Source organism: Chiloscyllium plagiosum, unplaced genomic scaffold, assembly GCF_037043375.1.
Source record: "Chiloscyllium plagiosum isolate Xiang-an unplaced genomic scaffold, Cpla_swu_hap1 HiC_scaffold_11, whole genome shotgun sequence".
Classification (NCBI taxonomy): Eukaryota; Metazoa; Chordata; class Chondrichthyes; order Orectolobiformes; family Hemiscylliidae; genus Chiloscyllium; species Chiloscyllium plagiosum.
The window spans coordinates 92761915-92906093 of NW_028270149.1; the positions used below are offsets into that span (position 1 = coordinate 92761915).

Below are 144179 nucleotides of genomic sequence, written 5' to 3' on the forward strand. Positions count from 1 at the left end.
TTATTTTTGTAAACTTGTAAAAATGTTAAATTTCTAATAAAAATATCTATAAAAAAAAATCAATTCTCAAACCTTCCATGTTTCAGTGCCTCTTTCTGATGAGAGGGAGACCAGAATTGCGCACCATATTCCAAAAGTGGCCCAACCAATGTCCTGCACAGCTCCTTTACTCAATGCTCTGATCAACGAAGGGAAGAATCCCAAACAATTTCTTCACTATCCTATCTACCTGTGACTCTACTTTCAAGGAACCATGAACATGCATTCCAAGGTCTCTTTGTTCAGCAAGACTCTCCAAGACCTTACAATTCAGTGTGAGTCCTGCTCCGATTTGCTTTTCTAAAATGCAGCACCTCACATTTATCTAAATTAAACCCTATCTGCCACTCCGCAGCCCATTGGCCCATCTGATCATTATCCCATTGTATTCTGAGACAACCTTTATCACTGTCCACAATACCTCTAATTTTGGTGTCATCTGCAAACTTACGAACCGTACCGGGTCTATTCACATCCAAATAATTTAAATGGATGAAGAAACAAATCCAGAAAAAAAAAAATCCGTTTCTCTGGGTTTGAATGTGCTCTGAGTTTGAATGTGCTCTGAGTATATCCTGCCCTATGACTCTCTACCAGGGAGGGCTGCACATACACACCTCTGAACTTTGCCCCCTACAAAGCTGGCGGCCGCGCACGTATCCAGTGAATCTTTGTCCCGAATAAAGATGGCGGCGATCACACGATCAGGTTATTTTCCCGTTTACTGCAAAAACGAGACTGTAAGTTTCAAATTGTATTTTCCGATGTGAACCAAATGTTTGTAAAACATCTCAGCCCACACCAACACCATTTCCCTCCCACTTCCTGCTGTTTATTTCTTTCCTTACCAACAGCACTCCATCCACACGTCCCGCACATCTGCGCCCACCGTGAGGATGATCACGTGGTATAGTCTAGTCCCGTCCCTCATTTACTCTGATTGGTCGGAGGACCAAATGCCCCGCCAGGTCCTCCAGCTCTGCTCCTGCCTTTTCATTGGTCTTCCGCTGACATCAACCACCAGGGGCCCATTGTTACCTGGAGCATGCGCACTGCTTCATGGCTTTTATTGCTGTTTATCAGTTACAAGAGTGAGGCACAAAGTTAAAAATCACACAACCACCTGATGAAGAAGCTGCAAAGCGAGAGCTTCCAAATAAACCTGTTGAGCTTGCTCTGCCATTCATTAAAATCATGGCTGATCATTTTTTGGACGCAGAACCATTTACCAACGTTCTCACCAAATCCTTTAATTAATTAGTTATTCCTTTTAAAAAAGCTACCTTAGCTTTAAAAACATTTACTGAACTAGCATCAACTACTTCCCTGGGCAATGAATTCCATCGACGTCAAGAAGTTCCTTCTCAATTCAGTCCTAAATTTGCTGCCTCTCATCTTCAGGTGATGCCCTCTGGTCCTGGCTTCACTTGCCAGTGGAAAGATTCTCTCTACTTCTATTTTATCCATTCCATTCATTATTTTATATATTTCCCATTCTTCTAATTTCCAATAAATATTTCCCATTCTCTGTTAAGCCAACCCCCTCAACCTAGTTAACCTCCTCTGCACCCCCTCTAGTGCCGGTGCATCCTTGAGCAAGTAAGGAGACAGCCCTCCAATCCCTCTGCTCCAATCCTAACCTCACCATTTCACCAGCAGATAAAGGGGGCGCAGTGGTAGTCTGGCGCACTGACCTCGACACCACTGAAGCCAAACGCCAACTCAAGGACACCTCTTCCTACTGTCCCCTCGACCATGACCACACCCCCCATCCCCAAACCATCAACTCTCACATCATGCAGAACCTCATCTCAGGAGATCTCCCACCCACAGCTTGCAACCTCACAGTCCGGGAACCCCACACTGCCCGGTTCTACCTCCTTCCCAAGATCCACAAGCTTGACAACCCTGGCCGACCCATTGTCTTAGCATGCTCCTGCCCCACTGAACTCATCTCTACCTACCACGACACTGTCCTATCCCGCCAGTCCAGGAACTCCCCACATACGTTCGAGACACCACCCACACCCTTCACCTCCTCCAAGACTTCTGTTTCCCCGGCCCCCAACGCCTCATCTTCACCATGGATATCCAATCCCTCTACACCTCCATCCACCATGACCAGGGCTTCCAAGCCCTCCGTACTTTCCTCTCCCAACGTCCCCAAAAGTACCTTTCCACCGACACTCTCATTCGTTTGGCCGAACTGGTCCTCAACCTTAACAATTTCTCCTTCGAATCCTCCCACTTCCTCCAGACCAAAGGAGTAGCCATGAGAACACGTATGGGCCTCAGCTATGCCTGTCTCTTTGTTGGCTACGTAGAACAGTTGATCTTCCGTAATTACACCAGCACCACTCCCCACCTCTTCCTCCGCTACATTGGTGACTGCATTGGCTCCACCTCGTGCTCCCGCGAGTAGGTTGAGCAATTCATCAATTTCACCAACACATTCCACCCTGACCTTAAATTTACCTGGACCATCTCTGACACCACCCTCCCCTTCCTGGACCTCTCCATCTCCATTAATGACAACCGACTTGACACTGACATTTTTACAAACCCACCGACTCCCACAGCTACCTGGATTACACCTCTTCCCACCCTACCTCTTGCAAAAATGCCATCCCGTATTCCAATTCCTCCGCCTCCGCCGTATCTGCTCCCAGGAGGATCAGTTCCACCACAGAACACACCAGGTGGCCTCCTTCTTTAGAGACCGCAATTTCCCTTCCCACGTGGTTAAAGATGACCTCCTCCAACGCATCTCGTCCACATCCCGCACCTCCGCACTCAAACCCCACCCCTCCAACCGTAACAAGGACAGAACGCCCCTGGTGCTCACCTTCCACCCCACTAATCTTTGCATAAACCAAATCATCCGCCGACATTTCTGCCACCTCCAAACAGACCCCATCACCAGGGATATATTTCCCTCCCCACCCCTTTCTGCCTTCCGCAAAGACCGTTCCCTCCGTGACTACCTGGTCAGGTCCACGCCCATCACAACCCACCCTCCCAACCTGGCACCTTCCCCTGTCACCGCAGGTATTGCAAAACCTGCACCCACACCTCCTCTCTCACCTCTATCCAAGGCCCTAAAGGAGCCTTACATATCCAAAGTTTTACCTGCACATCCACTAATATTATTTATTGTATCTGTTGCTCCCGATGGGGTCTCCTCTACATTGGGGAGACTGGAAACCTCCTAGCAGAGCGCTTTAGGGAACATCTCCGAGACACCCACACCAATCAACCCCACCGCCCTGTGGCCCAACATTTCAACTCTCCCTCCCACCCTGCTGAGGACATGGAGGTCCTGGACCTCCTTCACCGCCGCTCCCTCACCACCAGACCCCTGGAGGAAGAACGCCTCATCTTCCGCCTCGCAACACTTCAACCCCAGGGCATCATTGGGGACTTCAACAGTTCCCTCATCTCACCTTCCCCCGCCTCATCCCAGTTCCAAACTTCGAGCTCAACATTGTCCCTGTGACTTGTCCTGACTTGTCCTGCCTGCCTATTTTCTTTTCCAACTGTCCACTCCACCCTCCGACCGCCCCCCACCTATCACCTTCATCCCCTCCCCCACTCACCTATTGTACTCTACGCTACTTTCTCCCCACTCCCACCCTCCTCTAGCTTATCTCTCCACGCTTCAGACTCTCTGCCTTTATTCCGGATGAAGGGTTTTTGCCCGAAACGTCGATTTTACTGCTCCTCGGATGCTGCCTGAACTGCTGTGCTCTTCCAGCACCACTAATCCAGAATCCGTACCCCACCACATCACTTTGCCCCACAATCGTGGTATCTGGCTGTGCACAAGGAGGAGTGGCACAGTCTGTACTGGGATGCCCTGGGGACCTGAAACACATGGTAAAGACTAAAATCACCAGAGCACTGAGAGCCCCACCACATTGTTTTTACTTTGTTCCTGCCTTCCCTTGTTTATTCTTAATAAAGTTGTTATTAAATACACCTGAACAAGCTGTGAAATAAACTCAGGCCTCTCGATCCAAGATTCGGGATACTTTCACCACATGACAAGGCATCGACTCCAACTTCCCTTCTCCCTTAGCCTGCTGAGTCGCGTCTGAATCAACTCCACAATTGAGAGGAAGGGGCGGAACAGGAGGACCGAGCAGCGGCCGGTCATCTAACCAGAGTGAGTGAGAAGCGGGGCCAAAGCATTCTCGGGGAGTGAACGCTTTAGGATTGGTAAGAAAGCAAACTATTTTGCAGGATTGATCATTCTCACTACATAGTGGAGCATTAAACCTCTCCCATGAATCAATGTGAGATTTTTAAGAAATAGTTGAGATGTAAATCTGATAACGTACATTAGGGAGATTTAAACAATTCTTAGATAAACACATGGGTGATTTTGCAATAGTGTAGGGGACGAGCTGAGAATAATGGGCGGCACGGTGGCACAGTGGTTAGCACTGCTGCCTCACAGCGCCTGAGACCCGGGTTCAATTCCTGCCTCAGGCGACTAACTGTGTGGAGTTTGCACATTCTCCCCGTGTCTGCGTGGGTTTCCTCCGGGTGCTCCGGTTTCCTCCCACAATCTAAAGATGTGCAGGTCAGGTGAATTGACCATGTTAAATTGCCCGTAGTGTTAGGTAAGGGGTAAATGTAGGGGTATGGGTGGGTTGCGCTTCGGCGGGTCGGAGTGGACTTGTTGGGCTGAAGGGCCTGTTTCCACACTGTAAGTAATCTAATCTAATCTAATTCACAGATCGGCGTGAATAATTCACAGGTCGGTTTACACAACTCGAGTAAGAAATTTATTTTCAAACTCCCAGAACGATTGGTAATTTACCTACCTGGCTAATATGGTTAAGTTGGACCGAATAATCCATTTGCATAGTAATCATCTCAATGACTGTAAGTCGACAGGGTAATTGTTAATGACTAATATTTGATCCATGATGCTGTGCTGATATGAATATTCTCTATAAACTCACCGATACTCTCAGACGCACGCGCAGTTTAGTTTCCATGTGGAGCATGCGCAGTATCACATTGGTCAGGACACACAGAGAGAGAGAGAGAGACATGGAGCTGCTTTCTCCGGCAGCGACTGCGATCGGCTTCAGAGAGCGGTGATCAGAGCCGGTGTGTGGGAGTCTCGCTGGGAGAAAGGAGCGGAGAGATTTCACAAATCCTGGATACAAGTTAAAAATAACTCGAAAAACACCCTCCAGTCCTGGGTAAGGAGGCGGCGGTCTCTGATCAGGGAAACGGCCCAGGGTCACGGCCGCCATTTGTTTGAGGGAAGACGGAGCGCTCCAGGCCGCCATCTTGAGAAGGTCAAGGTGCAGGAGGGCGGGGCTCTCGGGGTCTGTAGAACAATCAGAGGAAAGGGAAGACCCATTGTTACTGATTAATCCCACGGACACAGCGTCACTGGGCGGTCCCGCAGGAATATCCTCTCTCAGTCCTGCTGGGATGGTTCACCCAGTCAGAACCAGCAGCTCTCCTCCTCTCTCAGCTCCCCTTCTGTCCTTCCTGCAGCATCTGTCCCCTGGAACATTGAGCTGCCTGTCCTGTCCCTCCCTCAGCTGTTGTTCTGTCATACCTGCGAGATCCCAGTCCCATCTTAGATTACTTCACTAAAGACAGGAATGCACCCGATGGGTTTTTCTTAACATCAGCAATTGTTTAATATTCATTTACAGGTTTTTAATTACATCGTTTTTGAAGCAGTTACTTCACATTCAATCATTTGCAATGGTGGGATTTGAACCTGTGTCCAGAGAACACTTGCTGAGTTTCTGGATAAATTGCCACACAATACTGCCACTAGGCCATCACTTCGCCTGCTCACAGTTTGTATATCCCAGTGCAACATGAATCAAAACCCTTTCTTCCTGCACAATTGTTTGACCCAGCACTCTGGTGATGTGACTCAGTACCTCTCCATGTGGTATCCCTCACTGTGTGGGTCTAATTGCTGCCTCTGTCACCGTCTCTCACTTTTGAAGCTACTCCAGGTCATGAGCCAACAGAATTCTCCACTCCAGAGAGATGAGGCAGCACAGGTCAGGAATGGAGACTGGGATTTTCCAGATCGCTGTGGGCTCAGTGCCATTCTATATGTGTAACCCTCAAAGCATTAGTCTAATTTCCCATTCTGCCTATTTCTGTGTCTTCTACAGGTACTCATGGAGTTCCTGACTCAATAGACTTGCCAACTGCTGGTTGGGACGATGGTTGGTCAGCCAGAAAGACAAAGTCAGGGAGGTTGGGAGTCTTCAATAAATCCTGCTGCCAGGTAAGATCATTCCAGTGCACAGAGTAGAAAGTAATAAGGGGGATCCAAACATCAGCTAACAAGACATGACATAGAGAAAGTGCTGGAGGGGGAGCACAGTACAAACACAACCCAGGCTCAATCACCACGCCTGCTGCAAGTTTTGTTGTAATGAGACAGAATCAGGAGTTCCCAGTTATCAGTCCAGGCATGTGCTTTCTTAGGGAGCATCAGAACAACTGAGGGGAAAGCAGGCCTCCCACGAGAGGGTGGTAATGCTGCCTGGGATCTTTCTCTCTCCAACACTATCTATGGCTTGTATTGAGGACCAGTGTCTTCAATCATTCTAACTCCTATAACAGTTCCTATCTCTGTCATCTCCTCCCCTCTCACCAATTATTTCACATATTTGAAACCTCCAGTCCAGATGACCATCCGTATCGCTGTAACTTGCTTCAGTCTCTACAACATGCCTTGTCTCAATAGTCTCCTCCTCCAATAACTGGAGACTATTGAGACAAGGCATGTTGTAGAGACTGAAGTGTCCCTCACTGTGTGTGTGTGTGCGTGTCCCTTCCTCACTGTGTGTGTGTGTGAGTCTCCCTCGCTGTGTGTGTGCGCAAGTCTCTCATTCTTGCAGTGTGTGCGTGTCCCTCCCTCGCTGTGTGTGTGTGCGTGTCCCTCCCTCGCTGTGTGTGTGTGCGTGTCCCTCCCTCGCTGTGTGTGTGTGCGTGTCCCTCCCTCGCTGTGTGTGTGTGCGTGTCCCTCCCTCGCTGTGTGTGTGTGCGTGTCCCTCCCTCGCTGTGTGTGTGTGCGTGTCCCTCCCTCGTTGTGTGTGCGCGTCCCTCCCTCGTTGTGTGTGCATATCCCTTCCTGGCTGTGTGTTTGTGTCCATCTCTCGCTGTGTGTGTCTGTAATTTTGTGCTTACGCATGCGCGTGTCCCTCCCTCACTGTGTGTGCGGGTCACCCTCTTGCTGTGAGTATGTGTGTCCCTGTTGCAGTGTATGTGTATCCCTCTTGCAGTGTATGTGAGTGCCCTTCCCTTGCTGAGTGAGTATGTGTGTCCCTCCCTCGCTTTTTGTGTGTGTGTGTGTGTCCCTCCCTTGCTGTTTGTGTATATCCCCCTCACTGTGTGTGCTCAACTCCCCTTGCTGTGTGTGTGCGTGTCCCTCCCTCGCTGTGTGTGCATGTGTCTCTCCCACTCTGTGTGTGTGCATGTCGTTCCCTCGCTCTGTATGAGCGTGTCCCTACCTCGCTGCGTGTCTCAGCAAGCCTCTCGCTTACTGTGTGTGTGTGTGCGCGTGCCCCTTCCTCGTGTGTGTACGAGTCACACCGTCACAGTATGTGTTAGTGTGACCCCCTCATCACTGCGTGTCCCTCAAACGCTGTTTGTGTGTGTCACTCCATCGCATTGTGTGTATATGTCTCTCTCTTGCTGTGTGTGTGCGTGTCCCTCCCTCACTGTGTGTGTGTGTGCGTGTCCCTCCCTCACTGTGTGTGTGTGCGTGTCCCTCCCTCACTGTGTGTGTGTGCGTGTCCCTCCCTCACTGTGTGTGTGTGTGTGTGTGTGTCCTTCCCTCACTGTGTGTGTGTGCTTGTCCCTCTCTCACTGTGTGTGTGTGTGTGTGTGCGCGTGTCCCTCCCTCACTGTGTGTGTGTGTGTGCGCGTGTCCCTCCCTCACTGTGTGTGTGTGCGCGTGTCCCTCCCTCACTGTGTGTGTGTGCGCGTGTCCCTCCCTCACTGTGTGTGTGTGCGCGTGTCCCTCCCTCACTGTGTGTGTGCGCGTGTCCCTCCCTCACTGTGTGTGTGCGCGTGTCCCTCCCTCACTGTGTGTGCGCGTGTCCCTCCCTCACTGTGTGTGTGTGTGCGCGTGTCCCTCCCTCACTGTGTGTGTGTGCGCGTGTCCCTCCCTCACTGTGTGTGTGCGTGTCCCTCCCTCACTGTGTGTGTGCGTGTCCCTCCCTCACTGTGTGTGTGCGTGTCCCTCCCTCACTGTGTGTGTGCGTGTCCCTCCCTCACTGTGTGTGTGCGTGTCCCTCCCTCACTGTGTGTGTGTGCGTGTCCCTCCCTCACTGTGTGTGTGCGTGCGTGTCCCTCCCTCACTGTGTGTGTGCGTGTCCCTCCCTCACTGTGTGTGTGCGTGTCCCTCCCTCACTGTGTGTGTGTGTGCGTGTCCCTCCCTCATTGTGTGTGTGTGTGTGTCCCTCCCTCACTGTGTGTGTGTGTGTGTGTCCCTCCCTCACTGTGTGTGTGTGTGTGTGTGTGTCCCTCCCTCACTGTGTGTGTGTGTGTGTGTGTGTGTCCCTCCCTCACTGTGTGTGTGTGTCCCTCCCTCACTGTGTGTGTGTGTCCCTCCCTCACTGTGTGTGTGTGTCCCTCCCTCACTGTGTGTGTGCGTGTCCCTCCCTCACTGTGTGTGTGCGTGCGTGTCCCTCCCTCACTGTGTGTGTGCGTGCGTGTCCCTCCCTCACTGTGTGTGTGCGTGTCCCTCCCTCACTGTGTGTGTGTGTGTGCGTGTCCCTCCCTCATTGTGTGTGTGTGTGTGTCCCTCCCTCACTGTGTGTGTGTGTGTCCCTCCCTCACTGTGTGTGTGTGTGTGTGTGTCCCTCCCTCACTGTGTGTGTGTGTGTCCCTCCCTCACTGTGTGTGCGTGTCCCCCCTCACTGTGTGTGTGCGTGTCCCCCCTCACTGTGTGCGTGTCCCCCCTCACTGTGTGCGTGTCCCTCCCTCGCTGTGTGCGTGTCCCCCCTCGCTATGTGTGTGTGCGTGTCCCCCCTCACTGTGTGTGTGCGTGTCCCCCCTCACTGTGTGTGTGCGTGTCCCTCCCTCACTGTGTGTGTGTGTCCCTCCCTCACTGTGTGTGTGTGTCCCTCCCTCACTGTGTGTGTGCGTGTCCCTCCCTCACTGTGTGTGTGTGTGCGTGTCCCTCCCTCACTGTGTGTGTGCGTGTCCCTCCCTCACTGTGTGTGTGCGTGTCCCTCCCTCACTGTGTGTGTGCGTGTCCCTCCCTCACTGTGTGTGTGTGCGTGTCCCTCCCTCACTGTGTGTGTGTGCGTGTCCCTCCCTCACTGTGTGTGCGCGTGCGTGTCCCTCCCTCACTGTGTGTGTGCGTGCGTGTCCCTCCCTCACTGTGTGTGTGCGTGCGTGTCCCTCCCTCATTGTGTGTGTGTGTGTCCCTCCCTCACTGTGTGTGTGTGTGTGTGTGTGTGTCCCTCCCTCACTGTGTGTTTGTGTGTGTGTGTGTGTCCCTCCCTCACTGTGTGTGTGTGTGTGTGTGTGTGTCCCTCGCTCAGTGTGTGTGTGTGTGTCCCTCCCTCACTGTGTGTGTGTGTGTCCCTCCCTCACTGTGTGTGTGTGTGTCCCTCCCTCACTGTGTGTGTGTGTGTCCCTCCCTCACTGTGTGTGTGCGTGTCCCCCCTCACTGTGTGTGTGCGTGTCCCCCCTCACTGTGTGTGTGCGTGTCCCCCCTCACTGTGTGTGCGTGTCCCTCCCTCGCTGTGTACGTGTCCCCCCTCGCTATGTGTGTGTGCGTGTCCCCCCTCACTGTGTGTGTGCGTGTCCCTCCCTCGCTGTGTGTGTGTGTCCCTCCCTCGCTATGTGTGTGCAAGTCTCTCATTCTTGCAGTGTGTGCGTGTCCCCCCCTCGCTGTGTGTGTGCGTGTCCCCCCCTCGCTGTGTGTGTGCGTGTCCCCCCCTCGCTGTGTGTGTGCGTGTCCCCCCCTCGCTGTGTGTGTGCGTGTCTCCCCCTCGCTGTGTGTGTGCGTGTCCCCCCCTCGCTGTGTGTGTGCGTGTCCCCCCCTCGCTGTGTGTGTGCGTGTCCCCCCCCTCGCTGTGTGTGTGCGTGTCCCCCCCTCGCTGTGTGTGCGTGTCCCCCCCTCGCTGTGTGTGCGTGTCCCTCCCTCGCTGTGTGTGTGCGCGTCCCTCCCTCGCTGTGTGTGCATATCCCTTCCTGGCTGTGTGTTTGTGTCCACCTCTCGCTGTGTGTGTCTGTAATTTTGTGCTTACGCATGCACGTGTCCCTCCCTCACTGTGTGTGCCTGTCACCCTCTTGCTGTGAGTATGTGTGTCCCTGTTGCAGTGTATGTGTATTCCTCTTGCAGTGTATGTGAGTGTCCTTCCCTTGCTGTGTAAGTATGTGTGTCCCTCCCTCGCTTTTTGTGTATGTGTGTGTCCCTCCCTTGCTGTTTGTGTATATCCCCCTCACTGTGTGTGCTCAACTCCCCTTGCTGTGTGAGTGCATGACCTCCTTGCTGTGTATGAGCGTGTCCCTCCCTCGCTGTGTGTGTGCGTGTCCCTACCTCGCTGCGTGTCTCAGCAAGCCTCTCGCTCAGTGTATGTGTGTGTGTGCGCGCGTGTCCCTTCCTCGTGTGTGTACGAGTCACACCGTCACAGTATGTGTTAGTGTGACCCCCTCGTCATTGCGTGTCCCTCACTCGCTGTTTGTGTGTGTCACTCCATCGCATTGTGTGTATGTGTCTCTCTCTTGCTGTGTGTGTGCATGTCTCACCCTCGCTCTGTGTGTGCGCATGTCCCTCCCTCACTGTGTGTGTGTGTGTGTGTGTGTGTGTGTGCGTGTCCCTCCCTCGCTGTGTGCGTGTCCCCCCTCGCTATGTGTGTGTATCCTTCCCTCGCTGTGTCTGTGTATGTGCCTCTCCCTCGCTGTGTGTGTGTGTGTGGTCCCACACTCTCTGTCGGTGTGTGTGCGTGTCCCTCCCTCACTGTGTGTGTGCGTGTCCCCCCTTCTGGGTGTGTGTGTGTGTCCCTCCCTCACTGTGTGTGTGTGTGTCCCTCCCTCGCTGTGTGTGTGTGTGTCCCTCCCTCGCTGTGTGTGTGTGTGTCCCTCCCTCGCTGTGTGTGTGTGTGTCCCTCCCTCGCTGTGTGTGTGTGTCCCTCCCTCGCTGTGTGTGTGTGTCCCTCCCTCGCTGTGTGTGTGTGTCCCTCCCTCGCTGTGTGTGTGTGTCCCTCCCTCGCTGTGTGTGTGTGTCCCTCCCTCGCTGTGTGTGTGTGTCCCTCCCTCGCTGTGTGTGTGTGTCCCTCCCTCGCTGTGTGTGTGTGTCCCTCCCTCGCTGTGTGTGTGTGTCCCTCCCTCGCTGTGTGTGTGTGTCCCTCCCTCGCTGTGTGTGTGTGTCCCTCCCTCGCTGTGTGTGTGTGTCCCTCCCTCGCTGTGTGTGTGTGTCCCTCCCTCGCTGTGTGTGTGTGTCCCTCCCTCGCTGTGTGTGTGTGTCCCTCCCTCGCTGTGTGTGTGTGTCCCTCCCTCGCTGTGTGTGTGTGTCCCTCCCTCGCTGTGTGTGTGTGTCCCTCCCTCGCTGTGTGTGTGTGTCCCTCCCTCGCTGTGTGTGTGTGTCCCTCCCTCGCTGTGTGTGTGTGTCCCTCACTCGCTGTGTGTGTGTATGTGTCCCTCACTCGCTGTGTGTGTGTGTGTGTGTCCCTCACTCGCTGTGTGTGTGTGTCCCTCCCTCACTGTGTGTGTGTGTGTTTCCCTCCCTCGCTGTGTGTGTGTATGTGTCCCTCACTCGCTGTGTGTGTGTATGTGTCCCTCACTCGCTGTGTGTGTGTATGTGTCCCTCACTCGCTGTGTGTGTGTATGTGTCCCTCACTCGCTGTGTGTGTGTATGTGTCCCTCACTCGCTGTGTGTGTGTATGTGTCCCTCACTCGCTGTGTGTGTGTATGTGTCCCTCACTCGCTGTGTGTGTATGTGTCCCTCACTCGCTGTGTGTGTATGTGTCCCTCACTCGCTGTGTGTGTGTGTGTCCCTCCCTCGCTGTGTGTGTGTGTCCCTCCCTCGCTGTGTGTGTGTGTCCCTCCCTCGCTGTGTGTGTGTGTCCCTCCCTCGCTGTGTGTGTGTGTCCCTCCCTCGCTGTGTGTGTGTGTCCCTCCCTCGCTGTGTGTGTGTGTCCCTCACTCGCTGTGTGTGTGTCCCTCACTCGCTGTGTGTGTGTGTCCCTCACTCGCTGTGTGTGTCCCTCCCTCGCTGTGTGTGTGTGTCCCTCCCTCACTGTGTGTGTGTGTGTGTGTGTCCCTCCCTCGCTGTGTGTGTGTGTGTGTGTGTCCCTCACTCGCTGTGTGTGTGTCTGTGTTTCCCTCCCTCGCTGTGTGTGTGTATGTGTCCCTCACTCGCTGTGTGTGTGTATGTGGCCCTCCCTCGCTGTGTGTGTATGTGGCCCTCCCTCGCTGTGTGTGTGTGTGTCCCTCCCTCGCTGTGTGTGTGTGTCCCTCCCTCGCTGTGTGTGTGTATGTGTCCCTCCCTCGCTGTGTGTGTGTATGTGTCCCTCCCTCGCTGTGTGTGTGTATGTGTCCCTCCCTCGCTGTGTGTGCGCGCGTTTCCCCACTGCGGTGTGTGTGTGTCCCTCCCTCGCTGTGTGTGCGCGCGTTTCCCCACTGCGGTGTGTGTGTGTGCGTGTCCCTCCCTCACTGTGTGTGTGCGTGTCCCTCCCTCACTGTGTGTGTGCGTGTCCCTCCCTCACTGTGTGTGTGCGCGTCCCTCCCTCACTGTGTGTGTGCGCGTCCCTCCCTCACTGTGTGTGTGCGCGTCCCTCCCTCACTGTGTGTGTGCGTGTCCCTCCCTCACTGTGTGTGTGCGTGTCCCTCCCTCACTGTGTGTGTGTGTGCGTGTCCCTCCCTCACTGTGTGTGTGTGCGCGTGTCCCTCCCTCACTGTGTGTGTGCGTGTCCCTCCCTCACTGTGTGTGCGTGTCCCTCCCTCACTGTGTGTGTGCGTGTCCCTCCCTCACTGTGTGTGTGTGTGTCCCTCCCTCGCTGTGTGTGTGTGTCCCTCCCTCACTGTGTGTGTGTGTGTGTGTCCCTCCCTCACTGTGTGTGTGTGTGTGTGTCCCTCCCTCACTGTGTGTGTGTGCGTGTCCCTCCCTCGCTGTGTGCGTGTCCCCCCTCGCTATGTGTGTGTGCGTGTCCCTCCCTCGCTGTGTGCGTGTCCCCCCTCGCTATGTGCGTGTGCGTGTCCCTCCCTCACTGTGTGTGTACGTGTCCCCCCCTCACTGTGTGTGTACGTGTCCCCCCTCGCTGTGTGTGTGTCCCCCCTCGCTGTGTGTGTGTCCCCCCTCGCTGTGTGTGTGTCCCCCTCGCTGTGTGTGTGTGTCCCCCTCGCTGTGTGTGTGTGTCCCCCTCGCTGTGTGTGTGTGTCCCCCTCGCTGTGTGTGTGTGTCCCCCTCGCTGTGTGTGTGTGTCCCCCCTCGCTGTGTGTGCGTGTCCCTCCCTCGCTGTGTGTGTGTATGTGTCCCTCCCTCGCTGTGTGTGCGCGCGTTTCCCCACTGCGGTGTGTGTGTGTCCCTCCCTCGCTGTGTGTGCGCGCGTTTCCCCACTGCGGTGTGTGTGTGTGCGTGTCCCTCCCTCACTGTGTGTGTGCGTGTCCCTCCCTCACTGTGTGTGTGCGCGTCCCTCCCTCACTGTGTGTGTGCGCGTCCCTCCCTCACTGTGTGTGTGCGCGTCCCTCCCTCACTGTGTGTGTGCGTGTCCCTCCCTCACTGTGTGTGTGCGTGTCCCTCCCTCACTGTGTGTGTGTGTGCGTGTCCCTCCCTCACTGTGTGTGTGTGCGTGTCCCTCCCTCACTGTGTGTGTGCGTGTCCCTCCCTCACTGTGTGTGCGTGTCCCTCCCTCACTGTGTGTGTGCGTGTCCCTCCCTCACTGTGTGTGTGTGTGTCCCTCCCTCGCTGTGTGTGTGTGTCCCTCCCTCGCTGTGTGTGTGTGTCCCTCCCTCACTGTGTGTGTGTGTGTGTGTGTGTGTGTGTCCCTCCCTCACTGTGTGTGTGTGCGTGTCCCTCCCTCGCTGTGTGCGTGTCCCCCCTCGCTATGTGTGTGTGCGTGTCCCTCCCTCGCTGTGTGCGTGTCACCCCTCGCTATGTGCGTGTGCGTGTCCCTCCCTCACTGTGTGTGTACGTGTCCCCCCTCGCTGTGTGTGTGTCCCCCCTCGCTGTGTGTGTGTCCCCCCTCGCTGTGTGTGTGTCCCCCTCGCTGTGTGTGTGTGTCCCCCTCGCTGTGTGTGTGTGTCCCCCTCGCTGTGTGTGTGTGTCCCCCTCGCTGTGTGTGTGTGTCCCCCTCGCTGTGTGTGTGTGTCCCCCCTCGCTGTGTGTGTGTGTCCCCCCTCGCTGTGTGTGTGTGTCCCCCCTCGCTGTGTGTGTGTGTCCCCCCTCGCTGTGTGTGTGCGTGTCCCCCCTCGCTGTGTGTGTGCGTGTCCCCCCTCGCTGTGTGTGTGCGTGTCCCCCCTCGCTGTGTGTGTGCGTGTCCCCCCTCGCTGTGTGTGTGCGTGTCCCCCCTCGCTGTGTGTGTGCGTGTCCCCCCTCGCTGTGTGTGTGCGTGTCCCCCCTCGCTGTGTGTGTGCGTGTCCCCCCTCGCTGTGTGTGTGCGTGTCCCCCCTCGCTGTGTGTGTGCGTGTCCCCCCTCGCTGTGTGTGTGCGTGTCCCCCCTCGCTGTGTGTGTGCGTGTCCCCCCTCGCTGTGTGTGTGCGTGTCCCCCCTCGCTGTGTGTGTGCGTGTCCCCCCTCGCTGTGTGTGTGCGTGTCCCCCCTCGCTGTGTGTGTGCGTGTCCCCCCTCGCTGTGTGTGTGCGTGTCCCCCCTCGCTGTGTGTGTGCGTGTCCCCCCTCGCTGTGTGTGTGCGTGTCCCCCCTCGCTGTGTGTGTGCGTGTCCCCCCTCGCTGTGTGTGTGCGTGTCCCCCCTCGCTGTGTGTGTGCGTGTCCCCCCTCGCTGTGTGTGTGCGTGTCCCCCCTCGCTGTGTGTGTGCGTGTCCCCCCTCGCTGTGTGTGTGCGTGTCCCCCCTCGCTGTGTGTGTGCGTGTCCCCCCTCGCTGTGTGTGTGCGTGTCCCCCCTCGCTGTGTGTGTGCGTGTCCCCCCTCGCTGTGTGTGTGCGTGTCCCCCCTCGCTGTGTGTGTGCGTGTCCCCCCTCGCTGTGTGTGTGCGTGTCCCCCCTCGCTGTGTGTGTGCGTGTCCCCCCTCGCTGTGTGTGTGCGTGTCCCCCCTCGCTGTGTGTGTGCGTGTCCCCCCTCGCTGTGTGTGTGCGTGTCCCCCCTCGCTGTGTGTGTGCGTGTCCCCCCTCGCTGTGTGTGTGCGCGTGTCCCCCCTCGCTGTGTGTGTGCGCGTGTCCCCCCTCGCTGTGTGTGTGCGCGTGTCCCCCCTCGCTGTGTGTGTGCGCGTGTCCCCCCTCGCTGTGTGTGTGCGCGTGTCCCCCCTCGCTGTGTGTGTGCGTGTCCCCCCTCGCTGTGTGTGTGCGTGTCCCCCCCTCGCTGTGTGTGTGCGTGTCCCCCCCTCGCTGTGTGTGTGCGTGTCCCCCCCTCGCTGTGTGTGTGCGTGTCCCCCCCTCGCTGTGTGTGTGCGTGTCCCCCCCTCGCTGTGCGTGTCCCCCCCTCGCTGTGCGTGTCCCCCCCTCGCTGTGCGTGTGCGTGTCCCCCCCTCGCTGTGCGTGTGCGTGTCCCCCCTCGCTGTGCGTGTGCGTGTCCCCCCCTCGCTGTGCGTGTGCGTGTCCCCCCCTCGCTGTGCGTGTGCGTGTCCCCCCCCGCTGTGCGTGTGCGTGTCCCCCCCCCGCTGTGCGTGTCCCCCCCCCGCTGTGCGTGTGCGTGTCCCCCCCCGCTGTGCGTGTGCGTGTCCCCCCCCCGCTGTGCGTGTGCGTGTCCCCCCCTCGCTGTGCGTGTGCGTGTCCCCCCCTCGCTGTGCGTGTGCGTGTCCCCCCCTCGCTGTGCGTGTGCGTGTCCCCCCCCGCTGTGCGTGTGCGTGTCCCCCCCTCGCTGTGCCTGTGCGTGTCCCCCCCTCGCTGTGCGTGTCCCCCCCTCGCTGTGCGTGTCCCCCCCTCGCTGTGCGTGTCACCCCCTCGCTGTGCGTGTCACCCCCTCGCTGTGCGTGTCACCCCCTCGCTGTGCGTGTCCCCCCCTCGCTGTGCGTGTGCGTGTCCCCCCCTCGCTGTGCGTGTGCGTGTCCCCCCCTCGCTGTGCGTGTGCGTGTCCCCCCCTCGCTGTGCGTGTGCGTGTCCCCCCCTCGCTGTGCGTGTGCGTGTCCCCCCCTCGCTGTGCGTGTGCGTGTCCCCCCCTCGCTGTGCGTGTGCGTGTCCCCCCCTCGCTGTGCGTGTGCGTGTCCCCCCCTCGCTGTGCGTGTGCGTGTCCCCCCCTCGCTGTGTGTGTGTGCGTGTCCCCCCTCGCTGTGTGTGTATGTGTTTCCCCACCGCTGTGTGTGTGTGTGCGTGTCCCCCCTCGCTGTGTGTGTATGTCCTTCCCTCGTTGTGTCTGTGTGTGTCCCTCCCTCGCTCTGTGTGTGTATGTGCCTCTCCCTCGCTGTGTGTGTGTGTGGGTGCGCGTGTGTGGTCCCACACTCGCTGTTGGTGTGCGTGCGTGTGCCTCCCTTGCTGTGTATGTGTGTTTCCCTCTCTCGCTGTGTGTGTGTGCGTGTCCCTCGCTGTGTATGTGTCAGTTCCCCCTGTGTGTGCATGTGTGTGTGTGTCTCTCTCTTGCTGTGCGTGTGTGAGTGCATGTCCCCCGTTGCTGTGTGCGTGTCCCTCCCACGCTGTGTGCATTTCCTTCTCACCGTTGCTCTGTGTGTGTGTGTGTGCACGTGTCCCCCTCTTGCTGTGAGTATGTGTCCCTCTTGATGTGTATGTGAGTGTCACTCCCTCACTGTGTGTCTGTGTGTCCCTCCCTTGCTGTGTGTCTGCATGTATCGCCTTAACTGTGTGTGTGTGTGCGTGTCCCTCTTGCTGTGCATGTGTGAGCGTGGTCCTCCCTCGATGTGTGTGCATGTGTCGCCCCCTCGCTATGTGTATGTGTGTGTGTCTCTCCCTCGCTCTCTCAATGTGTGTGCGAGTCCCTCCCTTGCCATGTATTTGTGTGTCCCTCTCTCGCTGTGTGCTTGTGTTTGTGTGCTCGCGCATGCGCGTGTCCCCCCCTCGCTGTGTGTGCGTGTCCCCCTCTTGCTGTGAGTATGTGTGTCCCTCTTGCAGTGTATGTGAGTGTCCCTCCCTCGCTCTGTATGTGTGTGTGTGTGTGTGTGTGTCCCTGCCTTGCTGTGTGTCTGCGTGTATCCCCTTAACTGTGTGTATGTGTGCATGTCTCTCCCTCGCTTTGTGTGTGTGAGACCCTCTTGCTGTGTGTGCGCGTCACTCTCTCCCTGTGTGTGTGTGTCCGTCACTGTGTGTGTGTCCCTCCCTTGCTTTTTATGTATAACCCCCTCACTGCGTGTGCGCATCTCCCCTCGCTGTGTGAGTGCATGTCCCTCCTTGCTGTGTGTGTCCCTCCTTCGCCGTGTCTGTGCGTGTCCCCTTTCGCTGTGGGTGCGTGCCCCCTCTCAATTTCTGTGCACATGCACTCCCCCTCGCCTCGCGTGTGCTTGTCCCTCCTTCCCTGTGTGTATGTGTCCCTCCTTCCCTGTGTGTGTGTGTGTGTGCCCCTCCCTCGCTGTATGTGTTTGTGTATGATCCTCCCTCGCTGTGTGTGTGCATGTCTTTCCCTTGCTGTGTGTGCGCGTGTCCCTCCCTCGCTGTGCGTGTGCGTGTTCCTTCCTCTGTGTGTCTCAGCAAGTGCCTCGCTCGCTGTGTGTGTGTGTCTCGCTTGGTCAGTGTGTGTGTGTCCCTTCCTCGTTGTGTGTGTGTGTGTATGTGTCACACCCTCACAGTATGTGTTTGTGTGTGTCCCCCTTCGCTGCGTGTCCCTCACTTGCTAGTTGCGTGTGTTTCTTGCTCTGCGTATGTGTGTCCCTCTTGCAGTGTATGTGTGTGTCCCACCCTCGCTTTGTGTGTGTGTCACTCCCTCGCTCTGTGTGTGTGTGCGTGCCTTGTGTGTGTGTGTCCCTCCATTGCATTTTGTGTATATCCCCCTCACTGTGTCTGTGCTTCTCCCCTCATTGTGTGAATGCATGTCCTCCCTCGTTGTGCCTGTGCATGTCCCCTCTCGCTGTGTACGTGTCCCCTCTCAATTCCTGTACACATGCCATCCCCCTCGCCGCGTGTGTGCTTGTCCCTCCTTCCCTGTGTGTGTGTGTGTGTGTGTGTCCCTCCCTTCGCTGTGTGTGCTTGTGTATATCCCTCCCTCGCTGTGTGCATGTCCTTCCCTCGCTGTGTGTGCGTGTCCCTCCCTCGCTCTGAGTGTTTGTGTGTGTATGTGTGTGTGCGTGTGTGCGCATATCCCTCCCTCGTTTTGTGTGTGTGTGTGTGTGTGTGTGTACGCGCAAGTCTCTCCCTTGCTGTGTGTCTCTCTTGCTCGCTGGGTGCGTGCGTATCCCTGCCTCGCTGTGTATCCCTCCCTTGCTGTGTGTGTGTGTGTCCCTCCCTCGCTGTGTGTGTGTGTGTGTGTGTGTGTGTCCCTTCCTCGCTGTGTGTCTGCGTGTATCCCCCTCACTGTGTGTGTTTGCATGTCGCTCTCTCTCTGTGAGTATCCCACACTCGCTGTGTGTGCACGTGTCCCTCCCTTGCTCTGTATTTGTGTGTGTGTATATATGTGTGCGTGAACCTCCCTCGCTTTGCGTGTGTGTGTCCGTCTCTTGTGTGTGTGCGAGTGTGCATGCCCCTTCCTTCCTCTGTGTTTCTGTGTGTGTATGTATGTTTGCGTGACCCTCCCTCAATTTGTGTGTCCGTGTGTCCGTTCCTTGTGTGTGTGTGAGTGCGTGTCCCACCCTTGCCGTGTCTGTGTGCATCCCCTCTCAATTTGTGTGCACATGTCCTCCCCCTTGACATGTGTGTGTCCCTTCATTCGCTGTATGTGTGTGTGTATCCCTCTCTCGCTGTGTGTCTGCGGGTAACCCCCTCACTGTGTGTGTTTGTATGTCGTTCCCTCGCTGTGTGTTTGTGTCCCTCCCTTGCTGTGTGTGCACGCGTCCATCCCTTGCTCTGTGTTTGTGTGTGTGTGTGTATATGTGTGTGTGTCCCTCCCTCGCTTTGCGTGTGTGTCTCCGTCCCTTGTGTGCATATGTGCGTGTGTGCATGTCCCTCCCTTGCTGTATGTTTGTGTGGTGTATGTATGTGTGCGTGTCACTCCCTCGCTTTGGGTGTATGTGTCCGACCCTTTGTGTGAGTGTTTGACCACCTTGCTGTGTGCGCGTGTCCCATCCTTGCCGTGTCTGTATGTATCCTCTCTCGCTGTGTGTGTGCCCCCTCTCAATTTCTGTGCACATGCCCTCCCCTTGATGTGTGTGTTTGTCCCTCCTTCGCTGTGTGTGCACGTCTCTCCCTTGCTCTGTGTTTCTCTGTGTGTGTGCGCGCGTGTCCCTCCTTCGCTTTGTATGTATGTGTCCCCGTCCCTCACAGTGTGTGTCCCTCCCTCGCTGTGTGTCTGCGTGTATCCCCCTCACTGTGTGTGTTTGCGTGCCCCTCCTTCGCTTTGCGTGTGTGTGTCCCTCCCTCGCCGTGTGTCTGCGTGTATCCCCTCACTGTGTGTATGTGCGTGTCCCTCCAACTCTGTGTGTGTGTGTATTGTGCTTGTCCCTTCCTCGCTTTGCGTGTGTGTGCTCCCTCTCACTTTGTGTGCACATGCCCTCCCCCTCGCGGTGTGTAGGCGTGTCCCTCCCTCGCTGTGTGTGTCCATGCTCCCTCCCTCGCTGCGTGTCTCAGGGTGTCCCTCCCTCACTGTGTGTGCGTCCCTCGCTCTCTGTGTTTGTGCGCGTGAATGTCCTTCCTCGCTGTGTCTGTGTGTGTGTCCCTTCCTCGCTGTGCGCGTGTGTGTCCTCCCTCGCTGTGTGTGCGTGTCCCTCCCTTGCTCTATTTTGTGTGTGTGTGTGTGTCCCCCTCTTGGTGTGCGTGTGTGTGCTTGGCCCTCCCTCGTTGTGTGAGCATGTGTCTCCCTCCTCGCTGTGTGTGCGCGTGTCCCTCTCTTGCTCTGTGTGTGTCCGTCCCTCGCTGTGTGTGCATGTCCCTCCCTGGCTGTGTGTGTGTGCATGTCCCTCCCTGGCTGTGTGTGTGCGTGTCCCTCTCTCGCTGTGTGTGTCTGTGATTGTGTGCTTCCTCATGCACGTGTTGCTCCCTCACTGTTTGCGTGTGTGTCACTTCCTCGCGTTGTGTGTATGTGGCTCTCTCTCGCTCTGTGTGCGCGTCTCCCTCCCTCGCTGTGAGTGTGCGTGTCCCCCCTCGGTCGGGGTGTGTGTGTGTGTCTCCATCCCTCCCTCACTCTGTGTGTGTCTGTGTGCATGTCCCTTCCTCGCTGTGTATGTGCATGTCCTTCCCACGCTGAGTGTGTGCATGTCCCTCCCTCGCTGTGTGTGCATGTCCCTCCCTCGCTGTGTGTGTGTGTCCCTCCCTCACTGTGTGTGTGTCCCTCCCTCGCTATGTGTGTGCAAGTCTCTCATTCTTGCAGTGTGTGCGTGTCCCTCCCTCGCTATGTGTGTGCGTGTCCCTCCCTCGCTGTGTGTGTGCGTGTCCCTCCCTCGCTGTGTGTGTGCGTGTCCCTCCCTCGCTGTGTGTGCATATCCCTTCCTGGCTGTGTGTTTGTGTCCATCGCTCGCTGTGTGTGTCTGTAATTTTGTGCTTACGCATGCACGTGTCCCTCCCTCACTGTGTATGCCTGTCACCCTCTTGCTGTGAGTATGTGTGTCCCTGTTGCAGTGTATGTGTATTCCTCTTGCAGTGTATGTGAGTGTCCTTCCCTTGCTGTGTAAGTATGTGTGTCCCTCCCTCGCTTTTTGTGTATGTGTGTGTCCCTCCCTTGCTGTTTGTGTATATCCCCCTCACTGTGTGTGCTCAACTCCCCTTGCTGTGTGAGTGCATGACCTCCTTGCTGTGTATGAGCGTGTCCCTCCCTCGCTGTGTGTGTGCGTGTCCCTCCCTCGCTGTGTGTGTGCGTGTCCCTCCCTCGCTGTGTGTGTGCGTGTCCCTCCCTCGCTGTGTGTGTGCGTGTCCCTCCCTCGCTGTGTGTGTGCGTGTCCCTACCTCGCTGCGTGTCTCAGCAAGCCTCTCACTCAGTGTGTGTGTGCGCGCGCCCCTTCCTCGTGTGTGTACGAGTCACACCGTCACAGTATGTGTTAGTGTGACCCCCTCATCATTGCGTGTCCCTCACTCGCTGTTTGTGTGTCACTCCATTGCATTGTGTGTATGTGTCTCTCTCTTGCTGTGTGTGTGCATGTCTCACCCTCGCTCTGTGTGTGCGCATGTCCCTCCCTCACTGTGTGTGTGTGTGCGTGTCCCTCCCTCACTGTGTGTGTGTGCTTGTCCCTCCCTCACTGTGTGTGTGTGCGCGTGTCCCCCCTCGCTATGTGTGTGTATCCTTCCCTCGCTGTGTCTGTGTATGTGCCTCTTCCTCGCTGTGTGTGTGTGTGTCCCTCCCTCACTGTGTGTGTGTGTGTGTCCCTCCCTCGCTGTGTGTGTGTGTGTGTGTGTGTGTGTGTGTGTTCCTCACTCGCTGTGTGTGTGCGTGTCCCCCCTTCTGGGTGTGTGTGTGTGTGTCTCTCCCTCACTGTGTGTGTGTGTGTCCCTCCCTCACTCTGTGTGTGTGTGTGTGTGTGTGTGTGTGTCCCTCCCTCACTGTGTGTGTGTGTGTATGTGTCCCTCCCTCGCTGTGTGTGTATGTGTCCCTCCCTCGCTGTGTGTGTATGTGTCCCTCCCTCGCTGTGTGTGTATGTGTCCCTCCCTCGCTGTGTGTGTATGTGTCCCTCCCTCGCTGTGTGTGTATGTGTCCCTCCCTCGCTGTGTGTGTACGTGTCCCTCCCTCGCTGTGTATGTGTCCCTCCCTCGCTGTGTGTGTGTATGTGTCCCTCCCTCGCTGTGTGTGTATGTGTCCCTCCCTCGCTGTGTGTGTACATGTCCCTCCCTCGCTGTGTATGTGTCCCTCCCTCGCTGTGTGTGTGTATGTGTCCCTCCCTCGCTGTGTGTGTGTGTCCCTCCCTCGCTGTGTGTGTGCGCGTTTCCCCACTGCTGTGTGTGTGTGTGTGTGTGTGTCCCCTCGCTGTGTGTGTGTATCCTTCCCTCGCTGTGTCTGTGTGTGTCCCTCCCTCGCTCTGTGTGTGTATGTGCCTCTCCCTCGCTGTGTGTGTGTGTGTGTGTGTGTGTGTGTGGTCCCACACTCGCTGTTGGTGTGTGTGTGTGTGCCTCCCTTGCTGTGTATGTGTGTTTCCCTCTCTCGCTGTGTGTGTGTGTGCGTGTCCCTCGCTGTGTATGTGTCAGTTCCCCCTGTGTGTGTATGTGTGTGTCTCTCTCTCTTGCTGTGCGTGTGTGAGTGCATGTCCCCTGTTGCTGTGTGTGCGTGTCCCTCCCACGCTGTGTGCATGTCCCTCTCTCCCTTGCTCTGTGTGTGTGCGCGCGCGCGTGTGTCCCCCTCTTGCTGTGAGTATGTGAGTGTCACTCCCTCACTGTGTGTCCCTCCCTCGCTGTATGTCTGCGTGTATCGCCTTAACTGTGTGTATGTGTGCGTGTCCCTCTTGCTGTGCGTGTGTGAGCGTGGTCCTCCCTCGATGTGTGTGCATGTGTCGCACCCTCGCTATGTGTGTGTGTCTCTCCCTCGCTCTCTCTGTGTGTGCGTGTCCCTCCCTTGCCATGTATTTTTGTGTCCCTCTCTCGCTGTGTGCCTGTGTTTGTGTGCTCATGCATGCGCATGTCCCTCCCTCACTGTGTGTGCGTGTCCCCCTCTTGCTGTGAGTATGTGTGTCCCTCTTGCAGTGTATGTGAGTGTCCCTCCCTCGCTCTGAATGTGTGTGTGTGTGTGTGTCCCTGCCTTGCTGTGTGTCTGCGTGTATCCCCTTAACTGTGTGTATGTGTGCGTGTCTCTCCCTCGCTTTGTGTGTGTGAGACCCTCTTGCTGTGTGTGCGCGTCACTCTCTCCCTATGTGTGTGTGTGTCCGTCCCTTGTGTTTGTGTCCCTCCCTTGCTCTTTATGTATAACCCCCTCACTGCGTGTGCGCATCTCCCCTCGCTGTGTGAGTGCATGTCCCTCCTTGCTGTGTGTGTCCCTCCTTCGCCGTGTCTGTGCGTATCCCCTTTCGCTGTGGGTGCGTGCCCCCTCTCAATTTCTGTGCACATGCGCTCCCCCTCGCCACGTGTGTGCTTGTCCCTCCTTCCCTGTGTGTATGTGTCCCTCCTTCCCTGTGTGTGTGTGTGTGTGTGTCCCTCCCTCGCTTATGTGTTTGTGTATGATCCTCCCTCGCTGTGTGTGTGCATGTCTTTCCCTTGCTGTGTGTGCGTATCCATCACTCGCTGTGTGTGCGCGTGTCCCTCCCTCGCTGTACGTGTGCGTGTTCCTCCCTCTGTGTGTCTCAGCAAGTGCCTCGCTCGCTGTTAGTGTCCCTCGCTCGCTCTGTGTGTGTGTGTGTGTGTGTGTCTCACTTGGTCAGTGTGTGTGTCCCTTCCTCGTTGTGTGTGTGTATGTGTCACACCCTCACAGTATGTGTTTGTGTGTGTCCCCCTTCGCTGCGTGTCCCTCGCTTGCTGGTTGCGTGTGTGTCACTTCCTCGCATTGTGTGTATGTGTCTCTCTCTCGCTCTGTGTGTGCGTCTCCCTCCCTTGCTGTGAGTGTGCGTGTCCCCCCTCGGTGTGTTTGTGTGTCTCCATCCCTCCCTCTCTCTGTGTATGTCTGTGTGCATGTCCCTTCCTCGCTGTGTATGTGCATGTCCTTCCCTCACTGTGTGTGCATGTTCCTCTCTCACTGTGTGTGCACGTGTCACTCCCTTGCTGTGTGTGTGTGTGTCACTCCCTTGCTCTTTGTGTATATCCTCCTCACTGTATGTGCATATCTCCCCTTGGTGTCTGAGTGCATGTCCCTCCTTGCTGTGTGTGCGTGTGTCCCTCTCAATTTCTGTGCACATGCCCTCCCCCTCGCCGTGTGTCTGCTTGTCCCTCCTTCCCTGTGTGTGTGTGCGTGTCCCTCCCTTGCTGTGTGTGCGTATCCCTCCCTCGCTGTGTGTGTGTGTGTCCGTGCCCCTCCCTCGCTGTGTGTGTGTGTCCCTCCTTCGCTGTGTGTGCGCGCATCCCTCCCTCGCGTGTCTCAGCAAGTCCCTCGCCCGCTGTGTGTGTCTATGTGTGTGTGTATGTGTGTCTCCATCCCTCCCTCTCTCTGTGTATGTCTGTGTGCATGTCCCTTCCTCGCTGTGTATGTGCATGTCCTTCCCTCACTGTGTGTGCATGTCCCTCTCTCACTGTGTGTGCACGTGTCACTCCCTTGCTGTGTGTGTGTGTATCCCTCCCTTGCTCTTTGCGTATATCCCCCTCACTGTATGTGCGCATCTCCCGTTGGTGTGTGAGTGCATGTCCCTCCTTGCTGTGTGTGCGTGTGTCCCTCTCAATTTCTGTGCACATGCCCTCCCCCTCGCCGTGTGTCTGCTTGTCCCTCCTTCCCTGTGTGTGTGTGTGTCCCTCCCTTGCTGTGTGTGTGTGTCCCTCCCTCGCTGTGTGTGCACGCATCCCTCCCTCGCTGCGTGTCTCAGCAAGTCCCTTGCTCGCTCTGTGTGTGTGTGTGTGTGTGTGTGTGTGTCCCATCCTCCCTGTGTGTGTGTACGTGTCACATCCTCACTGTATGTGTTTGTGTGTCTGCCCTTAACTGCGTGTCCCTCACTCGCTGTTTGATTGTGTGTCACTCCATCGCATTGCGTGTATGTTTCTCTCTCTCACTGTGTGTGTGCATATCCCTCCCTCACTCTGTGTATGTGTGTGTGTGTGTGTTTACGTGCGTGTCCCTCCCTCTCTGTGTGTATGTGTGTGTAAGTGTGTCTCCCTCCCACGCTGAGAGTGTGCGGGTCCCCCTCGCTGTGTGTGTGTGTGTGTGTGTGTGTGCATATCCCCCTTCGCTGTATCTGTGTGTGTGTGCGTCCCTCCCTCACTGTGCGTGCGTGTGTGTCCTTCCCTCGCTCTGTGTGTGTGTGGTCCCGCCCTCGCTGTTTGTGTGTGTGTGTCCCTTCCTCGCTGTGTGTCTGCGTGTATCCCCCTCACTGTGTGTGTTTGCATGTCGCTCTCTCGCTGTGAGTATCCCACGCTCGCTGTGTGTGCACGTGTCCCTCCCTTGCTCTGTATTTGTGTGTGTGTATATATGTGTGCGTGAACCTCCCTCGCTTTGCGTGTGTGTCCGTCCCTTGTGTGTGTGCGAGTGTGCATGCCCCTTCCTTCCTCTGTGTTTCTGTGTGTGTATGTATGTTTGCGTGACCCTCCCTCAATTTGTGTGTCCGTTCCTTGTGTGTGTGTGAGTGCGTGTCCCACCCTTGCCGTGTCTGTGTGCGTCCCCTCTCAATTTGTGTGCACATGTCCTCCCCCTTGACATGTGTGTGTCCCTTCATTCGCTGTATGTGTGTGTATCCCTCTCTCGCTGTGTGTCTGCGGGTAACCCCCTCACTGTGTGTGTTTGTATGTCGTTCCCTCGCTGTGTGTTTGTGTCCCTCCCTTGCTGTGTGCGCACACGTCCATCCCTTGCTCTGTGTTTGTGTGTGTGTGTGTGTGTGTGTGTGTGTCTCCCTCGCTTTGCGTGTGTGTCTCCGTCCCTTGTGTGCGTGTGTGCATGTCCCTCCCTTGCTGTATGTTTGTGTGGTGTATGTATGTGTGCGTGTCACTCCCTCGCTTTGGGTGTATGTGTCCGACCCTTTGTGTGAGTGTTTGACCACCTTGCTGTGTGCGCGTGTCCCATCCTTGCCGTGTCTGTATGTATCCTCTCTCGCTGTGTGTGTGCCCCCTCTCAATTTCTGTGCACATGCCCTCCCCTTGATGTGTGTGTTTGTCCCTCCTTCGCTGTGTGTGCACGTCTCTCCCTTGCTCTGTGTTTCTCTGTGTGTGTGCGCGCGTGTCCCTCCTTCGCTTTGTATGTATGTGTCCCCGTCCCTCACAGTGTGTGTTCCTCCCTCGCTGTGTGTCTGCGTGTATCCCCCTCACTGTGTGTGTGTTTGCGTGCCCCTCCTTCGCTTTGCGTGTGTGTCCCTCCCTCGCCGTGTGTCTGCGTGTATCCCCTCACTGTGTGTATGTGCGTGTCCCTCCAACTCTGTGTGTGTGTGTGTGTGTGTGTATTGTGCTTGTCCCTTCCTCGCTTTGCGTGTGTGTGCTCCCTCTCACTTTGTGTGCACATGCCCTCCCCCTCGCGGTGTGTAGGCGTGTCCCTCCCTCGCTGTGTGTGTCCATGCTCCCTCCCTCGCTGCGTGTCTCAGGGTGTCCCTCCCTCACTGTGTGTGCGTCCCTCGCTCTCTGTGTTTGTGCGCGTGAATGTCCTTCCCTCGCTGTGTCTGTGTGTGTGTCCCTTCCTCGCTGTGCGCGTGTGTGTCCTCCCTCGCTGTGTGTGCGTGTCCCTCCCTTGCTCTATTTTGTGTGTGTGTGTGTGTGTCCCTCTTGGTGTGCGTGTGTGTGCTTGGCCCTCCCTCGTTGTGTGAGCATGTGTCTCCCTCCTCGCTGTGTGTGCGCGTGTCCCTCTCTTGCTGTGTGTGTGTCCGTCCCTCGCTGTGTGTGCATGTCCCTCCCTGGCTGTGTGTGTGCGCGTGTCCCTCCCTGGCTGTGTGTGTGCGCGTGTCCCTCTCTTGCTCTGTGTGTGTCCGTCCCTCGCTGTGTGTGCATGTCCCTCCCTGGCTGTGTGTGTGTGCGTGTCCCTCTCTCGCTGTGTGTGTCTGTGATTGTGTGCTTCCTCATGCACGTGTTGCTCCCTCAGTGTTTGTGTGTGTCCCTCCCTCGCTCTGTGTGTGCATGTGTGTCCCTCCCTTGCTCTGCGTATGTATGTCCCTCCCTCGCTATGTGTGTACATGTCGCTCCCTTGCTGTGTGTGTCCATGCTCCCTCCCTCGCTGCGTGTGTCCATGCTCCCTCCATCGCTGCGTGTCTCAGCGTGTCCCTCCCTCGCCATGTGTCTGCGTGTATCCCCCTCACTGTGTGTATGTACGTGTCCCTCCATCGCTGTGTGTGTGTGTGTATATTTGTACATGTCCCTCCCTCGCTTTCCATGTGTGTATACTTGTGCCTCCATCGCTTGCGTGTGTGTGCCCCTTCTCAATTTGTGTGCACATGCCCTCCCTTGCAGTGTGTGCATTTCGCTCCTTCGCTGTGTGTGTGCGTGTCCCTCCCACACTGTGTGTCCATGCTCCCTCCCACGCTGCGTGTGCATGTCCTTCCCTCGCTGTGTGTGTGTGTGTGTCCCTTCGCTGCGTGTCCGTCCCTCGCTGTGTGTGTGTACGTCCCCCCTTGCTGTGTGTGTGCGTGTCCCTCCCTTGCTGTTTGTGTCCCTCTTGCTGTGCATATGTGTGTGTGGCCCTCCCTCACTGTGTGTGCATGTGTCTCTTCCTCGCTGCGTGTGCGCGTGTCCCTCTCTTGCTCTGTATGTGTGTGTGTGTGTGCGTGCGTATGTTTGTGCGTGTCCATGTCCCTCCCTGGCTGTGTGTGCGCATGTCCCTCTCACGCTGTGTGTCTGTGTTTGTGTGCTTGAGCATGAGCGTGTCCATCCCTCGCTGTGTGTATGTGTCCCCTCTTGCCGTGAGTATGTGTGACCCTTTTACAGTGTATGTGAGTGTCCATCCCTCGCTGTGTGTGTGTGTATGTGTGTCACTCCCACACTGTGTGTGCGCGTGTCCCTCCCTTGCTTTGTGCATGTGTGCGTGTCCCTCCCTTCCTCTTTGTGCATATCCCCACCATTGTGTGTCCGCATCGCCCCTTGCTCTGTGAGTGCCTGCACCCCCTTGCTGTGTGTGCATGTGTCCCTCCCTCGCCATGTCTGTGTGTCCCCTCTCGCTGTGTGTGCGTGCACTCTCTCAATTTCTGTGCACATGCCATCCCCCTCGCCGTGTGTCTGCTTGTTCCTCCTTCCCTGTGTGTGTGCGTGTCCCTCCCTTACTGTTTATGTGCGTGTACCTCTCTTGCTCTGTGTGTTTATGTATATCCCTCTCTCGCTGTGTGTGTTCATGTCCTTCCCTCACTGTGTGTGTCCCCCTCTTGCGGTGAGTGTGTGTGTCCCTCTGGCAGTGTATGTGAGTGTCCCTCCCTTGCTGTGTGTGTGTGTGTGTGTGTGTGTGTGTGTGTCCCTCTTGCTGTGTGTGCGTGTCACTCCCGCCCTGTGTGTGTATTTGTGTCCCTCTCCCTTGCTCTTTGTGTATATCCCCCTCGCTGTGTGAATGCGTGTCCCTCCCTCGCTGTGTCAGTGCGTGTCCCCTCTCACTGTGTGTGCATGCCCCCTCTCAGTTTCTGTGCACATTTCCTCCCCCTCGCCGTATAGAACATAGAACATAGAACAATACAGCACAGAACAAGCCCTTCGGCCCACGATGTTGTGCCGAACATTTGTCCTAGCTTAAGCACCCATCCATGTACCTATCCAATTGCCGCTTAAAGGTCGCCGATGATTCTGACTCTGCCACTCCCACAGGCAGTGCATTCCATGCCCCCACCACTCTCTGGGTAAAGAACCCACCCCTGACATTTCCCCTATACCTTCCACTCTTCACCTTAAATTTATGTCCCCTTGTAACACTCAGTTGTACCCAGGGAAAACGTTTCTGACTGTCTACTCTATCTATTCCTCTGATCATCTTATAAACCTCTATCAAGTCACCCCTCATATTTCGCCGTTCCAACGAGAAAAGGTCTAGCACTCTCAACCTATCCTCGTACGACCTATTCTCCATTCTAGGCAACATCCTGGCAAATCTTCTCTGCACCCTCTCCAAAGCTTCCACATCTTTCCTAAAGTGAGGCGACCAGAACTGCACACAGTACTCCAAATTTGGCCTTACCAAGGTCCTGTACAGCTGCAACATCACTTCACGACTCTTGAAGTCAATCCCTCTGCTAAAGAACGCTAATACACCATAGGCCTTCTTATAAGCTCTATCCACCTGAGTGGCAACTTTCAAAGATCTATGAACATAGACCCCAAGATCTCTCTGTTCCTCCACCTTACTAAGAACCCTACCGTTAACCCTGTATTCCGCATTCTTATTTATCTTTCCAAAATGGACAACCTCACACTTGGCAGGGTTGAACTCCATCTGCCACTCCTCAGCCCAGCTCTGCATCATATCTAAGTCCCTTTGCAGTCGACAACAGCCCTCCTCACTATCCACAACTCCGTCAATCTTCGTATCATCTGCAAATTTACTGACCCACCCTGTGACTCCCTCATCCAAGTCATTAATAAAAATTACAAACAGCAGAGGACCCAGAACTGATCCCTGTGGAACTCCACTTGTAACTGGGCTCCAGGCTGAATAATTACCATCTACCACCACTCTCTGACTTCGACCAGTTAGCCAGTTTTCTATCCAACTGGCCAAATTTCCCTCTATCCCATGCCTTTCCGCATAAGCCTACCATGGGGAACCTTATCAAATGCCTTACTAAAATCCATGTATACTACATCCACTGCTCTACCCTCATCCACATGCTTGTTCACCTCCTCAAAGAATTCAATCAGACTTGTAAGGCAAGACCTACCTTTCACAAATCCGTGCTGGCTGTTCCTAATCAAGCAGTGTCTTTCCAGATACTCATCAATCCTATCCCTCAGTACCCTTTCCATTACTTTGCCTACCACCGAAGTAAGACTAACTGTCCTGTAATTCCCAGGGTTATCCGTATTCCCTTTTTTGAACAGGGACACAACATTCGCCACTCTCCAGTCCCCTGGTACCACCCCCGTTGACGGTGAAGACGAAAAGATCATTGCCAACGGTACTGCAATTTCCTCTCTTGCTTCCCACATAATCCTAGGATATATCCCGTCAGGCCCGGGGGACTTGTCTACCCTCAAGTTGTTCAAAATGTCCAACACATCTTCCTTCCTAACAAGTATCTCCTCTAGCTTACCAGTCCGTTTCATACTCTCCTCTTCAACAATACGGTCCCTCTCGTTCGTAAATACTGAAGAAAAGTACTCATTCAAGACCTCTCCTATCTCTTCCGACTCAATACACAGTCTCCCACTACTGTCCTTGATCGGACCTACCCTCATTCTCGTACGTGTGTGTGCTTGTCCCTCCTTCCGTGTGTGTGTGTGTGTGTTTGTGTGTGTGTGTGTCACCCTCGCTGTGTGCGTGTGTGTGTCCCTCTCTCACTGTGTGTGTGTGTCCCTCTCTCACTGTGTGTGTGTGTCCATCTCTCACTGTGTGTGCGTGTCCATCCCTCGCTGTGTCTGTGTGTGTGTGTGTCCTTTCCTCGCTGTGTATGTGTGTGTCCCTCCCTCGCTCTGTGTGTGTGTGTGTGTGTGTGTGTGTCCTATCCTCGCTGTGTATGTGTGTATCCCTCCCTCGCTGTGTGTGCGTGTCTTTCCCACGCTGTTTGTGCATGTCCTTCCCTCCCTAGCTCTGTGTGTGTGTGTCACCCTCGCTGTGTGCGCGCGTGTGTGTATCCCTCTCTCACTGTGTGCGTGTCCCTCCCTCGCCGTGTGTGCGTGTCCCTCCCTCGCCGTGTGTGCGTGTCCCTCCCTCGCCGTGTGTGCGTGTCCCTCCCTCGCCGTGTGTGCGTGTCCCTCCCTCGCCGTGTGTGTTTGTGTATGACCCTCCATCGCTGTGTGTGTGCATGTCCTTCCCTCCCTCGCTGTGTGTGTGTCCCACTCTCGCTGTGTATGTGTGTGTCCCCCCCTCGCTGTGTGTCTGCGTGTATCCCCTTAACTGTGTGTATGTGTGCGTGTCCATCCCTCGCTTTGTGGGTGTCCCTCTTGCTGTGTGTGCATGTCACTCCCTCTGTGTGTGTGTGTGTGTGTGTGTGTGTGTGTGTGTGTGTGTGTGTGTGTCTCCCTTGCTCTTTGTGTATATCCCCCTCACTATGTGAGTGCATGTCCCCCCTTGCTCTGTGTGCGTGTGTCCCTCTCTCACTGTGTCAGTGTGTGTCCCCTCTCACTGTGTGTGCCCATTTCCTCCCCCTCGCTGTGTGTGTGTGTGTGTCCCTCCGTCACTGTGTGTGTGTACGTTTCACTCCGTCGCTGTTTGTGTGTCCCACCCTCGCTGTGTGTGTGTGTGTGTGTGTGTGTGTGTGTATATGAGTGTCCCTTCATTGCAGTGTGCATGTGTCCCTCTCTCGCTGGGTGTGCGTGTTCTTCATTCACTGTGTGTGCGTGTCCCTCCGTCACTGTGTGTGTACGTTTCACTCCCTCGCTGTTTGTGTGTCCCTCACTCACTGTGTGTGTCCCACCCTCACTGTGTATCTGTGTGTGTGTGTCCCTCTCTCACTGTGTGTGCGTGTCCCTCTCTCACTGTGTGTGCGTGTCCCTCTCTCACTGTGTGTGCGTGTCCCTCTCTCACTGTGTGTGCGTGTCCCTCTCTCACTGTGTGTGCGTGTCCCTCTCTCACTGTGTGCGCGTGTCCCTCTCTCACTGTGTGCGCGTGTCCCTCTCTCACTGTGTGCGCGTGTCCCTCTCTCACTGTGTGCGCGTGTCCCTCTCTCACTGTGTGCGCGTGTCCCTCTCTCACTGTGTGCGCGTGTCCCTCTCTCACTGTGTGCGCGTGTCCCTCTCTCACTGTGTGCGCGTGTCCCTCTCTCACTGTGTGCGCGTGTCCCCCTCTCACTGTGTGCGCGTGTCCCTCTCTCACTGTGTGCGCGTGTCCCTCTCTCACTGTGTGTGCGTGTACATCCCTCGTAGTGTGTGTACGTGTGTGTGTGTGTGCGTGCACATGCACATGTCCTTCACTTGCTGTGTATGTGTGTGGCCCTCCCTCGCTGTGTGTGTGTGTGTGTCCCTTCTACGCTGTTTGTGCATATCCTTCCCTCCCTAGCTCTGTGTGTGTGTGTGTGTGTGTGTGTGTGTGTGTGTGTGTCCCTCCCTCGCTGTGTGTGCATGTCCGTCCCTGGATGTGTGTGCGCGTGTCACTCCCTTGCTGTCTGTGTGTGTCCGTCCTTGTGTGTGTGTCCCTCCATTACTCTTTATGTATATCCCCCTCGGTGTGTGAGTGCATGTCCTCCCTTGCTGTGTGTGCGTGTGTCCCCCTCGCTGTGCCTGTGCGTGTCCCCTCTCGCTGTGTGCGCGTGCACCCTCTCAATTTCTGTGCACATGCCCTCCCCCTCGCCGTGTGTCTGCTTGTCCCTCCTTCCCTGTGTGTGTGCGTATCCCTCCCTCGATCTGTGTGTGTGTCTCCCTCCCTCGCTGTGTGTGCACGTATCCCTCCTTCGCTGCATGTCTCAGTAGGTCCCTCCCTCGCTGTGTGTGTATCCCTGCCTCCCTGTGTGTGTGTTACTGTCACATCCTCACTGTATGTGTTTGTGTGTCCCCCCTTCACTGCATGTCCCTCACTCACTGTTTTGTGTGTGCCACCCCATCATATTGTGTGTGTGTCTCTCTCTCTCTCACTGTGTGTGTGCGTGTCCTTCCCTCGCTGTGTGTGTGTGCGTGTGTGTGTACGTGCATGTCCCTCCCTGTGTGTGTAAGTATGTGTCTCCCTCCCATGCTGAGAGTGTGCGTGTCCCCCTTGCTGCTGTATGTGTGTGTGCGCGTATCCCTCCCTTGCTGCGTGTGAACATGTCCCTCCCTCGCTGTGTATGTGTGAGATCCCCCCCTTGCTGTGTGTGTGTGTGTCCCTCTTGCTGTGCGTGTGTGCGCGAGGCCCTCCCTCTCTGCGTGTGTATGTGTCTCCCCCTTGCTGTGTGTGCGTGTGTCCCTCTCTTGCTCTGTGTGTGTGTTTGTGTGTGACCCTCCCTTGCTGTGTGTGCATGTCCCTCCCTGGCTGAGTGTATGCGTGTCCCTCTCTTGCTCTGTGTGTGTGTGTCTCTAGATGTGCACGCGTGTGTGTGGCCTTCCCTCTTGTGTGTGCATGTGTCTCCCCCTCGCTGTGTTTGCGAGTGTTCCTCTCTTGCTCTGTGTGTGCGTGTTTGTGTGTGTCTGTCCCTCCCTCACTGTGTGCGCATTCCCTCTCTCGCTGCCTGTGTTTGTGTTTGTGTGCTTGCACATGTCCCTCCCTCACTGTGTGTCCCCCACTTGCTGTGAGTATGTGTGTCCCTCTTGCAGTATATGTGAGTGTCCCTCCCTCGCTGTGTGTGTGTCTGCTTTTATCCCCTTAACTGTGTGTATGTGTGCATGTCCCACTCTCGCTTTGTGTGTATCCCTCTTGCTCTGTGAGCGCGTGTCACTCCCTCACTCTTTGTGTGTGTCCCGTGTGTGTGTCCCTCCATTGCTCTTTCTGTATAACCCCTCACTGTGTGTGCGCTTCTCCCCTCGCTGTGTGACTGCATATCCCCCCTCGCTATGTGTGCGTGTCCCTCCCTGGCCGTGTCTGTGCGTGTGCTCTCTCGCTGTGTGTGCATATCCCCTTTCAATTTCTGTAAAAATGCCCTCACCTCGCTATGCTTGTCCCTCCTTCGCTGTGTGTGTGTGTGTGTCCCTCCCTTGCTGTGTATGAAGGTGTCCCTCCCTCGCTGTGTGTCTTTGTGTATGTCCCCTCCCTCGCTGTGTTTGCATGCCACTCCCACGCTGTGTGTGCATGTCTTTCCCTCCCTTGCTCTATGTGTGTGTGTCCCTCCCTCGCTGTGTGTGTGTCTCTCGATCGCTGTGTGTGTGTGTGTGTCCCTCCCTTGCTGTGAATGTGTGCGTGTGTCCTTCCCTCGCTTTGTGTCTGTGGGTAACCTGCTCACTGTGTGTAGTGCGTGTATCCCTTCCTCACTGTGCGTATACGTGTTCCTCCCTCGCTATGTGTGTATGTCCCTCCTCGCTGCGTGTGTGTGTGTGTGTGTCCCTTCCTCGCTGTGTGTCTGCGGGTAACCCCCTCACTCTGTGCGTTTGCGTATCGCTCCCTCGCTTTGCATGTCCCTCGCTTTGCATGTCCCTCCCTTGCTGTGTGTGCACGTGTCCCTCCCTTGCTCTGTGTGTGCGTATCTGTGCGTGTCCCTCCCTCGCTTTGCATGTGTGTGTCTGTCCCTTGCGTGCGTGCGTGCATGTCCATCCCTTGCTCTGTGTTTGTGTGTGTGTATGTGTGCGTGTCCCTCCCTCGCTTTGCGTGTGTGTGTGTCCGTCCCATGTGTGTGTGTGTGACCAGCTTGCTGTGTGCGTGTCTTCCACCCTTGCCATGTCTCTGTGTCCCCTCTCGCTGTGTGTGCATGCCCCCTCTCAATTTCTGTGCACATGCCCTCCACCTCGACATGTGTGTGCATGTCCCTCCTTCGCGGTGTGTGCATGTCCCTCCCTTGCAGTGTATGTGCGTGTCTCTCCCTCACTGTGTGTCTGCGTGTATTCCCCTCACCATAAGTGTGTGTTTGTCCCTTCCTCACTGTGTGTGCGCGTCTCTCCCTCGCTCTGTGTTTGTGTGTGTGTGTGTGTGTGTGTGTGTATATGTGTGCGTGTCCCTCCTTCGCTTTACGTGTGTGTGTCCACATCCCATCGCTGTGTGTATGTGCACGTCCCTCCCTTGCTGTGTGTGTGTGTGTCCCCGTCCCTCGCCGTGTGTCTTTCTGTATTCCCCTCACTGTGCGTGTGTTTGCGTGTCCCTCTCTCGCTTTGCGTGTGTATGCCCCCTCTCAATTTGTGTGCACATGCCCTCCCCCTTGCGGTGTGTGTGCTTGTCCCTCCTTCGCTGTGTGTCCCTCCCTCGCTGTGTGTGTGCATGTCATTCCCTCACTGTGTGTGTGTGTGTGTGTGTGTGTCTCCCTTCGCTGCATGTCTGTGCATGTCCCCTCCCTCACTGCGTGTCTCAGCGTGTCCCTCCCTCGCTGTGTGTGCATGTCCTTCCCTCACTGTGTGTGTCTCCCTCGCTGTGTGCGTGTCCCTCCCTCATTGCGTGTGTGCGTGTCCCTCCCTCGTTGCGTGTGTGCGTGTCCCTCCCTCGTTGCGTGTGTGCGTGTCCCTCCCTCGCTGCGTGTGTGCGTGTCCCTCCCTCGCTGCGTGTGCGCGTGTCCCTCCCTCGCTGCGTGTGCGCGTGTCCCACCCTCGCTGCGTGTGCGCGTGTCCCACCCTCGCTGCGTGTGCGCGTGTCCCACCCTCGCTGCGTGTGCGCGTGTCCCACCCTCGCTGCGTGTGCGCGTGTCCCACCCTCGCTGCGTGTGCGCGTGTCCCACCCTCGCTGCGTGTGCGCGTGTCCCACCCTCGCTGCGTGTGCGCGTGTCCCACCCTCGCTGCGTGTGCGCGTGTCCCACCCTCGCTGCGTGTGCGCGTGTCCCACCCTCGCTGCGTGTGCGCGTGTCCCACCCTCGCTGCGTGTGCGCGTGTCCCACCCTCGCTGCGTGTGCGCGTGTCCCACCCTCGCTGCGTGTGCGCGTGTCCCACCCTCGCTGCGTGTGCGCGTGTCCCACCCTCGCTGCGTGTGCGCGTGTCCCACCCTCGCTGCGTGTGCGCGTGTCCCACCCTCGCTGCGTGTGCGCGTGTCCCACCCTCGCTGCGTGTGCGCGTGTCCCACCCTCGCTGCGTGTGCGCGTGTCCCACCCTCGCTGCGTGTGCGCGTGTCCCACCCTCGCTGCGTGTGCGCGTGTCCCACCCTCGCTGCGTGTGCGCGTGTCCCACCCTCGCTGCGTGTGCGCGTGTCCCACCCTCGCTTTGCGTGTGCGCGTGTCCCACCCTCGATGTGTGTCTGCGGGTATCTTCCTCACTGTGTGTTTTTGCGTGTCGCTCCCTTGCTGTGTGTGTGTGTGTGTGTGTGTGTGTCCAAAATTTGCACCATCAGAGGATTGGCCATCATAAATTGACTGTGGTATTCAGAAATGTGTGGTTTAAGTAAGTTCACCACGAAAAATGCAGGGTTTAATATATAGGTATTGGAGTGGGTTTGGGTCAGATGCTCTTCAGAGGTTTGGAATGGACTGGTTGGGCCGAATGGCCTGGTTGCACACTACGCCGATTCTATTCAGGTTATTGTCCAGCCCTGTCAACCATCCCCGTCTCTTACACCTGGCCTTATCCCCAATATTCTCCTTAACACTGTAATCTCCTCCAGACCCTAAAACACTCCTTGCCTATGTAACCTTCTCCAGTCCTTACAAAGATCGATATGTCTGTCACCTCGTCTTGCTTTTAGAACCCTCCCTATAACTATTACCATTTGGTAGAGCACTCCCAATCATTGTTCCCTCTTGAAACTCCCATAAACATTTGTATCTCTGAAAACTCATCTGGAATGTCTCAACTTCCCTTTAACAGTTATGTGCTGAGACCTGCTCTATATCAGTGAAGTAATTAAGGCTTGGCAACACTCACTGTTATAATCTCCCTCCAGCTTTACGGCACTGAAGATCTGTAGAAGCTCTTTTCAACCCGACAGCCATCTCTGTGTCTGTAATCTCCTCCACTCCCCATAATACATTCTCTCTGAGCTCCTCTGTAGTCCACTAAACACTCCCTAACACTGTCTGTATCATTGTAACCTTCTCCAAAAACACAACCTTCTCTACCTGTGTAAATCCCTACACCGGTGCCTATCTCTCTCGGCTCCGTCTAACAATACAACCCTCCACGTCTGTGTATTCATCTTCAGTTCCTACTCACCTCCCTATCTGTGTAACCTTCTCCATGCATTTTTGTTTCAGTCTCTTCAACTGTCCCTGTCAGTGTAACCTCTTCCAGACGCGAAAACTCTCCTCTTTTTGTCTTACTCAGACCACACAACCCTCACTATCTCTAATCTACTCCTGTCTGAGAAACCTACCTCTGCAATTTGCTCCAACTCTTCAACTCTCCATAAGCTCCTGCAGCTCTTACATCCCTCCCTATCTACCAAATCTCTTCCAGTCCCGAAACACCAACAGTCTGTGGCGACCCGACCACCATCCCTATCAGTGTAATCCTCTCAGGTTCTGCAGTAATCCTGATCTGTTGAACTCACTCCATGCCTGTGCCTCTCCCAATCCAGTCCCTACAAAACCTACTATCTATTTAACACCCTCCTGTCACTATCAACCCCTTGTCAATGTAAGCTCCTTCTGTGTCTCCACCATCTACCCATCTTCATAACCTTGTCCAGCTCTTACACAACTACCTGTTTAGACGTCACCTTCCTCTACAACTTCCTCCTGTTTGTGCTATGCTCCCTTATCTGTGAAACTGTTTCTGACCAAAATTGTTATCCCAGTCTCTGAACAGAAATCCAGATTCCACAGCCTCCATAACCCCCAGAACCTAAGCCTTCCTCTGTCTATAAACATCTTCAGTCACGACTACCCTGCATATCTCTGTTTGTTCTTCTAGTCGATACAAACATTTTTATCATTGTAATCTGCTCAGCTCCCTAAAACAGTCCCTGTCTGTGATCCAGCCCTGGCCTACAAACATCCTTATCCCTGTACACCTCTCCATCCCTCCCTCCTCCCCATCTCCATGAACTCCTGCAGGCCCGATAGCTTTCCACATTTCTGTAACCTCCTGTGGTTCTATGGTCCTCCCTCCCTGTGAAACCACCTCCAGTCCTCATATCCCTCCCAATCTGGGTCCTCTGCTCCAGATCAGACCATTGCTGTCTCTGTAAACACCTCCACTCCTGATAACTCTTCCCATTTGTGTCACCTCGTTCAGACCCCATACTCTCCAGCTTCCTGAATCCTCTTCCTGCATTGCAACCAATGTAATATCCACCAGTGCTTACACCCTCCCCAACTCAGTAACCACTTGCAGCCCTAACAAAACACCTAAACTGTGAAACCTCTCATTTCCCTAGAATCCTCCCTCCCTCCTCAAATGCCTTCATCACCATTAAACCTCACAATTACTGAAGCCTCCTTTTGGTACTGCAAACCTCCTAATGTCTGCAAAATCCTCCAGTCCTGATATCATCTCTGTCTCTGTAACCCCCACCACCCTCCAGTGTCCTTCTGGGGAACCTGGCAGAGGAGGGAAGATTTATAAAGTCACAGCCATGTTACGGAGGTAGAATTCTGGGAATTACAGATTTGGTTGAATGTCTGTGGTGTGCAGATTATTGGCAAGGACTCTAAAGACAGGATTTATGACTACTTGGAAAACCATAGTTAAATTAGCCACAGTCAATATGGGTTTGTGAGGGATCAGGTCATGCCTCACAAACCTTATTGAATTCTTTGAGGATATGGCAGAATATGTTGATGTTCATTCAGAAAAGAAGGAAAATTGGGATACAGGGAAATCTGTCTGTCTGGATACAGGATTGGATGGTCTAGAGAAGACAGAGCGTGGCAGCATATGGAGAGTATTGAGCCTGGAGCTCAGTGACCAGTGGTGTTCTGTAACAGTCGGCTCTGGGACTCTGCTCTTTGTGATTTTTGTAAATGACTTGGATGTGGATGTTGGAGAGTGGGTTAGTAAGTTTGCCAATAACATGAAGGTTGATGGTGTGGTGGGTAATGTGGAGGGCTGTTGTAGGTTGCAATGGGACATTGACAGGATGCAGAGCTGGGCTGGAAGTGGCAGATGGAGTTCAATCTGGAAAAGTGTGAAGTGATTCATTCTGGAAGGTCGAATTTGAATACAGAATACAGGGTGAAAGGCAGAATACTTGGCAGTGTGGAGGAACAGAGACCATGGGGTCCGTGTCCATAGATCCCTCAAAATCGCCACGCACGTTGGTAGGGTTGTTAAAAAGGCATATGTTGCGTTGGCTCCCCTTAAAAGGGGATTGACTGTAAGAGCCGTGAGGTTTTACCGCATCTTTATAGCGTCCTGATGAGACCACACTTGGAATATTGTGTTAAGTTCTGGTCCCCTGTTTACAGGAAGGCTGTGCAAGTTTTAGAGAGCATACACAGGAGATTTACCAGAATGCTGTCTGGAATGGAGGGCATTTCTTATTGAGGGAGCTAAGGCTTTTTTCATTGGAGAAGGGGGCGGGGTGACTTTGTGGAGGTGAACAAGATGATAAGAGGCACAGAGTGAGTGAATTGTCAGAGACTTTTCGTCCTATTGGCATAAATGGCTATTACACGAAGGCATCATTTTAAGGTGAATGGAGGATGGATAAGAGGATAGAGAATAGTAGGTGGTTGGATGGACTGCCAATGGTGGTAGTAAAATTAGACACATCTGGGACATTTAATAGACTCTTGGACAGACACATGGATAATAGTAAAATGAAGGATATGTAGTGTACTTTGGTCTTACAGTTGAATAAAAGGTTGGCATGAAATCGTGGTCGAAGGGTCTTGGGCTGAACTGTTCTGTGTTCTACGTTCTGTCTGGTAAACTGGGTAATAAGCTCAGATCAGTGTAAAAGGATATGGCATTCACGAGGAGCTAGTCAACTGGATACAAACTTTGGTTGATGGATGTAGACAGATGGTGATGGGAGACATGCTGTTTTTCTGACTGGAGGCATGTGACCAGCGGTGGAGTGGGTCCCCTGCTGTTTGTCATTTGGATAAATGGTTTGGATGGGAATATTGGTTTCCTGGTAAGTAATTGTTTTGGGTGACACTGAAATTGGTGGTAAAGTGGACAATGAAAACGGTTATCTGTGATACAACAGGATGAACAGTACACTGGGATAGTGGGCTGAAGAATAGCAGATGGAGTTTAATTAGATAAATGTGAGGTGTTCCATTTTGGTGAAACAAACCAGGATGGGACTTGTACAGTTAATGTTCGGGTCCTGGGTAGTGTCAGTCAGAGATCCAGTGACCCCAGGTATACAGTTCTTTGAATGTGGTGTCACAGGTAGACAGGCTGGTGAAGCAGGCATTTGGGATGGTTACCTTCATTGGGGAGAGCATTAAGGGTAAGAGTTGGGATGTCATGTTGTATCTGTAAAAGATATTGGTGAGGCCACCATTAAAACTTTGTTGATCAGTAGGAATAACTCATCTAGTTCACTAACCTCCTTTAGGGAAGGACATCAAATATTCTAACCTGGTCTGGACGACATGTGACTCCAGACCCACAGCAATATGGCTGACTCTGAGCTACCCTCTCAGTAATTAGCAGAGGGGCCAAAGAGCGTTGTTCCAGGAAGTGACACCCACTTCTCATGAATGAATAAATAAAAATACCTATGTCCCTCCCTACCTCTGCAAACCCCTCCAGCTGCAGCAATCTGTACTGGCTTTGTAACACCGTTCAGACCTTGACCACTCTCTGTAACACTCTCACCACCATCCAGCACCTTCACCTCTCCCTGTTCCTATCGTGTCAATAAACCCTGACCGTGGCTCCCATTCCCACAGCCCTCCTCCTGCGAGCAGACCCATTGCAATCCATTATCTTTTACTCCTAGAACACTTTCTCACTTCAGGTTTAAGTACTTTTTGGTGATCTTCTCACCTTATAATCTCGTATGATTCCTTTTGTCCTGAGTGAGGGATCAGTGGGAATTTGTTGCTGAGGTTTTTACTGTTTCAATGGAATGTCCTTTTGTTGAGTATTTTGCATTGTGTCTTCAAATGTTTTCCCCTGTTCATTTCCAGGCACATAATTCAGTCTGTTCAGCCTGTTTACCTTGGTCCGTTCTCCTCTCAAACCCATGTCATTGGCTATTTTTGTTTCTAGTTATAGCTTGTCCTTTCTGTGATTCACTTTAAAACTTTATATTTATTTAAACTGCACTTTATCACAATTTCCCGAAGGATCTCTGTAGGTGACATTACTCATTCACCAAGTTTCATTACACGGTCGCTCTGCGATAGTTATGTCCCTTAACAGGTGCACAATGTGTTTTTCAAAGAAACACTGAAAAAAATTTAACCGAACTCCTCTTCCAATATCAATGTTGACCGTGTGATTGTCCCAGATTATACAAATATTGTCGTTTCCAAAATTATCACAATGCTTTTGTTAAAAAAATTCCAATGAGTTCCTGTTTATTGCAGTGACAAGCAATGAAATGCTGTTCGGTGGCTAAAACTGTTCTGCTGCTTGTGTCCTCGGCAAGTAGTAGCCAGAATTTACATTCAGACTGACTCTACTTCATGATCTGATGCCAAATGCTTTCTCTGTAATGCCTTTGTTACCCATTATTGTTAGCGTTGTCTGTTTTGCCTGAGTTTGCACTAGATTATGAACCACTGATTATTTTTGTCCACGCTGCATCCATGTCTCCCTGGTGTCTAAATCTCTTTTATCTCTGTTTCACAAATCCATCTACTGTATTGCAGCAACGTTGTCCATGCAAAGAAACATAATATACTCTCTTCCACAATTTTCTGTCACAAATCTATTTGCTGATGTACAATTTTAGTTAAACTCTGTCCCATCCTGTTCCTTTCTGCTTGTCTTCAGCCACATTTCCATGCTGTTCCATTGCTTCAACTTTTCCCTTTGGATTTGGAAAGCTCCTTTCACCTGCATCCTCTCTGTCAGTTTAATGCCCTGTCCATAAACCTACCGACATGACTGGCCAGGACACTGGTCCCAGCACAGTTCCTAATAGATTTTTTTTTAAAATCAGGTCTGGGATGTGTGAGTCTCTGGCTGACCAGCCTTTCTTGCCCAGTCCTAGAAGCCCTTGAACTGAGTAGCTTGCTCGGCCATTTCAGAGGGTAATTGAGAGGCAAACACTTTGCTGTGGGGATGTCGTGCAGACCACGTGAGGATGGGCAGATGTCCTTCTCTGAAGGACAAGTGTTTGGATTTGTTGTACATCAGTAATTGTTTCATACTTATTTGTGAATTATTAATTATTTTTAAAATTATTGATTTCAAATGTCTCCTTTTCAGATGGTGGGATTCAAACCTGCCTCCCCTGAACATTAGCTGACGTTTTGGATATATTCTCTCACAATAATACCACTAGGCTATTACTTCACCTGCTCACTGGGTGCTCATCCTTGAGCACTGATACTAGGGCACCCATTCTTCCGACACAATTGTGTGATCCTGACATCTATCAGCAATCTGGGACTATTACTTCATATCGCTCCATTTTCCAGATCTCTGTGGAACTCAGTGCCATTCTCCATGTGTAACCCTCACAGCATCTGTTTAATTTCCCATTCTGTCTATTTCTCTGTCTCCTGTAGGTACTCAGGAAAGTCCTGACTCAGTAGCCTTCCCAGCTGCTGGGTGGATCGTCCATCAACTCATTGAATGCAGTTGGTCTGCCAGAGAGAGACAAAGTGAAAGGAGATCTGGAGCCTTCAATAAATCCTGTAGTGGAGTAAGATCCCCCACAGAACACAGAGCAAAGAACAATGAGAGGGCTCCAAACATCTGTTAACACAACATGACATAGATACAGTGCTGGAGGGGGAGCACAATGCACACACACACCCCAGGCTCAATCACCACCCCCATGTACGTTCTGTTACATTAAAACTCACTACTCTACAACAGTGTATCTATGGCATGTCTTGTGGTCCAGTGTCTTCAATAATTTTTAATTCTTATAACCGATCCTATCGCTGTAACCTCCTCCCTTCCCGGTAGTCCCTCCACATATTTGAAATGCACTGCATTCCAGACTACCATCCCTATCCCTGTAACTTGCTTCAGTGTCGACAACATGCCTTATCTCGGTAGTCTCCAGATGCTGGAAACCAGAGACTAGATTAGAGTGGTGCTGGAAAAGCACGGCAGGTCAGGCAGCATCCGAGGAACAGGAAAATCGATGTTTCGGGCAAAAGCCCTTCATCAGGAACAGAGGTCTGGATCCTGCAGAGTGGGGAGATAAGTGAGGCGGGGGGGGGGGGGGTAGGGATGGGGAGAAAGTAGCATAGAGTACAATGGGTGAATGGGGTGGGGAAGAAGGTGAGAGGTCAGAGTGGAGGATGGGGAAGGTAGCAAAGTGTACAATGGGTGAATGGGGGTGGTAGGTCAGAGATGAGGGTGGAGTGGATAGGTGGGAAGGGAGATAGGCCATTAGGACAGGTCATGAGGGCGGTGCTGAGCTGGAAGCCTGGAGGTGGGGTGAGATGGGGGAAGGGGAAATGAGGAAACTGGTGAAGTCCACATTGATGCCCTGGGGTTGAAGTGTTCCGAGGCGGAAGGTGAGGCTTTCTTCCTCCAGGCGTCAGGTGGTGAGGAAGTGGCGGTGGAGGAAGCCCAGGACCTGCATGTCCTCGGCAGAGTGGGAGGGGGAGTTGAAATGTTGGGTCACAGGGCGGTGGGGTTGATTGGTGTGGGTGTACCAGAGATGTTCCCTAAAGTGCTCTGCTAGGAGGTGTCCAGTCTCCCCAATGTAGAGGAGACCGCATCGGAAGCAACAGATACAATAAATGATATTGGTGGATGTGCAGGTAAAACTATTGATGTGAAAGGTTCCTTTGGGGCCTTGGATGGTGGTGAGGGGAGAGGTGTGGGCGCAGGTTTTGCAATTCCTGCAGTGGCAGGAGAAGGTGCCAGGAAGGGAGGGTGGGTTTTTGGGGGGCGTGGAACTAACCAGGTAGTCACGGAGGGAATGGTCTTTGCGGAAAGTGGAGAGGGGTGGGGACCGAAATATATCCCTGGTGGTGGGGTCCGTTTGGAGGTTGCGGAAATGTCGGCAAATGATTTGGTTTATGCGAAGGTTGGTAGGGTGGAAGGTGAGCACAAGGGGTGTTCTGTCCTTGTTACGGTTGGAGGGGTGGGGTGTGGACAAGATGCATTGGAGGGCATCTTTGACCACGTGGGAAGGTAAATTCTGATCTCTAAAGAAGGAGGCTTACTGGTGTGTTCTGTGGTGGAACTGGCCCACCTGGGAGCAGATACGGTGGAGGCGGAGGAATTGGGAATAGGGGTTGGGAATAAATAATCTAGGTAGCTGTGGGAGTCGGTAGGTTTGTAAAAAAATGTCGGTGTCAAGTCGGTTGTCATTAATGGGGATGGAGAAGGCCAGGAAGGGGAGGGAGGTATCAGAGATGGTCCAGGTAAATTTAAGGTCAGGGTGGAATGTGTTGGTGAAGTTGATGAATTGTTCAAACTCCTCGAGGGAACAAGAGGTGGTGCCAATGCAGTCATCAATGTTGCGGAGGGAGACGTGGGGAGTGGTGCCATTGTAACTACGGAAGATGGACTGTTCACCGTAGCCAACAAAGAGACAGGCATATCTTGTGCCCGTACGGGTGCCCATGGCTACCCCTTTGATCTGCAGGAAGTGGGAGGATTTGAAGGAAAAATTGTTAAGGGTGAGGACAAGTTCAGCTAAACAAATGAGAGTATCGGTGGAAGGGTACTGTTGTGGACGTCGGGAGATGAAGAAACGGAGGGCTTGGAGGTCCTGGTCATCGTGGATGGATGTGTAGAGGGATTGGATATCCATTGTGAAGATGAGGCGTTGGGGGCCAGGGAAACGGAAGTCTTGGAGGAGTGGAGGGTGTGAGTGTTGTCTCGAACAAATGTGGGTAGTTTCTGGACTGGGGGATAGGACAATGTCGAGGTAGGCAGACATGAGTTCGGTGGGGTAAGAGCATGCTGTGACAATGGGTCAGCCAGGGTGGTCAGGCTTGTGGATCTTGGGAAGGAGGTAGAACCGGGCAGTGCGGGGTTCCTGGACTGAGGTTGGAAGCTGTGGGTGGGAGATCTCCTCCTGAGGTGATGAGGTTCTGTATGCTCTGGGAGATGACGGTTTGGTGATGGGAGGTGGGTCATGGTAGAGGGGGTGGTAGGAAGAGGTGTCTTCGAGTTGGCATCATGGCTTCAGCGGTGTAAAGGTCAGTGCACCAGACTACCACTGCACCCCCTTTATCCGCTGGTTTGATGGTGAGGTCGGTATTGGAGCAGAGGAAGTGGAGGGCTGCAGATTGTGAGGGTGAGGTTGGAGTGGGGGAGGGGGTAGATAGGTTGAGGCGGTTAATGTCTCGGTGGAAGTTGGAAATGAAGAAATCAAAGGCAGGTAATAGGCCAGCGCGGGGTGTCCAGGTGGATGAAGTGTATTGGAGGCCGGCAAAGGGGTCCTCAGAAAATAGGCGGGAGTCTTCATTGTAAAAGTAAGCTCTGAGGCGGAGGTGGTGGAAGAAGTGTTCGATGTCACGGCGTGTATTAAATTAATTGATGTGTGGATGGAGGGGGATAAAGGTGAGGCCTTTGCTGATGACTGATCATTCGTCCTCAGTGAGGGGGAGGTCAGGGGAATGGTGAAAACTCGGCAGGACTGGGAGCTGGGACCAGGCATAGGTGTGGAGCTGGGGGAGGCGACGGAGCCTGTAATTGGAGTGGGTGTGGTGTTAGGGGGAATTGGGATGGAGTCATGAGCAGGGGTGGTGTTCCCCTCAGGGTTCTGGGGGCAGGGATGGTGACGGTGGGACCTGGGGGGGGTGTCAGCAGAATGCAGGTGAGTGGCATTGGTGGGACGGAAGTGGTGGCAAACACGGCAGTGGGGGGGCCTGGAAGTCACTGAGTGTGTGACATCAGCGATGATGTGAGGGGTGAAAGTGATGTTACTTGTGGTGTATGAGGAATTGTGAGGGGCAGAAATAGCATTTACTTTTCTTTAACCAATAATTTCCTGTCACAAATCTGTTTGACAATGTCGTATTTTAATTAAACTCAGTCCCTTACTGTTTCTTTCTTTTGGTTTTCATTCACATCTCCATGGTGTTCCAATATTTCAAACTTTCTCTTTGGACTTGGGAATTTCCATTCACCTCAGACCTGTCCCCCTCCTCATCTGTGTCCATTTATAGCACACTGCATAATCCTGGTACCAGAGGAGCCTATCCCAATAAAATAGCTCAGTCCTCCCTGAGTACTGGTAGCAGTGCTCACTGGTCAGAACCACTTCTGATGATACCATTGTGTGATCCTGACACCTTCCAGCACACTGCTGATATCACTGTCTCTCTCCATGTGATATCCCTCACTGTGTGGGTCTAATTGCTATCTCTGTCAGTGTCTCTCGCTATTGCAGCTACTCCAGATTCTGAGCCAACAGCATTCTTCACTCCAGAGGGAAGCAACTGCACAGGCCATGGATGGAGACTGGGAATTTCCAGATCTCTGTGGGACTCAGTGCCATTCTCCATGTGTAACCTTCATTGCATTAGTCTAATTTCCCATTCTGTCGTCTTCTCTGTCTCCTGTAGGTATTCCTGATGTCCCTGACTCAGCAGAATTCCCAATTCCTGTCTCGTCCATCACCACATTGAAGACAGTTGGTCAGCCAGAGAGAGATGGAGAGTGAGATCTGGAGCCTTCAGTAAATCCTGCAGCCGGTAAGATCACTCACAGTAAACAGCACAGGGAGGAGTTAGTGGACTTTAATTCAGACTCTGAGGGCATGATGTAGGAACAATGCTGGGCAAGGAACATGAGAAGATTCTCAGGCTTCATTATCACCATCTTGTCTGTAAATTCATCTGTTCCACAGAACCCTCCCTACGTCTGTCAGTTTCTCCATTGTCTGTTTCATAAATACCACTTCCCCTATCTCTATCAGCCCCTACAATCCTGCTTATCCCTGTAAACTCCTCATATCAGTAAAACTCTCCAAGTTTCTGCCTTTGCCTTTAATCCTGGGTTCTGTCACATCTCTCCTTTACTGAAGAAAAACAACTCTTTAGTTCCTTAAGCTATCCCTGTCGGTGTAGTCCTTTCCAGACCTGAAAAACCTCCCTGTCTTTGTGACTTTGTTGAACTCCTACTACCTTCATGATCTCTGTAACCTTCCCGTCACGACAACACAAAGCTCTGTACCTTAGTAACCTTCCTCCAACTGTTAGACTCCTCCTTGTCTCTGGGCACAAAGCAGAGTGACTCTGCTTCTCTCATAAATTAGTTTCTGTATTTCTAATGATGAATATGAACTCTCCCTGTCTCTAAAACGCACTCAGTCTCTGTAAACTCTGATGGTCCCGATTGATGTAATTTCCTTCGGTAACTACAAACCTTTATACCTTTAATCTCCTCCAGACGCGACCACACAGTATATTTCTATAACCTCTATGCGTGATAGAGTCATAGAGATGTACAGCACAGAAACAGACCCTTCGGTCCAACCCGTCCATGCCAACCAGATATCCCAACCCAATCTAGTCCCACCTGCCAGCACCGAGCCCATATTCCTCCAAACCCTTCCCATTCATATACCCATCCAAATGCCTCTTAAATGATGCAATTGTACCATCCTCCAGCACATCCTCTGGCAGCTCGTTCCAAACTCGTACCACCCTCTGCGTGAAAAAGTTGCCCCTTAGGTCTCTTTTATATCTTTCCCCTCTCACCCTAAACCTATGCCTTCGAGTTCTGGACTCCCTGACCCAGGGAAAATACTTTGTCTATTTATCCTATCCTATCCATGCCCCTCATAATTTTGTAAACCTCTGTAAAGTCACCCCTCAGCCTCCGAAGCTCCAGAGAAAACCGCCCCAGCCTGTTCAGCCTCTCCTTGTAGCTCAAATCCTCCAATCCTGGCAACCTCCTTATAAATCTTTTCTGAACCCTTTCAAGTTTCACAACAATTCTTCCAATAGGAAGGAGACTGGAATAGCACAAAATATTCCAACAGTGGCCAAACCAATGTCCTGTACAGCCGCGACACGATCTCCCATCTCCTGTACTGAATACTCTGACCAATAAAGGAAAGCATACCAAATGCCGCCTTCTCTATCCTATCTACCTGCGACTCCACTTTCAAGGAGCTAGGAACTTGCACTCCGAGGTCTCTTTGGTCAGCAACACTCCCTAGGACCTTACCATTATGTGTATAAGTCCTGCTAAGATTTGCTTTCCCAAAATGCAGCACATCGCATTTATCTGAATTAAACTCCATCTGCCAGTTAGCCCATTGGCCCATCTGGTCCAGATCCTGTTGTAACCTTCTTTGCTCTCCACTACACTTCCAATTTTGTTGTCATCTGTAAACTTATTAACTATACCTCTTATGCTCGCATCCAAATCATTTATGTAAATTACAAAAAGTAGAGGGCCCAGCACTGATCCTTGTGGCACTGCACTCGTCACAGGCCTCCAGTCTGAAAAACAACCCTTCACCACCACCCTCCGTCTTCTACATTTGAGCCAGTTCTATATCTAAATGGCTACTTCTCCCTGTATTCCGTGAGATCTAACCTTGCTAATCAGTCTCCCATGGGGAACCTTGTCGAACGCCTTACTGAAGTCCATATGGATCACATCTATCACTCTGCCCTCCTCAATCTTCTTTGTTACTTCTTCAAAAAACTCAATCAAGTTTATGAGACATGATTTCCTATGCACAAAGCCATGTCCACTATTTCTAATCAATCCTTGCCTTTCCAAATACACGTGCATCTTGTCCCTTAGGATTCCCTCCAACAACTTGCCCACCACTGAGTTCAGGCTCACCGGTCCATAGTTCCCTAGCTTGTCTTTACCACCCTTCTTATACAGTGGCACCACTTTTGCCAACCTCCAGTCTTGTGGCACCTCACCTGCGACTATTGATGATACAAATATCTCAGCAAGAGGCCCAGCAATCACTTCTCTAGCTTCCCACAGACTTCTCTGGGACACCTGATCAGTTCCTGGGGATTTATCCACCTTTAACCGTTTCAAGACATCCAGCACTTCCTCCTCTGTAATCTGGACATTTTGCAAGATGTCACCATCTATTTCCCTACAGTCTATATCTTCCATATGCTTTTCCACAGTAAATATTGATGCAAAATATTCATTTAGTATCTCCCCCATTTTCTGTGGCTCCACACAAAGGCCGCCTTGCTGATCTTTGTGGGGCCCTATTCTCTCCCCAGTTACCCTTTTTTCCTTAATATATTTGTAAAAACCCTTTGCATTCTCCTTAATTCTGTTTGTCAGACCTATCTCATGTCCACGTTTTGCCCTCCTGATTTCCCTCTTAAGTATACTTCTACATCCTTTATACTCTTCTAAGGATTCACTCGATCTATCGTGTCTATACCTGACATATCCTTCTTTTTCTGAACCAAACACTCAATTTCTTTAGTCATCCAGAATTCCCAATACTTACCAGCCTTCCCTTTCACCCTGACAGGAACATACTTTCTCTGGACTCTTGTTATCTCATTTCTGAAGGCTTCCCATTTTCCAGCCATCCCTTTAGCTGCGAACATCTGCTCCAATCAGCTTTCAAAAGTTCTTGCCTAATATCTTCAAAATTGGCCTTTCTCCAATTTAGAACTTCAACTTTTAGATCTGGTCTATCCTTTTCCATCACTATTTTAAAACAAATCGAATTATGGTCGCTGGCCCCAAAGTGCTCCCCCAGTGACACCTCACTCACCTGCCCTGCCTTATTTCCCAAGAGTAGGTCAAGTTTTGCACCTTCTCCAGTAGGTGCATCCACATACTGAATCAGAAAATTGTCTTGTACACCCTTAAGAAATTCCTCTCCATCTAAACCTTTAACACTATGGCAGTCCCAGTCAATGTTTGGAAAGTTAAAATTCCCTACCATACCTACCCTCTTATTCTTACAGATAGCTGAGATCTCCTTACAAGTTTGTTTGGCAATTTCCCTTTGACTATTGGGGGGTCTGTAATATAATCCTAATAAGTTGATCATCCCTTTCTTATTTCTCAGTTCCACCCAAATAACTTCCCTGGATGTATTTCTGGGAATATCCTCCCTCAGCACCGCTGTAATGCTATCCTTTATCAAAAATGTCACTCCCCCTCCTCTCTTGCCTCCCTTGCTATCCTTCCTGTAGCATTTGTCTCCTGGACCATTAAGCTGCCAGTCCTGCCCATCCCTGAGCCATGTTTCTGTAATTGCTATAAGATCCCAGCCCCATGTTCCTAACCATGCCCTGAGTTCATCTGCCTTCCCTGTTAGGCCCCTTGCATTGAAATAAATGCAGTATAATTTATTAGCCCTACCTTTTCCCTGCTTGCCCTGACTGTTTGACTCACTTCTGTTCTCAGCTGTACCCGTCTCAGATCGAGCTCCCAAAATCCTCCCTGTAATTTTTATCACGTCCCATCCCTGCATTCCTCCAAATCCATGTAAAGTCCTTCCATTCCTAAAACCTTCCCTGCACCTGTCACCTATTCCAGCTTCCACAACCCTCCCTATCTCTGTAAGATACCACCCCCACACCCACCCCGTCCCAGTTATTACAGCCCGCTGTATCACTAAATGCCAGTAGTCACTATAATATCAGAGTAAGGTGTGAAAGCAGGAATACTGTACTGGGTTAGATGATCAGTCACGATCATATTGAATGGTGCGACCGACTCTGTGGTCAAATGGCCGATACCTGCTCTTCTTTCCTGTGCTTCTCTATAAGCTTACTATTTATATAACCTCCTTCATGTCCCCATAGCCCTCCCTATCTCCATAAACTCCTTCAGTCCCCACGAATCTTCCTATCCATGTAACCTGAATCATTCCCCACAAACGTCCCTAACTCCATATCCTCTAAAAGGCCCCATGACCCTCCCTATCTCCATAATCTCATCCAGACCCGACGACCCTCCCATTCAATGTAACCTCCTTCAATCCCCATGATCCTCCTGATCTGTGCAACCTCCTTTAGGCCCAACAGCCCTGCAGATCTCTTTGGCCCCTTTCAGGCCCCACAGCACTCCCTATCTCCATAATGTTCTTCAGTCACCACTGCACTCTCTGTGTCCATAATCTCATACAGTCCCCACATCACTCCCTATCTCCATAATGTCCTTCAGTCCCCACGACCCTACTTATTTCCAAAACATCTATTGCCTGTTGAACCTGTAAGCTACCTTTTTCAGATAGATAAACACGAACTCCCATAACCCTTTCTGCTGCCAGTCTGAAACCAAATAGTGTTAACCTGATAGTAGGTCAGGATCTGAAATATGTTTGAAAGGATATGTCAATGAACAATAACTGGACCCTTAGAAACGCTTTTAATAAAAAGAGAATGTGTTTTTGAACCTGTTGGATTTTATTTTTATTGGTGAGAATATAAATGTCAGTATAGATACGGGTGTAGGAGTGGTTGTACCGAGGATGAGGTTTATTTGAATTTTCAGAAACCTTTACTCAAGTTTCAGTAAGGGCTAAAGAGTAACTTGGTAGAGAATAGGGCACCTTAACTGTCAGGAAGTGGATGAGATATTAGACAAAATAGTGTTGTCAGAATTTACTGTGGAGAAAGACATGGAAGCTCAAGAAGTTGGGGAAATAAATAGCGATGTCTTGGAAAGAATCCTCAACAGAGAAGAAAAAGTGCTGGAATCTTAAAACAAATAAAGGTAGATCAATCCCCAGTCGCTTATTAGGTCAATCCGAGAATTTTGTGGGAATCTGGGGAAGAGATTGCAGTATGTCCATTGAATATTTATGTCCACCTTTTGTTCACCCTGTAACCATATCTCTCTGGTGTCTAAACCTCTTTTATCTCAGTGTCACAAATCCATCTGCCTTATTGATAAGACTTCGTCATTCAAAAAAAACATGATTTACTCTTTCCCACAATTTCCTGTCACAAACCTGTTCACTGATGTACAGTTTCAGTTAATCGCTGTCCCATCCTGTTCCTTTCTGATTGCCTTCAGCCACATACCCATACTGTTCCGATACTTCACCTTTTCTCTTTGGATTTGGAAAGCTCCTTTCACCTGGACCCTGTTCCTGCATCCTCTCTGTCAGTTTAAAGCCCTGTCCTTAAACCTACTGACACTGGTCCCAGCACAGTTCCAGTGGGATCATCCTATTGGATTTTTTTATAAATCAGGTGGGGGATGTGGGTGTCTCTGGCTGACCAGCCTTTACTGCCCAGCCCTAGCTACCCTTGAGCTGAGTAGCTTGCTTGGCCATTTCAGAGGGCAATTGAGATGCAAACACTTTGCTATGGATATGTCGTGCAGACCACGTGAGGATGATCGGATCTCGTTGTCGAAAGGACAAGTGGGCGGCATGGTGGCTCAGTGATTAGCACTCCTGCCTCACGACACCAGGGTCCCAGGTTCGATTCCAGCCGCGGGCGACTGTGTGGAGTTTGCACATTCTCCCCGTGTCTGCGTGAATTGCCTCCAGGGGCTCCGGTTTCCTCCCACAGTCCAAAGACGTGCAGGTCAGGCGAATTGGCCATGCTAAATTGCCCATAATGTTAGGTGTATTAGGCTGAGGGAGATGGGTCTGAGTGGGTTACTCTTCGGAGGGATGGCGTGGACTGGTTGGGCCGAAAGGCCTGTTTCCACACTGTATGGAATCTAATCTAAGGGATTGTGATTTTTGTACATCAGCTATGGTTTCATATTTGTTTATGGACTGTTAATTGCTATTTTTAAAATTATTGATTTTAAATTCCACCATATCTTATGATGGGATTCAAACCTGCCTACGCTGAACATTATTGTTAGGGCATTTGTCCAAAACCTCAGCTAAAGTTACTGGGCCATCACTTCACCTGCTCACTGGTTGCTCATCCCTGAGCACTGATACATGAAGCTAAACCCATTCTTCCAACATGATTGTGTGATCCTGAAGTCTTCCAGCACTCCAGTGATATCACTCAGTCTCTCTCCATGTGGTATCCCTCACTGTGTGGGTCTAATTGCTGCCTCTGTCAGTGTCTCTCGCTCTTGCAGCTGCTCCAGATCCTGAGCCTACAGAATTCTCCACTCCAGAGAGACGCAACAGCACAGGCCAGGGATGGAGTTTGGGATTTTCCAGATATCTGTGGGGCTCATTTCCATTCTCCTTGTGTAACCCTTACTGCATCAGTCTAATTTCCTATTCTGTCTATTTCTCTGTCTCCTGTAGGTACTCAGGAAGTTCCTGACCTAATAGACTTCTGAACTGTTGTGTGTCTCATCCATCACCCCCTTGAAGATGGTTGGTCAGCCAGAGAGACAAAGGGCAGGGGGTTCTTGAGCCTTCAATAAATCCTGCAGCAAGGTAAGATCGCTCACAGTGCACAGAGCAGAGAGCAATGAGCGGGCTAACAAGACATGATATAGATACAGTGCTGGATGGGGAGCACAGTATAGACACACCCCAGGCTCAATCACCACATCTACTTTAACTTATGTTGCACTGAGACAGCATAGAGAGTTCAGAGTTATCAATCCAGGCCTGCGCTGTCTTAGTGAGCATCAGGACAATAGAGGTTAAAGCAGGCCTCAGCCGAGAGGTTGGGAATGCTGTCTGGGATCTTTCTGTCTGTGTTCTCCCTCCAACACTGTACTAAGACTCACTACTCTGCAACACTGTATTTAAGGCATGGTTTGTGCACCAGTGTCTTCAGTTATTTTTAACTCCTATAACAGTAGTTGTCCCTGTAACCTGCTCCATTCTGAATAGTCCTCCACATAATTGAGATGCACTGCACGCCAGATTACCATCCCTATCGCTGTAACTTGCTTCAGTGTCCACAACATGCCTTATTTTGGTAGTCTAATCCTCTTTAACTGGATGCAGAGTCATACAGCACGGAAACAGAACCTGTGGTCCAACTCCTCAATACTGTCCATGTTACCTAAACTGAATGAGTCTCATTTCCCTGCATTTGGCCCTTATCTCTTCAAACCTTTTCTTCTCAAAGTACCTCTCCAATTGTCTTTTCCATGTTGTAATTGTTCTTGTTTCTCCCATGTGCCTGAGGCAGTCTGTTCCATCTATGCACCATCCCCTGTGGATAATGTTCCCCCTCAGCTCCCTCTTTAAATCCTTGCTCTCTCACCTCCCGTTTATACCCTCTAGTTTTGGACTCACTTACCCTTGGCTATTCACCTTACTGAGGCCCCGCATGGTTTTGTAAAACTTTATAAGGTCACCCCGTGGCCTCCTCTGCCCAAGGGGAAATATTTAGGTCAATGTTACAAATATCTCCAACGTATGTAACAAAGTGCTGGCCAATGTCGGCAAATGTGCCGAATGCCGTTTTCCCCACCCTGTCCACCTGTGATGCCACTTCCAAGGAACAATGTAACTTGCACCTCCTGGTCTCTCTCTCTCTTTCTCTCTGTTCGACAACCCTGGCCAGAGCCCTTCCATTAACTATGTTCGTCCTCCATGGTTTGTCTTAACAAACTCCAACAGCTGAATTAAACTCCATCTTTCATTCCTTGGTCCACTGGCCCAGTTGGTCAAGATCCACTTTGATAACCGTATTTACTGCCCACGACACCATTAATTTGATTATCAACAAACTTTCGCACAATCACTCCTCTATTTTCAACCAAATCGTTTATGTAGATGATGCACATCAGTGGACCCAGCCCTGATCCTTTCTTCAGTAATGGAATAAAACCATATTCTTGTCATAGAGCCATGCAGCATGGAAACTGACCCTTCACTTGATACCCACCGTAATCTAAAACTAAACTCTTCCCAGCTGCCTGTTGCTGGCCCATATCACTCCAACCCTTCTCTATTCACCTGTTTATCCAAATATCTTTTAAATGTTGTAATTGTACCCACATCAACCCCTTTCTCAGGAAGTTCATTCCACACTCAAACCACCCTCTGTGTAGCAAATTGCCCTGTATCTTTTTTTTGAACATTTCTCTCCTCTAACCTTAAAAATGTGTCCCCTCCTCTTGAGATTCCCCCATCCTGAGGAAAAGGCAACTACCATTAAATCGATCTATATAACTCATTTTTCCCCATAAACCTTTTTAGCATCATGTCTCAACCTCCAGGCTCCAGTGAAAAAAGACTCAGCCTGTCCAGCCATTTTTCAGAACTCAAGCCTTCCATACCCAGCAATATCCTGGTAAATCTCTTCTGAATGCCCTGCAGCTTAATAATATCCTCCCTGTTAACTGGGCGACCAGAACTGGACAGAGTATTGCAGAACAGGCCTCACAAATGTCTGTGCAATCTCAACATGACGTCCCAAATCCTCCACTCAATGGACTGAGCAATAGTCAGGCATGCAAAGCACTGTCTTATCCATCCTGTAATGCAACCTTCAAGAATTATGTATCTGAACCCAGAGGACCCTCTGCTCTAAAACACTAACCGAAGCCTTAACATTAATTGTATAAGCTCTACTCTTGTTTGTTTTACAAAATGCATTACCTCCTATTTACTCCGATTGAATTCCATCTCTAGTTTTTCAGCCCATTCACTCCCTTCATCAAGATCCCTTTGTAATCTCAGAAAACATCCTTCACTGTCCATGATGCCACCCTCCAGCCTGCCAACCCATCACACATGGCTGTCAGTAGTACACATACCTTTGCTAGGGGCTCCACAATTTCTTCCCGAGCATCCCACAGTGTCCTGTGATACACTTAATCAGGTTCTGGGACTTGCCATAGCTTTGAGTTTTAAAACCTCCAGCACCACCTCTTTTATAACATGCGCTGTTTTCAAGTCATAGAGTTATACAGCATAGAAACAGACCCTTCGGTCCCAACTAGTCCAGGCTCACCAGAAGATCTAATTAAATCCATTCCCTTTTCCAGCATTTGGCCCATATATGTCTACACCCTTTTAGATTAGATTACTTACAGATTAGATTAGATTACATACAGTGTGGAAACAGGCCCTTCGGCCCAACAAGTCCACACCGACCTGCCGAAGCGTAACCCACCCATTCCTGTGCATTTACCCCTTTACCGAACACTACGGGCAATTTAGCATGGCCAATTCACCTGACTTGCACATCTTTGGACTGTGGGAGGAAACTGGAGCACCTGGAGGAAACCCACGCAGACACGGGGAGAACGTGCAAACTTCACACCGTCAGTCGCCTGAGGTGGGAAATGAACCCGGATTTCTGGCGCTGAGGCAGCAGTGCTAACCACTATGCCACCATGCCGCCCACCCTTACTATTCAGATGCCCATCCAGATACCTTTTAAATGTTGTAATTGTATCAGTCTCCATTACTTTCTCTCTCAGCTCATTCCATACACACATCACCATGTGTGTGAAGAAGCTGTCCCTTCAGTCCCTCTGTAAACCATTCACCTCTAACCTTAAACTTATGCCCTCTCGTTTTGGACTCCCCAACTTCTGGGAAAAGGCCTTGAATGCATACCCTATCCATACCGCTCATGTTTATATAAACCTCTGTAAGGTCATCCCTCAGTCTCCGATTCTCCAGTGACAGTAACCCCAGCTTATTCAGCAACAACCCGGGCAATATCTTGTTAATCTTTTCTGAGCCCTTTCAAGTTTTGCAACATCCTTCCTGTAGCAGAGAGACTGGAATTGCAGAGAACTCCAATTGTGGTCTAACGTATTACTCTTGTTCCCTGAGTTCCCCAGTCTTTCTCCACAGTAAGTTCTGGAGTGAAAAAATTGTTTAGGATCTTAGCAAATATCCTGCAGTTCCACACATCGATGGCCTCATTGATCTTTAATGGACACTATTTTGTCCTGAGTTACTTATGCACTCTTAATATACTTATACAATCACTTTTGGATTCCCCTTTCCTTCTCCTTTCCTGTTTTCTACTCAAAGTGTATTCCTACAGCCCCTGTATATCCTCAGGGATTCCCTTGATGCAGCTGGCTATACCTAACATGTGGCCCCTTTTCCTTGACCAGACCCTCAGTCGACAGCCAGTGTTTCTGAATGCTGTCAGCATTGAGCTGCACACAAACAGGAACATGCTGACGCTGATCGATCAGTTTATCTCACTTTTAAAATATTCTCACTTGCCAAACTACCCTTTTCCTGTAAATAATTCCCTTCCCCAATCACATTTTGAAAGTTCCTGGCAAATACGATCAAGATTGGTCAGGCCCCATTTTATAACTTGCACTTGTGGACCAGGCCTGTCCTTTTCCATCGCTATTTTCAAACTACTAGAATTGTGGTCACTTTTGGGAAAATGCTTTCCCACTCACATCTCAGTCCCTTTCCCTACCTTAATTCCCAAGTGGAGGTCAGGTTTTGCCCCTTTCTCTTTTCAGGCCATTTACATATTGATTGGGAGTTTTCTGGAACACAATTACCAAATTCCTCCCTTGCAAACGCTGAACACTGGCAGTCCCAGTCTAGGTTTGGAAAGTTCACAAACCCTACTATAACAGCCTTATTATTATGGTTGATATTTAAGATGTCCCGACATATTTGTTCCTCAGTCCGCCACAGATTATTCGGGGTCAGCTGTCCGATCTTATCAAAGTGATGACCCATTCTTATTTCTCAGTTCCACTAACATAGCTTCACTGGGCGATCCCACAGGAATATCCTCTCTAAGTACTGCTGTGATGATTCATGCAATCAAAACCCACCACCACACGTCCTCTCTTGCCTCCCCTTCCTGTAGCATCTCTTATCTTGAAACAATGAACTGCCAGTCCTGCCCCTCCCTCAGCTGTGTTTCTGTAATAGCTATAATATCCCAGTCGCATGTTCCAATCCATGCCTTGAGTTCATCTTCCTTAGCTGTCTGGCCCCTTGCATTGAAATAAATGCAGTTTAATCATCAGTTTTCCCCCATTCCCTGTTATGTTCTTGCCTGCCTTGTCTGCTGAAATTGCTGTCTTTAACTCGTGTACCAGCCTACGTTTATTTAAGGTCCAACACCCTGCCAGACTTGGTTCTATCCTCTCAAGCAGCTCTAGCAATTCACCCCACCAGGATATGGGTCCCTCTCCCGCTCCCAGTTGAGGTGCCTTTCCCACCCTGTCTCCCTGTGCTGACACCTTCAGGGATCTATGGACTTGTCCACCAAGGTCCCTGTATTCCTCAGTACTCCGCAAGGTCCTACCATTCATTATGTCTGTTTTTCGTTTATCGTACCTCCCACAGAGTATTACCTCACTTCAATCAGAACTAAACTCTGCTTAGGTTATCATCCGATCGACATCGGACTGCAGACAAAGACCATCCTCCTCACTGTGAACAACACCCTCACCTTTCATGTCATCCGCAAACTGACTAATGATACCTTCTGCTTTCACATCCTAGTGATTAATGTTCAATGGTTCCTGCACAGATCCCTGTGGTACACCCGCTGGTGAAAGTATTCTATCCACCAATTTTGCATCCAATTTGCCAACTTGCCTTGGAACCCAGTCCTTTTGGACCAGCCTTCCATGTTGGATCTTGTTTAAGGACTTATTCAAGTCCGTGTAAACCACATCATCTGCACAGCCTTCATCAATATACTTAAGCACCATTTCAAAAAAACTGAACTGAATTCCTCAGACAGTATCTTCCTCTGCCAAATCCGTGATGACTAAACCGAGTTGATCCTTACCTTTGCAAGTGTTGATTCATCCTCACAATTGTTTCCAATAATTTCCCTCACCCTGCTGTCAGACTATCTGCTCTGTAATTACCTGGCCGACCCCTGTTGCCCTTCTTGAACAAAGGAACCACATTAGCGATCCTCCAGTCATTCAGCACTTCACCTGTGTCCAGCAAAGTATTATATTTATCCACCAGGGCCCCAACAATCTCTGGGTAATGAGCATGGGGGTCAAAGAACGCTGGTTCAGGCAGTGACACCCACATCCCATGAATGAATAAATAAAAATACATATTTCCCCCCCACCTCTATAAACCCCTCCAGCTGCAGCAATCCGTACTGGCTTTTTAACACCGTTCAGGCCCTGACCACTGTCTGTAACACTCTCACCACCTCCAGCACCTTCACCTCTCCATGTTCGTATCGTGTCAATAAACTTTGACAATGATTCCCCTTCCCATTGCCCTCCTCCTGCAAGCAGACCCATTGCAATCCCTTTAAAACTTACTCTAAAACTCTCTCTCACTTCAGGATTTTAAGTACTTTGTGGTGATCTTCTCAGCCTCATAATCTAATATGATCCATTTTGTCCTGAGTGAGGGACCGGGATTTCTTGCTGAGGTTTTGTCTGTTTCAGTGGAATGTCCTTTTGTTGAGTGTTTTACACTGTTCCTTCAAATGTTTTCCACTGTTCATTTACAGGCACATATTTCAGTCTGTTTAGCCTGTTTACCTTGGTCAGTTCTCCTCTCCAACCCATGTAATTGGCTATTTTTGTTTCTAGTTGTCGCTTGTTCTTTCTGTGTTTCACTTTAAAACTTTATATTTCTTTAAACTACACTTTATCGCAATTTCCCAGAGGATCTCTCCAGGTGACATTACTCATTCACTATGTTTTATCACACAACAGTCGCTCAGAGACCGTTACGTCCCGAGCCAGTTGCACAATTTGTTATTCTAAGAAACACTGAAAACTAATTCTCTGAACTCCTCTTCCAATATCACTGTTGTCAGTGTGATTGACCCAGACTTTGCGAATATTGACGTTTCACTAAATGTTCACCATGCCTTTATTAAAAATTCCAATAAATTCCTATTTATTGCAGTGACGAACCATGAAATGCTGTTCGGTGGTCTAAAACTGTTCTGCTGCTTGTGTCCTTGGCAAGTAGTAGCCAGAATTTACATTCAGACTGACTCTACTTCATGATCTGATGCCAAATGCTTTCTCTGTAATGCCTTTCTTACCCATTATTGTTAGCGTTACCCATTTTGCCTGAGTTTGCACAAGGTTGTGAACCATTGAATATTTATGTTCCACCTTTTGTTCGCCCTGTAACCACATCTCTCTGGTGACTAAATCCCTTTTATCTCTGTGTCACAAATCCATCTACCTTGTTGCAGAAACTTTGTCCATTAATAAAAAACATAATTTACTCGTTCCCACAATTTCCTGTCACAAATGGATTTGCTGATCTACAGTTTTAGTTAAACTTTGTCCCATCCTGTTCCTTTCTGTTGTCTTCGGTCACATTCCCCGTGCTGCTCTGATGCTTCATGTTTTCTCTTTGGATTTGTAAAGTTCCTTTCACCTGAAGCCTGTCCCTGCATCCTCTCTGTCAGTTTAAAGCCCTGTCCATAAATCTACCAACATGATTGGCCAGTACATTGTTCCACTGGAACTGTGCTGGGACCAATCTGAATGGATTTTTTTATAAATCAGGTATGGGATGTGGGTGTCTCTGGCTGACCAGCCTTTCTTGCCCATCCCTTGCTGCCCTTGAGCTAAGCAGCTGGCTCGCCCATTTCACAGGGTAATTGAGAGGCAAACACTTTGCTGTGGGGATGTCCTGCAGACCACGTGAGAGTGAACTGTTGTCTTTCTCTGAAGGTCAAGTGTTTGGATTTTTATCAATACTTATTTATGGATTGTTAATTCCAATTTTTAAAACATATATTCATTTAAAATTCCACATGGTTAGAAGTTAGAAAGAAGAAGGGGGGTGGTCACTTTGTTGGGACTGTATTGTAGACTGTTGTAGACCCAACAGATACCAGAGAAGCAGATGTGTAGAGAGATTGCACATAACGATAGGAATAATAGAGGAGTGCAGGCTGGAGATTTTAATATTCCCTGTATTGACTGGGCCACCTAGAGTATAAAAAGAACTGGACGGAGGGCAATTTTTCAAATGTGTCCAAGGAAGGTTCCTAAATCAATATGCAGAGGGCCCTACTCTCCTCAGGCAGGTGCAACACTGGACCTCCCCTCAGAAAACGAGGTCGGGCAAGTGACTGAAGTGTCATTCAGAGAGCACTTTGGGTCCAGTGCCCACAACTGTCTTCGTTTTAACATAGTTATGGAAAAAGATCAGCAGGTCCACAGATTGAAGAGGAAAACTGGAACAGGCCCAGGTTTGGGGCCATTCTGCAGGATCTGGCCGGCGTCAATGCCATGAATTTAAAATTGCACAATGCCCAGTTATAATACAACTCGCTTTGGAAGCGCTGGTCATCACTGTAAAGATGAAAGGCTTAAACTAAATTTGTTTGATATTATACTCCATGACACTGCCATCCTGTTGCTATAAATTCTGTACCTTAGGATTGTGCTCCACAACCACCTGATGGAGAAGCAGTGCTCTGAAAGCTAGTGCTTTCAAATAAACCGGTTGGACAGGAATTGACTGTTGGGTGATTTTTAACTTTGTACATCCGCAGTCCGACACCGGCACCTCCATATTATGATTCTAATCGATTGGGTGAAGGAAAAGGAACAACTGGCAAATGGGAGGCTTTTCAAAGTGTGATATCAAAAATCCAGGACCCGAATGCCCCATTGGGATAAAGGGAAAAGCTGGCAGGGTTAGGGATCGTAGGCTGATGTGGGATAATAAGGCTCTGGTCTTGAAATGAAGACTGCATGCATTGGGTTTAAGATTTCCGTATCTACATAAACTCTTCTATTCTTAAAGACACGCTCAATCTGTGGAGACCCTACAATCCTCTCAGTCCCTGTAACACTCCCAATCTGCAGAAGTCATTCCAATGCCTGTGACTCTTCCAATCCAGTTCCTACAAGACCCACTATCTATGTGATATCTTCCCATTGCCAGCACCCACCCTGTCAATGTAAGGTCCTCCAGTGTCTCCATCCATCTACTCATTTCCATAACCTTCTCCAGCTCTTACATGTGTAAACATCACCCTCCCCTACAACCTTCCCACTCTGACCAAACTGGAGGAGGTTACTAATGCTCCCTAATCTGTGAAACTGTCTCCAACCAAAATTGCTGTCTTTATCACTTGGAAAATCTGTATGAATCCACACCCTCCATATCTAAATAACCTGGAGAACCTAAGCCTTCCTGTATCTATAAACATCTTCAGTCACGACTACCCTCCATATGTCTGTTTGTTTTTCCAATCAGTACTACCCACTTTATCTCTGTACTCAGCTCCATTCACCTGAAACATTCCTGTCTGTGTAAAACACCCCAATCTACCAACATCCTTACCAAACTGATCCATCCCTCCCAACCTCCCTCGCACCATGAAACCCCTGTAGGCCCTACAGCTTTCCACATTTCTGTAACCTGCTGTGGCTCTGTGCTCCTCCCTCCCTGTGAAACCACCTCCAGTCCCCACAACCCTCTGTCTCTGTTACCTCTTACAACCTTAGCAACGCCTCCTCTTTGAGTCTCTTCATTCAGACCCCATCCTCTTCAGCTTTCCGAAACCTCTTCCTGCCTTCATAACCCTCGCTATTTAGAACATAGAATAGGACAGCCCAGTACAAGCCCTTCAGCCCTCGATATTGTGCTGACCTTTTATCCTACTCTTAAGACTAAACAAACCTACATATCCTACATTTTGCTATAATCGCTGTGCCTATGCAAGAGTTGCTTAGATGTCCGTAATGTGTCTGAATCTCCTACCACGGCTGGCAGTCCATTCCACGCACCCATCACACTCTGTGTAAATAACGTACCTCTGATATCTAAGCTAAATCTTCCGCCAATTACCTTAAAACTAATCCCCTTGTGCTAGCCATTTTGCAATGGGAAGTTGTCTCTGGTTATCCACGCGATCGATGCATCTCATTGCCTTGTACACCTCTATCATGTCACCATTCTTCCTTCTTCACTCCAATCAGAAAAGCCCTAGCTCCCACAACCTAACTTCAATTGGCATGCCCTCCAGTGCAGACAGCATCTTGCTAAGTATCCTCTGCACTGTCTTTAAAGCTTCTACATCCTTCCGATAATGAGGTGAACAGAACTGTTCACAGTATTCCAAGTGTGGTGTAACTGGGGCTCTATAGATCTGCAGCAAAATCCTGGATCTCTTAAACTCAATCCCCCACTAATGAAAGCCAACGCACCATATGCCTTCTTAATACCCTCTCAACTTGGGTGGTAACTTCAGGGACACAAGAACCCTCTGTTCGTGCACACTGCTAAGTATCCTGCCTTTAACCATGTAAACTTTTTTTTTCCTTCAGAATCCTCCAATGTGAAACCATCCCTATCTTTGTAACTTCCTCCAGTCCCTGCAACACTCATAAACTGTGAAAGCTCCTCAAGTCCCTATATTCCTAATGCCTGCAAAATCTTCCAGTCCCAATATCCCTCCCTAACTCTGTAAATGCCCTTCTGAGGAACACTGCAGAGGAAGGAAGAGTTGTCGAGTCCGGGCCATGTTACAGAGGTAGGAAGGGCTACAGAACCTGGAGGATGGTACAAACATGGGAAGGGACGTGGGTCCTGTAGGAGTGTAGAGGGAGTGGGATTCATAGAGATGGAACCAAGAATGGATTACAGAAACTGAAGGATCTTATGATTTGAACCACAGATCATTTTTGATTGGACCATTCAGCCCCTCTTCGAGTCATAGAGATGTACAGCATGGAAACAGACCCTTCGGTCCAACCCGTCCATGCCGACCAGATATTCCAACCCAATCTAGTCCCACCTACCAGCACCTGGCCCATATTCTTGCAAACCCTTCCTATTCATATACCCATCAGATGCCTTTGTTTCAGCCTCCACCACTTCCTCTGACAGCTCATTCCATACACGTAGCACCCTCTGTGGGGGAAAAATGCTCCTTAAGTCTTTTTTATATCTTTCCCCTCTAAACATAAACCTATGCCCTCCAGTTCTGGACTACCACACCAAAGGATAAAGACTTTGTCTCTTTACCCTCTCCATGCCCCTCATGATTTTATTAACCACAATAAGGTCACCCCTCAGCCTCCGACACTCCAGGGAAAAACAGCCCCAGCGTATTCAGCCTCTCCCTCTAGCTCAACCCCTCCAATCCTGGCAACATCCTTGTAAATATATTCTGAACCCTTTCAAGTTTCACAACATCCTTCCGATAGGAAGGTCACCAAAATTGCACACAATATTCCAAAAGTGACCTAACCAATGTCCTGTACAGCCACAACATGACCTCCCAACTCCTGTACTCAATACTCTGACCAATAAAAGAAAGCATACCAAATGCATTCTTCACTATCCTACCTACCTGTGACTCTGCTTTCAAGGAGCTATGAACCTGCACTCCAATTTTTACTATATTCAGCAACACTTTGTCAGACCTTACCATTAAGTGTATAAGTCCAGCAAAGATTTGCTTTTGCAAAATACAGCACCTCGCATTTATCTGAATTAATCTCCATCTGCTACTTCTCAGGCCATTGGCTCATCTGGTCCAGATCCTGTTGTAATCGGAAGTAACCTCTTTTGCTGATGACTACACCTCCAATTTTGTTGCCAACTGGACACTTACAAACTATACCTCTCATGCTCACATCCAAATCATTTATGTAAACAATACCAAGTATTGGACCCAGGACCGATCCTTGTGGCATCCACTGTTCGCAGGCCTCCAGTTTGAAAACCAACCCTCCACCACCACCCTCTGTCTTCTACCTTTGAGCCAGTTTTGTACTAATTGGCTAGTTCTCCCTATATTCCATGAGATCTAACCTTGCTAACCAGTCTCCCATGGGGAACCTTGTTGAACGCCTGTCTGAAGTCCATATAGATCACATCCACCGCTCTGCCCTCATCAATCCTCTATGTTACTTCTTCAAAAATCTCAATCAAGTTTGTGAGACATGATTTCTCATTCACAAAGTAATGTTGACTGTCCCTAATCAGTCCTTGCCTTTCCAAATACATGTGCATCCTGTCCCTTACGATTCCCCCAACAACTTGCCCACTGATGTCAGGCTCAACAGCCTATAGTTTCCCGGCTTTTCTTTACTGCCTTCCTAAAATAGTAGCAACACGATAGCCAACCTCCAGTTTTCTGGCTCTGATGTCCTTTTTCTAGAGATCTATACCAGAATGGGTGAGCACAGCTTCAGATTGCCAGGATGGGAGATGTGAATTCAGATGTGAATCTATTTGCTCATTCTGTCTGTGTGCCTGACACTGACCTGATAGAAAGCACTGTCTGTACATTGTGGTAACCTCCAGATCTACATGACTGACCACAGCTCATTTAATCAAAGCCTTCATTTAGAATGTTCTTTATTTTAATATTTTTAAATGGCAGTTATGTGAAATGCAGGAATTGAGGAGTTGTGATTTTTAAAAGAATGCAACTTTTGTCATTGACCCTGACCCATGCAATGGGGATTCGTGGATTCTGTAGTTCTCTGCAGACAATCACTCAGAGGGTTGTATCACCAGGGAATCTGAGTGCAGATAATCTTTGCTTGGTTGAGTGTCAATTTACCATTTATGTCGGCTAGGACACAGTGTTTCTGGAGAATGTATAACTGTGTAAATACCTCACTGACAGGTTCAGGGATGAGTGCACTGGGCCCTGAGCACCAGCAGCTGGGAAACCTCATGCTGTTTGTATGTTGCAAAAGTGAGAATTGCAGATGCTGGAGATCATAGTCTCGAATAAGTGGTGCTGGAAAAGCACAGCAGGTCAGGCAGCATCTGAGGAGCGGGAAAATCGACGTTTTGCCCAATGTCAATTTTCCCGCTCCTCAGATGCTGCCTGACCTGTGCTTTTCCAGCACCACTCTAATCTTGACTCTGTTTGTGGGGCTTGGCACATTTCCTTCCCCTCCCCTATCAGCTTTCCGTAGAGACCACTCCCTTGTCAGATCCACACCCCCCACCGACCCAACCTCCACTCCCGGCACCTTCCCTTGCAACCGCAGGAGGTGCAACACTTGCGCCCACACCTCCCCCCTCACTTCTCTCCAAGGCCCCAAAGGAAACTTCCATATCCGCCACAGATTCACCTGCACCTCCACCCACATCATCTACTGCATCTGCTGCAGCCGGTGTGGCCTCCTCTATATTGGGGAGACAGGCCGTCTACTTGCGGAGCGATTCAGAGAGCACCTCTGGGCCACCCGGACGAACCAACCCAACCACCCTGTAGCACAGCATTTCAACTCCCCCTCCCACTCCACCGAGGATATGCAGGTCATTGGACTCATCCACCGCCAAACCACAACAACGCGACGGTCGGAGGAGGAGCGTCTTATCTTCCGACTGGGAACCCTCCAACCACAGGGGATGAACTTGGACTTCACCAGTTTCTTCATCCCCCCCTCCCCCCACCTTGTCTCAGCCGAATCCCTCCAGCCCGGCACCGCCTTCCTGACCTGCAGTCTTCTTCTTGACCTCTCCGCCTCCATCCTACTCCGACCTATCACTCTCACCTTGACCTCTTTCCACCTATCACATTTCCAACGCCCCTCCTCCAAGTCCCTCCTCCCTACCTTTTATCTTCTCCTGCTGAACACTCTCTGCTCATTCCTGAAGAAGGGCCTGTGCCCGAAACGTCGAATCTCCTGTTCCCTGGATGCTGCCTGACCTGCTGTGCTGTTCCAGCAATAAAGTTTCAACAGACTGGGTGAGAGCAACTCCATAAATAAATGACAGGTATGGAGCTTGGGATCTTCCTGCTGTGTTTGACCTTGTGCCATATCGTCATCTCCCTCTCATGAGTGAGCGTGTCATGTTTCCCAGTCCTGACAGTGTCACTCCCTCGAAACCCTTCCAGCTGTTGAACATCTCCCTTCTGTCTCACTGCCTCCAGTCCCTCCAAGCTGGCCTTGGTCTCGTATCTCCTGCAGTCCCAAATGACCTTGCTCTTTGTTATCGCACTGCATTCCTTTGAGCTGTGTGGGAACAAACCTGAAGGAGGTTTGGGCCATTGGAAGAAAAAGACAACTCCCCCTTCTCCACCTTTGTCAAACAGAGTCTGCTTGTTTGTCTCTCTCCCATAAGGGGAAGTGGGCATCCTTTCAGCATCCACCCTGTCCATTCCCCTGAGGATCTGTACATTTTATTGAGGACAACTGTCCTCCTGATGACCCGCAGTGGCACAGCACCGAAGTGACAGGTATATGTTCCTATAATTTTTACGACCACTTCCTTTTGCTCGACCCCTTCATCATTCTGAAACCTCCCCCAGTCTGGACAGTGCTCCAAACCAATCATTATTGAGAATGCTCCACCCTCACTACCTCTTTAAACTCCTCACTCTGCTACAATCCTCCTTGTCTGCATGAACCCCTCCAAGTTTCTACAGTCCATCCAACTTATTCCATCTCCTCCAGCCCTCACCATCTCCGTATGCTCCAGTCACTACATTTCTCCATGCCTCTGTAAACCCCTCCAGCCCCTCCAAATCTACCTATCTCTTCAAGGTCCAACAGTTCCAAAAAGCATCCCTCTACCTGGAACTTCCACCAGAGACCACTAGCCTCCATATCTCTCTAATCCCCTGCACTTCTCTCTATCTCTGTTCCCAGCTTCAGTCCTGACAACCCTACTTCCATGTACAACATCATCAAGTCCATGCAATCCTCCCGAACTGTGGGACCTCCAAAAGACCTTACAATTCTATCTCGGTGTCTGACTGCCTGCAGTGATTTGAAACTTTGGCAATTAGCGTCAGAGAATCATAGAGGTGTACAGCATGGAAACAAACCCTTCGGTTCAACACGTCCATGGCAGTCCAGTCGCACCAACTAGCACCCGACCCATATCCCTCCAAACACTTCCTATTCATGTACCTTTCCAGATGCCTTTTAAATGTTGAATTGTGCTAGTCTCCACCACTTCCTCTGGCAGCTCATTCCAAACATGTACCACCCTCTGTGTGAAAACGTTGCCCCTTAGGTCTCTTTTATATCTTTCCCCTCTCACCCTAAACCTATGCCTTCTAGTTCTGGACTCCCCAAATTCAGTGAAAAGACTTTGCTTATTTATCCTATCCATGCCCCTCATAATTTTGTAAACCTCTATAAGGTCACCCCTCAGCCTCTGAAAATCCAGGAAAAACAGCCCCAGTCTGTTCAGCCTCTCCCTATAGCTCAAATCCTCCAACCCTGGCAACATCCTTGTAAATCTTTTCTGAATCCTTTCAAGTTTCATAACATCCTTCCGATAGGAAGGAGACCAGAATTACACACGGTATTCCAAAGTTGGCCTAACCAATGTCCTGGACAGCCGCAACATGATCTCCCGACTTCTGTGCTCAATACTCTGAATAATAAAGGAATGCATACCAAGTGCCGCCTTTGCTATCCTATCTACCTGTGACTCTACTTTCAAGGAGCTCTGTACTTCATTTGAAAAATTGGAGAGACAGATGGAGTGGCCTGAGGTCTTGTGGGTAAAGCTAGTTCAGTCTAAACTGTTAGGCAGAGCCAGTGAGGTATTTGCAGTGCTGTTTCATGAGTGGTCAGGAGATTATGCGCATGTCAAACAGGCTATTTTAAGTGCTTGTGGATTAGTACCAGAAGTACTATTAGTGCCATTACAAAAGAGAAAGTGCGAGAAAAGCTAAAAGGTCTTAAAATTGATAAATCTCCTGGCCCCGATGGGCTACATCCTAGAGTTCTGAGGGAAGTGGCTGAGGAAATAGCGGAGGCGTTGGTTGAGATCTTTCAAAAGTCACTGGAGTCAGGGAAAGTCCCAGGTGATTGGAAGATCACTGTTGTAACCCCCTTGTTCAAGAAAGGATCAAGACAAAAGATGGAAAATTATAGGCCAATTAGCCTAACCTCGGTTGTTGGTAAAATTCTAGAATCCATCATTAAGAATAAGGTTTTTAAATTCTTGGAAGAGCAAGGTCTGATTAGAACAAGTCAACATGGATTTAGTAAGGGGAGGTCGTGCCTGACAAACCTGTTGGAGTTCTTTAAAGAGGTGCCAAGTAGGTTAGACCAGGAAAACCCAGTGGATGTGGTCTATCTAGACTTCCAAAAGGCCTTTGATAAGGTGCCACACGGGAGGCTGCTGAGTAAGGTGAGGGCCTATGGTATTCGAGGTGAGCTACTGGTATGGATTGAGGATTGCTGTCTGACAGAAGGCAGAGAGTTGGGATAAAAAGTTCTTTTTCGGAATGACAGCCAGTGTTGGGGCCACAGCTGTTCACATTATATATTAATGATCTGGATGAAGGGACTGGGGACATTCTAGCAAAGTTTGCACATGATACAAAGTTAGGTGGACAGGCAGGTAGTACTGAGGAAGTGGGGAGGCTGCAGAAGGATCTAGACGGTTTGGAAGAGTGGTCCAGGAAATGGCTGATGGAATTCAATGTGAGCAAATACGAGGTCTTGCACTTTGGAAAAAAGAATACAAGCATGGACTACTTTATAAACGGTGAGAAAATTCATAAAGCCAAAGAACAAAGGGATCTGGGAGTGCTGGTCGAGGATTCTCTAAAGGTAAACATGTAGGTTGAGTCCGTGATTAAGAAAGCGAATGCAATGTTGTCATTTATCTCAAGAGGGTTGGAATATAAAAGCACCGATGTGCTACTTTATAAAGCTCTGGTTAGGCCCCATTTGGAGTAGTGTGTCCAGTTTTGGTCCCCACACCTCAGGAAGGACATACTGGCACTGGAGCGTGTCCAGAGGAGATTCACACGGATGATCCCTGGAACGGTAGGTCTAACATATGAGGAGCAGCTGAGGATCCTGGGATTGTATTCATTGGAGTTTAGAAGATTAAGGGGAGATCTAATAGAAACTTACAAGATAATACATGGCTTGGAAAGGGTGGACGCTAGGAAATTGTTTCCGTTAGTCGAGGAGACTAGGACCCGTGGACACAGCCTTAGAATTAGAGGGGGTAAATTCAGAACAGAAACGCGGAGATTTTTCTTCAGCCAGAGAGTGGTGGGACTATGGAATTCATTACCGCAGAGTGCAGTGGAGGCTGGGACGCTAAATGTCATCAAGGCAGAGATTGATAAATTCTTGATGTCACAAGGAATTAAGGGCTACGGGGAGAATGAGGGCAAGTGGATTTGAAATGCCCATCAGCCATGATTGAATTCGGAGTGGACTCGATGGGCCGAATGGCCTTACTTCCACTCATTGGTCTTATGGTCTAAGCGTATCGACAGCGGTTCAAAAATATAAAGAAGGAACCAGGACAGACTTATGTAGAGTTATGTAGACATAGTAATCTTTCTGCAACATCTCCAGTCTCCATGCCCCTCCCTATCATGTTGAGTTGCTCCAACCCCCACAAGCTTTCCTGCCTGTGTACACGATCAAGTTGATACAACTCTTCAGATTTCTGTCGTGTCCTGCAGACCCGTTTTTGTGAATTCTGCCGATCACTAATACTCTCCCCATCTGTGTAAATGTTTCCAGCCATTACAATTCACTTTACTGTGCAGCCCCCACCAGACCTGACAACCATCATTATCTGTCAAAGCTACTTATGGTCTATATATTCCGAATTGTTGAAACCTGCTCTCACCATTGCACCCCCCATTATTTCCTAACGTTGTTGAGTCTCTAAAGCCATCCCTATCAGGTTAATCTCCTCCACTGCATACCAGTCTGTGTAATCTCTTCAATTCCTTCAGTTCCTATATACCTATGTATAGGTGTGACTGCTTTGTGGCCATTGATTAGATTAGATTAGATTTCTTACAGTGTGGAAGCAGGCCCTTCGGCCCAACAAGTCCACACCGCCCGCCGAAGCGCAACCCACCCATACCCCTACATTTACCCCTTATCTAACACTACGGGCAATTTAGCATGGCCAATTCACCTGACCTGCACATCTTTGGACAGTGGGAGGAAACCGGAGCACCCGGAGGAAACCCACGCAGACACGGGGAGAACGTGCAACCTTCACACAGTCAGTCGCCTGAGTCGGGAATTGAACCCAGGTCTCTGGCGCTGTGAGATTGTATCCTTGTTTATATCTGCAAAAGGCTCTGCTCACTGTAACACATCCTATTTTCATAAGTGAACCTGGTCTCTCACAAGCCTCTCCATGACTCTCTCCTCCAGTCTCTACAAGCTTCCCTATCCCTGTCGTATCTTGCAGCATGCACACCACTCACTCTCTCTGACACTCCTTCTAGAACATAAAATCATCTCTCCTTCTACCTTTATCCATTCTACAACTTCCTCTCTCTCCCTGCAACATTCCCCAGTGTATATCATCGTCAATGTGGTTGCAACATTCTCCAGTCCATACCAGTCTCCCTTTCCCTGTAATATTCTCCAGTCCATACCATCCTCCCTATCGCTGTGATATTCTCCAGATCCCACAACTGTTGTTAAATGTACGATGTTCTGGAATCATGCGAATGTTTCTACACCCTGATCAACAAAGTCCATGTAACGATCCACAACCCTACACACGTCCCTCTCTCTGAAGTCTAATCAAAGACGCTTTATCTCTCTAAAGGTTTTCTCCTGTGAACATTCTGTAGCAACTGTAACTATGTTTAACCCTGCAACATTGTCACGTCCCCAAACATCTCTCCCACTCTGTGACCTCTATCCATCCCTCAAAGGCCCTCTCTCGGTGACACGCACCATGCATTTGCAACAAGGCAGATGGAATGACAGCATTAACTGAAGAGAACAGATATGATCGAACTGTTATTGTGGAGGGGTGGCTGCAGAATGATCATAACAGCAATGTGATTATTGAGGGATTGTAGGGATTTAGGCAGGATCAGCAAAAAACCAAACAAGGTCCCGTTTTGTTGTGAAGAAAGGACACAGTCAGTGCATTAGTGAGACAGCCAATTTAATCTGGGAATCAAAATATAGTCATTTTGAATGGACAGCTTCCAAATAGCAAGGGGGATCTGGACGATCAAATCACAATCCATGCTCGTTGGTAAGTTGGATACAATATTTTCTTGGTGATAGTAGACAGAGGCATGTGGAGTGGTGAATTTTGATTGGACATCTGTGGCCAATGGTGTTTCACAAGGATCAGTGCTGCGATGTCTGTGTGTAATTTATATCTGTGATTCAGATGGAAAGGTCAGCAGTTTGAGTGGTAATTTTGCAGACGACATTTGGAAAGGCATGTAATGATTAGGGATAGTTAGGGGAATTGTGGACAGTGAGGAAGAGTGTTCAAGGTTGCAGCCGTATGTAGATCAGCTGGAACGTTGGGCAGAGATGTGGCAAATTGAATTTCATCGGGACAGGTGTGAAGTGATGCATTTAGGAAGAGAGAAGTACACTAATTGACTAGTTGGAAACATTGATAGACAGACATTGGAAGCAAATCCATAGCACCCTAAAAATAACAACACAACAGGATGTGGTGGTAGAGGGAGAGTATGGTATGCTTACCTTTATTGGGCACAGTATTGACTACAGATGTTTGCATGTCATGTTGTGACTGAATGAGACTTCATTTGGCCATGTTTGGAAGGTTGCGTGTCGTTTTCATCGACACACCACAGGAAAGATGTGGAGGTTTTGGGGAGGTTGCAACAGAGGGTTGGCAGAATATGGCCTGGATGTGAATGTGTTTACTGTAAGGAGGTTGGATGCAGTTGGATTGTTTTGCGTGAGTATCGGAGGCTGAGGGGTGACCAGATACTGGTATACAGCATTAGGAGAGGCGTGAATAGTGTGGATAGTTGGAATCCTCCTTCCAATGTAGAAATGTCAAATACTAAGGCGCATCTGTTTAAGGTGAGAGTGAGAAGTTTTAAATGAGATGAATGAGGCCAATTGTCTTTACCGAGAGGGTAGAAGCTGCTCAGGAGGTGGGAGAGGTAGCAACGAGAGCAAACATTTGAAGGGCATTTAGACAGAAACATCAACAGGCAGAGCATAGAGGGATATCGCCCATGTGCAGGCAGATGGGATTAGTTTCGAATAGCATCATGGTCAGCACAGCCATGGTGGGCCGAAGGGCCTATTACTCTGCTGTACTGTTCGATTTTCTAATTTAACGACATCTAACCTGTCAAAGACCCTCCGAATCCTGGATGTTTCATTCAATTTCTCTCCCATTCTTCAAAACCCAATAGGTTCAAGGGCAATCTACTCCACCTCTTCTCATTGGAATATCCCGCCATCTCCAGGATCAGCCGAGTGAACCTTCCCTGCCTGCCTCCAATACAAGAATGTCTTTCCTTAGGGCACACATTATCATCTAGGTGTGGTCTGACTTGTACCTTGCATCGTTTTAGCAAGACCTCCCCATCACTTCGTTTTGCTTACTGGTTGCTCATCCCTGAGTACTGATACCAGAGCAATATGAGGCTAAACCCATTCTTCCAACATGACTGTGTGATCCTGAAGTCTTGCAGCACTCTGGTGATATCACTCAGTCTCTCTCCATGTGGTATCCCTCACTGTGTGGGTCTAATTGCTGCCTCTGTCAGCGCCTCCCGCTCTTCAAGTTATGCCAGATCCTGAGCCTACAGAATTCTCCACTCCAGAGAGACGCAACAGCACAGGCCAGGGATGGAGTTTGGGATTTTCCAGATATCTGTGGGGCTCATTTCCATTCTCCTTGTGTAACCCTCACTGCATCAGTCTAATTTTCTATTCTGTCTATTTCTCTGTCTCCTGTAGGTATTTAGAAAGTTCCTGACTCAATAGACCTCCCAATTTCTGGGGGTCTCGTCCAACACCTCATTGAAGATGATTGGTCAGCCAGAGAGACAAAGGGCAGGGAGATGTGGAGTCTTCAATAAATCCTCCAGTGAGGTAAGATCACTCAGAGTGCACAGAGCAGGGAGCAATGAGAGGGCTCCAAACATCGCTAACAGGACATGACATAGATATAGTGCTGGAGGGGGAAGCACAATACAATACAGACACACCCCAGACTCAATCACCACCTCTATTTTAATTTACGTTGCACTGAAACAGCATGGGGAGTTCATAGTTATCAATCCAGGCCTGTGCTGTCTTAGTGAGAATCAGGACAACAGAGGGGAGAGTAGGCCTCAGACGAGAGTTTGGGAATGCTGCCTGGGATCTTTCTATTCTGTGTTCTCCCTCCATCACTGGGTTAAGACTCACTACTCTGCATTTCTGTGCCTATGGCATGGCTTGTGCACCAGCGTCTTCAGTAATTTTTAACTCCTATAATAGTTCCTGTCCCTGTAACTACTTCCCTTCCCGACTGTCCTCCACATATTTGAAATGTACTGCATTCCAGACGACCATCCCTATCGCTGTAACTTGCTTCAGTGTCTACAACATGCTTTATTTCGGTACTGTAATCCTCTTTAACTGGATACAGAGTGATACAGCACGGAAACAGAACCTGTGGTACAACTCCTCAATGCTCTCCATGTTTCCTATAATGAATGAGTCTCATTTGCCTGCGTTTGTCCCTTAGCTCTTCAAACCTTCTCCTCTCCATGTACCTGCCCAAATGTCTTTTCCATGTTGTCATTGTTCTTGTTTCTTCCATGTTCCCCTGGCAGTCTGTTCTGTCTGTGCGCCATCCTCTGTGGATAATGTTGCCCCTCAGCTCCCTCTTTAAATCTTTGCTCTCTCACGTCCCGTTTGTACTCTCGAGTTTTGGACTCCCTTACCCTTGGCTATTCACCATTCTTAGGCCCAATCCTTGTGGCACTCCACTGGTCACAGACCTCCAGTCTGATAAGCAAACCTCCACCACCACCCTCTGTCTTCTACCTTTGAGCCAGTTCTGTATCCAAATAGCTAGTTCTCCCTGTATTCCATGAGATAGAATCTTGCTAATCAGTCTCCCATGGGGAACCTTGTCGAATGCCTTACTGAAGTCCATATAGATCACATCTACCGCTCAGCCCTGTTCAATCCTCTTTGATACTTCTTCAAAAAACTCAATCAAGTTTGTGAGACATGATTTACCATGCACAAATCTCTATCTCTAATCAGTCCTTGCTTTTCCAAATACATGTACATCCTGTCCCTCAGGATTCCCTCCAATAACTTGCCCACCACTGACGTCAGGCTCACTGGTCTATAATTCCCTGGCTTGTCCTTACCACTCTTCTTAAACAGTGGCACCACGTTAGCCGACCTCCAGTCTTCCGGCACCTCACCTGTGACTATCGACGATACACATATCTCAACAAAAGGCCCAGTAATCACTTCTCTAGCTTCCCACAGAGTTCGAGTGTACACCTGATCAGGTCCTGGGAATTTATCCACCTTTATGCATTTCAAGACATCCAGCACTTGCTCCTCTGTAATATGGACATTTTGCAAGGTGTCACCATCTATTTCCCTACATTCTATATCTTCCATGTCCTTTTCCACAGTAAAATCTGATGCAAAATATTCGTTTAGTACCTCTGTCTTTTAAACGTTGTAATTGTACCCACATCCACCCCTTCCTCAGGAAGTTCATTCCACAATCAAAACACTCTCTGGGTAACAATTTGCCCCCATGTCTTTTTTTTTTGAACATCTCTCTCTTCTAACCTTAAAAATGTGGTCCCTCCTCTTGAGACTCCCCCATCCTACGGAAAAGGCAACTACCATTAAATCGATCTATATCTCATTTTTTAAAATAAACTTTTATAACGTCACATCTCAAACTCCAGGCTCGAGTGAAAAAAGACTCAGCCTATCCAGCCATTTTTCAGAACTCAAGCCTTCCATATCCAACAATGTCCTGGTAAATCTCTGCTGAACACCTTGCAGCTTAATAATATCCTCCCTATAACTGGGCGATCAGAACTCGACGGAGTAGTGCAGAAAAGGCCTCAGAAATGTCTGCACAATTTCAACATGACGTCCCAAATCCTCCACTCAATGGACTGAACAATAGTCAGGCATGCCAAGCAGTGTCTTATCCATCCTGTGATGCAAGCTTCAAGATTTATGTACCTGAACCCGGAGGTCCCTCTGCTCTAAAACACTAACCGAGACCCGAACATTAATTGTATAAGCTCTACCCTTGTTTGTTTTACCAAGTGCACTACCTCGCATTTATTCAGGTTGAATACCATCTACAGTTTTTCAGCCCATTCACCCATTTCATCAAGATCCCTTTGTAATCTCAAAAAACCTCCTTCACTGCCCATTATGCCACCCTCCAGTCTTTCCAGCACATCACACATGGCTGTCAATGGTACAAATATCTTTGCTCGCGGCTCCACAATTTCTTCCCTCGCGTCGCACAATGTCCTGTGATACACTTAATCAGGTCCTGGGGCTTTCCGTTCCTTTGTGTTGTAAAATCTCCAGCACCACCTCTTCTATAACATGCACTCTTTTTAGAGATGGGCAGCATGGAAACAGACCCTTCGGTCCAACACATCTATGCTGACCAGAAGATCTAAATAAATCCATCCCATTTACCAGCATTTGGCCCATGTACCTCCAAACCCTTATTATTCATATACCCATCCAGATACCTTTTGAATGTTGTCATAATATCAGTATCTGCTACTTTCTCTCTCAGCTCATTCCATACATACATCACCGTGTGCATAAAAAAGCTGTCCCTTCAGTGCCGTTTAAACTTTTCCCCTTCAACCGTAAACCTATGCCCTCTAGATTTAGACTCTCCAACCCTTGGGAAAAGACCTTGACTGTTTACCCAATCCATACCCCTCATGTTTATATAAACCTCTGTCAGGTCACCACTCAGTCTCCGATGCTCCAGGGAAAATAACCCCAGCTTATTCAGCAACAATCCTGGCAACATCTTGTTAATCTTTTCTGAACACTTTCAACTTTCACAACATCCTTCCTATAATGGGGATACTGGAATTGCAGAGAACTCCAAATGTGGTCTAACGTATTACTCTTGTTCCCTGAGTTCCCCAGTCTTTGTCCACAATAAGTTCTGGAGTAAAAAATGTGTTTAAGGTCTTAGCCATATCCTGCGGTTCCACACACCAATGGTCTCATTGATCTTTAAGGGACACTATTTTGTCTCGAGTTACTCTTTTACTCTTAATATATTTATACAATCACTTTTGGATTCTCCTTATCATTCTCTGCTGAGGCTATTTCATGTAACCTTTCTGCATTCCTGATTTCTACTCAAAGTGTATTCCTACAGCCCATGTGATCCTCAGGGATTCCCTTGATCCAGCTGGCTATACCTGACTTGTGCCCCCTTTTCCTGGACCAGACCCTCAATAGACAGCCAGTGTTTCCTAATGCTGTCAGCATTGGCCTGCACACAAACAGGAACATGCTGGTGGTGATCGCTCAATTTATCTCAGTTTTAAAATATTCTCACTTGCCAGACTTCCCTTTCCCTGCAAATAGACTCCCCAATCATCTTTTGAGAGTTCCTGGCTAATATTATCAAGATTAGTCTGGCCCCATTTTATAACTTGAGCCTTTGGACCAGCCCTGTCCTTTTCCATCACTATTTTCAAACTAATAGACTTGAGTCACTTTGGCAAAATGCTTTCCCTACCTTGATTCCCAAGGGGAGGTCAGGTTTTGCCCCTTTCTCTTTTCAGGCCATTTACATATTGATTAGGAGTTTTCTGGAACACAATTACCAAATTCCTCCCTTGCAAACACTGAACACTGGCAGTCCCAGTCTAGGTTTGGAAAGTTTAAAAACCCCAACCATAACAGGCCTATTATTATGATTGACATTTGAGATCTCCCGACATATTTGTTCCTCAGTCTGGCACTTGTTATTAGGGATTAGTAGGACAATCAAATCGAAGTGATGACCCATTCTTATTTCTCAGTTCCACTAACATAGCTTCACTGGGTGATCCCACAGAAATATCCCCTGTAAGTACTGCTGGGATGAGTCATGCAATCAAAACACATCACCACGCTTCCTCTCTTGCCTCATATTCAATGCTTCCTGTGGTCTCTCTACCTTGAAACAATGAGCTGCCAGTCCTGCCCCTCCCTCAGCTGTGTTTCTGTAATAACTATAATCTCCCAGTCCCATGTTCTAATCCATGCCCTGAGTTCATCTTCCTTAGCGGCACGGTGGCACAGTGGTTAGCACTGCTGCCTCACAGCGCCAGAGACCTGGGTTCAATTCCCGACTCAGGTGACTGACTGTGTGGAGTTTGCACATTCTCCCCGTGTCTGCATGGGTTTCCTCCGGGTGCTCCGGTTTCCTCCCACAGTCCAAAGATGTGCGGGTCAGGTGAATTGGCCATGCTAAATTGCCCATAGTGTTAGGTTAAAGGGGTAAATGTAGGGGTATGGGTGGGTTGCGCTTCGGCGGGTCGGTGTGGACTTGTTGGGCCGAAGGGCCTGTTTCCACACTGTAAGTAATCTAATCTAATCTAATCTAGCTGTCAGGCCCCTTGCATTGAAATAAATGCAGTTTAATCATCAGTTCCCCCTCCCCCATTTCCTGCTATGTTCTTGCCTGCCTTGTCTGCTGAAATTGCTGTCTTTAACTTGTGCACCAACCTCAATCTTCTTTCTGGCCTTATGACTGTTTAAGGTGCAACACCCTGCCAGATTAGATTATATCCTCTCAAGCAGCTCTAACAATTCGTCCCATCAGGATGTGGGTCCCCCTCCTGCTCCCAGTTCAGGTGCCTTCCCCACCCTGTCAACCTGTGCTGACACCTTCAGACATCCAGGGACTTACCCACCAAGGTCCCGGTGTTACTCAGTTCTCCAGGATGACCTACCCTTCATGATGTATATCCTTCTCTTATGAGACTTCCCACAGTGCATTACCTCACAGTGAGCAGACGTAAACTCCATCTGCCATTACTCAGAGTGTGTACAACTCGGAGTATGACTAACTTCATCCAGTCTCCCCAACTGTCCCTACCTCTAATTGTCGAGAGAATGCACAACCCTACCTATTGCGTTAACCTCTTCCAGTCCCTCTCATGGACACCATCTATGTAAGCTTCTCCTGTTCCTGACTATATTTTCCTCCTGTTCCAATAAACCCTTGTGAACTTTGTGACTGAGTCCAATCTCTACAGTGCTCTGTATAATCAGCCTCACTATGCCTGGAACCTGGCTTCAATTCCAGCCTTGGCCGACTGTCTGTGTGGACTTTGCATGTTCTCCCCCCGACTGTGTGGATTTCTTCCGGGTGCTCTGGTTTCCTGCCAAAGTCCAACATTTGCATGATACCTGATTGGCCATCATAAATTGACTGTAGTATTCAGGCAAGTGTGGTTTAGGTGAGTTCACCATGAGGAATGCAGGGCTTATTGGACAGGGAGAGGGATGGGTCTGGTTAGGATGCTCTTTAGAGGGTTGATGTGGACTTATTGGGCCGAATGACCTGTTTCCACACTGTGGAGATTCTATTTAGGTTATTGTCCAGTCCTGTCAACCATCCCTGTCTCTTGAACCTTGCCTCATCCCCAATACTCTCCTTATATGTGTAATCTCCAACAGTTTCTAAAACATTCCTTGGCGATGTAAGCTTCTCTAGTCCTTACAAAGATCGATATGACTGTCACCTCTTCCTGCTTTTAGAACCCTCTCTATAACTATTGCCATTCATTACAGCACTCCCAATCACTGTTCCATCCTGAAACCCCCAAAAACATTTATATGTCTGTAAACTCATCTGGACTGTCTATACTTCCTTTTGACAATCCCGTTCTGAGACTTCATCTATATCAAAAAGTCATTAAGTGTAGGTAACGCTTATTATTGTAACCTCCCTTCAGCCTTACAGCACTGAGGATCTGTAGAACCTCTTTTCAAACCAACAGCCATCTCTGTGTCTGTAATCTCCTCCACTCCCCATAATACATTCTGTCTGAGCTCCTCTGTAGTCCATTAAACACTCTTTAACACTGTCTGTATCAGTGTAACCTTCACCAAAAACACAACCTTCCCTATCTGTGTAAATCCCTACACCAGTCCCTATCCCTCTAAGCTCCGTCTAACAATACAACCCTCCATGTTTGTGTATTCACCTTCAGTCCCTACTCACCTCCCTATCTGTGTAACCTTCTCCATGCATTTTTGCTACAGTCTCTTCAACTGTCCCTGTCAGTGTAATATCTTCCAGTCCCAAAAACTCCCCTCTCTTTAACTTTCTCAGGCCACACAACCCTCACTATCTGTGACCTACTCCTGTCGGAGAACCCTCCCTCTGTGAACTGTTCCAACTCTTCAACTCTCCATAAGCTCCTGCAGCTCTTACAGCCCTCCCTGTCTACATAACCTCTTCCAGTCCCTAAAACACCATCAGTCTGTGGAGACCCTACCACCATCCCTATCTGTGTTATCCTCTCAGGTCCCTGCAACACTCCCGATCTGTAGATCCCACTCCAATGCCTGTGCCTCTCCCGATCCTGTTCCTACAAGACTCATTAACTATGTAACATCCTCCCGTCACTATCACCCACCCTGCCAATGTAAGCTCCTCCTGTATCTCCATCCATTTACCCATCTCCATAACCTTCTCCAGCTCTTACCCCCGTCTGTTTAAACATCACTCTCCACTCGAACCCTCCCTACCGCAGGAACTTCCTCCTGTTTGTGCTATGCTCCCTTATCTGTAAAACTGTCTCCAACCAAACTTGCTACCCCAATCTCTCAAAAACCAATCCAGATTCCACAGCCTCCATGTCTAAATAACCCCCAGAACCTAAGCCTTCCTATATCTATAAACATCTTCAGTCACGATGACCCTCCATATCTCTGTTTGTTCCGCAAGATGATACAAACCTCTTTATCTCTGTAATCTGCTCAGTTCCCTAAAACAGTCACTGTCTGTGTAATCCAGCCCTGTCCTACAAACATCCTTATCCCTGTAAACTTCTCTATCCCTCCCAACATTCCCAACTCCATGAACCAGTCAGCCCTACAGCTCTCCACATTTCTGTAACCTCCTGTGGGCCTCTGGTCCTCCCTCCCTGTCAAACCACCTCCAGTCCCCACATCCCTCCCAATCTGGGTCCTCTGCTCCAGATCAGACCATTGCTGTCTCTGTAAACACCTGCACTCCTGACAACTCTTCCCATTTGTGTAACCTCGTTCAGACCCCATACTCTCCAGCTTCCTGCATCCTCTTCATGCATTTCAACTAAAACCAGTTAGTGCTTACACCCTCCCCAACCAGTGCTTACACCCTCCCCAACTCAGTAACCTCTTGCAGCCCTAACAAAGCAACTAAACTGTGAAACTTCTCATTTCCCTACAATCCTCCCTCCCTCCCTCCTCAAATGCCTTCATCACCATGAAACCTCACAATTACTGAAGCCTCCTTTTGGTACTGCAACCCTCCTAATGTCTGCAAAACCCTCCTGTCCTGATATCCCTCCCTATCTCTGTAACCCCTACCACCCTCCAGTGCCCTTCTGGGGAACATGGCAGAGGAGAGAAGATTTGTAGAGTCCAGGCCATGTTACGGAGGTAGAATTCTGGGGATTACAGATTTGGTCTAATGACTGTGGTGTGCAGATTATTGACGAGGACCCTAAAGACAGGATTTATGACTACTTGGAAAACCATAGTTAAATTAATGACAGTCAGCATGGGTTTGTGAGGGGTCAGGTCATGCCTCACAAATCTTATTGAATTCTTTGAGGATATGGCAGAATACGTTGATGGATCATTCAGAAAAGAAGGATGATTGGGATACAGGGAAATCTGTCTGTCTGGATACAGGATTGGATGGCCCAGAGAAGACAGAGGGTGGCAGCAGATGGACAGTATTGTGCCTGGAGCTCAGTGACCAGTGGTGTTCTGTAACAGTCGGCTCTGGGACTCTGGTCTCTGTGATTTTTATAAATGGCTTGGACAAGGATGTTGGACAATGGGTTAGTAAGTTTACCAATCACCTGAAGGTTGGTGGAGTGGTGGGTAATGTGGAGGGCTGTTGTAGGTTGCAATGGGACATTGACAGGACGCAGAGCTGGGCTGGAAGTGGCAGATGGAGTCCAATCTGGAAAAGTGTGAAGTGATTCATTCTGGAAGGTCGAATTTGAATACAGAATACAGGGTGAAAGGCAGAATACTTGGCAGTGTGGAGGAACAGAGATCATGGGGTCCGTGTCCATCGATCCCTCAAAATCGCCACGCAAGTTGGTAGGGTTGTTAAAAAGGCATATGTTGTGTTTGCTTTCCTTAGAAGGGGGATTGATTTTAAGAGCCGTGAGGTTTTGCTGCATCTTTATAGCGTCCTGGTGAGACCACACTTGGAATATTATGTTCAGTTCTGGTCCCCTGTTTACTGGAAGGATGTGCAAGTTTTAGAGAGCGTACACAGGAGATTTACCAGAATGCTGTCTGGAATGGAGGGCATTTCTTATTAAGAAAGTTTTTGAGGGAGCTAAGGCTTTTCTCATGGGAGTGAAGAAGGGGGTGGGGTGAACTGGTAGAGGTGAACAAGGTGATGGAGAAAGTGAGGTCTGCAGATGCTGGAGATCAGAGCTGAAAATGTGTTGCTGGAACAGCGCAACAGGTCAGGCAGCATCCAGAGAACAGGAGAATCGACGTTTCGGGCATAAGCCCTTCTTCAGGAATCCTGAAGAAGGGCTTATGCCCGAAACGTCGATTCTCCTGTTCCGTGAACAAGGTGATGCGAAGCACAGAGTGAGTGAATAGTCAGAGACATTTCCTCCTATGGAATAAATGGCTATTACAAGATGGCATAATTTTAAGGTGATTGGAGGATGGATAAGAGCATAGAGAATGGTAGGTGGTTGGAATGCACTGCCAATGGTGGTAGTAAAATTAGATACTTTCGAAACATTTAATAGACTCTTGGATAGAAACATGGATAACAGTAAAATGAAGGGTATGTCAGTTAGTTTGATCTTACAGTTGGATAAAAGGTTGGCATGAAATCATGGCCGAAGGGCCGTGGGTTGAACTGTTCTGTGTTCTATGTTCTGTCTGATAAACTGGGTAATAAGCTCAGATCATTGCAAAAAGGATATGGCATTCAGGAGGAGCTAGTGAACTGGATACAAAATTGGCCTGATGGAAGGAGACAGAGGGTGATGGGATACATGTTGTTTTTCTGACTGGAGGCATGTGACCAGCGGTGTAGTGGGACCTCTGTTGTTTGTCATTTGGATAAATGGTTTGGATGGGAATATTGGTTTCCTGGTAAGTAAGGTTTGTGGATGACACTGAAATTGGTGGGAAAGTGGACAGTGAAGAAGGTTATCTGTGATACAACAGGAAGAATAGTACTGCTGGGATAGTGGGCTGAAGAATAGCAGATGGAGTTTAATTAAATAAATGTGAAGTGTGCCATTTTGGTGAAACAAACCAGGGTGGGACTTAAACAGTTAATGTTCGGGCCCTGGGTAGTGTCGTCAGTCAGTGACCCAGGTACACAGTTCTTTGAATGTGGTGTCACAGGTAGACAGGCTGGTGAAGCAGGTGTTTGGGATGGTTACCTTCATTGGGGAGAGCATTGAGAGTAAGAGTTGGGATGTCATGTTGTGGCTGTAAAAGACATTGGTGGGGCCACCATTAAAACATTGTTGATCAGGAGGAAGAACTCATCTAGTTCACTAACCTCCTTTAGGGAAGGACATCAAATATTCTAACCTGGTCTGGCTGACATGTGACTCCAGACCCACAGCAATATGGCTGACTCTGAGCTACCCTCTGGGTAATTAGCATGGCGTCAAAGAACGTTGTTCCAGGCAGTGACACCCACATCCCATGAATGAATAAAGAAAAATACATATATCCCTCCGTACCTCTGCAAACTCCTCCAGCGGCAGCAATCCATCCTGGCTTTGTAACACCCTGACCACTCTCTGTAACACTCTGACCACCTCCAGCACCTTCACCTCTCCCTGTTCCTATCGTGTCAATGAACCCTGACCGTGGCTCCCCTTCCCACAGCCCTCCTCCTGCGAGCAGACCCATTGCAATGCATTAACATTTACTCCTAAAACACACTCTCATTTCAGGATTTTAAGTACTTTTTGGTGATCTTCTCAGTCTCATGACCTAGTATGATCCCTTTTGTCCTGTGTAAGGGATCAGTGGGAATTTCTTACTGAGGTTTTTACTGTTTCAATCGAATGACCTTCTGTTGTGATTTACACTGTTCCTTCAAATGTTTTCCACTGTTCATTTCCAGCCACATATTTCAGTCTGTTTAGCGTGTTTACCTTGGTCAGTTCTCCTCTCAAACTCATGTAATTGGCTATTTTTTGTTTCTAGTTGTAGCTTGTCCTTTCTGTGATTCACTTTAAAACTTTATATTTCTTTAAACTGCACTTTATCACAATTTCCAGAAGGATCTCTGCAGGTGACATTACTCATTCACTAAGTTTCATTACACGGCTGCTCTGCGATAGTTATGTCCCTTAACAGTTGCACAATGTGTTTTTCAAAGAAACACTGAAAAAAAAATTAACCGAACTCCTCTTCCAATATCAATGTTGTCCGTGTGATTGTCCCAGATTATACAAATATTGAAGTTTTGCAAAATTATCACAATGCCCTTGTTAAAAAATGTCAATGAGTTCCTGTGTAATGCAGTGATGAGCAATGAAATGCTGTTCGGTGGCTAAAACTGTTCTGCTGCTTGTGTCCTTGGCAAGCAGTAGCCAGAATTTACATTCAGACTGAATCTACTTCATGATCTGAGGCCAAATGCTTTCTCTGTAATGCCTTTGTTATCCATTATTGTTTGTGTTGTCCGTTTTGCCTGAGTTTGCACAAGATTGTGAATCACTGAATATTTTTGTTCATCCTGTATTCATGTCTCCCAGCTGTCGAAATCTCTTTTATCTCTGTGTCTCAAATCCATCTTCCTTATTACAGCGACGTTGTCCATTCAAAAAAAAACACAACTTACTCTTTCCCACAATTTTCTGTCACAAATCTATTCGCTGATGTACAATTTTAGTTAAACTCTGTCCCATCCTGTTCCGTTCTGTTTGTCTTCAGCCACATCCCCATACTGTTCCGCTGCTCCACATTTTCTCTCTGGATTTAGAAAGCTCCTTTCACCTGAAGCCTGTCCCTGCATTCTTTCTGTCAGTTGAAAGCCCTGTCCATAAACTTACCGACATGATCGGCCAGGACACTGATCCCAACACATTTCCAGTGGGACCATCTAATGGATTATTTATTAAATCAGGTATGGGATGTGGCTGTCTCTGGCTGACCAGCCTTTCTTGCCCAGCCCTAGCTGCCCTTGATCTGAATTGCTTGCTCGGCCATTTCAGAGGGTCTTTGAGAGGCAAACACTTTGCTGTGGGGATGTCGTGCAGACCACGTGAGGATGGGCAGATGTCTTTCTCGAAAGGACAAGTGTTTGGGTTTTTTGTACATCAGCAATGATCTCATACTTATTTGTGGTTTGTTAATTACTATTTTTAAAATTATTGATTTCAAATTCCACCATTTCTGATGGTGGGATTCCAACCTGCCTCCTTGAACATTAGCTGAGGTTTGGGATACATGCTCTAGCAATAATACCACTCGGCCATCACTTCGCCTGCTCACAGGTTGCTCATTCCTGACCGGTTATACCAGTGCATGATGAAGCGAAACCTGTTTTTCCAACACTATTATGTGATCCTGATATCTTCCAGTACTTTGGTGATATCACTTAGTATCTCGCTCTTGCTCTCACTTTCTCTCTCACTTTCTCTCTCTTTCTCTCTCACTTTCTCTCTCTCTCTCTCTCTCTCACTCTCTCACTCTCTCACTCTCTCACTCTCTCACTCTCTCACTCTCTCACTCTCTCACTCTCTCACTCTCTCACTCTCTCACTCACTCTCTCACTCTCTCACTCTCTCACTCTCTCACTCTCTCACTCTCTCACTCTCTCACTCTCTCACTCTCTCACTCTCTCTCACTCTCTCTCACTCTCTCACTCTCTCTCACTCTCTCTCACTCTCTCTCACTCTCTCTCACTCTCTCTCACTCTCTCTCACTCTCTCACTCTCTCACTCTCTCACTCTCTCTCACTCTCTCACTCTCTCACTCTCTCACTCTCTCACTCTCTCACTCTCTCACTCTCTCTCGAAGGTACACCAGATCCTGAGCCAACAGAATTCTCCACTCCAGGGAGACGAGGCAGCACAGGCCAGGGATAGAGTCTGGAATTTTCCAGGTCTCTGTGGTGGTACACAGTGCCATTTTTAATCGTCAGTGTATCAGTCTAATTTCCCATTCTGTCTATTCGTCTGTCTCCTGTAGGTACTCGGGAAGATTCAGACTCGATTAACTTCCCAGCTGCTGGGTGTCTCGTCCATCACCATATTGAAGATGGTTGGTCAGCCAGAGAGACAAAGGGCAGGGAGATCTGGAACCTTCAATAAGTTCTGCAGTGAGGTAAGATCACTCACAGTGCACAGAGCAGAGAGCAATGAGAGCGCTCCAAATATCAGCTAACAGGACATGACACAGATACAGTGCTGGAGGGGGAGCACAGTTCACACATACCACATGCTCAATCATCACTCCTGCTGTAAGTTCTGTTGTACTAAGACTCACTACTCTGCAACACTGTATCTATCGCATGGCTTATGCACCAGTGTCTTCAATAATTTGTAACTCCTATAACAGTTCCTATCTCTGTAACCTCCTCCTAGCCCGATTGTCCCTCCACATATTTGAAATGTACTGAATTCCAGACTACCATCACTATCGCTGTAAATTGCTTCAGTGTCCACAACATTCCTTATCTCGGTCGTCTCCTCCAATAACTGGAGACCGAGCCATGCAGCACGGAAACTTTTCCTTCAACCAAACTAGTCCATGCTGACCAGAGTCCATGAACAAGTCGCGTTTCCCTGCATTTGACCCGTAACCCTTCAAACTTCTCCTCCCCCCAAATTGAACATTTCTCTACCACTTCCCCTGGAAGCTCATTCCATAACTGCACCATCCTCTGTGTGGAAACTTTTCTCCTAAAATCGCTTTTATGTCTTTCCTCTCCCATCTCATATTTTTGCCCACTGGAACACAGAACATGACAGCGCATTACAGACCCTTCGGCCTTCGATTTTGCAGCAACGTGTGGAACCAATCTGAAACCCAAGTAACCAAAACTATTCCAACTCTTGTCCATATGTCTATCCAATGACCGTTTAAATGCCCTTAAAGTTGGCGAGTCTACCACTGTTGCAGGCAATGCATTCCATGCCCGACTAATCTGAGTAAAAAACCTACCTCTGGCATCTGTCCCATATCTATTTATTCATGTTAATATCTACCTCAATGTAAAGGTATCTCCCCTTGTGGTAGGCATCGCCATCCAAGAGAAAAGGCTCTCCATGTCCAACCCATCTCACCTGCTGATTATCTTTTTTGTCTCAATTAATTGACCTCAAACACATTCTTTTGAACAAAAACAGCTTAAAGTCCCTCAGCCTTTTCTCATAAGACTTTCCCTCCATACCGGGTAACTTCCTAGTAAATCTCCTCTGAATCATTTCTAAACTTACACATCCATCCGGTAATGCAGTGACCTGAACAAATGTGGCCACTCTCAGAAGTTTGTATAGCTGCAGCATGATCTAATGGTTCAGAAACTCAATCCCTCTACCAAGACAAGCTCACACACTGAATGCCTTCTTAAAAAACCCATAAACCTAGGTGGAAACTTTTAATGATCTCTGTACATGGACATAGAGATCTCTCTGTTCATCTACACTATCAACAATCTTACCATTATCCCAGAACCCTGTGTTCCTGTTACTCCCTCCAGAGTGAATCGCCTCACACCTTTCCACATTAAACTCCATTTGCGAACTTTCAGTCCAGCTGTGCAGCTTATCTAAACCTTTCTGTAACCTACAACACCCTTCGTCACTATCCACAACTCTACCGACCTTAGTGTCTTCTGCAAATTTACTAACCCATCCTTCAATGCCCTCATTCAGGCCATTTATATAATTGACAGCAACAGTGGATCCAAAACACATCCTGGAAGTACCCACCAGTAACAGAACTCCAGGATCGATATTTCCCATCAACCACTACCCTCTGCCTTCTTTCAGTGCGCCAATTTCTGATCCAAACTGCTAAATCACCCACAGTCCCATGCCTCCATATTATCGGCAATAGCCTACCATGGGGAACCTTAACAAACGCCTTACTGAAAAACATATATACCACATCAACTGCTTTATTCTCATCTATCTCTTTGTTCACCTTCTTAAAGAACTCAATAAGGTTTGTGAGGGCACGACCTGCCCCTCACAAAACCGTTTTGACTGTCCCTAATCAACTAACTCATCTCCAGATGATTATACATCCTATCCCCTACAAGCCTTTCCAACAGTTTACCCAGAATCAAAGTAAGGCTCATGGGTCTATAACTACCATGATTGTCTCCACTCCCCTGCTTGGGGTGGCACGATGGCACAGTGGTTAGCACTGCTGCGTCAGAGTACCAGTAGACCTGGCTTCAATTCTTGCCTCAGCCAACTGTCTGTGTGGAGTTTGCACATTCTCTCCGTGTCTGTGTGGGTTTCCTCCGGGTGTTCCAGTTTCCTCCCACAGTCCAAAATGTGCAGGTTGGGTGAATTGGCCATGCTAAATTGCCCATAGTGTTAGGTGAAGGTGTAAATGTATATAAACATGTTTATATAAATGTCTGTAGGTTCACCCCTCAGTCTCCGACGCTCCAGGGAAAATAGCCCCAACCTATTCAGCAACAACCCTGGAAACATCTTATTAATCTATTCTAAACCCTTTCAAGTTTCACAACATCCTTCTGACAGCAGGGAGACTAGAATTGCACAGAGTACTCCAATTGTGTTGTAACGTAGTAATCTGAGTTCCCCAGTCTTGGTGCACAGTAAGTCCAAGAATGAACAATTTGTTTAGGATCTTAGCCATATCCAGAAGTCATGCACATCGACGGCGTCATTGATCTTTAAAGGCCCCTTCTTTGTCCCAAGTTAATCGTTTACTCTTCTTGTATCTATATTATCTAAAATCAGTTTTGGATTGTCCTCATCCTTCTTTGCCGATGCGATTTCATGTCCCTTTTTTGCATTCCTGATTTCCATCCTACAGCCCCTGTGATTCTCAGGGATTCCCTTGATCCAGCTGGCTATACCTGACATGTGCCCCTGTTAGAAACGAAAATCGCTTCTCAATAATCGCTCTAGACAAATTCAGGAAAACAAAGTTTTATTAACAAGTCAAGTCTGCAGAGTCGGGCACCCTTAAAGAAAAGGCGCGCTGAGGCTTACAAAGTCTCCCATTATATACAGCACAAGTCCCTCCTCTCCTTGGCTCCAACAAGCCATGAGGTTCACATTCTTAAAAACATCATTATTTTTATCACAAAGTCTGCAACAAAAGGCTCCAGAGTCTCCAAAGTTTGTTGTTTTTCTCACCCTGTAGTCTTATCAGTCAAAGGCTTTAATCTGAAACAGATGTCTCTCAAGTCGTTCCCCCATCCTGGAGTCTTATCAGTCAAGGACTCATCCTTCCCTCCTGCGTCAATGGTTTCATCAATCAAGGGCCTGTTTGTTTTTACTCTGCTCGCAAATTGTCAGCATTCTGCACAATTTAAACTAGCCTGTTTGTTTTTACTCTGCTCACAAATTGTCAGCATTCTGCACAATTTAAACTATTCTACTTTTGAGTATATAAAATGTTCTAGAAAAGAAACAAAAGTTTTGTCTTTTATTATAGACCAGTCCGTGGTCCAGGCACATCTTAAAGTTTAAACCGAAATTACCTCTCACAATTCCATCCTTTTCTTTCTTTAAGATGTGCCTGACCAAGATAAGCCCCCCCTCCCTCAAGGGCCCGGGAAATCCTTGGTCTTTCGCAGCAACATCACTTTAAGTTCCCGCGTCCCATGTTGTGGAACCACCACTGCCTGGAGTCGGGAAATATTTTTCTGAATTAAAAACTGAATACAGGGAGTTCGGCAGGGTAATACGAGAAGAAGAATCATGCCTCCCCCAGCCACCAGCTACCACCTAGGAGACCATCCCACCATCCGATGCCACTAAGAGGACGCCAAGATTGTACTGGCACATGGGCCAATCTCCGAATTTCATCGGAAATTTTCAAAACCGCTTTACCATTATCGTCAATTTCTAGACAGCAGTTTGTCAGGTTAAATTTCCCGCACACACCCCCCTCCGAGACCAACAGATAATCCAAGGCAAGTCGGTTTTGATATATAGCAGCCCTCATCTGATCCTGCTGCTGAGCCAACAACTCTAGGGCCAGGGCAGTCCGGTTAGTAATGACCTCTACGACTGCTTGGAGCCTGATAATTCGATTTAGCATATAGATAGGAGTACGATATCCCCATGATCCGTCCTGTGCCCACGTAGCCGGCCCGTAGTATTCAATAATCCGGGCCGGTGGCCACTCATCCCCCCAATCACCGACTTGGATATCCCTTGGCGACCTACGCAGGGAGTCAAAGAGTTTAACTCCCAAATCATCGCCTTCCTCCCGGGGTAATAGGAAGAATTCAGGTCTTATTAGACCCAGGAAGCATACTCCAGCCCATCCCATGGGCAGTTTGGAGTATGCCTGATTACCGCATATCCAAAATAGGCCATCTGGAGCAGGCCCTCCCTGCCTCACAACGTCATCCCACAACTCCTTTACCCCAGGGACGCCCTCATAAGGACCAGGACCACTGCAATTCCAGTATTCGGATTGTTGACCCCGTGGCAGAGTCTGGACAGGATTATTCCAGCATTGATTCCCCTGACAACTACCGCTCCACACTCTTTTCATGCCATCGGAAGGGTCAGCACTTAGCTCGTAAGAGGAGGAATCAGAACGTAACCGAATGCAATTTTGATGATCGCGGTGTGCAATGTACCAAGCAATATTCTCAGGCCACCATACTCGCGTGGTTGCATCCAATATATTCTGACAGGGGCTAATCCCTACCTTCATGGTCCCCTTGCCTTCAATACAGAACTGGCCCTCAGGGCTGTTTGTCAGTCTCCACCCCTGGCTTTTTCTGTCGTTGTCATGAGTCCAAGTGGTTTGCAGCAATTCCCCTATGTCTAAGCTTTGACCAGTCCACGGCCATTGTTCCGACATATGCGGCCCCCCACAGACCCAGCAATTGCTAACATTTAAAACAGTGGCTATTCTAGAGGTGAGATCAATAAACAGGTTTTGTGTAACATCAGGGAGTTCAATCTGTCCTTCTACCTCTTCGTATACAGATGGCACTTTAGGGAGCACGACCGTTCCCTGACGGTCTTGCTCTTTCCCCAACCCCCGATCAGGGATCTGTATCTTGGTCTCCTTGACTCTGTCAACCTGCTCCCTGAGCAACACGGAGGATAGGTCCCACCTCCCAGTTTTGCTAATACACACCCAGCGGTCATTTATAGGGCATCCATGGATTTTGCCACCGTATCCTTTATTATATATCTGATAATAGGGTCTCCCATCCTCCCAACATTCATGGCGTGCACTCACATCGTAACACCTATCGTCCACATAGGAATGGGACACAAATGATCCCGAATAGATTCGAATCCCAAGTCTTACTGTAGTTCGACATTTGTCACATCTCCCCTCACCCTCCCCCACATACAGGAGTAAACTGATCAATATCCCCACCAATACAGTCCAAGTAGAGTTCATTATTGCTGTCTTTTCAGTTTTACCGACAACGGCTTGTCCCCTTGCTCGCACGTCCAGGTGCTTTCTTCTTCAGGCGGAACAGGCCCCTTTATCCTTGATGCGTGGACCCACCCTTTTTCTTTCGTCCGAACAGCTGCTTCAGTTGTTAACAGAACCAGGAATGGTCCTTCCCACCGTGGCTGGAGCTTTTCGGCCTTCCAGGTCTTAACAAGTATCCAATCTCCGGGCTCCACCTTATGCAGGAGGAAGTCAAGCGGCGGAGTCTGAGCCAGGAGACCTTTCCTCCGAAGTTCTGCAAAAGAACGGGATAAGGCCAGTAAATAGGTTCGGATAAATACATCCCCCCCTTGTAGAGTGGGACATCCATCAACCTTACTCCAATACGGTAATCCGAAGAGCATTTCATAGGGGGAAACACCGACATCTCGGCGAGGTGCCATACGTATCCGCAATAGGGCAATGGGCAGGCACTTTGGCCAGGGTAACTTAGTTTCTAACATCAGCTTAGTCAATTGGGTCTTAAGCGTGCCATTCATTCTCTCAACTCGACCCGAACTCTCAGGATGCCAGGGTGCGTGGAATTTCCATTGGATACCCAGGGTAGTACAGATCAAATGGTGTAGCTTAGAAATAAAATGCATCCCGCAGTCGGAGTCGATAGATTCCATTATGCCATATCTCGGGATTATGTTCTCTAACAACAGTCGGGCCACGGTTGGTGCATCGTCTTTGGCAGTTGGGAAAGCCTCTACCCAGTGAGTGAAATGGTCTACTATTACTAGCAGATATTTCCATCTCTGTACTGGGGGTAATTCTGTAAAGTCGACTTGGATCCTCTGAAATGGCCTAATCGCGAGGGGCTGACCACCGGCTGGCATAGAACGCATGGCCTTCTGATTAATACGCCGGCAAGTGGGGCATCCGACTACCTCTTGTTGGGCTAATGTGTATATCCCCCTGCATACATAGTCTCTCAGGATTGTATCACACATGGCTTGCACCCCCCAGTGGGTCTGATGGTGTAATCGGTGCAGAATACCCCGGGTGATCTGTTTGTTCAGTACTTGTCTCCCATCAGGAACCGTCCACTTCCCGTTAGTATCTAGCCGGGCACCCAATTGATCCATTTTATCAATCTCCCCCTGGGTGAAGACGGGTTGTTTAGCGAGCCCTTCCCGCAACGGTATTAACGTTAACAATTGGACGGATTTTTCGACCGCTGCCCGCTTGGCTTCCTCGTCTGCCAGCCGGTTTCCCACCGCTTCCGGTGTCGACCCCTTCTGGTGACCGGGTACATGGACTACTGCAAGTTCCGTAGGTAACGCCAGGGCTTCCAATGTTAGGCTGATCATTTGTTCGTGAACTAATTCTTTTCCCCGGGAAGTTATCAATCCTTGCTCTTTCCAGATTTTCCCGAAAGTATGAACGACTCCGTATGCATACTTTGAGTCAGTATATATGGTCCCCACTTTCCCTTCCAACAACTTCAGGGCCCTCTGGAGGGCGTACAACTCACAGGATTGGGCTGACCACTTCCCGGGCAGTCGTCCGGACTCAATCGCCCGTTTCGTTGCACCATCTATGACAGCATAGCCACTGTATCGTACTCCACTGATGCACCGGGAGGACCCGTCGATATACAGTTCCTGTCCCTCACCCAGCGGGGCTTCTTGCAGGTCCTCTCGGCTCTTGGTCTGCAAGTCCACAAATTCCACACAATCATGCTCCTGTTCCCCGTCTGCAGGACGTCCGTACAGAAACTGGGCTGGGTTGCAACTGAGATCTTTTGCAAAATTGAGATCGTTCCCGGTCATCAAAATCGTCTCATACTTCAGGATGCGAGAGTCTGTTAACCAGCGGTGAGCCTTTTGAGCCAGTATGGCACTAACCGAATGTGGGGAGTATACTGTGATCCTTCCTCCAAAGGTAAGTTTCCGGGCCTCTTCTACTAACATTGCCGTAGCTGCCACTGCCTGTATACAGGTCGGCCATCCACATGACACAGGGTCTAACATTTTTGACAAAAATGCAACCGGCTGACGTTTCCCTGCCCGCAGCTGAGTAAGCACACCCTGGGCAATTCCGCCGGCGCTATTGACATATAACTGGAACGGTTCCTTCAGGGTGGGTAAAGCCAATACCGGAGCTCGAATCAGTTTATTTTTAATAATATTAAATCGCTGCTCCTCCTCATCTGACCAGTCCACCTTTTGTCCTTCTTGTCCCAGTTTGTCGTACAAAAATTTTACTAAAGTGGTGTAACTTTCAATCCATATCCGGCAATACTCTACTAGTCCCAGGAATTGTCTGACTTCCTTCTTCGTCCTGGGTATTGGCATACCCGTAATTCCTGATATTCGTTCTGGCGTGATACGGCGGTGCCCCTTACTGACTTGATGGCCCAGATATCTTACTTCTCGCTCCACAAACTGGAGTTTTGTCCTGGAGACGCGTAGACCCTGTTTCCCCAGGAAGTTCAACAGGGCAACGGTGTCTGCTCGTACCTCCTCTTCTCTTGGTCCTGAGAGTAAGAGATCATCGACATATTGGAGCAATTGATTCTCCGCGTTACACTGAAATCCTCCTAAGATCTGCTCCAGTATTTGTCCAAACAAATTGGGTGACTCCGTGAATCCCTGCGGCAAGACCGTCCATCTTAACTGTCGCTTTCGTCCTGAGAAGGGATTCTCCCATTCAAAGGCAAAAAGGTTCCGACTTTCTTCGTCAAGGGGGCAACTCCAGAAAGCATCCTTCAGATCTATTACGCTGAACCATTCATGTTCGGGGGGAATTTTACTCATTAACGTGTAGGGATTAGGTACCACCGGGTATCTAGCCTGGACTACTTCATTCAACCCCCGCAAGTCTTGCACCAGCCTATATGTCCCATCAGGCTTCCTCACAGGGAGTATTGGAGTATTGAAAGGGGACATGCATTCCTCCAGTAGTCCATCTGTGATTAATCTTTCTATCACAGGTTGTAACCCCTCCCGTCCTTCCATAGCAATCGGGTATTGTTTCCTTCTTACCGGGCCTCTTCCTGGTAACATGGTGATTTGGAGAGGTTTGATGTTTAGACCCCCTCTGTTCCCCTCTCGGTACCATACTTCCGGGTCTATTTGTTGATCATCTTCTTCGGTGAGGGCGAACAACCTTACCACCATTTCCCCGTTATTTGGTACCGTTCCGATCCCTAGTTTGACCTGCAAGTCTCTTCCTAACAAATTAAACCCCGCCGATGGCAGTAGAAGGAGGTCTCGTTTAGTAGTTCTGTTTTCATACCCAATTTCCACGTCCTCCACCACTGGGACTTGTAATTTCTGTCCTCCAATTCCAGATAGCCCCATAACTTTTCCTCCTGCTCGGGTGCCGGGGGGTATTTGGATTATACTCGATCTTTCGGCTCCCGAGTCCACCAAAAATGTGATCTCCGATCCTTGGGGCCCTACTTTCAAGTTTACCAGGGGTTCCTGTCGATAGTCCTTTTGCCCCAAGGGTAGGAACCCCCGACCTCCCTAATCTTCCTCCATCAGGGCGTACGACCTCACCTCCCATTTGTAGCGGGAGCACTCCCGTTTAAAATGTCCCTCTTCATTACAATAGTAACATCTGAGTGTCCTCTTCGTTTCCCTGTCGCGGTCTCGCGTTCCTCCACTCTTCCTTTGTTCCGGCCATGGTTCTCTTTTCCTCTGCTCTTGCCACGATTCTCCCCTTTCCTGTTTCTGCCACGGCTCTCCCTTTTCCTTTCTTCCAGCTGTCATTTGTTGCACCGTTTGCATCATTATCTTTGTCGCCTTCCTTTGCTTCTCATCGTCCCTTCTCACAAACACCTTTTGCGCCTCCCGTAGTAGTTCACTTAAAGATTTACTATCCCAATCATCCATTTTCTCTAACTTCTTTCGTATGTCCGGCCAGGCTTTTGATACAAACTCTACCCGTATGAGTTGTTGCCCCATGTCCGTCTCAGGGTCCACCCCAGCAAACAGCTGCAAATTCTTCCTAATCCTGTCTAGGAAGTCCGTAGGGGTTTCCTCCGGGTTTTGATGATTACCAAAGGCCTTGGTAAAATTGTGCCCCTTCGGGGCTGCGTGTCTTATTCCTTTTATCCAATATTCCCGCATGTCTCTCATGTTGCGCCGTCCTCCCTCCGTGTTCTTATCCCACTCGGGGTCGGTGAGGGGAAACTTCTGCTCCCCTCCTTCTCCCCCCTCTCTCTCCCAGACCAAGAGCGCAGCTTGTCGTATCATCTGACGCTCCTGGCTAGAGAACAATGTTTTCATGATGGAACAGATCTCTTCCCACGTGTAAGTATTCGGACCCAGGAACTGATCCAATTGTTCAGCAAGTCCCATGGGGTCCTCTAGTAGACCCTTCATCTCCCTCCTGAAATTCCGTACTTCAGTACTCGTCAAGGGAACGTTCACATATCCCGTCCTTCCCTCCTCGCCCCCCATGGGCACTTCCCGGAGTGGATTCATTCTTGCAATCGAGACAGGGTTTTGTCTGTGACCCTTTTCAGCTTGAGATCTGGTCTGTACCCCTGAGGTAGTTTGTGATTCCTCCCCATTTTCTTCCCCTTCCCCTGAATCGTCGTCACCCGAAGGAACATTCTGTGGGGCAGACAGGGTCACATAGGGCGGCGGTAAGTGATCTAAAGGGTCCCATTCTTTCTGCCCTTTCGAGTCTTTATTAGTCACCTGCATTTGGCAAGATATCGTAACCGGCAGCCAACAAAGGGCATAATCACTTTCTTTCAGATTAACATCAGGTTTTGAATTGACATATAAAATGAGGGCTTGCCGGACCCAGTCTTCGTCAGTACCGAATCTAGGCCACCACACTGAGTCGCCCTGAATAGGTTTCTGGGACCACTTTTGACAGTATTTTACCATCTTCCTTTTAGATTTTCCCTTTCTTCCACCCTGATCCCAATTATTTAGCATTCTCCCTAACGGACTATCGTCAGGTACCCCGGGGTATGTGTCATTGTCCCTGTTTAAGCCTACCTTTCCCTTAATCGCCTTAGATCCCTTATTTCCCATTTCCGAGGACTTCGTATTTTTCCCGTGATAATCTATCACAATGTAGCCAATTCCCGGACCTTCAATCCCGTGATCGCCCAGGTTCCTTTGCAGGCACCCCCGGTCTTTGGATTCCTGTGTCCTACGTCTCTGTGACACAAATCACAGGCACCCCGTAGGTACACGTTCCTCCTCAAACACGGTCTCTGCAAAATCCCTCACAGGCGAGCCCCGGTCTCTAGATTCCTGAGTCCCACGTCTCTGTAGAAAAAAAAATCCACAGGCACCCCGTAGGTACCCAGTCCTCCGGAAACACGGTCCCCACAAGTTTTTTCTTACCTGGGTTCGGTGCACCGAAATTACTCGATCGTTAACCGTCCCCACTGCCTCGGGTACACCCCTCCTTTGTTTTCCTGAGCCTCCCGGATATCACTCGCTCAAGCCGCGCGGGGCGACAAGCAAGGAATCAGGGACTGCCGAACTCGGCAGGGTGCACCTTCTCCGATATCCTTCCTCAACTCCCCTTGCGGCCGGAGTGTTGATCCCGGATGACGAGCCCCCAAGTTGTTAGAAACGAAAATCGCTTCTCAATAATCGCTCTAGACAAATTCAGGAAAACAAAGTTTTATTAACAAGTCAAGTCTGCAGAGTCGGGCACCCTTAAAGAAAAGGCGCGCTGAGGCTTATAAAGTCTCCCATTATATACAGCACAAGTCCCTCCTCTCCTTGGCTCCAACAAGCCATGAGGTTCACATTCTTAAAAACATCATTATTTTTATCACAAAGTCTGCAACAAAAGGCTCCAGAGTCTCCAAAGTTTGTTGTTTTTCTCACCCTGTAGTCTTATCAGTCAAAGGCTTTAATCTGAAACAGATGTCTCTCAAGTCGTTCCCCCATCCTGGAGTCTTATCAGTCAAGGACTCATCCTTCCCTCCTGTGTCAATGGTTTCATCAATCAAGGGCCTGTTTGTTTTTACTCTGCTCACAAATTGTCAGCGTTCTGCACAATTTAAACTAGCCTGTTTGTTTTTACTCTGCTCACAAATTGTCAGCATTCTGCACAATTTAAACTATTCTACTTTTGAGTATATAAAATGTTCTAGAAAAGAAACAAAAGTTTTGTCTTTTATTATAGACCAGTCCGTGGTCCAGGCACATCTTAAAGTTTAAACCGAAATTACCTCTCACAGCCCCCTTTTCCTTGACCAGACCCTTAATAGACAGCCAGTGTTTACAAATGCTGTCAGCATTGACCTGCACACAAACAGGAACATGCTGGCACTGATCGCTCAATTTAACTCACTTTTAAAATATTCTCACTTGCCAGACTTCCCTTTCCCTGTAAATAGACTCTGCAATCACATTTTGAAAGGTCCTGGTTAATACGATCAAGATTGGGCGAGCCCCATTTTATAACTTGAACTTGTGGACCAGGCTGTCCTTTTCCATAGCTGCTTCCAAACTAATAGAGCTGTGGTCACTTTGGCAAAATGCTTTCCCACTAACACCTCAGTCCCTTTCCTGACCTTGTTTCCCAAAGGGAGGTCAGACTTTGCCCAATTCTGTTTTCAGGCCGTTTATATATTGATTGGGAGTTTACTGGAAATCAATTTCCAAATTCCTCCCTTGCAAATGCTGAACACTGGCAGTCCTGGTCTAAGGTGGAAAGTTAAAAAACTCCTACCATAACAGCCCTATTATTATGATTGACATTTGAGATCTCCCGACATATTTGTTCCTCAGTTTGCCACTTGTTATTAGGGATTAGTAGGACAATCAAATAGAAGTGATGACCCATTCTTATTTCTCTGTTCCACTAACATAGCTTCACTGGGCGATCCCACAGAAATATCCCCTGTAAGTACTGCTGTGATGATTCATGCAATCAAAACCCACCACCACACGTCCTCTCTCGCCTCCCCTTCGATGCTTCCTGCCGTCCCTCTACCTTGAAACAATGAGCTGCCAGTCCTGCCCTCCCTCAGCTGTGTTTCTGTAATAACTATAATCTCTCAGTCCCATGTTCTAATCCATGTCCTGAGTTCATCTTCCTTAGCTGTCAGGCCCCTTGCATTGAAATAAATGCAGTTAAATCATCAGTTTTCCCCCATTCCCTGCTATGTTCTTGCCTGCCTTATCACTTAAAATGGCTCTCTTTAACTTGTGTACCAGCCTCAATCTTCTTTCTGGCTTTACGACTGTTTAAGATACAACACCCTGCCAGATTAGATTATATCCTCTCAAGCAGCTCCAGCAATTCGCCCCACCAGGATATGGGTCCTCCTCCCGCTCCTAATTCAGGTGCCTTTCCCACCCGGTCCACCTGTGCTGACACCTTCAGGGATCTTTGGGTTGTCCACTCAGGTCCCTGTGTTCCTCAGCACTCCACAAGTACCAACCATTCATTATGTCTGTCCTTCGCTTATCGTACCTCCGACAGGGTATGACCTCACATTGATCAGAACTAAACTCTGCTCAGATTATCATCTGATCGTCATTAGACTGTAGCCTGAGACCATCCCCCTCACTGTGAACAACATCCTCACCTTTCATGTCATCTGAAAACCGACTAATGATACCTTCTGCTTTCACATCGAAGTTATTATTCGACAGAATAACCAGCGATCGTTTCTGCACAGATCTCTGTGGTACTCCCACTGGTGAAACAATTTCAAACACGAAAAAGATTATCCACCAATTTTGTATCCAAATTACCAACTTGTCTTGGATCCCATGGGCTCTTTCATTTTGGACCAGCCTTCCATGTGGGAACTTGTCAAAGGCCTTAATGACTCCATGTAACCCACATCATCTGCATTGCTCCCTTCGGGATTTTTAGACACCATTTCAAAAAACTAAACTGAATTCCTCCTACAGTATTTTCCTCTACCAAATCCGTGATGACTAATCAGAGTTGATCCTTGCATTTGCAAGTGTTGATTCATCCTCAGGGTGGTTTCCAATAATTTCCCTCCCTCTTGCTGTCAGACTATCTGCTCTGTAATTATCTGGCCTATCCCTGCTGCTCTTCCTGAACAAATGAACCACATTACCGATCCTCCAGTTATTCGGCACTTCACCTGTTGCCAGCAAAGCATTAAAGATATCCACCAGGGCCCAGCAATCTCCTCTCTTACCTCCCATAGCAGCCTGGATACATTTCATTGGGCACTGGGGATTTCTCCACCTTTTTATGCCTGCGAAAATATTTAGTACCTCCTCCTTATTGATCTTAACATGTTATAGAACCTCACCATCCCGTCTGAAATTCCTGGCTACAATGTCTTTCTCCTGCATGAATACAGATGGGAAGTATTCATTGAAGACCTCACCCACTTCCTCTGGCTCCATGCACAGATTGTTTCTTTGGTTTCTAATAGGCCTCACCCTTTCCTCAGTTACCCTTTTATTCTAACTATACTGACAAAGTACCTTGTGGCTTTTCCTTCATAGTATCTGACAAGGATATTTCACAGCCATTTCTCAGGACCCCGTTGCACTCCCTGTACTTGTGAATGGCTTCACCTGGTTTTATTGCACTGTGTTTTCTTCATCAAACTCACGATATCGCTTGATCTGTATTCGCTGGACTTGCTGCCTTCACTACTCCCTCTTCATGAACACAATGGGATCGGCTCCTGTGAAATGAGTATCAGGCGTTAGGTAAGAAGTTAAAAAGCAGGACCTCAAGGGCAGTGATCTCTAGATTACTCCTAGTGCCACATGCCCCAGTGAGGATAGACATAGAAAGATAGGCCGGGGGGTGGATGTATGCCTGAGGAGCTGTTGGAGGGACAGGGTTTTCAGTTCTTGGATCATTGGGATCTCTTCTGGGGTAGAGGTGACCTGTATGGGGGGGCAGAGGGGGGGAGTTGGGGTGGATGGGTTAGACTTGAACCAGAGGGGCACCAGTATCACTGCGGGAAGATTTGCTCGTGTTATTCTGGAAGGTTTAAAGTAGTTTAGCAGGAGGTTGGGACTCTGACTAAGAGAGGGAACATCAAAAAGTCAGCGGAAAATACATTAGCCATCGAGAGCAAGTTTCCTATTCAGGATGTCCAGAGGCACAGACGAGGGAGGGAAAAGACTTCAGGTTTAAAGTTCATTTATTTCAACGCATGAGGCCTGGCTGGTAAGGTAGATGAGCTCAGAGCATGGATTGGCTCTGGGGACTGGGATATTATAGCCATAACTGAAACATGTCTGAGAGAAGGGCCGGACTGTCAGCTCAGTGTTCCACGATACAGAAGCTACAGGTGAGACAGAAGGACACGTAAGTGCGGAGGGGAGTTGTCCTTTTGATAAGGGAGGACATAACAACAGTGATTAGAAAGGATATTCTTAAAGAATCATCAAATGAGGCCACATGTTTAGAACTTAGAAACAAACCAGGGGTGGTCACTCTGTTGGGATTGTATTATAGACCCCCAAATAGCCGGCAGGTATTAGAGGAGCTGATGTGTAGAGAGATTGGAGATACCTGTCGGAATAATAGAGTAGTATTGGTTGGAGACTTTAATTTTCCCAGTATTGATTGAGCCACCCAGAGAGTAAAAGGCCCAGACGGAGTGCAGTTGTCAAATGTGTCCAAGAACGTTTCCTAAATCAAGATGCAACTCTAACAAGGCCCTACTCTACTCAGACGTGTGCAACACTGGACCTCCCCTCAGAAAACGTGGTCGGGCAAGTGACTGAAGTGTCAGTCAGAGAGCACTTTGGGTCCAGTGACCACAACTGTCTTAGTTTTAACATAGTTATGGAAAAAGATCAGACAGGTCCACAGATTAAGGTGTGAAACTGGAGCAGGGCCAGGTTTGGGGCCATTAGGCAGGATCCAGCAGAGGTCGATTGGGTGAATTAAAAATAGCACAAAACCAGGTTATAGTCCAACAGGTTTATCTCACAGCACCAGCTTTCAAAGCGCAGGTGATCATCCTAAAAGATGAAAACTTAAACTAAATGTGTTTAGTATTACATTCCATGACACTGCAATCCTGTTGCTATAAATTCTGTGCCTTATGATTGTGCTCCACAACCACTTGTTGAAGCAGTGCTCTGAAACCTAGTGCCTCCAGATAAACCTGCTGGGCTGGAAGCTGGTGTTGTGTGATTTTTAACTTTGCCCATCCCAGTCACCACCGGCTCCTCCACATCATGCTCCCATCAACTGGGTGAGTCTGTTTGAAGGTAAAGGAATGACTGGCAAATGGGAGCCTTTTGAAAGTGTGATATTAAGAATCCATGGCAAATTTGTCCCTGTTAGAGTGAAGGGAAAAGCTGGCAGGTTTAGGGATTCGTGGCTTATGAGGGATATTGAAGTTCCGGTCTGGAAAATGAAGATGGTATACATTGGATTTAAGCTTTCCATATCTACCTCACCTACCTCACCAGACTGATTGACACAATCAATCTGTGAAGACCCTACAATCCTCTCAGGTCCCTGCAGCATTCCGATCTGTAGAACCTGCTCCAATGCCTGTGACTCTTCCAATCCAGTTCCTATAAGATTCCCTGTCTGTGTGACATCCAACCGTCGCCAGCACACACCCTGTCAATGTAAGCTCCTCCAGTCTCTCTATCTATCCGCCCATCTCTATAACCTTCTCCAGCTCTTACACCCCTATCTACGTAAAAATCACCATCCCCTAACAACACTTCCCACTTTGACCAACTGTAAGAGATGCTCCCTTATCTGTGAAACTGTCTCCAACCAAAATTGCCCTTGTTATCTCCTGGAAAATCTGTCTGATTCCACATCCTCCATGTCTAAATAACCTTCACAACCTAAACCTTCCTGTATCAATAAACATCTACTGTCACGACTACTCTCCATATGTCTGTGTGTTCTTCCCACTGTACAACCGTCTTTATCTCTGTCATCTGCTCCGGTCCCTAAACAACCCCTGTCTGTGTAAACCTCCCCAACCTAACAACATCCTTATCCCTGTAAAGTGCTCCACCCCTCCCAATCTTCTTTGCTCAGTGAAACCCCTCCAGCTCTCCACATCTCTGCATTGTCCTGCAGTTCCACAAAACATCCCTCTATGTGGAACTTCCACCAGAGACCACTACCCACCATATTTCTAATCCCCTGCTGATCCCTCTATCTCTTTTCCCAGCTTCAGTCCCGACAACCCTACTTCCATATACAACATCATCAAGTCCTTGCAATCCTCCAGATCTGAGGAAACTCCAGCAGACATTGTGACTCGCTCATGCTTCCTGATGAAGGGCTTTTGCCCGAAACGTCGATTTTGCCTGTCCTCGGATTTTCCCTGTCCTCGGATGCTGCCTGAACTGCTGTGCTCTTCCAGCACCACTAATCCAGAATCCATGATCTCTGACTGCCTACAGTGATTTGAAACTTCTGCAATTCAATAACATCTCCAGTCTCCTTGCCCCTGCCGATCATGGTGAACTGCTCCAAACCTCTCAACCCTCCCTGCCTGTGTTCATCATCAAGTTGATACAACTCGTCTCATGTCTGTAGTGCCCTGCAGACCCTACAATCCTTCCCGTTTTTGTGAATTCTGCCTATCACTATTACTGTCCCTATCTGCGTAAATGCCTCTAGTTACTACAGCCTCTTTTCTGTGTAGCCCCCATCAGACCCTAAAGCCATGCTGTCTGTGTAACCTCCTTCAGGTCTATATCCTCCAACTTGCTGAAACCTGCTGTCACCATTGCAACCCCCATTATTACTCAACATTGCTTCGTCTTTAAAACCATCCCTATCAGTGTGATCTCTTCCACTGCGTACAACACTCCCAGTCTGTGCAATGAGCGATGCGTAGTTTTATAAAAGGGGAATTTAAAAAAAATCTGTTGGATTCTATATTTTGGTGTGACCATAATAGGCAGAATAGGTAAGGGTGGGGGAGGCTAGTAGCGGTCAAAGTATATTTGAAATTTAGGAAGCATTTCGATCATTTTCAACAGGGGCTAAATATTAGCTCGGGAGAGAATAGGGACCCTGAAAGGTCAATGAGGCTGTCTGTGTGGAATCACTGCTGATAGGGGAGATCCAAAACAAATATTTTGCATTTTGATTTGCTTTGGAGAAAGACATGGAAGTTCGGGAACTTGGGAAAATAAATAGTGATGTATTGAACAGAGTTCACATAGGATAACAGGATGGTTTAAAATGAAAAAAGGTTGATAAAACTTGGGACATGATCAGATGTATCCCAGCGGTCCGTGAGAAGCTCGGGAGGAATTTACAGGGCACCTCCCAGAGATATTTGTATCATCAACAGCCACCTCAGACCAGTGAGACTGATGGAAGAGGTGGGTAAGTTGTTGGAGGAGATTCTGAGAGAAAGGATCATCATGCATTTGGAAAGGCAAAGATGGATCAGCGATGGTCAGCATGGCTTTGTGCATGGGAAACCATGTCTCACAAACTGGATTGAGTGTTGGTGGAAGTAGAAAAGTGATAGAGCAAGGCAGAGCAGTGGACGACGTCCACATTAACTTTAGCAAGGCCTTTGACAAGGTTTTGCATGGCAGACTGGTTAATAAGTTTAGATCACACATAACCAGGGATCATTCACCAACTGGAAACAAAATTGGATTGACGGTAAGAGACAGAGCATGCTCATAGAGAGTTGCTGCTCAAACTGAAGGCATGTGACCAACGGTGTGTCATGGGGTTCGGTGCTGGGTAACTGTTGTGCATGATTTATATGAACGGTTTGGATGATAATACAGGAGTCATGGTTAGCAAGTTTGTGAGTGAGACTGGAAGTGGTGGTAAAGTGGACAGTGAAGAGGATTATCTGAGAGTGGGCCAGTGAGTTTACGTTTAGCAAGTGGAGAAATACACAATGTTGCACCAGAGCTGGACTTGTACAGTCAGAGACCCAGGGATGCAGGTAAAAGGTTCTTTGAAAGTGGTGTCACAGATAGACAGGTTGGTGAAGCAGATGTTTGGGATGCTTACCTTCATTGGTCAGTGCATTGAGATTAGGAGTTGGGATATCATGTCATGTTATATCTGTACAGGACATTAGTGAGGTCACCATAAAAATAATGTTTATTACCTGGAAAAACTTAACTGGTTCACGTCTGTCCTTTAGGGAAGGACATCTGACATTGTTACCTGACATCTGACACCATGGCTCACGTGTGACTCCAGACCCATAGCAATATGGCTGATTCTGAGCTGCCCGCTGGGAAATTAGCTGTGAGGCAAAGAATGCTGACTCAATCAGTGACATCCTTATCGAATGAATGAATACATAAAAAATACGTGTCCCTCCCTACCACTGTAATCCCCTCCAGCGCAGCAATCCGTACTGGCTTTGTAACACCGTTCAGGCCCTTGCCCCTCTCTCCACACTCTCACCACCTCCAGCACATTCACCTCTCTCTCTTCCTATCATCTGGTTAAGCCCTGACAATGTTTCCCCTTCCTACTGCACTTCTTCTGCTACTCGACCCATTGTGATCCCTTTAACAAATACTTCCATATTTCTAAAGCATTGGCTTCTTCAGAATTGTTAGGTTTTTTTTGTCTTCTGCGCATCGCTTAATGAAGTCTGGTAAATCCTGGGAATTGCTGAGCCAAGACCGTCCAAAGTGGGGGAGGAGCATTGGGACAGCATCGAGCAGCTGGACACTTGATGTGGGGAGAAAGGGGAATCCAGGAGAAAACAGCACAAGGAGCGCGCTGTCACACCAACGTCCCACCCATCCCCATCCCACGGCCACCTTCTGCCCCAAGTGTGGAAGGCCACATCGGTCTGTACAGCAACACACAGACTCCCCTGAGAATGGGAGAGAGTCAGCCTCGTTTGTGACCCACCGCCAATGAGATGGTGAGATAGGGAAGTTGAATCCCCTTCCAGTTGTCCTACTGTCTTTGTTACAAATTCCAATAATTCCCTGTCCAATGCCATGCCTCACAATGTAATGCTGTAAAGGGGCCTTAACACTGCTCTTCACCTTCTGTGTTCTGACTCTTATTACCCAGAATTTGGTTTCCTAATGTTTGATAGTGTGAGGCCACATATAATCCCATTGTTATCCCTCACCATGAGAGTTCCCCATTCTCCTTCCCACTCTGCCTGACTTTCCACAATGTTGTGTAGCCGTGAATATTAATGCCCCACCTTTTGTTCACCCCTGTGACCACGTCATCCCGATGGTGATGATAGAAATCACAGTCACAGGAGCATATCCCTTATTACAAATGCTTTGTGCATTCAAATTACAAAATAGTAATTTACTTTTGAAATCACAAATTCCTGTCACAAACCTATCTGCTGATGTATAGTTTTAGTTAAGCTTAGTCTCTTCCTGTTTCTTCGTGGTTTTCCTCAGCCACAGCTCCATGTTTCAATATTTGAACATTTCTCTATGGAATTGAGAATTTCCTTTCAGCTGAGCCCTGTCCCTCATTGACTGTGTCAGTTTAAAGCACTCTACATTGTCCTGGTCAATCATTTGATCCCAGCACTGTACCATCTCAATAAAATAGCTGACTCTTCCCTGAGTACTGGTAGCAGTGCCCACTGCATCAGACCCATTTCTTCTGACACCATGGTTTGATCCTGAAATCTTCCAGCACTCGGGTGATATCACTCAGTCTCTCTCCATTTGGTATCCCTCACTGTGTGGGTCTAATGGCTGCCTCTGTCAGCGTCTCTCAATCTTACAGCTACGCCGGATCCGGAGCCAAAAGAGTCCTCCGATCCACAATAGTACAGACCAGGGATGGAGACTGGGATTTTTGTGATCTCTGCTGGACTCAGTGCTATTCTACATGAGTTATCCTCACTGCATCAGTCTAATTTCCATTCTGTCTATTTCTCTCTCATGCAGGCAATCAGGATGTTTCTAACTCCATTCTCATCCATCACCTCAATGAAGACGCTTGGTCAGCCAGAGAGAGATGGAGAGGGAGATCTGGAGCCTTCAGTAAACCCTGAAGCCGGTAAGATCAATCATAGTAAACAGCACAGGGTGGAGTTAGTGGCCATCTTTATTCAGACCTGGAACACAGGACATAGTTACAATGCTGGGCAAGGAACAGCAACATTCTCGGCTTCATTCCCACCACCTTGTGAGGGCCCTGCTGTCACCTCTGCTGTACTGGAACTCCCTGAGACTGCACAGGAGGTCCCAGGCATCAGTCTTGGCACATACTCTATTAGTGATCTCTGTAATATTACTACAGTCCCGATAATCCTTCCTCTATTTGGAATCTCCTCTAGTACACACAATGCTGTCTGTCTCTGTCAGGTTCTCCAATCCCTGACACACTAATCCCTAAACTTCTCCAGTAGATACTAAATTCCTTCATCCCTGTAATTGCTGAGCCCTGTTGACCCCTGTAAGCTCCTCCTACCAATGCCACCCTCTATGTAAATGTGTTTTGTCTCTAACCTCTCCATCCATCCCTATCTGGGTAAACTTCTCCAGCTCTTACAACCCTTCCTTACCTGTGAAAAAAATCGTAACCTCCTTATTGTTCTATTAATCTTCGATCTTAATCTATTTAAACTTCACCCTCTCCCCACCAACCCTGCCGACCACAGGAACCTCTTTCATTTTGTGCAACCCTCCCCATTTGTGTAACTGTCTCCAGCCCAGTAACCTGGCATTCTCCATTGCCTTCCTATCTATGCAGCCTCCAGAACCTAGAAGCCTTCTTATATCTGTAAACATCTGCAGTCACTACAACCTTCCATATCTCTGTCAATATACACAATAATCTCCTATTGAAACACTCCCTGTCTGTGCCTCTCAGTCTGCCTGCCTCTTCCGATATCCATGAAGAGAAAATGAGGTCTGCAGATGCTGGAGATCAGAGATGGAAATGTGTTGCTGGAGAAGCGCAGCAGGTCAGGCAGCATCTAGGGAACAGGAGAATCGACGTTTCGGGCATTAGCCCGAAGAAGGGCTAATGCCCGAAACGTCGATTCTCCTGTTCCCTAGATGCTGCCTGACCTGCTGCACTTCTCCAGCAACACATTTCCATCTCTTCCGATATCCATCCCTATCCCTATCTCCAGAATCTAATCCAGCTCCCTCTCCCTCTGTAAATTCCTCCAATCCGCAAACCCCTTTGTCCCATGAACATTATTGCCCAGATTTAGCTCAAAAATCCTCGAGTCCCTGTAAGCCTCCCTATCTCTGTAACCTCTATCCATCTGTTCAACCCCCCACTACTGAGGAATGACACCCTGCATTCGCCATAAGGCAGATGGAATGACAGTGAACAGATATGCTGGAACCGTCATTCTGGAGATGTAGCTGCAGAATGACCATCGCTGGGAAGGGAATATTGAAGGGTTGTTGGGATCTTGGCAGGACAGGCAAAAATCCAACAAGTTGTGAAGAAAGGATGAGGTTAATGCATTAATGAGATAGCCACGTGGAACTGAAGATCAAAATTTGGAGTCTATTTGGATGGAGCTGGGAATGAACAAGCAGCTGCAACAGTCATTGGCTGGAATTCTTTTAAAGAAATCAACCAGTGATGGGAATGTCAATATGGTTACAGTCAGGGCACTGAATGTACTTGTAGCAAGGGCAGTACAGTAACTGTGTGTGACAGTGGTCTCCATCCCGACTGGATAATTAATGAGTATCAGGGCTGTAATGGATGGAATCCTGGATTGTATACGAGATGGTTTTCTATAACATCATATCAAGGAGCCAGCAACAGAATTGTCCATTGGAGTTCAAATGCTGTGTAATAATAAATATCCAATAGTCCCATTTTAGAGGAGTTTGTGAGGAAAGACCCATAGTGTTATAATGCAGATATTGAGTTCGAGTTAAGACCATAAGATGTCGGAGCAGAATGAGGCCATTTGGCCCATTGAGGATGCTCTGCCCTTCAATCAGATCATGACTGATCTGATACTCTCCAACTCTACATTCCTATCTTTTCCACCAAACCCTTGTTTCCCTGATCCATTAACATCTGACCATCTCTGCTGTCAATATTCTTAATGACCCAGCCTCGACAGCCCCCTGCAGTCAGAAATTCCCACAGATTCCCTACCCTCTGAGTGAAGACATTCCTCCTCATCTCCATCTTAAATGGGTGAGCACTTGCTGGGATTTTCTGCCATCTGGTTACACATTCTCACGCAATTGAAACGAAAGGAAGTCACAAAGATAATTATTGCAGATGATATGAAAATTGGTGGAGTTGGGGGGAATGAGCATGGAAATCCAAGGTTGCAGGAGGTTACTGATCAGTTGGAAAGATGTGCAAAGAAATGGCAAATTAAGTTAAATCTGTACAAGTGTGAGGTCATGTCAAATTCAAGAAGAATGTGAGGATACTGAGGGACATTGATATACAGAAGGATCTTGGTGCACTGAGTGGTAAGGTCCTAGGGAGTGTTACTGAACAAAGAGACCTTGGAGTCCAGGTTCATAGTTCCTTGAAAGTATAATCCCAGGTAAATAGGATAGTGAAGAAGGTGTTTATTCTGCTTGCATTTACTGATCAGAGCACGGAGTAGAGGAGTTAGGAGGTCATGTTGTGGCTGTACAGGACATTGGATAAGCCACTTTTGGAATATTGCATGCAGTTCTTGTCTCCTCCCTATCGGAACAATGTTGTATAAATTGCAAGGTTTCAGAAAAGATTTACAAGGATGTTGCCAGGATTGGAAGATTTGAGCTAAAGGGAGAGGTTGAATGGGCTGGGGCTACTTGAGGCTGAGGGGTGACCATATAGAGATTTATACAATCATGAGAGGAATGGACAGGTTGAACAGACAAGGTCTTTTCCCTGAGGTAGTGGAGTCCAGAACCGGACAGCCTAGGTTCAGGGTGAGAAGGGAAAAGACCTTCTAAACTTTAACAGAAAACTAATTGGGAATAAATGGATTATTGCTTGACTCCCAACTATGCACAAAGGGATTCGATGCATTTGATGGATGGACAAAATCTACTGTTTCCATGTTTGTTGCTGACACAGAACGAGATGGGAATGTGGGTTGTGTGGATGAAGCAAAGGTGACATGAACAGTCCATGAGTTTCCCTTGTACAAATTCATTGATGGGATGTGGCCATCACTTGCTTGGCCATCATTACCTTCCCATTTGTAATTCCCTGGAGAAGGTGGTGGGGAGCTGCCTTCCTCACCCACTGCAATCTTTTAGGTGTAGGGACAGACACAGTGCTAGGTGGATGGAGCGTGGCTTGGAGGGCACCTTGGCAATGCTGAAGTTACCGTGCACATGGAGCTCCTGTCCTTCCAGGGTATAGTTGCTCTGGGTTTGTGAAGTGCTGCTGAAGGGGCCTTCCTGAATGACCTCAGTGCTGCTTGTAGATACTTTATTTATTTATTCATTCGTGGTCATGAACATTGCTGGATGTATTGTTGATTTGGAGTTGTCCCTGAGAAGGTGGTGGTGAGCTGCCTTCCTGAACCACTGTACCATCCGTTGGAACTGTTGTTATCTGTGTCCCCTCCAGCAGGCGCTACAACACTCCTCACATCTGTAACTTCATAGAGACAATGCAGCTCTTCCTGTATATGTGACATCCTCCTCTGCTGACAACTCTTATTGTTCACCAGAATGTCTCACCATCTCCATTCCCATCTGTGCTAGTGATCTCTCAAATTTCTTTATTCTTGTTTAAACTTCTGATCACCTATAACCTCTTCCGTTCTAAATTTGTAACTCCTCAGTATCTGTAACTCTCCATATAACTGTATTCAATGACAACACAGGTTCCCTTCCTTAAATCTCTGTGAATTACAGCGGCTGGTTGTGCTAAATTGGTACTTTTCATCCTCCTCATCCATCCTAGCTCTTCCAGCCCCTGCAATCCCACTATTTAGAATGCTCCCATTCTCTGTACCGCCTTATGTTCTGAGGGTCCTTGAACACCACGAGTGCTTCAAACATCTGTAACTCACCCAGTTACTGCGAGTCTTCTAATTCTGTAACATCCAACAGTCTCCAGTGCCACACAACACTCCCTGGCTGTCAATTTGAATTTGTTGAAGTCTTCACATCTCAGTAAGCAGCTCACAAAAATCCCTTTAGACTCTACAAGGCTCCATCACCAACAATCGCCATCTCTCTACTTTTGCTTCCCTCAGTGCCTACAACCCTCCCTGTATCTTCCAGTAACCTGCGTTAGACACTGCAGGTCTGCCTACCTCTCCAGATAACCTGTTCCATTCCCAACAGCTCCCTCAATCACTGTAACACCTTCTGCTCTTTCTAATGCTTCTCTTTTCCACTGTCTTCCAGGCACAACGGCGATCCTGTGAGGGACCAGTGTGCAATGGGATGTTATACATCTCAGCTGAGGTTTGAGGCCTACCATTACCTGGAAGTCACAAAGGGAGAGAACCTGAGAGAGAGCAGCACAGAGCTGGAGAATATTAATCAGCAGCGAGGATCGAGGCCGACTGGGACTTGGAGTTGGAGAAACAGCAGAGCAGGAGGCTCGAAATCAGCACCGAGTCACAGAGGGAGTGAGCATGTGAGGGAGTAACTTGAAGCAGGAACATGAGGCTCACTCACGCCTGGGAGTTACAGAAGTACCAAAGTGCGAGGATATAAATCAGCACTGAGGATCGAGGCCTAGACATACCTGGGAGTCACAGAGACAGTGACCCTGTGAAGGAGCAGAGTGGAGTGGAAGCTGGAGGATTACACGTCCCTGGGAGTCACTGAGACGGTGACGCTGTGAGGGAGCAGAGCAGAGTGGAGTGGGACCTGGAGGGTTACACATCCCTGGGAGTCACTGAGATGGTGACGCTGTGAGGGAGCAGAGCAGAGTGGTGTGGGAGCTGGAGGATTATACGTACCTGGGAGTCACAGAGACGGTGACCCTGTGAGGGGACAGAGTGGAGTGGGAGCTGGAGGGTTACACGTCCCTGGGAGTCACTGAGATGGTGACGCTGTGAGGGAGCGGAGTGGAGTGGGAGCTGGAGGATTACACGCCTGGGAGTCACAGAGATGGTGACCCTGTGAGGGAGCAGAGTAGAGTGGGAGCTGGAGGATTACACGTACCTGGGAGTCACAGAGACGGTGACCCTGTGAGGGAGCAGAGTGGAGTGGGAGCTGGAGGATTACACGTATCTGGGAGTCACAGAGACGGTGACCCTGTGAGGGAGCAGAGTGGAGTGGGAGCTGGAGGATTACACGTATCTGGGAGTCACAGAGACGGTGACCCTGTGAGGGAGCAGAGTGGAGTGGGAGCTGGAGGATTACACGTACCTGGGAGTCACAGAGACGGTGACCCTGTGAGGGAGCAGAGTGGAGTGGGAGCTGGAGGATTACACGTATCTGGGAGTCACAGAGACGGTGACCCTGTGAGGGAGCAGAGTGGAGTGGGAGCTGGAGGATTACACGTATCTGGGAGTCACAGAGACGGTGACCCTGTGAGGGAGCAGAGTGGAGTGGGAGCTGGAGGATTACACGTATCTGGGAGTCACAGAGACGGTGATCCTTTGAGGGAGCAGAGTGGAGTGGGAGCTGGAGGATTACACGTATCTGGGAGTCGCAGAGACGATGACCCTGTGAGGGAGCAGAGTGGAGTGGGAGCTGGAGGATTACACGTACCTGGGAGTCACAGAGATAACTTTCTGCTGCTGGGACCTGCCTGTACTGAGTTTGAAACAAGTGCAAGAGCCATCACAGAAAATGCTGATAAATACGCTGTTATTAGCGACTGTCAGTTAATTGCTATAAGTTAGCAAATTTTTTTCAACTTCTGAAATAAGGGTTGAACACAGAAATAAGAGGGAGAAGTAAAATTGTGAGCCAATATAATAAATTACCCTCAGTAAGCCACAGTTGAATATGGGATTTAAGCATATTGTTATTTCCTGGATGTTAACTTCATTCGAAGTAATTAATTAAGTAACTCGAGATAAAATGCATTTTAGGACATGTTTGTCAGCTGGAAAATGTGTTCTGTTAATTGGGAAGTCATAGCCCCTGCTCGTGTCTTAGATGCACACTGGGTCATGGAGCTCAGACAGTGGCTAGAGACACTATGGGACATCTGTGATGCTGAGATTAAGTGGAAAGCACACACACAGAGCAGATCACCCTGCAGACATGACGGCATGGAAGAAGGAAGGGTCTGGGGACTAGGCAATCGGAGAGAAACAGTCAGGGAATACAAGCATATCCTGGTGTCTCCCTCCCAATTCGGTTTCCCAGTTTGGAAGCTGATGAAGGTGCTGGCTGCTCAGGGGAGGGCAGTCAGAGCCATGTCTGTGGCCCCACAAGCAGCCTGACTGTACAGGAGGGGAGGGAGAAGAAAGGAGGGGCGATAGTCAGAGGGGAGACAGGGAAGTGAAGAAGGTGTCAGCGTGTCTGTAATTCCAGGATAGTGGGGTTACGAATGTCACTGTGTCTGCAGAACATTCGTCTGGGGACAGTGAGCAGTCAAAGATCATGCCCATGTTGGTAGGAATGACCTGAGTAGGAAGGGTGAAGTGGTCTGGGAGTCAGAATTTAGGGAGCTCGGTGGATGGTTAGCAAGCTGGTCCGCAAATGTAACAATCCCTGGAATACTCCCAGTGCCGTGTCCAAGTGAGAACAGGACTTCGAGTTTTAGGTAGATGAGAGTGTGACTGGAACGATGGTGCAGCAGGAAGGGCTTCAGATTCCTGGGACATTGGAACTGGTTCTGGGGAAGACAGCAACTGTACAAGCCGGGTGGGCTAACGTGACAGAGCTGGGACTGAATTTCTTACGGGGTTTTTTTGGGAGGGATTGAAAATAACTTGGTGTGTGCTTAGCATGCAAAAAAAATAGTAGAGGAGAGTACCAGAATTCTTAAAATAATGGGAGATACAGTTGGTACTAATTTACAACAACGCGATTAACAGTGGAAGATGGAGTGAGAAAGAAAGCCTTAATCAGAGGTACTCTGCATGGACCTGAATACTGGGAGTGTGTGGAGTTACAGAAGCAGTTTGGTGTGTGGAAATCTGATGTACTGATCTCTGAGAGCTGGCTCAGGGAATGGCAGGACAGGATGTTAAATATTGCTGGGTATAAAATATTCCAAAATGATAGAAAGGAAGGGAAAGGATGAAGGTAGAAGTATTGGTTAAGGAGTCCAAGAGAAAGAGGATCCGTCCAAGGACAGAATTTGGCTGGAGCTACAGAACAAAAAGTATACAATTACACTGTGAGGTACAATCTGTCGGCCAGCAACCATTGGAAAGGATGGAGAGAATAAATATGCAGGGTCATTTGAGAGCGAAGACAGTATTACAGATTAGTTATAATGGGAAACTTAATTTATTCAGATATTGACTGGGTTACTGGTGGTGCAGCGTCCTGAGGGGCGAGTGTTCCTGGATTACATGGAGGAGAGCTCACAGCAGGAGTATGTGTCCAGCCCAAGAGAGCATGTATTGTTGGACATGGTCCTTGGTGAAGAGGTGGGGAAAGTGGATCCATTGTCAGTAGGGGAAGTTTTGGGGGGCAGCGATCATTTTATTGTAACGTTCAGGATGATGAGAATGCTATGCAAAAATTGAGAGTGAGAAACATTAGTTGACTGAGAGCAGCCTTCAATGGGGCAAGAATGAAGCTGGGAACTTTTCAACGAGGCCAGTGAAAGGTTAGCTTTAAATTGTGTGAACCAAATCAGATGGAGCTGGGATTATGGAGATGGGGCTGCAGTGTGACCATGACTGGGAACTGGATAATTAAAGGTTTTCCCCATTTCTACAGGAAGGATTAATAGACCAACACAGTGAAGTAGCATTGTGTATAAAGGATGGGATCAGTGTTATTGTGATGCTAATCATTTTACATGCTGCTCCTCTCTGCCCTCACCGCTCATGCCTGTGTCCTATGAGATATTGATCCCATCAGATATTGGTAACCTTTTGAAAACTTCAGAAAACAGCAGTATAGAGGGGATGACTCTGTCCACTGTCTGCACTGGTCAAGATGTAATGTTTTGTAAAGCCCTAGTTCTGTCTCCCCGGACACTGTAGGACTTCAGGTGCAGAACCCGGCACCTTTTTAAAATGGTTTGAGAGTTTCTGCCTATACTCGGCTTCCATGTGTGCCTCCCAGATCCCGACCATACTCTGGGTGAAAAAACAACTTTCCTCACCACTTCTCTAATACTTCAACCAATTATATTAAATATTCGCCACCGGTAACTGAGCTCTCCAACAGGAACAAGGTGTTCGCTCCCTCTCTACCCAGGCTCCTGACAATATATGCACTCCAATCAAATCTCCTCTCAGCATCCTCCGTTCCAATCTTTCCTCATAACTGCACTTCCACTGTCACAGGGTGAAGAATCTCCTCTCTCCCCTCTCGACTCCAATTCCAGCTTTCCATGTGATGGGTGACCAGAACTGCACACCGTCCCCAAGCTGTGACTGAGCTCATTATTTATACAGTTCCTGCATAAGCTTCCTGCTCTGACTTTCTGCATTTTGGCTGAGAGAGGAAATGGTGCCATTTGTTACATTAATGAGATTATTGGTGTTTCCAGCTACCTTCATTTATCTGCCCACACAGACTATGCTCTCATTTATTGTACATTCCTCTCTATTGTTGATGTCCCCAAATGCCTTGCCTTGCACTTCTGAGTTGTTTGCTCCATTCACCCGGATCCTATAGTTTCTGTTTTTAAACAGCCTGCCATGGGATCTCTCATCAAATCCAAGTAAGTCACATGCAGTTACAGGTTACTGCCTCAAACCGACACAGTCAGATTAATTACACACGATCTTCCTTGAATAACTCCAGATCGATTGTCCTGGAGTCCCTGGGACTTCCTCAGTGACCGTTTATCCATTGTCTCAGAATTCCAGCCTCGATCTATTCAGTCAGTCCTTTGCTCCACATTAAACAAAGCTGCAGGGTTAGCCATTCTCCCGGCCTCCGGCATCATCCCTGCATCCAGGGAGGATTGGATAATGTAGGTAACTGTAACGCAGGGGATTTTCCCCGGCTCCTTTTAAAAGTCTGGCACATTGTGTTACCCCTTTTTAAGGATTTGAATCTCCTTTATAAATCACCGCTCCAAGTTCAGGTAAAAAAAGATGACTGCAGATGCTGGAAACAAGATTCTGGATTAGTGATGCTGGAAAAGCACAGCAGTTCAGGTAGCATCCGAGGAACAGTAAAATCAACGTTTTGGGCAAAATCCCTTCATCAGGAATACAGGAAGAATGCCTGAAGGGTGGAGAGATAAATGAGAGGAGGGCGGGGTGGGGAGAAAGTAACATAGAGTACAATAGGTGAATGGGGGTATGGATGAAGGTGATAGGTCGGAGAGGAGGATGGAGTGTTTAGGTGGAAAAGAAATACTCATTTCACTTTCCCCCACCTCACCCTATTTCCAAACTTACTGCTCAGCACTTGTCCTACCTGCCTATGTTCTTTTCCACCGATCCATTCCACCTCCTCCCTGACCTGTCACCTTCCTCCCCTCCCCCACTCACCTATTGTACTCTATGCTACTTTCTCCACACCCCGCCCCCCCTGTCATTTATCTATCCACCCTTCAGGCACTGTGCCTGTATTTCTGATGAAAGGCTTTTGCCCGAAACGTCGATTTTACTGCTCCTCGGATGCTTCCTGAACTGCTGTGATTTTCCAGCACCACTAATCTAGAATCCGTTCCAAGTTTGTTGCTCCCAATATTTCACACTGCATCCCTGTTTTGATTCAGACAGACAGAGGCCGAAACCAACTTATGATGTGGTCAAGTCTCATTTTAGTCAGTTTTTATGGAGGGGGTTTCTCTCCACAAAGTGAAGTGCATTTTCTCATGATACCATCCCCAATCTGCCTCATTAACTACCCTCCCTGCCCACGTGGTTGCCTTCTCATTTGATACTAACGCAATGATTTTTCCCCTTCATCATAATAGCTGCCCACTGTCTGGATATCCCAGAATGCAGTGGCCTCCCTGTTCCAGGTGCCATTTGTAAAAAGACATTACACTCTTAGATTGTCAATCTGAAACTGCCCTGGACATGGCAGAGAGGTAAAACTGGGGCTTCACTTTGTGGACAAGCCCCTGAGGTTCTGGTGAATGACATGGTGTAGGAGAGGGACATTATCTTCCTCCAGGACTGGTAGGGAAGGCTATGACACCAGACTATGCCACTTGGTACGAGGCTGACCCCGGGTCAGTGAGGTGCCAGCCTTCTGGGTGAATGCCCAGCAGAGTAGGAAGAAGGTCAGTGACCTTCCCCACTCCACCAGGGGAAATGCCACCATCTGCATTTTGTGACCTTGCCCTCACTCTATCTCTGTTACTGCACCCACCTCCCACCAAGGCTCATATTCTCCCACTGTCACTGAATGCAGCACCTTCTGTCAGTCTCTCCAATCTCATCACTGCCCCTCTACCCAACTCTGCCTGGTGTCTGTGCTGCTTAATCACTCATTCAGGACACCTCACCAGCTTGCCCCCAGCTGTACCAGCACTAACAGCTGCACCAACCTTTTCCATCTTCCTTAATACCTCATGCTAATTTTTACATTCCAGAAGGAACCATCGCACAATAGGAGAGAAAGAGCCAAGAGAGATAGGCGTTTCCCAAAATTCAGCTCCTCACCCCCTCACAGGGGAGGGATCCTGACCCTAACAACCACGATAAGCTGACTGACCGTGTCCAAGCTCCCAGATTGGGACTTGAGGCTCCCGTTGACTGACTGTGCTGGGCACCGTGACTGACTGTGGACAATGATATCAAGCTTCCTGTGTTTGTGTCTGTGCTAAATACCAAGACAATACAGCAGGCGGATGAGTCTGGTAGCTCTGGCTGAGGGGAAACGCTGCTAAAGGCAGGGTAAGGCAAGGCAATAATTCTGTAAGTATTCAAGTCTGCTCAAAGTGAGTGTACAAACACGGAGTGAGCACACCAGCGGGACAGTCCATGAGCTGAGTGTATGTCCCTGAGACCAGTGTCCTTGCAGCAGCATTGAGTGTGTACAAACATGGAGTGAGCAGCCCAGCAGGACAGACCATGATCTGGGTGTGTGTCCCTGAGCACAGTGTCCTTGCACCAGTATTGAGTATGTACAAGCACACAGTGAGCAGCCCAGAGGGACAGTCCATGAGTTGTTTGTGTATCCCTGAGCAGTGTCCATACAATTAGAGTTGTCAGTGCACCCCGAGCTGCAGCATTGAAGTACAGAAGTGTACTGTCAGTGGGTCGGAGATGTGCTGGGAATACATGGTGAGGCTGGCATGTGACAGATGCCAGCATTGGTGGGTGTGGAGTACATGTAGTTTCTGTTCGTGCATTGTCACCCGAGACGTTGGTGTCCAAGAGAGAAGGCCGCAGGAGCAAGGTGCAAGATGGAGTCACCAGTTACCAACTCTGGTATTCATGTCAAATTCTCCATATTGAGCTTCCCCACAGTGGGAGGGAGGATATGAAGGTGAAAATTGATGAGGAGAGATCTACAATAATGTGGCTGTTGATCATCAGTCATCATTCAGTCAGCACCTCGCCACTGCTGCACTCAAATCTTGACTTAAAGAACAGTCCAGCACAGGAACAGGCCATCCCGCCCAGCAAGCCCACACTGACACATGATGCCCTTCGAAAGTTCAAATGAAAGTTTTTGCTTCTACACATTCTATGTCATTCTTTTCTGTCCTTTCTCTTCTCTGTGCCAAGATACCTCTTAATTCTTGCTATATTAGCTCCTTCCCTTCTATCAGTGCATCCCAGTCACTTGCACATTCTGTCTGAAAAAGCAAAAAAAACTTACCAATCATGTCTCTTGAACTTTCTCCATTTTAACTAAAACCTATGGTTCCCCCTAGTAATTGATATTTCTCTAGGAAAAAGCCTCTAACTGTCCTTCTATCTATGCCTCTGACAGTTTTGTAAATGTCTATCAGGTAGCCCCATAGTCAATGATGCCCAGGTGCAAACAAACCATGTGTGTTCAATTTCTCCTTCTGGCTAATACCCTCCAAACCAGACAACACTCTGGTAAACCTTTTCCATATCCTCTCCAACACTTCCATATCGTGTGGCAAACAGTACTCGACCGAATATTCCAATGTGCCCAAACTAATTTTCTCTACAGCTGCAATATGGCCTGCTAATTTTCATACTGCATGCTCCGATGCCTGTCTGCAAGTTTGCCGTCAGTCTTCGTGATCACCCTATCCACCCGTGTTGCCACTTTCAGGGAACTGTGGAGCTATACACCTAGATCTCTTTGGATGTTGATGCGGCCAGTAGTTTTTCCATCCACTTCTCTCCTGCATTAGACATTCTAAAACACATCACGTCACAGTTGTCCAAATAAAGTTATATCTGTGTTTTCTCTGTCCAAGTCTGCAGCTGACCTATATCCTGCTGTATTCTCTGGCAATCATCCTCACAATCTGCAACTCCACCATCTATTTACAGATCTCCAGTCACACAAGCACTGTTCCACCACTACTCTGTCTTCTATGACCAAGCAGTTCTCTATGCATCTTACTAACTGACCGCTGATCCCATTTCACTTCACCTTCTGTATGAGCCTGCCATAAGGAACCTTATCAAAGGCCATGCTAAGGTCCAAACGGCTAGCATCCATGCCCTCATCAATCAATTTTCTCACTTCCTCAAAATAATCAATCAAGTTTGTGAGACAGGATCTTCCCCACACAACTGTGTTGCCTGTTGCGAGTAAGTCCATACTAGAGTGCTGTTGGAGCTGCACTCATTCAAATAATTGATTATTCCATCATATGCCCGACTTGAACCTTGGAGAGTAGATTAGATTCCCTACAGTGCAGAAACAGGACCAGCGGCCCAACCAGTCCACACCAACCTTCCGAAGAGTAACCCACCCAGACCCATTTCTCTCTGACTAAAGCACCTAACACCATGGGCAATTTAGCATGGCCAATTCACCTGACCTATACATCTTTTGCCTTTGGGAGGAAACCCACGAAGACACGGGGGGAGGGGGGGGGGGGGGAACGTGCAAACTCCACACATTCACACTAGGTCCGTGGTGCTGTGAGGCAGCAGAGCTAACGACTGAACCACCATGCCGCTCTTGATGGTGACCATAGAGAAGGAAGCATGTTGAACCGTGATGGTTACTGTACAGTGGGAGGTGTGTCATAACGTGACGGTTACTGTACAGTGGGGGGTATGTCAGGCCGTGATGGTTACTGTACAGTGGGGGGTATGTCAGGCCGTGATGGTTACTGTACAGTGGGGGGTATGTCGGGCCGTGATGGTTACTGTACAGTGGGAGGTATGTCGGGCTGTGATGGTTACTGTACAGTGGGAGGTATGTTGGGCCATGATGGTTACTGTACAGTGGGAGGTAGGTTGGGCCGTGATGGTTACTGTACAGTGGGAGGTATGTAGGGCCATGGTTACTGTATAGTGGGGGTTATGTTGGGCTGTGTGGTTGCAGACCTAATGAGTTGTGCAGAAAATGATTCTGCTCCTGCCGATGGCCCTCTACACTTCATGGATGCATCATTATTAGTTTCTCAATCTATTTGAAGACTGTACCATTCACTGTCCAGGGGGCTACATATCATGTTGAGGTGGGTCTGCAAAATGTAAAGATAGCCCTTGCTCCCCATAAGGACTGTGCAGTGACCATTCTTACCGATGTATGAAATGGAGTGGTGTACCTGCAGCAGGCAGATCGGTGATGATGTGGTCAGTTATAGGTTTCCCTTTTATTGATTCCCCCATAACCAGCCACAGAGCAGTCTAGCAGCCATAGGATCCAGCATCAATACCGAGCACTATACTGACTATATACCAAGGAGCTGCCCCCTCAGCCTGGCTAAGTGCTGCCAGTGGGGCAGAACCCACCAGAGAGGGTGGTGATGTTGCCTGGGACATAGTCCTGTTCACAGAATCCTGCTTTACAGACAATATCTGACCGTTGCTTGATTAGTCCTTGGGAAATATACAACAGGTCACTTTTCCTTTTTGTATAATGAAGAGTTACCATCACTTTTCTTACATATTTAAAAGAAACCAAACATCATTATTTTTCAGTTGAAAACAATTGAAGTGAACAATAATTGAAATACCAGAGCGCACACCTAACTATTACACAATTCAGTGACTGTAGTAAACAGCTCATTGATGTTCAGATGAATGAACACACCATCTTGCAGGCAGCAAAGCTGTTGAAAAAGACTTTAAGAAAAAGCCTGAATTCAGACACAGTGTTACTGGGCCTCACCATGACCGCCAAAACACTGGCCATCTCCAAAATCTGTCCAGAGAGCTTCCAAACTGGAGCTGGGCAGTTACTGACATAATCCCTCACAACGGACTGGTTAGAGACATACCTGAACAGCAGGGAGATGTGACTGGGGCAAACTGGTCAATGGACTAGCACATGGCGCTGGTCTAGACCCAGTTCAACATTTGTAACAATGACCTGTGAACAACCATGTCTTGCAAGTATATCTCTTCTGATATGGCCCCTAAACTCTGTAATTCTGCACCTTGGACTCGATCCTGAATGAAGGTGTTATAAAGGTGATGGGCTCCTGCAACACATGACATCATACATTGAATCCCTCATAAAACATATCCAGTGTTATAATATCCAATATCCAAACAGAATTGTGCAGCTCCACTGATGGCCAGTATGATCCCAGCCCAACAACCTTGTGTGTAACTTGAGCTGGAAATGTCTGTGTAAATGTTTACAGCGTTGTTTTAACCGTTAACAGCAAAGTCTCTTTAATGAAGGTACGATAGCCTTTCATAATACCAACTTTTAGATTGTCCAATAAGCCCAAAATCCACCCATTAATTCCGTTCACTTTTATAACAACGATATGATGAAAACAGTGCCCAACTCACGGTAAGGAGCATTGAAATGTTGAGTCTCATGAATGGCTGTGCTTTTCCAGAACCACACTTTTTGACTCTCATCTGCAACATCTGCAGTCCTCACTTTCTCCCTGCTAATATCCATTCATAATCATTTTCGTGGCAACAATATCACTTTGAAAATATGCAATTATTTTCCTTTGTATTACTATTGTGAACTAATAGTTGACCCTCCTGTTCCTCAGATGCTGCCTGAATGGCTGTGCTTTTCCAGAACCACACTTTTTGACTCTCATCTGCAACATCAATATCACTGTGTGTTTAAACATGTTACAGTCAGATATGGATATATTTTCAATTGCTTCTGCCTATCTTAGAGCTTAGTAATGTGGGATGTGAATGTCAGTGTATGTGTGATGCTCGGTATGTAGGCCATGCATCTGAAAGACTGACAGATTATTTCAAACAATATATCCCTTCAGCTGTTCAGAACAAGCAAGATACTGCCTCAACCCAACCAGCCTGAGCTCACAAAGTCCAATACTCAGGGTCCAGCATTTGGCATGTTTGGACAATATTCTTCATTTTAATTTCTTCATGGAATATGATTGGTACGGTATTTCTTGCCTGTTTCGCGTTGCCCTTGAGAAGGTGGTGTTGAGCTGTCACATTGACCCGTTGCAGTTCATGTGATGTAGATGTGCATTAGCGAGGGTCTTTGAAACAGTGGCACTGAAGGAACAGCAATATACTTCCTAAATCAGGATGGTGGACAGCTGGGATCGGAACGTGAACATGGTGGGGGTCCCATGTATCTGTTTCCTTTGTCCTTGTTGATGGTCGGGCTTCAAAGGTACGTTGTAAGGAGCCTTGGTAAATTTCTGCAGAGCACCGTGTAGATGGCAGGTATTGCTGCTATTGAGTGTCAGTGGATGAGGGGTGAAGATGCACTAACACAGGCAAACGGTGGGTATTTCATCACACACACATTCAGTGTGTGTCTTCTAGATGGGTGGCAGGCTTTTGGAAATCATGAGGTAAGTTACCTCTGCAACATTCCTAGCCCCTGGCATATTATTGTAGCCGATTAATTTATATGCGTAAAAGTGTAACGCTGGAAAAGCACAACAGGTCAGGCAGCACCTGAGGTACAGGAAACTCGACGTTTTAGCATTAGCCCTTCACAGGAATGGGTAATGAAATTATATGGTCAGTCCAGTTCTGTTTAACGGTAATCCCCGGGATATTGCTAGTTTGGGAGTTCAGTGATGGTGGTGGCATTGAACGTTAGAGAATATGGTTCAATTTTCTATTGTTAGAGGTAATCGTTGTTTGGCACATGTGTAATGGAAATGGTACTTGTCACTATTAAGCACAAACCCGCATATTTCCAGGTCCTTGTTGCATTTGGATAAGGATTGCTTCAGTACCTGAGTAAATCACACATAGTGTTGAACATTGTCCAATCATTAGCAAGCATCTCCACTTGTGATTTTAGAGGTTAGGGATGGTCATTTATGATGAGGCTTAGGGCAGAGAGCAGTCTGAGAGCTCACAGATGCTGCCCCTCTCTCTGAACTAGGAAGCTGGCTTCGAGTTCGACCTGCTCCAGAGGTTTCTGACAACATATCTGAACGGATTAATGTTACAATATTTATCCCAAGAAGCTGAGTGAGGACTTAGTTAGCTCAGTCGGTTGGACGGTTAGTTATTAATGCCAACAATACGGGTTCAATTCCTGTACTGACTGGGGTGACTAATGGACTGTCCTACACAACCTCTCCCTTACTTGATGCATGATGACTGTCCAGTTAAATTGCCACCAGTCATCTCTGTCCAACAAGAGAGCACCCCTCTCATCCTGTAGGAGTATGGTGGCTTACTCTTCCATTTCTGATCTGCAGGCTTACCCAGAAAGCCCTCCCCTGGAGAACTGGAGCTGAGATGGCTGCTGCCCACCAATCCCAGCCACCTTCCTTTGTACCAGGTATCACTTCAGCCAGTGCTGACGATTCCTATTTGCTCCAATTTTGCCGCCAATCCTGGATACGACACTCAATCAAATGCAGTTATGATGATGTTAAGTGCAGTCCCTATCGCCTCATCTCTAGAATTCAGCAGTGTGTTTTCTTGTTGTACATTGTTAAACCAAGGCTTCAATGAGCACAAGGGATGAGAGCCCAAACTGAGCTTCAGTGAGCGGGTTGGTGCTGAGGAACTGCTGCTTGATCCCACTGTGAGTGACATCTTCCATCACTTTATTAATGATAGGGATTAGAGCAATGGGGCAGTCATTGAGTGTCTGATGTTTTGTCTGTGTGAGTACAGGGCACACCCGGATAGTTTCCTACATTTTCAGGTAGGTCCCGGTGCAATATCCCTGCAGGAACAGTTTGAATGGAATGTTATCAGAGCCCCCATCAATTGCATTATCCCATCCCTCCAGCCGTTTGGATTTACCACACACATTGAATCAAATTAGCTGAAGACTTCCATCTGGAGAAGACTAAAATAGATCATCCCATCGACACTTCGATCTGAACATTGTTGTGAATGTTTCATCCTTAGCTTTTCCATTGTTGTGCTGGGCCCTTCCATAGTTGAGGAAGGTGATATTTGTGTATCCTACTCTTCCAGTGAGTTGTTTAATTGACCACGCAATTCACGCTGATTGCATGTGACAGGATTGCAGAGATTAGGTCTGATTTGTTAGTTAGATCTGTCTGTCACTGGCTTTTTATGCTATTTGGTGAGTAAGTGGTCCTGTTTGGTAATGTCACATCATTGTGAGGTGTATCTATTCCTGTTCTTGACCGGCCATCCCGTGTTCTTCATTGAACAAGGGTTTATCCCGTGGCCTGATGGTCAGGGTATTGTGGAGCACATGCCAGGCAGTTGCAGTGAAAATTGTGCAGGAGTACAATTCTGCTGCTGTTGGTAATGTCCCGAATCACCTCACACATGCCAGTGCTGAGTTCTAGATCTCTTTGAAGTTTGTTCCGTGGAACATGTTGATAGTATCTCTCACATGTGTGCTCATGTGTACACACACTCTCGCACTCACACTCACACACTCACTCTCACTCTAACTCTCACTCTCACACTCACTGTCATTCTCACTCTCACAATCACAAACACAATCGCACTCACACTCACTCACTCTCTCTCTCACTCTCACACTCTCACATTCTCTCACTCTCTCACTCTGACTCTTTCACCCTGACTCTCACTCTCTCACTCTCACTCAGTCTCTCACCCACTCTCTCACTCTGTCACTCACTCACTCACTCACACTCTCATACTCACAAAATTCACAATGTAAAATCAGGACTTTGTCTATAGAAATACTGTGTGTGGTAGTCACCTTTCCCAATACGGTCATCGATCAATGTGCCTGCAGCCGGTAGGTTGGTGAAGATAAGGTCAAGAATATGTCTCCCTCTAAGTCGCTCCCTTCCCACTCAGTGCGTCCCTGTCTTGCAGCTATGTCCTTTTGGACCTGACCGTCTTGATGAGCAATGCTGCTGCTGAGCCCCTCTGAGTGTTCTGGGAGCTGGTTTTGAAATGGCCCACCCAGGATACCTTCTCCAGCTTTGTCACTCTCTCAGGCCTTCCATCAGAGGGACACTGATTCATTAGCTGAGGGAAGGGAGTCAGCAGGAGGTTTCCATGTCAGTGTTTGATCTGACACAATGAGGTTTTGTTACGACACGTTGTCGTTTGAGGAGTCTGTTGGTGTCGCTCCCACATCCAGCCCTAGCACCCAGATGTTAGGAAGGAGGGATTTCCAGTGTCTGCAGGGCTTTTTTTGTCACTATCAATCAACTGGCCTCTTCTGTGCTGTATGACACCCACTCTATGACTCTTGTGATTGGACAGTCCAAGGTCACACTCCTTCAGTTCCTCCAAGTGCCTTGTCTATTCCACAGATTTCTATAATATTTTCTCCATTAAGACATTGCATAATTCCGTTTTTAAACTATCTACGTGTATTTCTGTATTTTCCCCTGTCATCTCCTCCAGCCGCGACGTCCATTTGTATCTCAGTAACCCTCCGTATCACTACAATCTTTATCTCATTCTCCAGTCCCATCTATCGCTGTAAATTCCACCAACCCCTACACCCCTCCCTCTCTCTCTAATCTTCAGCTGCTTCATCTTTTCCCAAATTCTGTAAACGAACTTAAAAGTATCTCACGAACCTATTCTAGCATACACAGGCCACACTATCTCTGTAACATCTCCTGTCTTGCTTTCCTGTCTCTGCAACTTCTCCAGCCTTGTTTTTCTATCTCTCTAACATCTGCAGCCTTGCTTTCCTCTCTCTCTGTAACATCTCCAGCCTTGCTTTCTTGTCTCTCTGTAACATCTCCAGCCTTGCTTTCTTGCCTCTCTGTAACACCTCCAGCCTTGCTTTCCTCTCTCTGCAACATCTCCAGCCTTACTTTCCTCTCGCTGTAACATCTCCAGCCTTACTTTCCTATCTCTGTAACATCTCCAGCCTTGTTTTCCTCTCTGTAAAATCTCCAGCCTTGCTCTCCTCTCTCTGTAATATCTCCAGCCTTGCTTTCCTCTCTCTGTAACATCCCCAGAAAGCTTTCCTATTTCTATAATATCTCCAGCCTTGCTTTCCCGTCATCTCTGTAATATCTCCAGCCTTGCTTTCCTATCTCTGCTTTCCTTCACACCTCAGTGAATTGGTTTTTACACACTTAGTGAATTGGTTATATATCTGCTCCTGTATTTTCATATTTCTTGAACTCTATAAAATATCCCCAGCGTTTGGACCTTAACCTCGACGCATAAAACCTCATTTGAAGACACGTCCAAGATATCGTCCCTCCTTACTGCAGTAACTGTTCCTTAATAAATAATGCAATACCACCTCCTTTTTAACATTCCCTCCTGTCCTGCCTATAGTTCCAGCAGTACAGAATATTGAGTTGTTAGCCCTGACCACCCTCAAACACGTCTCTGTGATGGCAAAAATATTTCACCTCCACATGTCATCGCACGCCATTATCTCATCAGTCTGTCTGATAATACACCCAGTATTAACGTAAGCTGGAATATAACACTTGGAATACTCTGTGCCTCGGAGTTCCTCAAACATCTTCAAACATGCCCAAACCATGAACCAAAATTGTAACTCTGGGACTGAATGAATATTTGTTGAACTGTAATTTCTTTTTTAAAAATATATTTATCAAGTCCAACTTTCCAGAACTGAGCAGTCAGCTCCTCACACAATGAGTTTCTGATGGTTAATTCCCTGCTCAGTGTGCAGAGGGGATAGCCCTCAGTAATGGAGACAGTGAGGATTGCAGATGATGGAGATCAGAGTCGAACAGTGTGGTACTGCAAAAGCACAACAGGTCACGAAGCATCCGAGGAGCAAGAGAGTCGCTGTTTCGGTCATAAGCTCATTATCAGGAAGGGATTGGTGCATTCCTTTTTATTTGATTCTGTGATTCGCAGGACGTTGAGAATCGTACTTACTCAGGAAGGCAGCACTGTATCTTGCACTGAAATGGAAAGCAGTCAATCACTGTGCTCCAGGCTGAATTATTTCCATCTGCTACCATCCTTTGTCTTCTATGGGCCAGCCATGCCCGTATTCGGAGAGCCAAATTTCCCTGCATCCCATTCCTCCTTAGCTTCTGAATGAGCCTACAATGGGAAACCTTATCAAACGCCTTGCTAAAATTTGTGTTCACCACATCTACCGGTCTACCTTCATGACTTGTATTTTTCATATCTTAAAATAATTTAATAAGGTTTGTGAGACATGACCTGCTCCTCAAAAAGCCATACTGACTATCTCTAATCAAATGATCATTTTCTAAGTAATTGTAAATCCTGCCTCTCAGAAGCGTCTCCAATACTTTGCCCACCACTGATGTAAGACTGATTGTTCGGTCATTCCCAGGGTTATCCCTATTCCCTTTCCGAAACAAGGGAATAACATTTGCCACACTTCAATCATCTTGTACCACTCTAGTGGACAGCGAGGGCACAATGATCATCACCAAAGGCACACCAATCTCTTCCATCACTTCCTGGAGTAACCTCATATATACATGGAACAGTGGTTTTCCACAGGGATCGGCTCTGGGACCTGTGCTGTTTGTTATTTTTATAAATGACTCTGATGAGGAAGTGGAATGGTGGTTAGTAAGTATATCGAAGACATGCAGGATGATGGAGTTGTGGATAGTGTGGAAGGCTGTTGTAGGTTGCAACAGAACATTGACAGGATGCAGACCTGGGCTAATAAGTGGCAGACAATGTTCGACCTTAAAAAGTGTGAAGTGATTTGGTTTAGAAGGTTGCATTTGAATACAGAATACAGAGTTAAAGGCAGAATTCTTGGCAATGGGGAGGAACAGAAGGTTCGCATGGTCCATGTCCATAGATCCCACAAAATTGTCACCCAAGTTGATATAGTTGTTAAGAAGGTGTATGGTGTGTTGGTTTTCATTATGGGGGATTGAGTTTAAGAGCAGAGAGGTTAATGCTAAGCTCAGTAAAGCTGTGGTTCAACCACACTTGGAATATTGTGTTCAGATCTGGTTGCCTCAGTATAGGAAACATGTGGAAGCCTCAGAGTGTGCAGAGGAAATTTACCAGGATGTTGCCTAGACTAGAGGACAGTCTTAGGAAGAAAGTTTGAGGGAGCTAGTGCTTTTCTCTCTGGAGCGAAGATGAATGACAGCTGACTTGATAGAGGTGTACAAATGTTGAGAGACAAAGATTGGATAGCCACAGTCTTTTCCCAGGCAGAAATGGCTATCTACAAGGAGCATAATTTTAAGGTGATTTGACGAAGGTTTAGGGGTGATGTCAGAGGTAGCTGCTTTACACAGAGTATGGTGGGGTTGGAATTCACCGCCAGTGATAGAAATAGAGTCAGATATATTAGGGATAATTAAGAAGACTCTTGGATAGGCACATGGAAGCTCGTGCATTGAAGGTTATATAGGTTAGTCTGATCTTAGAGTAGGCTAAAAGGTCGGCAAAGTATTGAGGGCTGAAGGGCTCTTATTGTGCTGTACTGTTCCATGTTTCAAGTTTCTCTCAGCTGGTGGACTCTCATCAGTCGGTGAATGTGTGAGGGAGTGAGGTGTGTGAGGTCAGGAAGCTGTAAGGGGCATGAGGCCAAGACTTCCAGTTATGGTGTGCATGGTTACAGTCAACTGAGTGCCAGCACAATATGTGTGGTTACCTCGACCAGACAAAATCCACCAAGTTTAGTTATTAAATTGATTTTTGGTTTGTCCTTAGCTCCTGGTTTCTTCAGATACATTCTGTTGAGTGACCAATGTATTAATATCCGACCATCCACAGGCAGGTACAATTTTATTTTGATACTGGTGAATGTGAAGGTACATTTATTGGATATAATGTCAGAGGATTCACTGTGAGACACAAGATGCTGTAGAAAGTTGTCAATTGTGAACATTTTCACACAGCGTCTGGACCAGGGAATAGATGTAGGAAGTATGGGGAACATGCCAGATGTCAGCATCGTAGGCAATACCATGTGATTCTGACACTCCATGCCCAGACAATGCCTGGTTCCTGATCAAACATTGGTATCTAATTTAGACAGTATTTGTAACTACACTGAGAACATTGATAGGTAAAAACAAGGCCCTCAGATGCTGGAAACCAGAGTCTAGATTAGAGTGGTGCTGGAAGAGCACAGCAGGTCAGGTAGCATCCGAGGTGCAGGAAAGTCGACGTTTCGGACAAAAGCCCTTCATCAGGAATGATAGCCTGTTGGATAGTTTCCTCCTGCCCAAGGTGGAATCCAAATGATTTACTTTGAAGGAATGTTTGAATGATTGTCCTAAGGAGAAAGTGAGGACTGCAGCTGCTAGAGATCAGAGCTGAAAAATGTGTTGCTGGAAAAGCGCAGCAGGTTAGGCAGCATCCAAGGAGCAGGAGAATCGACGTTTCATGCGTCTCCACCTCCACGCCGACCTCCTGATTGTCCTGACCCAGGTTGGAATCTTTCTGGTCAGATTCTGGATCAGGCCAGTATCTCACTCAGTGTCACAGGCAGCTGTGCGGTCCAGTAGCACGGTTCCTGAATTCAGGCCTTTTGGAATCCATTTTTAATGTCGGTCATGATTGCAACGTGGTGGGTTTACTGACCTGAACAATGATCAGGAGTTTGCCATGTTTGTGAATTGGGCAATGATGAGATATGAAAAACAATTATTCAACTGAACAATAATTGCCTCATCTATGAAAACAATTAAGTTGGTTCTATATTGATGGAACTAAAATGTAAACACCCAACAACATTTTATGATGCAAAATTAAAGAGTGTGCGTCTTGTTTTATACCAAAAAGAAAATGTTGTCTGATTATTCTGGTGATCACAATTGCACACTAAATGCCAGTATTCAAATGCATACGTTGTCGCTATATCATTTACAAAGTGGTTGACCTCCGACTGATTGCATATTCAGAGTGAGCAAACGATTGAACAATCTGATAGAATTATCATTCTGACACATTTATATATAATCAATCGATTTAATTCTCACTGAAGTGTGAGCTTCAGCTATTTGCCAAGAATTCTATTAGTTTTAAAATAATGATGGAAAATGATCGACCAGATCTAAAAGTTGAAGTTCTAATTTGGGGTAAGGCTAATTTCGATGATATTAGGCAAGAACTTTCAGAAGCTGACTGAACGCAGATGTTCGCAGATAAAAGGGCAGCTGGAAAGTGGAAAGCATTCAGAACTTAGGTAACAGTATGTTCCTGGTACGGTAAAAGGAAAGGCTGGTATGTATAGGGAATGATGGATGACTAAAGAAATTGAGGGTCTGGTTAAGAAAAAGAAGGGAGCATATATCAGGTACAGACAAGGTAGATCGAAGGAACCCTTAGAAGAGTACAAAAGGCAATATGAGTATACTTAAGAGGGAAACAGGAGGGCAAAAGGGGACATGAGATTATATTGGCAAATAGAATTAAGGAAAATCGAATAGGATTTTACAAAGACATTAAGGACAAAAGGGAAAATAGGGAAAGAATATAGCCCCTCAAATATCAGCTTGGAGGCCTTTGTGTGGAACGGAGGAGTTGGGGGCGATACTAAATGAGCATTTTACATCAGTGTTTACTGTTGGAAAGGACATGGAAGATATAAAATCTAGGGAAATAAATGGTGACACCTTCAAAAATGTTCATATTACAAAGGAGGATGTGCTGGATGTCTTGAAATATATAAAAGTGGATAAATCCTCTGATCAGGTGTACAGAGAACTCTGTCGGAAGCCAGGGAATGGATTGCTGGGCCTGTTACTGAGATATTTGTATAATCAATAGTCAAAGGTGAGGTGCCAGAGGACTGGAGCTTGGCGAATGTGGTGCCAATGTTTAAGAAAGTTGGTAAGGACAAGCCAGGGAACTATAGACCAGTGAGCCTGACAGCGGTGATAGGCAAATTGTTGGAGGGAATTCTGAGGGACAGGATATATATGTATTTCGAAAGGCAAGGACTGGGTATGGATGGTCAGCGTGGCTTTGTGAGTGGAAAATCATGTCTCACAACCTTCTTTGAATTTTTTTTACAAAAGTAACAATGATGATTGAGGGCAGAGTGGTGGATATGATTTACTTGAACTTCAGCAAGTCGTTCAATAAGGTTCCCCATGGGAGACTGGTTAGTCAGGTTAGAGCTCATGGAATAGAGGGAGAACTAGCCATTTGGATCCAGAAGTAGCTCAAACGTAGAAGACAGAGGGTGGTGGTGGAGGGTTGTTTTACAGGCTGGAGGCCTGAGACCAGTGGAGTGCCACAAGGATCGGTGCTGGATCCACTACTTTTTGGCAGATGCATCACCTTCCTAACGATTGACTCAACCTGCAAGTTTACCTTGAGACAATCCTGTACTAGAACTCGCAACTCTCTTTGCACTTCAGACTTCTGAATTTTCTCTTCGTTTATAAAATAGTCCTTGCCTCTCTCCCTCCTCACAAAGTGCATCACTTCAGGTTTTCCCAAGCGTACTCCATCTGCCACTTCTTTGCCCACTCTCCTACCCTGTCTAAATCCTTCTGCAGACTCCTGCCATCTCAATGCTGCCTGTCCCTCTACCTACCTTTGTATCATCTAAAAACCGAGCCAGAATACTCTCAGTTCCTTAATGTAGATCGTTAATGCACAAAGTAAAAAGTTGTGGTCCCAACACTGAGCCATGTGGAACACAAGTTGTCATCGGCTGCTATCCCAAGAAGGACGTTTTTATCGCCACTCTTTACTTGCTGCCAGACAGCCAAGCTTCTGCACACACTAGTAACTTACCTTGAACAAAATGGGGCCTTATTTTATTCAGCAGCCTCCTGTGCGGCACTTTGCCAAAGTCCATCTTGAAGTCCAGGTGGATAATATCCACTGGCTTTCCTTTGTCTCACTTGCTTGTTGCATCCTCAAATAACTTTTACAGATTTCTGCGGCATGACGTCCTCTTGATGACACCATACTGACTTTGCTCAATTTTACAATTCACTTGCAAGTATTTAGAATCTCATCCTTCACAATGGATTCTAGGATCTTACACATGACTGAGGTTAGGTTAATTGGTCTGTCACTTTCTGCCTTTTGCCTTATTCCCTTTTTAAAGAGACTGTCACGTTTGCAACTTTCTAGTCTTTTGAGCTTCTCCCTGATTCTAGAAATTCATGAAAGATCACCACAAATGTCTCCAATATTTCTTCAGCTAACTCCCTTGGAACTCTGGAATATTGTCCATCAGGTCCAGTTTATTTACCAATTTAGTTTTTCGAGCAACTTCTCCTAATAAGCTCTGTCCCCTCGCTATCTTGAATTTGTAGGATACTATTTGTGTCTTTCACTGTGAAAAGTGACATGAAATAATTGTTCAATTTCTCAGCCATTATTTGTTCCCCATTACTATATCTCCAGCGTCATATTCAGCGACCAATGTCCATTTCTGCCTCTCTTTTGCCCTTTACATATCTAAAGAAACTCTTACAGTCTTTTATATTACTGGCTGGCTTACTCTTATATTTAATCTTCTTCCTCCTATTTCTTATTTTGTTGCCCTATATTGGTATTTGGAAGCTTCCAAATCCACTGGTTTCCCACTGCCATTTGCCATGTTACCTGATTTCTCTTTTGCTTTTACGCTAACCCTGATTTCCCCTGTCAGCCATTGTTGCCTCATTCTCCCTATACTATGCTTCTTTTAGCTTGGGATGAGTCTCTGGTGTGTCTCCTGAATTACTCCCAGAACTTCCCGCCATTACTGTCCCACTGTCTTTCCTGCTATCCTACTCTCCCAGTCAATTTACCCTAGTTCCTCCCTCATGCCTTTGTAGTTGCCTTTATTCAGCGGTAATATTGTTAACTCTGGTTCTACCTTCACCCTCTCAAATTGAAGAGTAGGTTCAATGATATTATGAACACTGCCTAATAAAGCTTTCTTTACCTTAAGCTCCCTTATCAAATCTGCCTCATTGCGCAACTCTAAATACGGTATTGCCCGTTCCCTCGTTGCCTGCACCATAAGCGACTCCAAAAAGCCACCTCGTAGGCATTCCAAAATTCCTTTCCTTGCAAACCATTGCCAACCCGATTTTCCCAGTCCAGCTTCATATTGAAATCTCCCCAATCACTGTAACTTTGCCTTTCCCCCACATCGTTTCTACCTCCTGATGTGACGTCCGACCCAGCTCCTAACTACGGTTTGTGGACCTGTACATAACTCCAACTATGGTTTTTCACCTTTGCCGTTCCCCAATTCTAACCACACAGATTCTACACCATCTGTCCCTACTTTGAGTTTTGGGAACTGAGTGATGGGACTACAAAACACTGTCACAAGTTCATAGTTTATACATTAATTAAAAAATTACGCTGTCAATTCCATTGGAATATGGCCACAATCTATTTCTTTGGCCAAATATTCTGTGTGCGCTATGGAAGAATGAAGACTTTTGAAACTGTTAGAAAAGCATCATATGAAGAGGACTTGAGTCTATAAAGAAATTAAGGTGGGTCAAGTGAACAGAAAAGTATTGGTGTATGAAGCATCGTAGGATGTATTGTCTGTGCGCTCAAAGATGTTGGCGGGTTGAATTGAAAGGCAGTATATTATTTAAATGGAGAGATTGGGTTGAGGCGCAGAAGAACAGGGCACATGGATTACAAAAAAAAAACTTTATATGTGCATAAGGTTTTGAGGGTGGCAAGATAAATGTATACATTTTCGGAAACAGAATACATTCAAAATTAGGGAAGATTTTCTTCAGTTTTGCAGAGTAGTGGCGAGACCACATCGAGAGAACAATGGTCATACTGACATGCAAATCAGTTCAGAAAAGATTCACTCAACTGACTCCTGTGTGGAACATTCATTTCAGGTGGAAATCTTGAACTGACTGACTGACTCCGGATCTGCTGGAGTTTAGGCAATCTTGGTGACCCAAGGATATTTCAAGTAGTCTTTTTGTGTTGAATTCTGAAACCATATTTCAGCTTGTGTGAGAGATTACCAAGAATGAATGGACTATGAAACTGAAGGTTACCTCAGTTAAGAAGATGTTGGATGTTTTAATCCTCTCAAAGTGTCGTGTATTTGTGAACTTTCTTTCCAGATAGCAATGGAGGATAAAACATTGAATATTCCTAAGGCAGAAGCAGGCAGATTCTTGACTAACAATGACGCACTAACATTGTAAGGGCATAAGAGGAATGTGTGATTGATATCACAATCAGATCATCCACGATCTTATCACATGACTGAGCTGTATTGGTGACTTACCCCTGATGCTAGTTTCTGCATTTCTGTTGACTTTAGATACTGAAAAAAATATGAGATGACTCTCATGAGCATGGAGACATTACCTTTCAGATTATTGGGCGCAGGTTACCATATGTGACTTTTAAACAGCACTCAAAATCACTCAGGGAAGTTTCATGGTATTGGAGAAAGGTCAGGAGCATAGGGCAAAGTGAAAGCCTGCCTTGAGTCTGCTTTAGAAATCAGATTGGGTCGAATGGATAACTTTAATTCTGCTCATTCCTTTCAGTTCTTGTTGTGAGGTGAGTTTCAATAGCAAGGCCAGCATTCTGTTTCCGATGTGTAATTTCTATTCAGAATATGGTGATAAACCCCAGGGATTCTGTGGTGCAGGAACACTAACAGGTATGTTACAAAGAGAGAAATGGGGTTCTGAACAATTTGATAGTGAAGGCAGAATGATAAAACTTCAGGTTGGTGTGCTGTGTGACCTTGGAGATTGCATTCTTCACCACTTGATGCACACAATCTATGGAAATAGTGAGACAACAATTAAAGTAATAGTCATACAGCATATAAACAGGCCCTTCAGGCCAATACATCTGCGCCAGCCAGAAAACACCAACGTACATTATTCCCAGTCACCTGAAGATCTATAGCCTACTATGCCCTGGCCGTTTTTGCTTAAATGCTGCATTGTCTTCTTATAAACATAATGGTAAGGTACTAGGGAGTGTTGCTGAACAAAGATACCTTGGAGTGCAGGTTCATAGCTCCTTCAAAGTGGAGTCGCAGGTAGATAGGATAGTGAAGAAGGTGTTTGGTATGCTTTCCTTTATTGGTCAGAGTATTGAGTACGAGAGTTGGGAGGTCATGTTGCGGCTGTACAGGACATTGGTTAGGCCACTGTTGGAATATTGCGTGTAATTTGGGTTTCCTTCCTACCGGAAGGATGTTGTGAAACTTTAAAGGCTTCAGAAAAGATTTACAAGGAGGTTGCCAGGGTTGGAGGATTTGAGCTACAGGGAGAGGCGGAACAGGATGGGGCTGTTTTCCCTGGAGAATCGGAGGCGGAGGGGTGACCTTCTAGAGGTTTATAAAATTATGAGGGGCAATGTTAGGATAAATACACAAAGTCTTTTCCCCTGGGGTCGGGGAGTCCAGAACTAGAGGGCAAATGTTTAGGGTGAGCGGGGAAAGATATAAAAGAGACGTCAGGGACAACTTTTTCACGCAGAGGACGGTACGTGTATGGAATGAGCTGCCAGAGGATGTGGTGGAGGCTGGTACAATTGCAACATTTAAGAAGAATTTGGATGGGTATATGAATAGGAAGGGTTTGGAGGGATATGGGCCATGTGCTGGCAGGTGGGACTAGATTGGGTTGGGATATCTGGTCGGCATGGACGGGTTGGACTGAAGGGTCTGTTTCCATGCTGTACATCTCTATTACTCTATGACTCTACCTGTCACCTGAGTGTTTTTTGTTCTTTTATGTACAAAATGGTTTCATGGACATAGATAACGCAACGATAAAGACAGTGACAAACTCATCAGATCAATAAAAACAGACTCTGCATTTTTCAATAATTATAGAAAATCCAATTGTCGTTTCAATTCATTTGGAATTTTAAAGGAGCTAGACCTGCATTCATTGCCCTTGAGACGTTCCAGTCCAGTTGATGTTGGTCCGTCCAAGTGGCTGGTGGGAGGGAGTGCCAGCTGTACATCTCATGTGCTGGGTTAGCTGGGAGTAAATATTACTGGTGGTGGATGGAGTGTTATACAAGCCGAGATGCTGTGATGAACAGCTCACAGGCAAACAGGAAAACGGACTCATTGTCAAAGCAAACATATAGGATGGAGTTTATTATTTTTTTGAGAAATAGCAACCTTACAGAGACAAGTCTATATAGTAATGAAAGGAAAGCTGTGTCTATGTTATTGGTATCCTTAAAATAATGGTGCCAAACAGTTGGAATTGTGTTATTGCTTTGGAGGGACGATGCTTGCACTGAGCATGTGATTTATCCTGGATATTTTAACAGATGGCTGGGCTGTCCTAGGTTGAGTAAGTGCTGATATTCCATGGGATGATGTTGATTTGTAATCTCGCCACTTACTGAGCACAGTTCGCCAGAACAAACCAACAAGTACCGTTGGTTGGTGCTTCAGAATGTCTCAGAGCTTTCATGGCTGCCATCACATGGAATCATGTTTAAAGACATGGCCAATCGAGTTTGCACCATCCAGTGCTGATGCTAGTGTTTTATAAAGTTTGTGAGGTTACCTTACTGAACCACCCTCCCAGGCAATGCATTTAGACACAATCCATCATCTGTGTTAAAAACGGATTCCCTAAATCCTCTCTCAAGATCTTCTCTTTCGCTTCAAACATGTGTCCCTTGTTTTTGACACTTTGATTAAGGGGGACAGCTGCTGTCTGTTCACTCTGCCCATACCTCTCATGCTCTTATACACCTCTGCCAGGTTCACCCCTCACCCATCTTTGCTCCAAAAGCAAGACTAGCCGATCTTCTTGGTTTGAGTTCTCTCTTGTCTTGTTACTTCTTCCAAAGTGCAGCATCTCACATCTTCCAGTGCTAATTTTTATTGGTCATTGATGTGACCATCTGAACAATCAGTTTGTACCCTCCTGCAACTAAACACTTTCCTTCTCACTGTGACCCATCCAGCCTATCGTTGCGTCATCCACAAGATTGTTTATCATTCTCCAACTCCCCCCCCTCCCCCCCCCCCCCCCCCCCCCCCCCCCCACCATCTCCCACATTAATATCATCAACATTTCGGAGCAGCGAGAGGGGGGAGCCGGGATGAGGTGATATTGGTGCAAGGTGATTGTCGGGATGGCCGGTAAGTATATTTAAACTTCTTACCTTCATGCCAGCGAGGGAGGAGCAAGCAAAGGACTTCTGGGAAGGATAAGTAGAACAGTTTATATTTGCGTGGTTGCATTACCTGAGACACTACTCGGGTAGTGTCTCCCAGCCATTCTCCTCCTCTAACCTAAAGAAAAATTGTGGGTGCCAGACTGATGAGGAAAGGTAACCTTGGGAATAGTGGGAATTGAGTTTAGGGCAGTGGAATGTTCCTCTTGCAGAATGTGGGAAGTAAGGATCACCACTAGGGTCCCTGCTGACTACATCTGTGGGAAGTGCACCCAACACCAGCTCCTCGAAAACCGCGTTAGGGAACTGAAGCTGGTGTTGGATGAACTTTGGATTATTCGGGAGGCAGAGGGGGTTATTGGCAGGACATATAGAGAAGTAGTCACTCCCCAGATAAAAGAAAAAGACAGATGGATAACAGTTAGGGGACAGAAAGGGAACCGGCAGGCAGTGCAGGGATCTCCTGTGGCCATTCCCCTCCAACAATAAGTATACCGTTTTGGATACTGTTGAGGGGGATGACTTACCAGGGGAAAGCAGTGGGGCATCTGCTGCTCAGAAGGGAAGGAGAAAGAGGAGCAGAGCAGTAGTCATTGGGGACTCGATAGTTAGGGAGGCAGATAGGAGGTTCTGTGAGGAGGAGAGAGACTCACGGTTGGTATGTTGCCTCCCAGGTTCCAGGGTCCGCGATGTCTCTGATAATGTTTTGGGATCCTTCGGGGGGAAGGAGAGCAGCCCCAAGTCATGGTCCATATTGGCACCAACGACATATGTCAGAAGAGAAATGGGGACTTGAGGCAGAAATTCAGGGAGCTAGGATGGAAGCTTAGAGCTAGGACAAACAGAGTTGTTTTCTCTGGTTTGTTGCCCATGCCACATGCTAGTGAGGTGAGGAATAGGGAGAGAAAGGAGTTGAACACATGGCTACAGGGATGGTGCAAGAGGGAGGGTTTAGGGTTTTTGGATAATTGGAGCTCTTTCTGGCGTAGCAGGATAGTTCTTCATCTAAACCAGAAGGGTACCAATATCCTGGGTGAGAAATTCTCTAAAGATATTAATGTGGGAATAAACTAATACAGCAGGGGGAATGGGAACCAAAATTGTAGGACAGGTACAGAAGAGGATGAGAGTAGGGAGTTCCAAAATCAAGTATCTGACACTGGCAAGCGAGAACCTGGTTTGAAGTGTGTGTACTTCAACACGAGGAGTATCCGAAATAAAGTGGGTGAACTGGCAGCGTGGGTTGGTACCTGGGACTTCGATGTTGTGGCCATTACAGAGAAATGGATAGAGCAGGGAGTGGAATGGCTGTTGCAGGTTCCAGCATTCAGATATTTCAGTAAGAACAGAGAAGATGGTAAAAGAGGGGGAGGTGTGGTATTGTTGATCAGCGACAATATTACAGTTGTAGAAAGGATGTTTGGAGACTCGTTAACTGAGGTAGTGTGGGCTGAGGTTAGAAACAGGAAAGGAGAAGTCACCATGCTGGGAGTTTTCTATAGGCCTCCGAATAGTCCCAGAGAGGAAAGGATAGCAAACATGATTTTCGATAGGAGTGAGAGAGGCAGGGTAGTTGTCAAGAGGGACTTCAACTATCCAAATATTGACTGGGATCATGACAGTACGAGTACTTTGGATGGGTCAGTTTTTGTCCAGTGTGTGAAGGAGGGCTTCCTGACACAGTATGTAGACAGGCCTACAGGGGGAGAAGCCACTTTAGATTTAGTACTGGGTAACGAGCCTGGCCAGGTGTTAGATTTGGAAGTAGGTGAGCACTTTGGAGACAGTGATCACAATTCTGTCAGGTTTACTTTAGTGATGGAAAGGGATAGGCGTACTCCACCGCGCAAGAGTTACAGCTGGGGGAAGGGAAATTACGGTTCAATTAGGAAAGATTTAGGAAGCATAGAATGGGGAAGGAAACTGCAGGGGATGAGCACATTAAAAGTATGGAACTTATTCAAGGAAAAGCTGCTGTGTGTCCTAGATAAATATGCACCTGTTAGGTAGGGAGGAAGGTATACAACGCGTGAACCGTGGTTTACGAAGGAAGTGGAATCCCTGGTCAAAAAGAAGAAGAAGGCTTATGTTGGGACAGAATGTAAAACTCAGTTAGGGCACTTGAGGGTTAGAAGGAAATCAAGAAAGACCTAAAAAGAGAGGACAGAAAAGTCAGGAGACATGACAGTTGTTGGCAGATAGGATCAGGGTTAACTCCACGGCTTTCCACAGATATGTCAGGAATAAAAGAAAGGCGTGAGTTAAATTAGGGCCAACCAAGGATAATAGCGGGAAGTTGTGTGTTGAGACAGAAGAGATAGGGGAAGCACTAAATAAATATTTTTTGACAGTGTTCACTATAGAAAATGAAAATGTTGGCGAGGAATATACATAAATACTTGCATCTAAACTAGAAGAGATTGAGGTTCACAAGCAAGAGGTATTAGAACGTGTGAGTGTGAAAATAGACACATCCCATGGGCCGGATGGGATCTATCCTAGAATCCTCTGGGAAGCAAGGGAAGAGATTGCCCGCTTTGGCATTGATCTTCAAATCATCATTGTCTACAGGAATAGTGTCTGAGGACTGGAGGATAGCAAATGCGGTTCACTTGTTCAAAAAGGGTAGTAGAGACAACCCTGGTAATTACAGACCAGTGAGTCTCACTTCAGTTATTGGTAAAGTTTTGGAAAAGGTTATAGGAGATAGGATTTATAACCATCTAGAAAATAATAATCTGATCAGGGACAGTCAGCACGGTTTAGTGAAGGGTAGGTCGTGCCTAACAGGTAGATGAGAGTAAACTGGTTGATGTGGTGTATATGGATTTCAGCAAGGCGTTCGATAAGGTTTCCCACAGTAGGCTATTGTACAAAATGCAGAGGAATGGGATTATGGGAGACATTACAGTTTGGATCAGTAATTGGCTTGCTGAAAGAAAACAGAGGGTTGTAGTTGATGTAACATGTTCATCTTGGTGTCCAGTTACTAGCGGCATACCACAAGAGTCAGTGTTGGGTCCACTGTTGTTCATCATTTTTATAAATTACCTGAGTGAGGGCTTAGAAGGGTGGCTGAGTAAATTTGCGGATGACGCTAAGGTCGGTGGAGTTTTGGATAGTGACGAAGGATGTAGTAGGTTGCAGAGAGACATAGATAGGATGCAGAGCTGGGCTGAGAGGTGGCAAATGTAGTTTAATGAGAACAAGTGTGAGGTGATTCACTTTGGACGGAGTAATCAGAATGCAAAGCACTGGGCTAATGGTAAGATTCTTGGGAGTGCAGATGAACAGAGATATCTCGGGGTCCCTCGATGAACAGAGATATCTCAGTGTAAGAATGCATATAGTGTTTTGGCCTTTATTAATAAAGGGATTGAGTTCCGGAACAGAAGGTTATGCTGCAGCTGTACAAAGCTCTGGTACGGCCACATTTGGAGTATTGTGTACAGTTCTTGTCACCGCTTTATAAGAAGGATGTGGAAGCTTTGGAAAGGGTGCAGAGAAGGTTTACTAGGATGTTGCCTGGTATGGAAGGAATGTCTTACGAGGAAAAGCTGAGGGCCTTGAGGCTGTTCTCGTTAGAGAAAAGAAGGTTGAGAGGTGACTTAAAAGAGACAGACAAGATAATCAGAGGGTTAGATAGTGTGGAGAGGGAGCGCCTTTTTCCAAGTATGGGGACGGCAAACACGAGGGGACACAACTTTAAAGTGAGCAGAGATAGGCATAAGACAGATGAGAGAAGTAATTTCTTTACTCAGAGGGTAGTAAGAGTATGGAATGCTTTGCCTGCAACAGTAGTAGATTCGGCACCTGCTGTGCTGTTCCAGCAATAAAGTTTCAGCTTTGATCTCCAGCGTCTGCAGACCTCACTTTCTCCACGGTAGTAGATTCGCCAAGTTTAAGTGCATTTAAGTCATCATTGGACAAGCATATGGACGAACATGGAATACTATAGGTTAGATGGGCTTGAGATTAGTATGACAGGGCGGCGCAACATCGAGGGCCGAAGGACCTGTACTGTGCTGTAATGTTCTGTTTTCTATGTTCTACGTTCTATTTATGAATATCAGTTTCAAATCTTGATTTTCTACCTGTTCTACAGATCTGTTGCAGAGGAAGAATTGGGAATTCCAGTCTCTTGTTTTTCATATTTGGTGAATTTACAGCGTGATGCAGTTGAGGTCATTTGTGAGGAAGCCACAAATAATATTTTGGACATGGAGCTGAATTCTGCTTTTACACTCCACCCCTCTGCATGTATTATTCATAAGACTTAATGTTTCTCATTAATTTTGGACTAGCTTTTGGCACTGTGCACTGCGACAGTTCAATTTGATGTGGGCCTTTATCTTATTTTGTACAATATGAACAAGAATAATTTGTTAATAAAGAAATATGAGAAATATTTTCTTAATTTTCAAAGGAAACCAGATCCCAATTTTTGAACAGTGATGTTTGATTGTTCATCAATCTCACTTTTCCAATTATATGCTTTTCTTGCCACTGATGCACCTTCTGGCACACCTCATCCTCCCTTCCAACTCGTTCCTTACCCTCCTACTTCCCTTGCATTGCCCATTCTGATGCTACGTACCCTTCCACTGACCACCTCCCTTCACACTTCTTGCACTGTATGTCACACCACTTCCCGTGACCCTCCCTTTCCCTTTTTGCTCTCATTCTAGATGCTGGAACCTGCTAATTTATGTGCTACTACTGGTCATCAGTGAATGATGAGTTTGTAATGATCAATGTCCAATAGCAACAGACAATAGGATGTTTGCCACTGTCTGATGCACCGTGAACAGGATATTTTGTTCACTAATGGTACAGACCGGAGCTTCTTCCTGTCCGTCTGTCACAATGTTTAACCAAACAGCCTCATCACCAACAGGACAAACAACTTCTGACAGAATCGTACGACTATGTATCAATTGTCTTTTGAATATTGCGAGGACATTGTTCTAACAAACAGTGTTCTTGTCTTTTGCTCTTCATCATTTCAACTGATCTTCCCATGTAATTTGAGCTGAGATCAGAGTGACTTCCCTTTCAATCGAAGCAGAACTTGACTGAGGGTGGAATCAAAGACCCTGAGTAAAACTGTGGTTAATGGTAATGAGAGAAAATTCTGCACTGGAAATTGGAACAATGGAAAAAGCGGTATCTGCAAGGTATCATCCAAGTTGCATGTCATTCTGACTAGGACTAATTTATTCTTACTTCATTATCGGTTGTTAAAAATCTTGAAATGTCCCAACAACAGCTCTGTGTGGATTTGCATTACTTGGATTGAAGAGGTTCAAGTAGGCAGCTCTCTGGCGCCATGTCCAGAGCTACTGCGGACGACAAATAAACTCTGCCCTTGCTAGTGCCTTCCAAAACCCTGGATGAATATGTCCTGTTTAAAAGAAAAACAAGATATTTTATGTTTGCACACTCTCATCTAAAGTTTTGGAAAGGTAAGACCTTGTTGGATGAGTATGATGCCAGTGACATCAGGAGCATGACAAGACATTGATAACAATTGGAATCATTAATTCAGTTAGTTACTTACAGATAGTTGATTGTGTGATGTCAGTGCCACTGAGTTCAACATTTTCATAATGCGTAATGGTAGTCATTTTCATATTTTTAAATTTTTCATTCAGAAGCCATAACCAAATACTCGAGAGACAACAGAAATGGCAGCTTCATTGCTCCCTTTCAGATCAGACAAATATCCACAGTCCAAAAGACTAAGTAAGTTGAAAGTGCTGGAAAACCTTAACATGTTCTGAGCAGAGAGAAACAGATTTAACATATTGAGTCGAATATGAGTTTTTCCCAATAGGGTAATATCAGACTTAATATTCTAACTCGGTTTCTCTCTCCAGATTCTGGCTCATCTGCAGAGTTTTGCCACTGTTTTCTATTTATATTACAAATTTGCATTTTGCCCAGTATTCCCAAGCACAGTGATTCATTGGGGGGAGGGCTGGGAGTGACATGGTGTGTCAGTGGTTAGCACGACTGTCTCACAGTACCAGAGCCCTGTTTGTGGGGGGAGGGGGCATGGTGTCTCATTGGTTAACACGGCTGTCTCACAGTACCAGGTACCCGGTTTGGGGGGAGGGGGAGGGGGCATGGTGTCTCAGTGGTTAGCACGGCTGTCTCACAGTACCAGGGACCCGGTTTGGGGTGGGAGGGGGAGGGGGGCATGGTGTCTCAGTGGTTAGCACGGCTGTCTCACAGTACCAGGGACCCGGTTTGGGGTGGGAGGGGGAAGGGGGCATGGTGTCTCAGTGGTTAGCACGGCTGTCTCACAGTACCAGGAACCCAGTTTGGGGTGGGAGGGGGAGGGGGCATGATGTCTCAGTGGTTAGCACAGCTGACTCACAATACCAGGGACCCGGTTTGGGAGGGAGAGTGGGAGGGGACCATCGAGTCTCAGTGGTTAGCACAGCTGTCTCAATGGACCAGGGACCCGGTTTGGGGTGGGAGGGGGAGGGGGCATGACGTCTCAGTGGTTAGCACGGCTGTCTCACAGTACCAGGGACCCAGTTTGGGAGGGTGAGTAGGAGGGGGCCATCGAGTCTCAGTGGTTAGCACAGCTGTCTCACAGTACCAGGGACCCGGTTTGGGGGGGAGAGTAGGAGGGGGCCATCGAGTCTCAGTGGTTAGCACAGCTGTCTCACAGTACCAGGGACCCGGTTTGGGAGGAGGGGGAGGGGGGCATGGTGTCTCAGTGCTTAACACGGCTGTCTCACAGTACCAGGGACCCGGTTTGGGGGGGAGAGTAGGAGGGGGCCATCGAGTCTCAGTGGTTAGCACAGCTGTCTCACAGTACCAGGGACCCAGTTTGGGGGGAGGGGGAGGGAGGCGTGGTGTCTCAGTGCTTAACACGGCTGTCCCACAGTACCAGGGACCGGTTTGGGGGAGGGGGCTCTCCCTCCTCCACCCTCAGGACTGTTTGTATTGAGTTTTCATTTTCTTCACACATGCAAGTGTTTCCTCCAGGTGCTCCAGATTCCTCCCACAGTCCAATCCGGGTCAGTAGATTGACCATTCTAAATTACCAATCATGTGCAGCTAGGTGTATTAGCTATGGGCCATGCAGGGATAGGGTAGGAGGCGGGTTAGCCATGGGAAATGCAGGAGTGGGGTATGAGTTGGCTCTGCGTACAATGCTCTGCAGAGGGTCAATGCAGACGCAATGGGCCAATGTCCCATAAAATAAGACAAATAGAAGTTAAAACAAGCTAAGGAAGATACTGGAGATCTGAACCATAAAGTCACGAAGTGCTGGGGAAACGGAGCAGGTTTGGCAGCCAGAACAGTGAAAGGAGCAAGTTTCCTTCCCTGAAGGCCACTAATGAGGCAGGTGTTCTTAGTTTTAACAATCATCAATATTTCATTAGATTGTTAATTTCAAATATTTATTGAATTCAAATTCCACCATCTGCTGTGGCTCAATTGAAGTTCGGGTTTGAGTCATTACCTGAGTCCCTGGACTTAAAGTTTATGGAAAATCCTGCTAGATCATCATCCCCTCCGCCAGTATCTCCAGCAGCAATAGCACTGTTGCTATTATCGTGACTGATGTACAGAAAATTGGCAACTACTTTCATGGAGAGCAGAACCATTCATATTCCATGTCACTGGGACTGCACAGACATGTAACGGTTTATCAGCCAGGAATAGAAATGGGGGAGAGGTAGGCATTTTCTACACTGAGTGGGTGTGCCATGTATAAAGGTATTGACTTGCTCCTGTCAATGGAATGTCAGTGGTGGTTCGGTGGATGGTTTTCTTGAATTTGTGTTGTTAACTGCTACATTCATTCAGCGAGACCTGAGGGCCTGGTGTCTCTACCCTGTGCAAGGTATGGGATAGCTTTTACAGGGTATCTGGGTCTGCAGAGACTGCATAGGGAGGAGCAGAATACTGCAGTATCCTTTCTGAGATTTCCACAAATATTTCCCAATTTTGAAGCTT

General features: G+C 48.2%; 1 protein-coding gene across 4 annotated transcripts; it reads left to right on the top strand.

Annotated features, from left to right (window-relative positions):
• Nucleotides 1–5049: 5049 nt before the first annotated feature.
• On the top strand, nucleotides 5050–110777 carry LOC148148881 (uncharacterized). Of its 4 annotated transcripts, none has more exons than XM_087991801.1 (9): nucleotides 5052–5255; nucleotides 6204–6319; nucleotides 41971–42107; nucleotides 45949–46077; nucleotides 52572–52706; nucleotides 72830–72964; nucleotides 85313–85447; nucleotides 105556–105667; nucleotides 109966–110777. In XM_087991801.1, the coding sequence occupies exons 6-9, from the start codon at nucleotides 72899–72901 to the stop codon at nucleotides 109983–109985; spliced, it is 333 nt and encodes a 110-aa protein (XP_087847927.1). In that variant the 5' UTR covers nucleotides 5052–5255; nucleotides 6204–6319; nucleotides 41971–42107; nucleotides 45949–46077; nucleotides 52572–52706; nucleotides 72830–72898; the 3' UTR covers nucleotides 109986–110777. The 4 variants fall into 4 exon arrangements, 3 of the variants coding, with proteins under 3 accessions (XP_087847928.1, XP_087847927.1, XP_087847929.1); XM_087991803.1 differs by lacking the exon at nucleotides 5052–5255 and adding an exon at nucleotides 5536–6086; XM_087991802.1 differs by lacking the exon at nucleotides 41971–42107 and having other exon boundaries at nucleotides 5050–5255.
• Nucleotides 110778–144179: the final 33402 nt, after the last annotated feature.

Bases quoted from the DNA above. Each gene is read 5' to 3' on its own strand.
- LOC148148881 (XM_087991802.1), top strand. From the start codon at position 72,899: ATGATTGGTCAGCCAGAGAGACAAAGGGCAGGGAGATGTGGAGTCTTC. The intron at 85,448-105,555 runs GTAAGATCACTC...TCTCTCATGCAG, and splicing joins TCAATAAGTTCTGCAGTGAG to GCAATCAGGATGTTTCTAAC. The intron at 105,668-109,965 runs GTAAGATCAATC...ACTGTCTTCCAG, and splicing joins TTCAGTAAACCCTGAAGCCG to GCACAACGGCGATCCTGTGA.